Source organism: Panthera leo, chromosome C2, assembly GCF_018350215.1.
Source record: "Panthera leo isolate Ple1 chromosome C2, P.leo_Ple1_pat1.1, whole genome shotgun sequence".
Classification (NCBI taxonomy): domain Eukaryota; kingdom Metazoa; phylum Chordata; class Mammalia; order Carnivora; family Felidae; genus Panthera; species Panthera leo.
The window spans coordinates 81,248,893-81,393,071 of NC_056687.1; the positions used below are offsets into that span (position 1 = coordinate 81,248,893).

General features: G+C 42.8%; 2 protein-coding genes and 1 non-coding gene across 6 annotated transcripts in view; all 3 read left to right on the plus strand.

Moving 5' to 3' along the window:
* The first annotated feature begins 9,935 nt into the window (after nt 1–9,935).
* ETV5 (ETS variant transcription factor 5) lies at nt 9,936–70,747 on the plus strand. 2 transcript variants are annotated; one of them, XM_042956046.1, is made up of 13 exons: nt 9,936–10,220; nt 13,575–13,693; nt 13,831–13,918; nt 14,076–14,123; nt 14,218–14,268; nt 38,323–38,452; nt 39,369–39,656; nt 51,229–51,488; nt 53,503–53,562; nt 58,100–58,168; nt 58,328–58,497; nt 62,875–62,976; nt 68,206–70,747. In XM_042956046.1, the coding sequence occupies exons 1-13, from the start codon at nt 10,001–10,003 to the stop codon at nt 68,425–68,427; spliced, it is 1,827 nt and encodes a 608-aa protein (XP_042811980.1). In that variant the 5' UTR covers nt 9,936–10,000; the 3' UTR covers nt 68,428–70,747. The 2 variants fall into 2 exon arrangements, with proteins under 2 accessions (XP_042811980.1, XP_042811981.1); XM_042956047.1 differs by lacking the exon at nt 9,936–10,220 and adding an exon at nt 10,539–10,670.
* On the plus strand, nt 31,857–31,959 carry LOC122198963. The gene has a single exon (XR_006193249.1). It is a non-coding gene; the product is annotated as a U6 spliceosomal RNA (small nuclear RNA).
* A 70,231-nt stretch (nt 70,748–140,978) lies between the features above and the next one.
* TRA2B (transformer 2 beta homolog) overlaps nt 140,979–144,179 on the plus strand; it is an 18,865-nt gene continuing 15,664 nt past the window's right edge. For 2 of the 3 annotated variants that reach the window (XM_042955200.1, XM_042955201.1), the window contains exon 1: nt 140,979–141,192. In XM_042955200.1, the coding sequence (XP_042811134.1) occupies nt 141,157–141,192 (36 nt within the window). In that variant the 5' untranslated portion in view covers nt 140,979–141,156. The remainder of the gene's footprint in view (nt 141,193–144,179) is intronic. The other variant, XM_042955202.1, reaches the window with a different exon arrangement.

Genomic DNA, 144,179 nt, shown 5'->3' on the forward strand with positions numbered 1-144,179 from the left:
AGTTATTATTCCCATTTTTCAGATAGGAAACTAGTGTGCAGAGAAGTGAAGTGGCCTGCACCAAGAGTCATATATTTAATAGTGATGGGGCTGAGGTATGAAGTAGGACTTTGGCTCTGTATTCACTCTCTATTACCACACAAGGGAGTGCAAGTATAATTCAGTAACTGCAAGAGAAGGCAGTGAATCTGGGATGCAGGGAGACGTAGTCTAACCCACTGAAGATTTTTTAACAAACAAAGAGTTTCTTCCAGACATGAGACTATAGAGCTATTGCCATATTACCATATGGATTACCTCGCTACCATTTACATTTGCAAGGTATACGTGTAGTTGTAAATGAATGCTACCCTCACTCTTTCAGGAGTGTGTGGGTTGGAAAGGGTAAAATGCGGATCCCGTAATGCAAAATTACATCTCATTATTGAAGGCAGTTTAACACATAGGGAGGAAGAGGAAGACCATATTTAGCATTTATATTCTACTGTGGTTGAGACAACTCTGTCAGAACAGGCCCTGAGGTCAGTTTCCAGGTTCAAAATGAACATTCCTAAGTGGGAAGGTCCAGATGAAATCCAGATAAATATACAAAGCAATTAGGCATGCAGAAAAGAGCAACAGGAGTGAGGAAAGATTTCGAAGGCAGTTCAAGTCAAAGGGCATGTGAAATTCTCCCAACCTGGATGCTACCTGGTAAAAAAAAAAAAAAAAGTCCTTGAAGGTCACGCAGAAATGCAGCTCTTTCTGGGCTGCCTAAAGGGGGCCCTCCAGGTGCAGAGGGGGGCCTCGTGCAGGGAGCTGGCGCATTTAGAAAGGCCAGGCAGACTAAGGAGAAAGGGAAAGTGGTTTCTCACACGTGTTTAATGTTGCCAGCCCAGTGGATAAGGCCCCGCCTGCAGGGGAGGATGTAGGCTGAATGAGTCAATGAGGAAGCTGATCCCCTTTTTCTGAACAAGGCCTGGATTTCCAAAATGGAAATGGAAGGTGCGGACATTTTAGCGCACTATGAGTTCCCGTGGGTCCCCAAGGGCTGAGATGAGGCTGTAGGGTTTCACCAAGGTCCACGCCATCCCCAATCTGGCTGAAATGAAGCTCCATGTAGGGCACAGGTAGTGTTGCTAAGGAAATGAAGCACTTCCCTCAGCACACACCCTGAGCGAGTGCAGAAGCCAGGTTAGCGGCTCCTCATTCCTCTCCCACCACGTGGGCAAGGAGAAGCTGGGCGTGCCTAGAAGCATATCCACAAAGAGAAGCTAGCCCAGCCACCCCCTTTCTCAAGCAAGAGTTTTGCCACGCAGTCGAAATCACTTGCTGCTCATTCGTTCATCCTTTGGTGACCATTTGCTGAGTGCAGGTGCTGTGTTTGGGGCTGGGTAATTCAGACAAGCATATGAGAGGGTCCCTATTAGAGGAGCTTGTCCCATGGACAATACAGACGCATGAGCAATGTGATATATACTTCAATTGAGAGCATCGCGAGGGATACGATGTTGGAGGCAATCTTTTTGTGTCTTTTGGCTGATTGTTTTTAAGCACCTAAGAGATGTATCCCATGATTCCAAAATGTGAATGATCACCCATGTAATGGTGGTATAAGACCCGTGATGTCCTGTCCCCAAAACACCTATTTTACCTGGTCTCAGTCACGTATCCTGGCCCTAACATCCTGCAGTCTAGCCACGCATGAGCAGTGGCCAGTCCCTGAACCTGCCAGTTTCTGCCCAGCCTCCCTATGTTTGGGAGAGTTGTTCCTTTTGCCTGGAAGGCCTTTCCCTCCTTGCTCTGCCCAACAGAGTTCTAGTAATTAAGCATTCCAGCGCTGGCCCAAATGTCAGCTCTCTCGGGTGCCTTCCTTGACCCTAACAGGAAGTACTCACCGCTCCTTCATTTGTACTCCCAGAACCCATTCACGGGTCTTTGTTACGACACCTGTAAACGTCATATGATAGCTATTTGTTGTTGCGCCTTGCACCCACTTCCCACCAGACTGGGAGCTCTTCTCAGACAAACCTCACACTGAGGATCTCAGCCACTCAACAAATGTTTATAGAAGTAGAAATTAAAGTTACTGCTGCATAAACTCCCCTGTGTCTTACCTTAATAACAGCCCATTAAAAGTGATAGCCCAGCTTCATCCAACAGGAGGGACAGGCCATTCACCTTCCAAGGCCAGACACTCATCCACTTATTGCTGGGACACTACAGTGCTAAAGGGGGGAGGGGCAGGGGGCAGAAACGTAGTGCAGTAAAATCCAATGTATGGGTTTTTTTAAGGCTATACTGCATATACTGTACTTAGATACTATTGTCTAAGCAATAGAGCATATCTAGAATAATACACAAGAAACCGTTAACAGTGCATGATTCTGTATAATGGGTACAGGCTGGGAGGTGATGTAGGGGCTTCTGTTTTCCATTCTACACCTTTCTGTGATGTTGAGATCTTTGTCATGAGTCTGTCACTCATGTGACACTAAAATAAGACACTAAACTGAATCTTATGACTACATTTTAAATGAACCAATTCAATGGTTCATTTAGGTCCATGTTACCCCAAAACACACTCTAGAGTCTTACTAGAATGTTCATAGCAGTGTCATTAGTAATAGCAAAAACTAGAAATTGCCTAAAAGTCCATTAACAGTAAATTGGATGAGTCACCTTTAATATATTCATATAATGGGATACTATACAGCAGAGAATGAATGACACACAATTCCACACGACAGCACGAATGTCTCTGCCAAATACAATGTTGAAGAAAAGAAGCCAGACATGGAAGAGTATGTACTATAGGATTCCATCTATATAAAGTACAAAAACAGGCAAGATTGATCTATGATAGTAGAAGCCAGAATGGTGGCTACCTTTGTGGGGAGGGGAGGAGAGGGACTTAGTGAGGAGAATGGGGCACGAGGGGGTCTTTTGGGAGCAGGAAGCTGATAATGTTCTGTCTTATAATCCAGGTCTGCATGCACAGAGGCTCTTGCTTTGTAAAAATATGATTTGTGTACCTGCCTATCTAGATGTTACACTTCAGTAAAAAGTAAACAAACACACAAAATAGGTCACAATTGAGATGTCTGAGCATTCCCTTACCACGCCAAGCTGACAATCTCTCTTAAGGGGCGGATGCCGACCTTCCGGCCTCCTAGATATTCAGCAACAGGACAGGGGAGACGGAGCCAAGCTGTGCTCCCTACAGCGCTTGCGTCCTGCCCCAAGTCAGAGCCCAAGGGGCAGGTGAGAGACGACTAGCAAGAATCACGGTGGAGGAGGGCCAGAAGAGGACACGGCTTGTTTTCAAACACTCTGATTGTTTGGCTTCGTGTGGCAATCAGGGGGAGGGCTGCCCCAGGGTGAAAGGGCAGGCTGATGCCCGATTGAAGCCAGGTGACCAAATCCACTGATGGGGCATCTCACCTGGGGGCTCCCTTACCAGCTGGCCATACTTGATCTTTCCTTTTGTCCAACTCAAAATAAATACAGCCCCCTCCACAGGCCTGACAGAGCTGAAGCAGAGGTGGGTGCTTAACAAACCAAGCCAAGAACTGAAAGAACCGCCCTCCTTACCACCCGCTCTCCAGCTGCCACATTGAAGCAGGCCCATGAGAGAATCCACATTCCAGCCCCGCCAGCCTGCTCTTCCCCTGGGGCCAACGGGCGATGCCAAAGTGAGGCCTCGCAGAGCTTGAGGCGGGCAAGTTCTGAGTTAGCCTGCTACTCACACTTTGGGGGGGCTAAACTGAGAATGTCACCGTGTTAACCCCTGGCCATACACAACTCCCCACTAACGCATACAAGGAAGCAAAAAGAGGCCTCTGACTGGTCAAAATAGACTTTGCCAAGTCTACACATTCAACTTCATCCACTTCCCCATTGGAGGGGCCCTTTAGCTCTCACTCAGAACCCACGGACTCTTTCTCTACGCCCAGTTCTACCTCACATGGTTTGCTGCTTTCCGAGCCCTTGGCGATCAGAAGCAGAAAATTACGGTAGATGTGAAGGGCTGCTGGAGAAGCGCGTTCTTGACATATTGAGAAGTTCTTATTGACAACCTAAGGTGGAAAAGGAGTAAGGGAACTTTAAAGATAAGACACAGGATTCCCCCCAAGCTGCAGCAGCCTGAGTCTCCTTCGTGTGAGGACACGCAATCCTTCTTGGGCCTCAGAGGTAAAATTGGATGCCATCATGTGACTGGTTCAATGAACAAGCATCTCTGTCCTGTATGGTCACACGGAAGGGCCCAGGAGGCTCGGGAAAGACAGTGTGCCATGCATCGTGGGGATGCCACTGCAGAGCTCGACTCCTTTCTGAAGGCTGTGGGAAACCATAGGAAGTTTCCAAAGACTTCCACCCTACTGTTTGTGTGTGTGTGTGTGTGTGTGTGTGTGTGTGTTAAGTTTTGGGCTTACGGGAGAAATCCCTCAGCCACCAGGAATCTAATTATGACATATGCGGGGTACCTGGGTGGCTCAGTCAGTTAAGTGTCGGACTATTGATTTCGGCTCAGGTCATGATCTCACGGTTCGGGAGTTTGAGCCCTGCATCAGACTCTGTGCTGACAGAGCCTGACTAGGACTGTCTCTCTCTCTCTCTCTCTCTCTCTCTCTCTGACCCTCTCCTGCCCTCTCTCTCTCTCTCAAAATAAATAAATAAAACTTTTAAAAAAATCATTAAATATGACATGTGCCCCTTGAGGGTAGATGCTTTATAAAATCTAAGAATTCAAGTTAGGAGGAGGAAGCAGGAGAGAGGATGTTCTCAAGCTTAGGAAATGAGCCAGGAGAAGACTAACGTTCCAGGAGGCCAGTTGGTCAGAGGCCTGGCTTGCTCCTTCATAACTATGAAAGCTCAGATATATTTTTTAACCTCTCACCTTGACCCTCAGTTTTCACAGCTGCAAATTGGGTATTGGTACTGCCTCTGAGGACGGTCGGGAATATTAAATAAGATGACGTCTGTGAAGCATTTAGCGTAGAGCCTGGCATACAGGGGATGCACCATGAAGGTAACTTCCATTCTCTTTCTAAAGTGTCCTTAATGGAGACCAAGTCTTGCTGACCCAGGATAATAATTCCCAGGTCACGTGGGGGTTACTGGAGCAAGTTCCTGAGGAAGCACAGGGACTTCCATGGGAGTGGCAAGGTGAAGGCAGGGTGAAGGAAATCAACAGAGGGAGATTGCAGGAACTTAGACCTCATGTTGACATATTTTGGAGCAAGGACTCTGTGTAAGTAAGATCCTCATCAGCTCCTGACTCCAACTCCAACTCTTACATCTTAGGCAAATTACCTAACCTCTCCGTGCCTCAGTTTCCCCATCTGTAAAATAGGGATAATAATGGTGTCTCCATCACAGGTTGGTAGAAGAATCAAGTGGGTCACTATAAGCCAGTCCCCTAACGGGCCCGGCATAGTGAAGTGCTCCTTCAGTGCTGGCTGTGGTCATTCCCCTTCCTTCCCCGGGGCTGAGGCAGCCCAGCGGAGTGGGTAATGGGGGGCTCCGGAAGGGCCCCCTTAGGTACCCTCTCCCTCTCGTTGTGTGCTGGCTCTGTGACCTGGAGTGATTTATGTAACCTTCCTGTACCGAAAATTCCTCATCTGTGAAAAGTGGAGGTGATAATAATAGGACCTCCCTCAGAGGACTGTTGTTGGGACTAAATGTGCTAACACATGTGAAGGGTTTGGAAAAGTGTCTGGCTCATATTAAGCACTCAGTAAATGTCAGCTGTTATTATTCCCTGGCTATAAGGAACACTGTATGCAATATGGCCCCTATTTGCTTAAAGAGACATTGAATCTAAAACATTTTCTTTCCTCTCCTCTGTTTTGAGGGTATTTACTCCTGAATTTTAGAAAGGAAGATGTGCTAGCCAAAGGGAGTTCTTTGTCTCTCCCTTGAAGACGAAACAAACATTTCCTTACCTTTTTGACATTGTCCGCAAGTCCCTTCCTCCTACTAATACCACAATGGAAAAGGGCCCCAGGGACCATGTAGCCCACAAGGAGTCCTCTTCACGTGGCTACACTCACCACAACAGTTCTAACAGAGGAAGGCGAAGCAGTTTCCCAGTGTGAGGGACAAAGAGCCGGACACAGACACATTTCCCACTGCCATTTTGGCAATCAGCTGGAGGCAGGATTGCCTGCCTTAAACTTTAACTTACTTTTGGAATTGTAGGAAAAACTTTAAAAGCTGTCCTCTAAGCGAAACAGAAATTTTCAGGCTTGGGGCAAGGGACTTCTTTTTCCATCCTTCCATGCTGTTTCCCTGAAGACAGACTGCAAATTGAAGAACAAGGCGAGAGTTGTCCTATTGTAATTAAGTGAGTTTTGCTACCACTGGAGGACAATAGCTATGTTGACACGAGATGAGATGAGCATTCCAGAGGCTGATTGCTCTTTTTGTTATCTTTTGCAGTCCCGTTACTCTCCTGGAGCAGAAGGAATGGTACATTAGAACACATGCTGAACCAAACTTCCAATAAATAATGTTTTGAGGAGGAAAGACTCAATGTACTAGACAAAGAACTTCTAAATACTGACCCTTAATTCTTATAAAGCAAAGATAACCAGAGAAGATGGAGAGTGGGATGGGGATGGGAGCAGAGGACATAAATCATCAAGAAGGAGAAGCAGAAGAAAAGAAGGAAGAGACATGAAGGAAAAACATCAGAAACACTAAACAAAAAGGAACCAACTCTGAGCCCAGGACTCAGCCTGATGAGATGGGTCATCATGAGTTATACCCTCACAGCTCACACGAGAGCCACGGTGCCCGGGCCCAGGGACCTCCCTGTCTAACACAAGCTCCAAATTCCAGAATCATAGACTCTTAGAGCTAGAACACTCCTCTGAGTTCACCTCTCACCCCCAGGGCAGTGGTTCCTCTGCACTACCCCTAAATCTTTCCGTGTAACTTTGTCCCGTGGCAGGACACTCATTCATTACCAGTGGGAGTGTTCCTTCACTGGGCCACTCTAAACATCCCAAATCCTTCCTAATGATCTAGCTTTATCATTTAGAAGACTAAAATCTGCTTCCCTGTGATAGCAACCAGTTCTGTCCTCCACCATTTGGAGTTCAAATGATATTTCCTGGTGGTTTGCCGAGGTACATGCTATTTTTCCCACATACAGACTCTGGAGCCTGCCTGCCTTAGTTCTCACCCAGGTTCAGCATCCTACAAGCTCTGTGGCCATTGGCAAGTGACTTAATCTCTCTGTGCCTCAGTTTCTCATCACAAGATGCAGATAGTAGTTGTAGCGACCACTCCAGCACTACTATTATGAGCATTAAGGGAGATAATCCGTGGAGAATTGTATGTGGCATGAACAAGTGATATATTAAGCGCTCAGTAAATTCCTGCTGCTGAACTGTGCAATAGATTGGAGGATCTTCTAAGACAAAGACTAGATTTTATTCATCTCCGTAACGTTTTTGCCTAGCACGGGGTCTGGCTGAGTATTTGGTACAAAATCAATGTTTACCAGTTGAATAACCAAATGTTTAATTGGCAGTAACTCTATTCTGGTGTAAATCCCTATACGTGCTCTCGTGTCTGCGACAACCTTCTTATAAAAACCCATCCCCCAACTTTTCCGCTGTCCCTAATTTAGCCACTCTTTATTACTACTTAATCCTGAAATACCAACTTCTCTTCCCAAGGTGGGCTGGAGGGCTTTGCCTTGAGGCAAAGGTCATGAGTCACATTCCAGGTACCGAGACCAACCCTGTGGAGGAAGTTGCTGGGAAATGTCCTTCACTGTTTCCCCATAACCAGAGTCACACTGTGATTGAGGTACTAAGGCTAATATGGTAAGGATTTGTGGAGCGGGCTGCAGGCCTTCGGGAGCGCTGGGGCGTGAGAAACAGACTGAAGTGAAGAGGAATAGGAAAGTTCTTCTGGACAAACTAGATCAGAAAGCAGAAGAAGATGGTGTGGGATGGAGGTGGGGTGGAGGCAGCCCAGGCTGGGCAGGAAGAAGATGGGTGGCTAACTTGGGTTGGGAGTTTAGCTGGATAGAAAAAGCCCTCAGGGCTGGTAGCAACCAGTTGGAAGCACAGCAGAACTAGGGTAAAATTTCCAGCCACCAAACAGAAGTAGCACTACCTGGGGAATGAAGAGAGGCGCTAAGGGAAAAACTGTACTAGAGCTGGGATCAGAAGCAAAATGCTCTACTAGGAAATTAAGTATCATGGACCTGCTTGTTAAAAGTTCAGAGCACGTTCCCACGCGGCAGCTCATGCCCACTCCAGTCTCTCGCAAAGCCAGTAGCTCACACCCTGCCAGTGCTGGGCCCAGGACTCAATCAAGGTACTCCAGGTCGCTTTGCTGAAGCCCAACATTTCTTGGACTATAAATGACCAACGAAGTGGCTTCTCTCTTTAAGATACACAAATGGAAGCAGAAAAGAAGGTGGGCAAATTGTGACTTAAAATGTTTTTTGGTGGGGATATGCCTGGGTGGCTCATTTGGTTAAGCATCTGACCCTTGATTTCAGCTCAGGTCATGATCTCATGGTTCCTGAGATGAAGTCCCTGCATTGGTTTCTGTGCTGACAGTGCTGGAGCCTGCTTGGGATTCTCTCTCTGCCTCTTCCCAGAGTGTGCTCTCTCAAAATAAATAAATAAACATGAAAATAAATTAAAAAAATTTTTTTCTAAAAAACCACACTGCATTCCTCATGAATGTTGCGGGGGGGGGGGGGGCGGAAGCCCCACAGTTGGCTACCCTGGGACCTCCTTCACTAGGGCTTTCTCCTAACTTGATGTCTTTCCTCCCTATTCACTGGGTGAATGGTGGTAGGGCACCCCAGCATCCTGGAGGAGCGCAGAGCTGCCCCCAGCCTTCACAGAAGTGGGTAGCAAGGGCAGAGAGGGGAGAGGATTGCTTATTTATGTGTTTCCTGGAACACCCTGTTAAGAATCTCAGCAATTGCAGTTAGTGCCCGATCGTTTGGCAAGCGGAGTAGCTTCTCGTCGTTCCCAGCTGCACGGGATCTAATTCGCAAATGCACCATCTTGCATTCAACACTTAAATGGAAAACAAGCAGCCCCGGAAGGGAGGCAGGCGGTCGAACTCTGCAGGCCCGTTTCGGAGGGATTTATGTTTCTAGGTCGGGTGCTGCCGTCCCCGGAGAGGATTTCTTTGAGCGCCGACCCTCTCTCATCTCGTCTGGGCTCCAGAACTCACTCTGGCGGAGGTTGTAAACTGCAATTAAACATGGGGAGAAAACGGAATTTAGTTGGGCCTTAGGCTTTGCCAGTATAAAATAGTACCTAAAATCTATTTGAGAGCTCAGATTTTAAAGGGAGATACTGCTTATTCTTCCTCACTGGAAACCTGGTTAAAGGAAATTAAGGCCTCTCTTAAAGGTAGCTAAGATTAGAGGGCTCGGTTTCCGTTTTCTGTGTTTCTGTGGGCCGAACGCCCAGGTCGGTCAGCGAGTTTCTCTCTGGGTGGAATGACGAATTCCTCTCGCCTGAATTCTAAAATGATAACTTTGCTTGGTGCTGCAGCTGCGAACGTCTGGCGCCCAGCGACCCATCCAGGCGGTGGCGTTGCGGGGGGTGGGGGTTGGGGGGGTGGAGAAGTAGGGGTAAATGGGGACGGGGAAGAGCCATCCCTCGGTGAAAAGTTGGGAGAGCTGATAGGAGGAAAGTAAACGTGACTCTTATTGGCTTCGGCCCCTTTAAGTGCTTCACTGACTCAGCTAAGCTTCCCCCTCAGGTCGCGTTTTTTATGAATGAAAAACGTCCTTACATTCATTATATAAACAAGCCTGTGCTGATTGGCCAATGGCCCCCGGTGCATAAATTATGTAAAACAGACCCCTGAGGGGGTGGGAAGGGAGGCAATATTAACCAATGGGAACTGGAGTTGATGGGGCGGCTTGGCTGGATTTGCCCGCAGACAGGGTAAACAAGACGTGATGGACAGGCGCTGGGGCGGCCTCGGACCAATGAGAACCAGGCTGAGCTAGGAGTGCGGGCCAATGGTGACGGGCGGAGCAGCAGGCCCCAGGGGGCCGGGCCAGCGCTCCAGCCTGGTTGGCAGCTGCGGCGCAGAGTCCAGCCGCTGGTGCGCGGAGCGGTTCAGCGTCCCCGGAGCGGTTCGGCCCAGCCATTCGCCCAGGCGCCCAGGCCCGGTGCGCGCGTGCGTGAGCGCGCCTGCGCCCCGGGGCCGCTGCAACGGGAGGAAAGCGGCTGCCTCAGGTGAGGGGGCGTCGAGGAGGCAGGGGGGCATCGGGGTGTCCTGGAACGGGTCCGAAGGGCCCAGCCGGCGAGAGTTCACTGGCTGATTCAGAATCCTCAAAGTCGGGGTGCACTTTCTATCTCAACTGAGCCACCCCCCGAGCCGGGCGCCCCCTCCTCTCGTGGCCCGGTCCGGTTCGGTTTCTGGGAGGAGGTGAGGGGGCTAACGGTTCCGGAGCGCGCAGAGAGCGGGTTTCCGCACGTCGCCCCGAGGCGCGTCCGGGTGCAAGATGCGGGGGCTCCTGGGTGCGGATTGGGGGGGGGGGGCGGTGCAGAGTTGCGGGGCTTTACCATCTCTGGAGGTCTGAGAACCCGGGGGAGACTTGGAGGCTCGCGAGAAGAGACGCCCGGCGGAGCTTTGCAGTGGAGAGGAGGGGGCGGGAAGCAGCTTGAAGGTGGAATATTTGAGAGGTGATGTCCCCCAAAGCACCGGGAGGGGTTAAGTGACACAGGCATGTGCAGCCTGAGGGGTTGGGGGTTGGCCAGGAACTTAGGCAGGCCTTGCAAGTTTCAAATTGTGGAAAGTGGACACTCAATCCCCCAACTCCCACCCCCAGCAGCTTGAGGGCGTCAGGCTGCACCGCGGTTCTCGAGAAATCGGGGAGCATCGGAGCAGCGGCCTGGGAATAGTGGGGAAAACGGGTGCGGAGGGGGGGGGATGGAGAGATGCTGGAGCCTCGCACTGGATTAGGGATCTGTCCGCATTTTCAGAGAGGAGACCTCTGGGGGGAACCGAACTCCTATTGAGGAGCAGTGCCAAGGAGAGATGTTTGGAGGTTTGGAGGGCTGGGGGCATTGGAAGAGGTTGGTAGCGCCCCGCGCCGCAGGTCGGTTTTATGAATGTGGATGACTTTATGAATGAAGCGGGTTTCTTTCGTTGGCTCGTTGCTCCCTGCGGCTTTTTTTTTTTTTTTTTCTATCCCTTTTTGTGAATGAAGCATTGAGCTTTCTTCCTAAATCGCTGGGGTGAGGGGCCTGCGTCGGAGGCTGGGCGTGCGTTGGGAGTGGGGGCGGGGGTGCATCTGAAGGAGTTTTCATGAATGGGGAAGGCTGGGAATTGGGTGGAAGTGTGTCTTGTTTTGTGAATGGGGCCCAGCGCGAAGGATCCAGTTACAGCCTTTACCTGATGTGGCGGCCGCGGCTCGCTCTCCCATTCATAAAACCAGGCCCGCTGCGCGCCGCGGGGGAGGGGCCTCGATCGCGCCGCTGCGCCGCGTTAAAGTTTTCCTGGGGGCACTGGGAAGGGGGGACCACAAAGGAAGTGGCTTAAACTCTCTTCAGGTTTTTTAAAAAATTATACTTTGAACACGATTTTCCTAGCCCTTGAACTCTGAGAGCTGCTTTAAACATCCTCGATGCCTCTTTTGGATTCGCTTATGGTAGCTTCTGTCTTTTACTTGATTTTTGAAAAGGTATTTTTGCTCTTCCTGGTGAAGTATTTTGCAATTGATTTCATCGTGAGGCTCTGAAAACATGCCCCCCTTCCGATCTTTTCCCCGTTGTCCCCTTTCCCCATAGACATTTAAGAATTTCTAAGGTCACGATTTAATCTGACAGATTTTGAAAGCTACAGAGGACTCATTTTCATGGCCCTGAACTCACTGCCGATGTTTCTCAGATTTTCTCTACGGGTTGGTGACATTTGAGAAAGAGGCTTTATTCTGAACGTTTAGCGCTGTTTGGAAGGCACGCAGGCAGGCTAACGAGTGTTTTTCTAGGAAATTATGGACTGTGTGCAGTTTTGCTCCTCTCCTTCTTTCTCTTTGACTTTGAAAATACCTGATTACTTGGGCCCCAGTGCTGAGAGAACGTTGGCCATGAAGGGTTTTCTTGTACCCTGCTCACTTAAAAAAATTGATGTTGTCCACAAAGTGAAAAACACACTGGACGGAATTGCCCACGGAGAGAAAGTTCCCTTTTAAAAATTTGTATACAAGGCAAACAAAAGAATTATCCTTAAGCATTTTGCATTATTTAGAGATGGGGTAAATGAAATTCCTGTTTTCTCCATTTTTTTGATTTAACTGCATCTCTGTTTGGAGAATGAAACAAAGTGTTTGGGAAGATGGTACCTTCCTAAAATTGTTACTTGATTCCTTCCAAATTAGAAAATAGTTCCCTCCTTTCCATTTTGACCTTCAACCTGTTTTCCTAGCTGCAAGACTGGACAGTGCTGAAACAAGTTTAAAAATTTTTTTTTTTTTTGGCAAGTTTGAGGAAAATTGACTTCACGATAAGAAACAAACTGAATTTTCTTTACATGGATCTTTTGCTTTTAATGTTTGTTTTTAAAGACCTGTGGTAAAGATGCATTTAAAATATGTGTGGTGGAATTTAGTTTCCTTTATCCCTTAGTTTTCGTAGCTATCTTATTTATTTTAGAAATTGGTGGTATCGGGGCGCCTGGGTGGCGCAGTCGGTTAAGCGTCCGACTTCAGCCAGGTCACGATCTCGCGGTCCGTGAGTTCGAGCCCCGCGTCAGGCTCTGGGCTGATGGCTCGGAGCCTGGAGCCTGTTTCCGATTCTGTGTCTCCCTCTCTCTCTGCCCCTCCCCCGTTCATGCTCTGTCTCTCTCTGTCCCAAAAATAAATAAAAAATAAATAAAAAAAAAAAAAACGTTGAAAAAAGAAATTGGTGGTATCATAGATATTTCTGTAAGTTGCCATAGGAGTATTTGTGACATGACAGACACTATATCTGTTTGCATAGAAGATTTAGGTTTTAAAAGAGTGTTGTGTGAAGATTAAGTATACTTCTGATCGATATATCCCTGGAACTATATGCGGTGTTTTACCACTGACCTACAAACTACTTTTAGAAACACTATGTATGTCAGATTCTTAATTGCCAATAATTTGGAATGCTTAAACCCATTTTCTCTACTTCCTGTCACTGTACTGTCAAGAATGAACTTATTTAAAAAAAAAAAAAAAAAAAAAAAGACCTAACATTACCAATGCCCAGGAGAATCTTCTATTGGAGAGAATCTTGAAATCACCCTTTTATAATGAAAATAAGGGGTTTGGGGCTTTGTTTATATAGGGAGCAGTTAGTAGCAGGTAACTTACCATGTTAATGATAACAGAGAGAGGGAACAATAGCTAGGTAAATCGATGTGACTCGAAGTACGTGAAGAACCTTTGATGCCCTTAACCAAGAGAACTTTTAGTCTGTAAAGCTCACACCTTGAGCAGGCTTTAAGTACCTCAGAGAAAGGTAGTGATTTTGCACAATCCCTAAAGAAAGCAATAGTAATTACTTCATTTCTCTTCCCATCCCCCCTCTCAGTTAAAATCTCCCAAATTCATATTACAGGAGGACCCCTTTCCTCCCAGAAATTACTCAATGCTGAAACCTTTCAAAGTGATATTAGAGGCGTTGGAAGCACCATGGATGGGTTTTATGATCAGCAAGTCCCTTTTATGGTCCCAGGGGTAAGTTTATGTGGCTTTGGTTTGTTTTGTTCCCCCTCTTGGAATATGAATCTTCTCCTTATTGGTTTAGTGGCACAACCCCCTTTTTTGACCCCTTTCTTACCCTTGAGCCTTCACTGTCTTTTGGCCTCTTTCAGAAATCTCGGTCAGAGGAATGTAGAGGGCGGCCTGTGATTGACAGAAAGAGGAAGTTTTTGGACACAGATCTGGCCCATGATTCTGAAGGTAGTGAAGCTTTCCCTTGGGGCTGTGGCTTCCTCCAAAGGCCCTCTATGAACAGCTCTCTGTGAATGGAGCGCAGACTCGCCCTCAGTCTTCTGCCCCCACCCCCACCCCCACCCCCAGGAGTTCTCATGCTGGTGTCTTCTGTTTTCAATTCCAGAGTTGTTTCAGGATCTCAGTCAACTTCAAGAGGCTTGGTTAGCTGAAGGCAAGTTTCTTGGCTGTCTGAGTTTCCATAGAAAACATTTTCCTGTGCTTTTTAATAAAACTTCAAGGTCTAAAATAAAAAATCTCTTTTCCAGCACAAGTTCCTGATGATGAACAGTTTGTCCCAGATTTCCAGTCTGATAACTGTAAGTACCTTTCTGGTGGCGGCACATTTGTTCTGAAAATGTTTGGTCTTGGAACATCCATGCGTGGAAAACTCTTTTCGGCCGTCGCCAGCATATTCGGACAGTGGAATGCATTTAGTTTCTTTTAGTAATTCAAAGTTAACCCCCAAAACTTCTGTTTCATTCTTTGTTGGAGTTATTTCTAAACTGCTTTTATTCTATTGCAGGTGAGATTTACTGAACACAGTTTCATCCTAAATTTCTTTTTGCCTAAGAATATTGCAAGGCTTCAAACTCAAAATTATAAATCGATTGACATTATATATATAAGATGTTGGCCTTAGCATCCATTAACCAGACATTATCATATGGTGTTTTTTGTTTGTTTTATAAATTAAGTCCTTGATGCAGATCATGAACCTGACATTCTTTCTCTTTTAAAAGGTGCAGAAAATAGTTAATGGAAGATTCCAGTTAATTGTAGCTTCCCCACATGTTGTCAATTTTGTTTCTACTTCTGGGTTGACAGAGGGTGGTCACGGCGTGACCTGATTTACCCTTATTTTTCATACAGTTGTTAGGACTTTATCTTTCAGAGGGGAGTGAAAACTTTTTCTTCAAATGGTCATTAAGTGCTCCTATCATTGAGATACCAAATGCAGCAGGAAGCTCAAAAGATGACTCTGGGCGCTGGTAAGGACATGGTTAGCTTTGCACTGATCTTTCAGGGCTGTCCTCAACAGGTTTGGGAGCTTTTATGGTCTAGGCAGAGCTATCAAGGACAAAGCCGGCTGATGAAATGTGAGTGGCACAGGGCAGCTCTAGAGAACATTAGTCACTGGCGAGTGAGCAGGTTTAAGAGAGGCCTGGAGAAAACGTTGCCTCTCTTGAGAGTTGCATCATAGAGAAATTCATGTCTCTTAGTCATAGTTTATAATAGCAAACACCTGAGCCAGGCAAGGATTCGATTTCTCATTTTGCACCAACAAATTTCTTCCTGGCTTTGTTTTTTTGTTTTATCGTGTGTGTGTGCGCGCGTGTGTGCGTGTGTGTGCATAAATGCCACTGGAAAGAGGGGGTATCTTTGTATCGAAGTAAAAGCTGGGTGTTCTGAGTCATTAGATGAAAGACCAGATGGACCATCTAAACATTCTTTAATGATAGACCTCCTTTTCAAGGCACAGTGCCATGAAACTTTTAAAGGGGATAAACTATAACCCACAGATGCATAGTTACCTTAGCGTTGTCACAGCTTGCTATAGTTGTTTTCTATAGGAAAGTAAGTGCATGTTAATTATTGCCCTTTGATTGCTTTCAAGTGATTGGGAAGCTTGCCACTAAAAGGCTAAAGATAACCCAGATGTGTGTGTGTGTGTGTGTGTGTGTGTGTGTGTGTGTGTTGCAAGATAAAAGACAGGATTTGTAATCCCACTTTGTTCTGTGTTGACAATTTGGCCCAGCCTTTCCCGTTTCTGCTCAGAGCAGCAGAAACTGCAGCCTGGGAGCTTTCTTGGCAGAAGTTCTTTGAAATGCTTTTATGACACTTCTGTTTGTTTCTCCGTAACCCAAAGAGTTAAAAGGGAGATGAGGTGACTGCATTCAAATTTATTTTATGTAACTGAAGCAAAGGTAGACTCTTGAGAGAAAGATGTCCATAAACAAGATTTATATTTGGAGAGATGTTAGGCTAAAGAGAAGGAATCAATAAATGTGTTTTGTTTGGCTCCTTAGAAGTAATTCCTGCTCAACGAATAGAATGTGCTAAACTCTAATTAAATTGCCATACCTACCTAAAATGGACATGCTTTGGGAGATATTTCTGCTTACCAAGTGTGATGTGTTTTTTACTTTGTTTGCATTTTGCTTTAACTTCTTCAGGTTGAGCTTTTCTGGACTTTAAGGATAAAACAGATGGTTGAGAAGCCTCAAAAAGTCTGTTAATAATTCTTTCCCCCTCTCTGACTCTTATTTTGGGAGATAGAGCCTTAAGAAGGATAGCTTCAAATAGATCACCTGGCCTTAGAGGTTAGGTAAAAATACAAGTGTGGGGTGGGATGTCTTTGAGCTGTTCCTCCTTACTGTTAAGTGTGACTGGTTTGCCTTCAGTTGTGGGATGGCCAGTGTAGATGCATGGGAGCTGGCAGAGCCTTGGGCTGGGCTTACTCCCGGTAGCACATGTCACAGCCTTGGATTGTGGATTAACTTTCACTGTAGTCACCTTCTGGAAGAGCCCATGACTATGCCAGGGGAGGGGGGAGAAACTCACTCAAATTTAATAAAATCTTATGAGTTGATTTGAATCAGCCAATCAATGAACTATAAACCAAACTTGCACTTGCCCAGTAAAACAAACGTTTTCCCTGTAGTTGCAAAAGCATTTGTAACAAGTATGTTTCTGTGGCCTGCCACTGATTATAGTCTACCTTTCCTTTTAACGATCATTTGATTACTGTGTGTGTGTGTGTGTGTGTGTGTGTGTGTGTGTGTGTAAGAGAGAGAGAGAGGCAGTGAGAGTCTGTGTGTATGTATGTATGAGAGAAAAAGAAATACTAAGTAATCTGGGTAATTGTTTTTATTTCAGAATGTCAATTTTGAAGATTATAGCTTACTTTTTTCAGTAAGTGCTATGAGCTCAGCTTCTAAAGAGATTATATTTTGTAAGTTTTCCAGATTTGGGTTCCTACCCATAGGCATCCATCCATAAGTGTTATTTGAATAAATGAAACCATTGTTGTCTTCTAGAAATGTTCAGCTTACTTCTAGCTGTATAGATTTCACTTTACATCACAAATACAGACATTAGTAAAGCATCCCCCACTGGAAACTCTTAAAGGTCAAATTCAAGGGAACAGAAAGGACAGCCTGTAGACCATAGGAGTTCTACCAGTGTCCCCCATTGTTCCTTGGTCCTGAGAAGTAACCTTGAAGATTATGGATTGTTTGTGCTGCAAGTCCCTTGTAGAGATAGTCTTGCCCAACTCCTTCATTTTACAGAGGGGCTAATATAAGGTCCAGGTAACTGGAGAGACTGACTGGTGGTTTGAGGCAAATGGAGAGGTTAGGTGAAATGAAGAGGAAAAAGTTACACAATAAGATCCTTAAAGAAACTGTCACAAAGCTGCAGACCCAGGGGGTACTGGCATGTACAGGTGAGTTCTGGGCTCTCCCTCATTATTTCAAAGACCTAGAGCCAGCACTCAGGAAAGACTTAGGGAGACTGCCGGCTACCCAGTCTGACACCTCAGATTTCTTCATTCCATGATGCTGAGAGACAGATTAAATATCTTGGTGCTTTGAGTATTTCTATCTAGGATTTGGAAGAAAGAGACCTATAAAACAGAAAAATTACAAAACTGACATCTTTTCTACAAGACACCTTAATGTGCATACAGATAAAGCTGTGTGTATATATCTTATATAATATAAATAAGTGTGTGAATGCATGTATATCTATATAAATGTGTGTGTAGCTAGATACGTATATTAACACACAGAGTTACAAACCAGGAAATCTGGGTCAGCAGTTAGATGTGTGTACATTTTTACCACACACTTTCATAGAATTAACTATAAATCAAAGCCATGGATAAGATTGGAACTCAAAGAGCTTAGATTTGTGGGGGGCTTACATTAATTTTTCTGGGCTAAATGCTTGGGCATTTAAGGATATTACTAGATTTTAGCATATATTCATAGTAGTATTTTTTAAATGCAGATTTCAGTTCTAATTTTATTTTTAATCTCATGCATTTGTTTCAATTGTGATATTGTGAATATTTAACTGTCAGCATCTTGAACAACAAAAATATTTTACACTGGGGAAAAAGCATGATAAAAATCTTATTTTAAAACCATGGCCTCTGGGGGCACCTGGGTGGCTCAGTCAGTTGAGAAACCGACTTCGGCTCAGGTCATGATCTCACAGCTCGTGAGTTCAAGCCCCACGTCGGTCTCTGTGCTGACAGCTCAGAGCCTGGAGCCTGCTTCAGATTCTGTGTCTCCCTCTCTCTCCGCCCCTAACCCACTCACATTCTGTCTCTGCCTCTCTCAAAAATAAATAAACATTAAAAAAAAGTTTTTTAAATAAATAAAATAAAACCATGGCTTCCATAGCAAATATAATTAGAGAATTGTTGGAAAATCTAAATGACCTTATTTTCCCCTTGAAGTGTTCTTTTTTAGATCTGTGTTTCAAAAAGAATTTGGACCGACTGAAGGAAGTACTAGTAATTTCCTAAGGACTGGCTAATTAACTGATAAAATCGACTTTTCATAAATACATTGTAATAGGTGGCTGGGAAAATAGAATGAACTGTTATGGCAGCCCTTGATCCTAAAACACATTGATCTTAATCTTGTTTCAATATGAGATTATTCAACTGGATTTTTTTTTTTTTTTTTTTACTACATATGAAATTGACATAGTAGAGGCGGTGCCTTCCTTTTGTAAAGGGCACATCATTTTGGACCCAGTTTGTAACAAAACTCTGGGTTTACTTTCTGTGTGGCCTTGGGCCATTTTTATTTGAAAAGATCATCCCAAATTCTTTTTGTTATGGAAAGTAAGAAAACAACAGTAGGCATTTTGAAAATAAGAGATTTGAAGGAGTCAAGGCTATCAGTTTGTCTTTTTCAAGAGCTCTGGAGAGTTCTGAAGGTAGAAGACAGAAGAGGGCTACATCCAGGAAGCCAGAGGGATATGTGGGGGGGAGAGGTTATTTGACTCCAGGCTACAGTGTAACTTTCAAAGTCTTTGTTAGCTAGCCCACTACCTTACCACTGAGAGGGTGCTAAGTGACTTGAAATCCTTCCTGTTTTGATAGCCAGCCTCCAAGATCCTTAGACCAGGACTCTTAAGGATCCAAGACCTAGAGTTCCCAGTTACCTAAGAGAGCCATATGTTCACACAGAATCCATTTTATCTCATTTAATTTAGTCAGGCGTACTGAAACCAGTGAATTTTTCTCTTCCTCTTCGATGTCTTACAGCTCTTAGGCCTCTAATAAGACCCAGTAACCTTCCCAGACCTTTGTGCTTGGCAAGAAAGACTTGGGATGGGGAATTACATGTGTGTCTGCCCCAGGCAGATCGCTTATGTAGATTCCAGAGGTAACAAAATCCTGGTAGCAATTGAGAAATTACCATCTATCCCCAGTTTTCAGCATTCTTTACTTTTATAAGATTAAGACGTAGATAGCATGATACAGCTGAGAATTTGTATTATCTGCCATTTCTCCCATCTTAGAGTATCATTGTTTTAATTTCAGTCCCAGGAAAAAACGGTGGTGGTGGTGGGGTTGGGTGGGGTGTGTGATTCTCTACCCAGAGACTGTACCCTCCACATGTTTCTCCAGTTTCAGTGGTGGTAAAGTACCTCCAGGCTCAGAGGCTGACAGCCCCCTCTCAGGCACATGGCTGCCCTTGAGGCAGCTTGGGCCCCATCTGTGCCCTGGCACACAGTGCTTCTCCTCTTGGAATCCAAGGAGCTCAGAGTCTTGTCATGTTGCAGCTCCCAGCTCTTGGACAAGTGCCAGGCATGCTGATGCCAGTACCGGATTAGGTTGCTTTTTTAAAAATTCATTTTGTGAACTCATCAAGCTCATTTAACAGAGGCTTTGGTCGACGGTTTCTGTCATTGTCCCAGCCTTCTGAGAGGCTCAGCTTAAAGGAGGGGCCGTAGTGTAGATGCTGGCCCCTAGTGTAGATACTGGTGGGCGCGTGTGAATGTGTGTGTGCGTGTGCGTGTGCGTGTGTGTGTGTGTGTGTGTGTGTAACCACAATATAAGAACACTTTAGGCTTGGCAGGTAGATGACAATGGAGTAGCAGCTCCTCTCAAGGAGAAGAGCCCCTCTATAGCAAATAAAGGGGGCTCCCCTGCCCAGGAAGAGGAAGCGTCTGGGGGAAAGCGGCAGTGTAGGGTGCAAAGACTCCAGGGAGAAAGAAAAGATCTAGCTATCAGGAGGCCAGGAGTTTGCCACTGGTCTGCAGAGCAGCCAAGGAACCAAATGGGGATTCTGTGGTCAGAAAAACTATAGAGGAATGCTTCCCATGTCCCCATCTGGGTTCACTAGTGTTGGTAATGGGGGCAGGCAATGAGAAGAGGTAAACAGAAGGTATTTGAAAATAGCCAAATGTGTTATGGAAAAAAGGAAACAACCCATGAGCTAATTTATGGATTTGATTTTCATAAAGTAGTATGCTTTTCTTGCAATAAACTCTGGCTGTCAGACTGGCTTTATCAGATCTCCTTCAGGGTAATTATTGAAAAGTTGGGAAAAAATCTCGAAGAAACCTAACCAGTTTTTAGCCTTGTACTTTGTGTTGTCCTTGGAGTAGTTTCCACCCGCCAACCCCAGATACTCATGCTCTTCCCTTTTGATGTCTCTTGGGCATGGTGTGTGTGTGTGTGTGTGTGTGTGTGTGTGTGTGAGTGAGCACGCACAGATTATAAACCTTCCAAGCCCGATGTGAAACCAGTAAAAGAACTGTGAAGCTGTTCTTAATAGGTGGCTTGCATCCTCCCCTCTCTGCAGCCAGAGAATCTAGTAATGTCTCCAGAGACCCTCTCCCTTGGGGAGGATGCCAGGTGGCTCCTGATGTAGCTATTGGCAGTGAATGGAAAAGCAGGGAGTCTGGAAAGGCTGAGTTCCATAGAGAGCTGTCCTCTAATACAAACCAGCTTGCCCCCGGGAGGCAGGAGAAATACCTGTGAAGTCTGTTTCTCTCAGCTGGTAGCTATAGTCAGATTCTGAACAGGGCAGCACTGGATAGTTTTCTTTTGCCAGAGGGCACTTGCTGACCTTACAGCTGACTTGCACATCCTTGCAGATTTCAGATTTCAGCCAGGGTCTTGGCCATCTGAATCTTAGGGAGGGTGCAGAGCAGGCAGGCGCCTGCAGTGTCTGAATTTCTTACATAAACACAGCGCACTGGGTGAGCAAGCGTCCCTGTGGCGACAGCTGGGCTCTGTTCCGTCTGCCCCAGCGAGCTGAGCTGCTGAGTCCCCCTCTTGCCTGAATGGAGCATTCCAAATTGGTTGTGAATGGAGGGCGGGGCTCCCTTGCAGACTTTTTCAATGAATAACCAGACCCTATTGTGCAGCCTGTGGAAAAACAACCAACTCAAACAACACTGGGACTGTTAGAAATATGCTTGTGATTGGCAGCTTGGAGAACCTCCAAAATTAGTTTCCTTTGGCTTCCCCGCTGCTCCCTGTTCTCCGAGCCTGGGCTTAATGAGCCCGGGCTTAATGGGGTTCCAGTTTTCTTTTAAGTGCTGGCTTTAACCCCGCCACTGCCAGGCTGCCGGCCTGGGCTTCTGGGGTAGGGCTGCTACTGCCCAATGAGGCCGCCCGCCTCTCTTTGTCTCTGTTTGTCTCTGTAGCTGTCTAAAGGGGGTGCTAATAGGAGAGGGTGGTTTAGCTTCCCTGGAGAGAGAGGTGTTGAGACTTGATCCAAGGATATTACCCTTTTATCTCCCGCTTGCCGTAGGGCTGTGGCTTTAGCTCCCAGTGAAGATTGCTGCCTGCTCTTCCCCTCCAAGCTCCAGCCTCGCCTTCGGGCCTCCGGGACTGAAGCTCGGGTGTTTGCCTGCCACAGCGCAGCAGAGGTCTCCTGCTCAGGCTTACATTTGGACTTGGGAATGACAAAGCTGTAATTTCCCTACTCCTTGGCCTTCTCTGTCCTGTTTCATTTGCCACTGTGGTCGGATACATGTCATTTTAAAATGATACTTCCCAGACTGTTACTCAGCTACGGGGGAGCTTCACTCCGGCTGTGACCCTTCCGCTGGGCACTCATCAAATGCCTTGTCTCCTCAAATGAACATCACAGGAAGTACCAGAAAGAACCCAGCCTCTGTGCAACCTCAAAACCCGAGAGGCCTCCTCCCCTGAAGTGAGGCCAGGTTCTAGGGGTCTGCTTGCCTCAGCTGCACCCACCTGAGGCATCCTCCACCATCTTGGCCAACAGCTCACAGACACGTGCGGTCAGGACAAGGGCCGTGCGGGCTAAACCAGGGCCACCGGATAAGCATGAAAAGGACAATCCGTGAAAAAGCAACCCAAAACTTAGTAGTAACGATTCAGTGCAGCTGCTTCAGAGTTTTAAAGAGCTCTTCTGAGTTCCTATCCCTCATCCTCACCACTGAGATGAGACTGTTGCATTTGTGTTTTGCTATAACGTGGTGTTTTTTTTTTCCCTGAAATATTTCCCTCACTATAAATTGGGCCTGCAGGAATGTCTTCCTTTCCCCATTAAAAAAAGAACAGGCCTGGGCAGATTGTTCTTTTGTGAGAGACTTTGAAACCTCTCAGGAGGTAACCCTAGATATCAGCTGTGTAAGAGGATGCTGATATCTGTGCTTCTCCGGAGGGGCTGAGGAGGACTTCAGCTTACATAAACACTTTTCAGCTGAGTGCCTGGAAATGCTTTGTGACTGCCTGAAAGGGCACTTAATGAGGGTCCTTTATACTTTTCCCATAGAAAAGGTAGAATAGATGAGGAGGCTGTGTCTTCTACGTGGCTGCAGGCCCACAGTAAAGACCAGATCCTGGAGTGCCTACCCCAAGTGTTGAAATCTGAATCTTAATAGAGAATAATTTAGTGGTGATGACATCACAGTGACGAGGGCTACTCAAGTCAGAAGATTTCTGCCCCTCAATTCCTTTCCCTCTCCAAGGAATCTTTCTTGAGGAATAAGGAAAAAGCAGCATAGGGTTTTAATGTCTTCTGTATTTTGATGAATATTAAACTTAGTCCCTGCTTCCCGACTCACATTCTTGTTGAAACAGGAAACAATTTCTCTTAGGCTCTAAGTGTCTCCAAAAGCAGAGAATCCCTGTGTTACGTTTCTTTATAACTGCTGGAGCCATAGCACTGAGCACTGCACACAGCCACTACTTGGTGAATGCATTTTGCACACCAGCCCGCTCTCTGTTATGAACCCTTCCCACTCCCCTCTTTCAACAGCCCCCAACACCAGCCTCTAACCGCTTAGAGCAGTAGAGGATCTCAAAACCCCAGTTCTGAGAGTCCTTGGGATGACCTCAGAGATAAATAGGAAAAAAACTAGTTAGGACTAGTTCTCATTTTCTGATTCCTCCTTCAAACACATCCTCAAGCCAACTCTTCCCAGGCTGCATTTAGACTTTGTGCAGCTAATGCTATGTTTCCCAGTAAAACTGCATGTGCTAGAGAACAAGTCACAGTGTAGGCACCCTTGACGCACTTGCCCAGTTTCTGCTTTTAGGAGGAGGGCCATAGATAGAACAGTTCTCGGAGAAGCTGATTTCCTAATTTCTCTAGAGTTGGGATTTTCTCCTGTCAGATTTTAAGTTTGAAGTCAAAGATGAAATTGTCCACAGTGCCTAGGTCCCACTTAAAAGACTTTTTAATGATAATAAAAGTATTATCAGCACTTTTCTTTAATGCCGGCTTAGAGAAGAATCGTGTAAACTGGGAATAAATTATAAGAGGGATGTTGAAGAAGGTTTAGTTTTGCATTTTTTTCACCATTCAGGAAAAATGCCCTGTTTCCCCTTTTCTTGCTGGTGTGTTGCCCGATGAGCAGCTCTCCGTGGTAAAATCTGCTGTGGTTGACGTAAGGCCCACAGTAGAGGAAGCCATCCTGTCATCTCTGCTGCAAAGGCTCTCAGTATTTATTTACTTAAAAAAATTTTTTAAGTATTTTCATTTATTTATTTAAGTAGGTTCCACACCCAGTGTGGAGCCCAATATGGGGCTTGAACTCACGACCTGGAGATTGGGACCTGATCTCATATCAAGAGTAGGATGCGTAACCAACTGAGCCACCCGGGCATCCCACCAAGGCTCTCTTTAGACCTATTTCTCACAAATGAAAAGTAAATAAATAAGTTGTCTGTCATATTGGCAAAAGTCGAATATTAAAATTCTTTGAACAGCTGCCCCAGGAAAGGAATTAATAAGAACAATGTTCAAATTTTCCTTTTGGGGCAAGGAGGCCAGTCAGCTACCTTTTTATCCTACTACTCTCTGTCTGTGTTTTGTTTTTTGTTTTTTAATTTGAGAAAGAGAGAGCTTGAGTGGAAGAGAGGGACTGAGGGAGGGAGGAAGAGAATCTTAAGCAGGCTCTACACTCAGCACGGAGCCCTAATGCAGGGCTCGCTCCCACGACTCTGGGATCATGACCCGAGCTGAAATCAAGAGTTAGATGCCCAACCGACTGAGCCACCCAGGTGCTCCTTCCTGCTGGTCTCTTAAGCTTGAAAGTAACCAAATGCCCCAGGTGGAAGCCAGTTCTCCAGGCTGTGGGTCTAAAAAAGCCCCACCCCGTGGTAGTTGTAACGGGGTGGTGCATTTAAAGCCAGAAGAACCGCTTATTTTTATCCTGACTCTCCTCTGAGTCAGCTCTGTACACTCGCATAAGCCTTTTACTTGACTGTCAGATGCTTTGGTTTCTCCACGGCCCACAAATTTGGGGATGTGACACATTTATGCAATTAGATATATTCGTTCTGTGAAAGAGCCTCATATCTGTTAATACACAAGCCCTCCTTCAAAGTTGGGCCAGTTCTTTTCGAATCTCCTTGTCGTCTAATTTCTAACTCTTCTATTCAAGGCCTCTGGGTTTCCATTTTCAAATTCTAAAGTAACAATTCTAAATTGTTAGGATAAATGTGTCCTTTGAAGAGAAGGAACTACCCAGATCCAGGCTGTTACAAAAATAATACTGTGGTATGGAGAATGTGACCCTGAAGTAAACCTGCAACTAATTCATCTGTGTCAAAACAACAACAACAACTCTGCTACCGTTGGCATTAAATTATCTTCCTTCTTTGATAGCAGGTTTTCTGTTTGGAAATGACTATTCGGAAGATTTGCAGTTTTGTGCTGAGGACAAGAGGGAGCTGTTCCGTGATAGACACTTGTTCTTACCCACAGTTTCCCATCTGTGAATCAGGACGTTCCTGATTCAGTACCTACCTCCAAAGTGGGTTCCTCCTCCTAACACCACTACTTCTTTTAAGGAGGATTCATATACGGAATCGATTTCCTTGTGTTTCAGCCAGATTTAGAATAGAAACCTTTAAAAATCACCTGTGTCGTTATGGTTATACTGACAGAGGTAAAGAAAGGACAAGATCAGTATCCCAAATTCCGTTTAGCAACTGGTCCTCCTAGATGACCAAAGAAAGACATGACAAGCCAACTTTTTACCCTGGCAAACTCTCCTCAGGACCACAGGTCAGCCGTGAGGACTCTTGCTCCTAAGGCCTATAACAGGCCATTATCGACCTGAGCTCTTCCCGGGGCCCACTCAGCCTTTGCCGGTGGAGAGTAGCTTCCAGCCCCTTGCAAGAGAAGACAGAAATAGCTCTGAGGATCACTTCTGCTCTTCTGAGCGAAAGCTGTCCCCCTCGCTGTCTCTCCTATAGAACTTGGGTGTCATCCTTGACTTGGATCACATTTTCTCCTCTCTGGAGGGGGAGTAAAGAGGCAGGGGAAGCCTTGAGCCCCGCCTGGAGGCTAGGGTGCCTCCCGCCCCCATATTCTGAGTGGTCGGCCTGAGAGGTAATACAGTTGTACATTACACAGTGACCTCCCAAACTGACTTTCATGGGCGAAATTTAGTTTTTCATCTTATGGCAAGTAGTATTTCGGTTGGTGATTTGATTCTGAGATACCATGTGCTAGTTCTGCCAGCCAGCTGCTGCCATTGCTGGAAGAGACCGTGGAAGAAGGGGGAGGGGAGGGAGGCCATTTATTTGCGGGATGTTGTAATTGTTGAGCTGAGCCTAGCAGAGGCAAACCTCCAAACCACCCCCTTCCCCTCCCTATTATATGAAGTCACTAGATGATATAAACATTATAGTTCAAATAATATGATCCCAACAGTAGAAAACACCCCAGTAAAGCCCTTTCCTGTGAAGCATAATCCCTGTCAAGTCAATCCCCCTTCCTACAGAGAAACTTAAAACCTCTTGTAAGTGTAAAACCACCGTGGTTTTTTTTCTCTTCTTCTTTTTTTTCTTTTGTCTTTTCCTGCTTTTACCCTAGCCAGAAGGGCTTTGTGTGAGGGTCTAACAGAAGCTACAGGCTGGGGGGCCCCTTGAGCTGGAACTGCAGATGTGGTTCAGCATCCTTGGAACTAGATTTCTCTGTAGTTGAATCTGTCTCGTATCATACGTTCCACATTCCAGGGAGTAGTGAGGGCATAAAATGCCATAACGCCGGCCCTATACAAAACAAAATTTAGAAACCCTTCGCTTTCCAGAGCCAGTGTGAGCACTGCAGCATCCTGTCACTGATCCGATGCCAATCCTGTGTACAGCCAGCCTTTCCCCAGAGAAAGCAATGTTCTGCAAGCTCCACGTGTATCCATGGCACGGCCTAGACCCATGTTGCCGTCAGCTCCAGTCCCTAGAGATTTAGGGATATCCAAGGTAAACAGAAAATGGAAGAGGAGCTTACACAGCCTGGCTTCGTGGTTTTAACTGCCTCGTGGTATCAATTCTGTTGTCTGATTTGAAACCCAGGTGGAAGAAGTTCTATCAATAACTCTAATTCCTGTACCCTGGGAGGAATTCTACTGCCTTTGCAGGTGGCCACTTAGAGATATTTCAGATACCACTCTCCACTAAAGCTATTTATACATTTTCAAAGTTGGGCCAGTTCTTTTCTAAGCTCCTTTCCTCCCTTTAATTTCTAACTCTTGTATGCAAGGCCTCTGGGTTTCCATTTTCAGAATTCTGAAGTAATCTTTTGATGTCCCCGCTAACCCTGTTTTTCTGCCACCCCATTTGTGAATTGGGAGTGAGTTCTCCAGAGACCAAATCTCCACCCTGTCTTTCAAGTAAGTACCTATCATCTTTAATAAGAGCTCACCAATGGGATTCCTAAGCTTGCATCCCCAAAAAGTTTCCAGGTCTTGAATTTCCAAATATTTGATATAACTTCATCCACTCTTATGGGCAAAGAAAGGTATCTTCTTCCCTCACCCTTTTCCTTGAGCAAGACCTGGCTCCAGGGTTTTTTTTTGTTTGTTTGTTTGGGGTTTTGTTTTGTTTTGTCGTCATTTTTGGGTTTTGTTGTTGTTGTTGTTGTTGTTGTTGTTATTTCACTCTAGTGTTCCCCAGCCATGTTCATGCAGGGTCATAAGACTTGAATCTCACTCTTAGGTTAGCCCTTTTCAAATAGCAGTGTAACCCTAACCCTACTTTTTGGATCTGCCTTTTCCATAATTCATGTCATGATAGTAAGGTCAAAGTCTTTTTTTTTTTCCTTCGGCTTATTGTGTTACCCCAAGTTTTTAGCTCTAAATCATGAAAAAATAGAGTGGGTTTTTTGTTTGTTTGTTGTCCACACACCCAATTCCTGAAGCCTCTCTTTTGCTGACTGTACGTTTTCCCCACTGCGTAGAAGAAATCTGATTCCTGAAGCCAGATGTTCCAGGAACTAGCTTTATCAGATCCTAATTTGGCTCTTGCGTTATTTATCGTACAGAAGATAATATTGGTCATATAAGAAGGGCTTCTATAATTGCTAATTGATGAATTCTGCTACCTCATGGTTGGTTCTATACCTTGGGGCCCAGAAATAGACCACCAGGGTGATGATACTCAGTCCTTTGGTCCCCAACAAGCAACTTGACAAGTAGGAAAATATAACCTGGAGTAATCAACAGCGTAACCACCACCATGATTAATCACCAATCTAAAACCCTGAATACTGCCACTGTGCTAATCCTGAAGAGAACTTTCCCTGTACCTACTGATACCACATTCAATCCCAGAGAGGCAGCCTTGCTTTCTCGATGTGGGATTTTGCTGAGGACAAATGCAGCCATTCTTACAGTTTGGGACTGCAGAATGAGTCTGTCCTGAAATCTTAGTCCGTGCATGTGTATGCTGACCTAGATGCTGGCTGTACCAGATGTTTGTCATATTTCCCATGAGTTATATAGAGAGCTTTGATTCCACAGCAGAGTCCTACTGCCATCCTTGATTCCCAAAACGTAAATGCACAGGGGATTCTCTAAGCCAACATACTTTTAAAATACAACTTGGGTCTTTAGTCCACATACCTTTCTGATCTAGCCTGGTAGGCTAAGTTAGACCAGTTGGAGCCTCCAGAAACTCTTGTGCCTTTTTTCTCTAAGGCTCAGAGCACCAAAGGCCAAGGCTGCCCATTTCAAGCCTCTTCTCCTGGCCCTGCCCACCCTTTATGGACAGAAGGAGCCAAATTAGCTGCTTAGAAGGGAAGAGAATGAAGGAACCTCAAGGAAGAGAACTTTAATTCTTTTTCATTCTCCCAATCTTCACAGATTTGTGATGACTACATTGTGTCCTCTTGAGGACTCTAGGGATAAAATCTAAGGAGTTGTCCACCTGTTCTGGTAATGTTCTAAACCTGTTGTGCATATGTATTTACATGTGTTTACAAGGAGTAAGAATGCTTTGTGGTCTTGAGTTGGGCATATGTTTTAGTTCCCATTATGTATGTATTAATGTGTATGTGGAATTACTGATAGATTTCATTTTTGTTAATATTTTGTACTTGTATAATTACTGTCTTTTTACGCAGGCAATGGTAGAGGTGGCCATGGACCATAGTCATGATGATAGCAGTGGCACTTTTCATTTTACCCTCTCTTGGGTGTTCTCTCTCCTGAGTAGACCAAGGCCAAAAAAAGTATTTGAGAACTACTGGCTTAGATGTTAGAATGTAACCAACATTTGTCTTTGTGTAATTTTAGATTCCCTGGGCTGCATCACCCAAACATGGTCAGGGATAAACAGGATAGTATCCTTCCAATTTGGTAATGGGCCCAGGGTAGCTTTCTTCGTGTGTGAATGCATGGTTTTGAAGTTCTTAGCACATCTACTTTTGACCTGTTAGTCAACCATAAGAAAGGCGTTTTTTTCCTCTGAGTATCTCAGAGGAGATGGGGTATAATATCTGTCTTATTGATTGATTTTTAAAACATATTCCTGTATTTGCTTCATTTCTCTGTGTATAGATTTTTTTTTTTCTTTCTGAACCATTCAAAAGCAAGTTGTAGACATAATATTTCACCCCCAAATACTTTAGTGTACATCTTCAAAGATTAAGGATATTCTACATAACCTAAGAAAATTAACTTTTATTCAATAATATTCAGAATTCCCCAGTTGTCCCTTAAATGTCTTTTCTAGCTGATACTATCATTGACTTTGTTCTCGGATTCAAGTAAGAATCATCTATTGTATTTACTGTTATGTCTTTTTTATCTTCTTTACAACAATCTATCCCTTTTTCCCCCATAACATTGACCTTTTTTTGAAGGGCCCTAGACAGTTGTTTTTTAGCTGTTGACTTTTGGGGGTGCATTTAAAGGGTATGTAGAAATGCAAACATATAGAAATGCTGGCCTGAGGCACAGAAATGTCCTATAGGGTGCTGATTCTCTCACTCTTACATCCATGTTATTGTGTTGACTTTAAAATACTGGTAAAAGAACAGAGCAAGTCAGCTGGAGATATTTGGGTCAGAGATAGTTTGTGCGTGTTTGAGGAGAGGGCTTTTGAGGGAATCATTGAAATTTTTTAGCACAGCTTACTAAATAGTTGACTTTACTATTTATGGATGATTTTTCACTATATTCAGTTTTTAAATTTATGCTTACCAAGGTTAGCTGTGTTAAATATTAAAGAAAACAGCACATTCTCCCATACCTCCTCCAATTCTGCTTTTGGATCTTGTGCCCCCTAACTGCATTTGATAACATTTCAAATTTTTATTTTTGGAAACTGTTGCTGGGCAAAATTAACGTTAACTATTACAATGGGTTTGAGTATGTTTCTTATTTGGTTTGGAAATCCAAAAGGCATCTCCTTTTCCAGATGCTCTTTTGAAGTGCCAGAACTTATCCACTTACTTTATCTGCCTTAAACCTTCTCGGTTCCCAGAACAGGGTATTATCTCCTGTCCTTGTCATTCACCAGGACTGCGATAGCAATTACAAAGAATATTGAGACATTAGGAATATATTTTATTCTTGAAATGAATTTTTAATCTACTCAGCCCTAAAATAAAGACCTCTTTCTGACCTCTTCTGGTAATATGGTAGGATATAAAAACTAAGCCTAATTGTATCTAATCTTTTTTTCTTAGAACTAGCTATTTGCGCTTTGTCTCAAAATTTGTCCAGAAAAGGCGAGAGCTAAGGAAAGGCAGCGGTATATTGGAAAGTAGGCCTGTTGGCTTTGTTGTGCTGTTCAAACCACAGGTCCCAAGGGACACTACATCTGGTGACTTAAAGCCCTCCAGTCTTTGCCAGTAGGGTACTCTGACAAGTAGAGGGTAAATGAGAAGAGAAGAGATCACACTTGCTCTTTCTGGGTGGCTTCTTTGGTTCTATTTGACCAGTGTCCTTTTCATACTCACACGTCCTTCTGCTTGATGGTCCTTCCCTCTGCCTTCTTTCCTCATGCTCCACTCACTGCCGTAACCGAAGAACAGTATGGGCAGACGTCTTGGGCTCTCTCCACCCCCCGCCCCCATTCTTGAACTAAACAGTACATATTTCCTTTCTGTGGAGGGAAGTGAAGTGGGATGGTAGTGGTCTAAGTGAGGAACAGTGACCTAAAGCCAGCGGCAAAGAGAGTAGTAAGCTTAAGAATAGACCTTCACTTTAGGATTACGACTCTGGAATCTCGAGAAGTCTCTGACCACGACTATATTCCACATCACGTTTGTTCAGAAGGGCTCTGAGAGGCTCGAGAGACATAGGCTAGCCGCCCCAGACACAGCCTCGTGGACATGCCATTTGGAGGCAGGTGTTGGTATTCCGGTCAACTTCCGTCATGAGACACAACTTTCCATGTGAAGTAAGAAGATCGTGGCTGTCGAGTGTGACCAAATAAGGTCCTCCCCCAAGGACAGGCCTGCACAGCTGATTTGGGAAAGATTAGTCTGCCCCAGATGAAGGTATTGAAACTGAAGAAGGGAGGAGGAAAACCCCAAAGCAAAACCTGAATGACGATTACCAGGGGAAGGTGGGCAAAGCCTGTGTGTGAAGCAGGAGAAACAACTAGTCTTCGCCGCACCCCACCCAGACTGCAGTGTAACTGATTGGCAATTTCTTTAACACTCAGCAACTACCTAAATGTTACATGTATTCACAACAAAGTCAGTGGCAAATTGAAACTTGGATGATTATGAAACACTAGAGGAAAGGCTTATTAGACGAGGTGGGTTTTGTCTTTCTTAAAAAAAGAAATTCATTTTGAATCAAACTGTCGTTCATCATAACATTCAACAAAAGTGTTTTCCTTTGTTTTGATCGTATGTGCTGTAATAGTGAAGTTCACTGCCAGCACTGGCATGGGGTAGCTCCCTTGGACAGAGTCCACAAGCCTGTACTTGTGGGCAGGAAACAGATTTTGTCAGCAGAGGGAATTATTATTTCTCTTGAATGGGCCAGTTTGTCTATTTTTTTCTATTTTAAAACAATTGGGCTATTTCTTTGGAAGACTGCTTCTCTACCCTCACAGAATAAAGATTTTTTAAAATTTGAGAAATCTTCATAAGTATTAACTCAATGATGCTGTTTAACAGGGCTGCTCTCTTTAAAAACAAGGAATTTGGTCTCACTTCAACACACATACTAAACTTGGAACGATACAGAGAAGATCAGCACAGCCCCTGTGCAAGGATGACACACAAACTCATGAAGCGTTCCATATTTTTCCTGAAATAACACTGTATGTGAACAATCCTGGTATTAAAATTCTAATACTTAATTAAAAAAAAGAAACTGACTTGAAATAATGTAGAGCAATCATAAAAGTACAGTTTGACAAGCTGTACAAGCATTTGGATCAGGACCCAGAAAGCTTCTCAGAATATAAGACCCCTTGTGGCCCCTGAACAGGCACTACCCTCAGAGTAACCTCGATCCTGATTTTAAACACCGTATATTGGTTCCATCTCCTTTTGAATGGTGCCTAGATCTTTTGTGTCTGGCTCTCACTCAACATATTTGTGAGATTCCATGTTGTCCATGTAGTTGTAATTTCTTTATTCTCATTTCTGGGTGGTGCTGAGGTTTAGTTTGGGGTTACATTGAGCCTATAGATAAATTTGGGAAGAATTGATATCTCTATAATATTATGCTTTCCAACCCATGAACATGATATAGTCCTCCATTTATTGAGAATTCTGTGATTTTCTTGGGTTTTGTAGTTTTCAGCTGAGGCATCCTACATGTCTTTTATTAGATGTGTTCCCAGGTATTTGATGTTATTTGTTGCTATTATAAATTTACTTTTTAGATTTCATAGGTCTACAGAAATAGTTCTTTTTCATATTAGCCTTGTTGCCAATCATCTTCATAAATTAGCCTATTGATTCTTCTATTTTGTGGATACTTTTATATTTTCTACATACCCAATTAGGCCATCTGTGAATAATGACAGTTATATTTTTCCTTTCTAATCCTTTTGCCTTTTATTTTTCTTGACTTATTGCATTGGCTAGGATCAGGCCAGATTTTTTTTTTTTTAATTTTTAATGTTTGTTTATGTTTGACAGAGAGAGAAAGAATGGGGGAGGGGAAGAGAAAGAGGGAGACACAGAAACCAAAGCAAGCTCCATCCAGGCTCTGAGCTCTCAGCACAGAGCCCGATGTGGGGCAGGAACTCATGAACTCCAAGATCATGACCTGAGCTGAAGTCAGATGCTTAATCGACTGAGCCACTCAGGTGCCCCAGGATCAGGCCTGATTTTTGATCACTGTGTCAGATAGAAAAATCTCCCAAGGAGTTTTCTAATAAGTTAAGTTGATTGATCTGTGAACTATAATATCTAAATTTAAAATGGTGTTATGCTGGTCTACAAAGCAATACATTGTACTTTATGGTGCATATCCACAGATGTGGGCTTAAATCTAATCAGATAGCTGTCCTTGTCTTTCCTACCCCTGACAAGCAGAGGTATAAATTGCATATTTATATGGGATATATAAATATTCCATATATATTTGTGCATGGATCCTTAACAGAGTTCTTGTACTCCAGTAGGAGTACAGATAGTTCAAAGTGTTCTTGCCTCACACGTGGCATTGAGAGGGCATTGTCTAGAGTCAGTTTCAGGAGGGACAAGACATTTGGGGAGAGAAATGGTATCCATGGTAGCAATGTGTTATCTGGCCAGTCAGTGACTGACTGTGGAAGATACCAGGTCTCCAAAGTTCCTGCAGTTGTCTAAATAAGCAGAAGATATTGGCCAACTGGAATATAGAAGGGAGAATGAGATCTTTTAGGTAGAGTGGGAGGCAAGGACTGATAATAAGTAAAGGCTACTGGAGTCAGGAAATGTTGGTTGCCAGTAGGAGTGGGGGAGGGATTCTGGGCATTTTAGTGGCCTAGGGAGAGGGAAGGTGTGAGTCGAGTGGATGCAGGTGTATCAGCTGTATTCTCCAGCTGAAGAATGCAGAGTAAACATGAGGATACAGACCCTGAGAGTTGGCAGAAAGTATTCTTCCACTCTCTTCTCTGGTGTTGTTTTTCTTCTCCATCTCTTTCCCTATTCCTTTTAAGTCCTTTTTGATTTAGTCTTTTTCTCTCAGATTCCCTCTAGGAGGCAATGTGATAGAACACTAAGCAGTGTTTAGGTAGGAATCCTGACCACTTACAGCTACGAGACTGTGACAGATTACTTACCCTTTTGAGTCTGGGTTTTCTCATCTATAAAGAGGGGACACTGGAAGTAACTTTCTCAATGGGTTGGGAAGATCGAATAAAATAATGTATGTAGGAGCAGTTTGGTGCAAAGTAAATCCTAAGGAGTCTATGTGGCTGCCTCTGTCTTGATCTGTCTACCTTGTTCTTTTCCAGAGGTTCGTTCTTATTCATTTTTTCCTTTGTTCTAGAATACTTTCTCTCAACCAGGTGTAATGTGATATTTTTGTTTTTGTTGAAAAAAGGTTTATGTACTCTATTTTTAATGTACAAAGTGGAGGAGTGAAATGTCTCCCATTTCTGTCAGTGCAGTAGATTACTGAAATGACAGAAGCTCTTGCTTCCTCTCTTCTCTAATAGCAGAAGCTCCAAGACCTTGAACAATTACTGTAATTCCTTTGGGTCTCAGTGTCCTTATAAATGTAGGGGCCTGAATGAAGTGAACTGTGAGGCCCTGTGAGGTCTAACTATACACGCATCTATGAGATGATGCTAAAAGTCAGATTCCTCACAAAATTGTACATGCCATGAAGAAAGGGCCATGTTTGCTGGGCATACCATCCTGTCCTCAGCATCTCCAGGATGCTTGACCCATAGAATATGCTCAGTGAATGGATGAATGGATGAATGAATGAATGAATGAATGAATGAATAATGAAATATTTACAACAATGAATGGTTCCATACTCACCAGGAATATTTGTCAGGGCACCATTGGCTTTATGGGCCCATCTTCTATAACTCTGAGCTTAAACTCGGGGTTTTTAATTGTAGAAAATGTTTATCAATTTACATACTCAACTTTTTTGGCGTTTCTTTTCCAATTTCCTCAGGAGTTCATGATCTTTTTAAATTCCAGTTCATTACCATGCTTTGTAGTCCTGGGTCTCTGTCATCGTTTAGTAAGTTGCCTGTGCGAAGTTAAATACTCTATTTTTGAAAGCACAGTGTATTAATACACAACATCATTGCACCATCTGTAAGGTGCTGTGCCATTTTATTTCTCAAGGCAGCATCACATATCTCATTTTACAAAGGAGGGAACAGACTGAAAGCAAGGAGCATTGCTTGGGCTTCTAAGTTCCTGCTTTAAATACACCACTATCTCTGACTAATGCATGCCATAATTAGGTTCCTTCACACATCCCCTGGTCCCTGTAGAGAGCTGAGCCTTCTTCCTTACCACTCCAACGGCCCCTAATGATTTTCTTGTCAGGGATCTGAGAAACTTTAAATCTCACTCTGGCCGTGTTCCACATTCTTTTCTCTCTTTCAAATGGTTCATTCCTGGGGAAAAAATATTTATGACTAACACTGCTTTGCCTTGTAGGGGAAATGGAGTCCCAGCCTTCAAGGTTAAGAATTCATTGGAAACATAATCCATTCAGTCACTCAATGTCTTAGTCCATTCAGGCCGCTGTAATGAAACACCACGGACAGGGTAACATCAACAACATAAATTTATTTCTCAAGTTCTGGAGGCAGGAAGTTTGAGATCAGTGTGCCGGCATGGTGGTGTGAAGGCTCTCTTCTCGTTTTGTCCTCACATGGCTCTACCCTCATGACCAAATCATCTCCCCAAAGCTCTCTTCCTAATACCACCACATTGGGGATTAGGATTTCAACATAGGAACTTGGGGCGGGGGGGGGGGGGGGGGGGGGGGGGGGAACACAAACATTCAGACCAGAGCACTCATCAAATATTTCTTGAACTCCGCCTTTGTGTAGAGAACATAAGATTTCAGGTAGAAGACAATTTGAGGGTAGTAAAAAGTATCATATATTTTGCAGGCAAAATGATATGATACACACTGGATTTGAAGAAATCAAGACATTAGACCTAGCTGGCAGTTTAGATTCTCTTTTAAAATGGGTATATATGGTTTCTGAAGCCATTATAAAATTTTTCTTTCTGGACAACTCTGGTTTATCCTCTGGTGTTAGTCTTGTCAGCAGAACTGGTAACTTTTTAAATAACATTGTGAAAATGTCAAGACATTTCCAAAAGCTTAAATAGGAAAATTGAGTGATACCATAATTGCTTACTTTCTAAACGTAGGTAAAATAGTGATTATAAATGATTTTCTTTAGATAAAGAAAAGTAGACTTTTCAAGGACATGTAACTTTTGTTTACACTGGGGTATCAACACCTTTCTTTATTACTTTTCCAAAACGTTATGAGAGGAAAGGTGACGAATGACAAAGGGACAGTGCTGAGAACCACTGGAATACGCACTGCATTAGAGAAGTGCTTTGTTGTTTTTTTTAACATAGTCTTTTCTCTTTTTTTTAATGTTTATTTATTTTGAGAGAGAGAGTGTGCAGGTGGGAGGGCCAATGAGAAAGCGAGAGAGAGAATCCCAAGCAGGCTCCGTGCTGTCAGTGTGGAGCTTAACACAGGGCTCAAACTCATGAACCAGATCATAACCTAAGCTGAAATCAAGAGACACTTAACCGACTGAGCCACCCAGGCGCCCGGAAGAAGTGCTTTCTATGTCAAGTTGTCTGACTCTCCCTTTTCATTTACTAACAACATTCTGCCAACAATAAGCTTAGTCATTTTCTGTCTAAAATGTCCAAAAACATTTGATAACAATTGAGGGATAGCTGCCATGATGTCACCATCAAAAAGTCATGAGACTCTTACGACTTCTAAATATAATCTTACGGTTCCGAGCTTATTTCATGTATTTAGGAAAAGCAGTTGGCATTATGTAGGAAAGGAAAGATAAAAACCTATCCTTTCCAGTCAGTCATTGGCAGGACTTTGCTTTATAAATTTATCATCTGTGATAGTCATCTGTCTCATTTGCTTACTTCTGAGACCCAAATTTGGGGTTGGAGAAGGCACCTGAGAAATCAGCTGGCCAGAAGATTGTTCACTCTTAGCAGAAGAAAACAGATGATCACTACGCTCATTCTGCCTAATATAATCACTAAGAATTAACCAAACACCTGAAAGTATATTAGGAGTAAGCACTGAGTCATACAGAAATTTAAGTGGGTCACCAGGGCACTGACTGTGGTTAGCTATCTAATGAGACCTTTTTTTTTTTTTTTTTCAACGTTTTTTTATTTATTTTTGGGACAGAGAGAGACAGAGCATGAACGGGGGAGGGGCAGAGAGAGAGGGAGACACAGAATCGGAAGCAGGCTCCAGGCTCCGAGCCATCAGCCCAGAGCCTGACGCGGGGCTCGAACTCACGGACCGCGAGATCGTGACCTGGCTGAAGTCGGACGCTTAACCGACTGCGCCACCCAGGCGCCCCATCTAATGAGACCTTTGATACACTGGAGAGTAGCCGGCACAAAACTTAACTCCTCCCCCACCCTTCAAGATAGCTGGACAGAGAACAGCAATTCTAACTCCTCGGTAGAAGAAGGCATCCCCCATGGTGTAGCGTCTTTTAGAGTTTGTCCTTCTACCTTGGGTAAAATGCCCTCTGTAAAATGACTTCGCTCCTAGATAAGACAGAAAGGGAAAACCTGGTTTTATTTTGTTTCATTTTGCTACCATGTAAGTCATCTTGATTTTAAAAAATTTGTCCTCTCAGAATCACATATGGAACATGCCCTTGACTTCCAAACATTACGCAAGAGCTCTGTGTATTATTTCATCAGTTTTGGAAAAGTAATTGGCACTTATCTCAAAGGATTGGTTATGAAACCTGCCCTTCCTGGTTGGTCGGTAGGAAAGGCACAGAGCAGACATGAGCACAAAGCATGAAGGTTTCCAGGACTTGTCCTTATGCAGTTAGCCTTTCCTAGATCATGGTTTAGTCCATTGTTGTCTTCCTTTGCTTTTAAATTTTTTGAAATGCCCTTAAAGTTGAGTATTTCTTACTCAGAGCTGATATTTAAAGCTGCTCTAGGAAGGACTTTTAAAAAGTCATATATTTAATTTATATGCCTCTGAGTAAGAAATGTGTTTGCCAGGGCAGTCTCAAGCCTCTGATAAGCTAATGTGGAATGTCCACCGATGTATTTTTGGCTCTTTTGCCCTTTTTGGAAACAAAATTCTTCCTGTCTGCAACTCTTGGTATTCTCTCACACCTGCATTTTTCTTGACGAACCATCACCTGCAGGAATTTTTAAGGATTTCAAAGCCTCTGGGAAGCAGACCTAACACCAAAGAAATTGGGGGGAAAGACATGGCTATTCAAAATGATGTTGAATTGTGACTTTACAGAACTTCTCATTGGTTTTAGATGGAAGGCTCTGTGTTTAAGTGTTTGGCTTTCTCTGGCATGAGACTTGACCTGACTCCCAAGAACAATCAGCTAGTTCCAGGGTTTGCAGAAGGAAGCATTGTGCTCCCTGTTAATCGGCTGTCCTCTCTTCGTTCCCCCCTCGTCCCTCTTCTGATTGCAGTGGTGCTTCATGCCCCACCTCCAACCAAGATCAAACGGGAGCTGCACAGCCCCTCCTGTGAGCTGTCGTCCTGTAGCCATGAGCAGGCTCTCGGTGCTAACTATGGAGAAAAGTGCCTCTACAGCTATTGGTAAGTGGAGCCAGAGCGAGGCTGGCCAGAAAGGAGCCGTCGGGCCGACTGTTTCAAGTACTATTCAGCAGACACTCAGCGTAGCGTTCCTGGTCTTTCATGGCAACGTAATCCCCTAGTGTAGGCCAGTCCAAATGGGGCCTTTGTGCTGCACATAAAAAGCAAAACTGCTAAACTGGCTCCATGGGGGAACTGAGTTCATGGGGTACTGAGCCCTCCTAAGGGAAAGAACCTTGAATACTGGGATATTTGATCTGTGGCTTCTAGGGAGGGAATATATACTTCTTCATGTCTATCATATGTTAATGTGAACTTTAAGCACCAAAGAAGTAATCTTCAAATCAGAATATATGAAAAAGTCCCAAGGCTTGTGCCCTTTACTTAGGAATATCCAGGCCCCAGGAATGAGGCTTTAATTTTAAATCATTCTTTGCTCTAGAAGATAAACATAGATCTGCCTGAAAGGGGGAGAAGAGTCGTTAATTCAAGTGATGTTACAGCAGAAATTTATCTGCAACAGAGATTCTGACTAGTTCCTGGGAACCCTGGAATACTTGGGAGAGTGGGCCAGAAACCTCCCAGAGCATAAACTCTCCCCTCTCCCACCCATCCATCCCTACACACGCATACATGGAGAATTCTGTTAGAAGGGGGAAAAAGGAAACCGGAAACAGAGGCTAAAATTATCTTTGAGAAGAATCACTAGAAGTGTTAAACAAGTCCCTGTGACGCAGTGTGTTTGTCACTTTTCAGAGGTACAAATATTCCCTCGGGGCTGCCAGCAATTTAACTATGTTAATGCTGTCATTTCCTGGCAACATGGACTGCAACCTAGCCTAGCTGTTCTGCTGGATCTGGTGACCATGCTAATGGCTTCATTGCAGCTTAACGGTTCCTTCTCTTTTTCTGTTTACAGTGCCTATGATAGGAAGCCTCCCTCTGGGTTCAAGCCATTAACCCCTCCCACCACACCCCTGTCACCCACCCATCAGAACTCCCTATTTCCCCCACCTCAGGCAACTCTGCCCACCTCTGCACATGCCCCTGCAGCTGGCCCGGTACAAGGTGTGGGCCCCGCCCCCGCCCCTCATTCGCTTCCTGAACCTGGACCACAGCAGCAAACCTTTGCGGTCCCCCGGCCACCCCATCAGCCCCTGCAGATGCCAAAGATGATGCCTGAAAACCAGTATCCGTCGGAACAGAGGTGGGTACTGATCTGAGCTTCTTTCACCGCCTCCATCGCCTCCCCTTTGCCCTGTGGGGAGAGAGGAAGCAGATAGTCCTATTTACCAGGTCCCTATAAAGATCTCAGTGCATCGAAGCCCCTTGTGAGGTAAGATGAATGATGATATGAATATGACCTGTTCTTGAGGCACTCCGAATGATTTATGAAGTAGATAAGGGAGAGATCATTAGTACTATCCCCCTATTATGCAGGTAGAAACAGAGTGGCTTGACCAGGATACACAACCTGCTGACCCTCCCTGAGGGCAAGTCTCCTGGCTCCTCATTGGATCCTGCCTACTAGAATTGAGCCTTGGTTTATGCTACCCATAAATACTTTATTAACATTTTACTTGTGTATTACAGAAGGTTGCTGAATTATAAAAGGTATTATCACTCATCTGATTTTAACACATTTTAACAGGGAATTAGCTAAAGACCTTATCTGTAATTACCTACTTTTGAGATAGAAATCTCCTGGTTTCATTCCAGGTAGGTAGTTCTACATTCCTAATAAGAAAATTGAGGCATCAGAGTCATTCATTTGTCGAACAAACTCCAGTAGGAAGGTAACCTACCTACAAACATCAAACTTAATGTTTTAGGTCCCAGCCTTGTAAGTCCTTTATTGGGGTATTTTAGAATTTTGTGGATGCGTGCGGCCCTCCTTTACATAGGGTGTTCCGGGACCTGTCTTTTTCTTTCAAGTCTCTCTGGGATGTATATAGGTGAAGAGTCGTCAGTGAGGATGTTACCAGGGGTTGCAAGGTGGTGACCATTGCCTTTCCTTTCTGTCTTTCTTGTTCTGCCTCGTGTGGGTGTGGAGGTGAGGGGCAGGAGAGGGAGGAGGGAAGAGTATACCTTCCCCAGGCCTGGTCCAACCCAAATGCCTCCCAAAATTTGTTTGAGGGTCACTTTATTTCTAGATGAAATACAGAAAAAAAGCAAGCGTTCTTGTTTGGTTCTGATCCCCTTCCCCGCCCCTGCTGTGAAAGTCACCCTAAAGAACTACATAATTTGCCTGGTTAGTCTTTAGTCCCCTCGTGAGGCCAAGAGCCGTGAACGCTGATGATACATAGGGCCCCAGGGGGCGAGCGCTGACTGGGGGACTGGCTCAGCAGAGGGCCCTGGTTTCAGTAGAGAGCCCATCTGAAGGAGACAGCCACCACGAAGTGTTGCCAGTTTATTACCTTGTTAACAGCCTTGCACTTCTTCAGGAGAATTTGGAAATGTGGATTTTTGTGTAAAAACCCCAGGTTGTGTGGTTTTTCTTTTTAGGTTGGCAACTAACTCAAATTAAAAACAACAGCAACTCTCTGCAGACTAAACAAAACCTCCCTGTGGGCAGAATCACTCTGCAGGCCTGCCAGTTGGTAAACTCAGGCCTGGACACCATTTTTATTTCAATAGTTTTTTTTTGGTGTTGTGTTTTTAAACAGTATCTTCCTGGTGTGTCTGCAGGGATTATTAAGTAAGGAGGAGGGATGAGGTGGAGCATTAGATTTGGTATTTGAAATACTTAAACAAACGTTCTACCACGAGTAAGGGGAAATTATTTCATGTTAAATCTCTTTGATTCATAGTCCCCCCTCAATCCCTGTTTCTTATCCAGGGGGCTTGTGTAAAGACAATGTTTGTCCTCCCACAGCCCCGGCAGACAGGTTTGTCACCAGGCTACCCGGCCCCCTCCCAAAAGGGGGAGGTTTGATCCCTGAGATGTAGGAGTGTCTTCCCTCAAGGGTCCAAAGAGACAGAGGCAGGGACCAGAAACCAGGTGTTTCTTTTTAGGGGGGATTCCTCCCTGAACTTTGCCTGTCCGTCTTGGATTTACCTCCCCTACACGCTGCCATTGGGAATATGGGTCTAGAATAAAAGACCTTGCACACACTGGGCGGGTACAGAGATCCTTGAGAGAACTGGGGTGAAGGGCAAAGTCCTAAATCGATGAAGTAAAAGCACCACTGAGGCAGTTAGTCTTCTACCCCAGGGCACTGTAGTTGCAAAGTTGCAAGCGTACAGGAGTTCCCGTGGAATTACTCAAGATGTAAATTCCTTACTCCACCCTTGATTTTGAGTTTGGTGTGTCTGGGGCATAGCCTGGATACTTCACTGTCCCACTTGGAGAAATCACTATCCGGCTGTCTCTTCTGCCCCCATCCTTACTCCACCCCACCTTTTCCTTAAGCATCAAGTACCCAGTACTCTGAATTTTGTTCTCTTGCCCTTGTCTGTTATTAACGGGGGTGTCCACGTGATATTTGTGTGATGCAAAATACATCAGAAACGTGGCAAATGATTTTGCTTGTAGGTAGTGGAGAGCACACAGAAAATGAGGCAAACTAAAATCTCTGGTCTGATTTTGTAAAAGTAACAATAATTGCGTGTGTGTGAGAACAAGCTTAATAATCCCACCTCTAATAATTGTTACGCCTGCCTGAAATGGGGTAGATTACGTTTTTTGTAGTTTGCTCTTTGCTAGCTTTTTATTTAAGCAATATTACTTCAAAAGTAACCCCCTAACAAAAATATATGGCATTTTGCAGGATAGAAGGAACTACAGTCTTATTTGAGCTTTTTATTAACAGTCCTGTAACAGAGCAGAGTGAAATACACTATTTCATAGATAAGAATATTAGGCCTCAGAGCAGCTAAGGGACTTCCTAATGGTCACATAGCCAAATACAAGGGCCTACATTTAGAAACCAAAACATTAATTCATAATTGCACCATTTGTTTTGGTTATGATGGCTGGGCGGGGGGGGGGGGGGGGGGGGGGGGAGCGTTGCTAACTGCCAGAACTTTATCCATGTCTTAAATTACAAAATCCTACTAAATTCCTACTTCACTTATCTAAACTCATGTTGTGACAGGTATCTTTTTTGTTTTGCTCACAGTATGCCTTATCTCTGCAGTTGAATAAACTTTTTGAGGTTTAAAAACCATGCTTTAGACCCTTCTTGGCCTGGTATCTTACTTGTCCTCAGTGTATGTTTATTGATAGTGATAGCAGTTTGCTAGGATTATACTTTAAACAACATAATCTAGGCAAAGGTATATTCTTAATTTTCTGAATGATCTTAGTATATAATTCTTCACAACTCATAAGTTATTTTTAGAAGATAAATACTGTGTTTGGAAGCCATGATTTATATTTGTGATTTCCTCCCCCACAAGGAGGGGAAAAAAAAAACAAACCATGTAATTTGGCATGTTGAAACATGTTCCATTTATCCTTAAAGACCAGCCGCTCCTTAAAGAGTGGGTGTGTTTTTCGTTCAGCCATCCTGATCTCAAAAGTTTTTTCATCATACTGTTTATGATGTTTACATGGGCTAGGTGGAAGAATTTAGAAAACGTTCCTACCTTATATACCCATTGTACTGGTCAGGTATGATTTTGTCCTTCGTTATATACCATTTCTCATTACAACTCAAGGTGAAGGAGTCCCCACAATTCCATTGAAAGGGCTCCACTAGGAAATTTATCATCGAAGAATTTTGGGATACCCTGCTCTCTCACCCAGCATCAAGAAGCACAACATTTAAGAGAGTACTGCTAGTGGAAGAATCTCCTACTTCTTGATGTTCCCCAGAGGCATCAGCGTTGTAATAGGCTATCCTGCTGAAATTGATAGAGTGCTCCCAAGTCCTCAAGAAAGGGTCAGTTAGGCACAGCATCTTCTAGAAGAGCAAATCGCCTAACCCGTTTGAGAAAGTTCTCTCCCTCAGTGGTTCTGATCAAGGTTTCAAAGCTTAAAGGAATGAGCTTAAGTTTTCTGGAATTGTGATTCGATAGATAGCTACTCATTCCCTGAAGATGCTATGTTTAATATACTCAAGTCTTTCTGCTGTTTGTGCTTCCTCTCTTAAAGTCCATCCCCAATAAATTGCCATTCATTTTTGTCCTTTAGATTTTGTAGTTTTTAGAGAGGGAGGAACTTGACTGTGAGTCATATTTGTAGCCTGGCCTGGAATGAAGTGAATGTGTCTGACGCATCTCCTCTCCACGCACGGCTGTTAATAGCATGTTATGTATGGCAGCACACATTCACTTTGGGATCCGAAACTGAGTCTCTGAGATGCTTAATGGAACCTTCTTTGACAGGCTGAATAATGTACTTCTGATGGTTACTGTGTGGGGTGTTTGTAGTTCTGAATCTTAAGAGGGCTTGTTTGTGGCATTTCACTGTGTTTACTAGAGGTTTTGTTGTTGTTGTTGTTACCTTTTGTCAAGCTAAAGGAAATTTCCTTGTATTCTTTGTTTACTCAGAGTTTTTAATATGAATGGATATTGAATTTGATCATTTTTTCTGCCTCTGTTGACCTGATCAAATGAATTTTCTCCTTCCATTTCTTAATGTGGTGAGTTACATTGGTTTATATGCAACCAGCATTGTATTCGTGTGATAAACCCAACTTACTGGTTATGGGTTACCTTTTTTAACATCACTGGACTTTGTATTCCAGTATGGTATTTAGGATTTCTTAAAAATTTTTTAATGTTTTATCTATTTTTGATAGAGACAGAGTGTAAGTCGGAGAGGGACAGAGAGTAAGGGAGACACAGAATCCAAGGCAGGTTCCAGGCTCCTGCCAGCACAGAGCCTGACACGAGGCTTAACCTCGCGAACCACGAGATCATGACCTGAGCTGAAGTCAGACGCTCAACCGACTGAGCTAGGTGCCCCTGTATTTAGGACTTGTGCATCGCTATCTATGATTGAGGATAATGTATAATTTTCTTTTCTTGTATTATCCTTGTTGGGTTTTAACATTAAAGTAATTTTCATCAGATAAATAGAGGGTGTCCTCCTTTTAATGTATACTAGAATAGCGCATGTGAAATTGGAATTTCTTATTCCTTGAATTTTTGGAAGAATTTACCAGTAAACCATTTGGGCCTGGTATTTTCTTTGTGGGAAGATTTTTAATTACTGGTTAAGCGTCTTCACTTTTCTAGTCCTGCTCTGAATTTCTATTTAGTTGAGTGAATTTAATAAATTACTTTTTCTGGGAAATTTTCCATTTGGTGTGAGTTTTAAAATTAATTGCCGTGAAATCTCTAGTTAGTCCTTGGCAGACAATATCATTTGTCTTTTCAACAAATCAGCTTCAGTTTTGCTCATCCTCTCTATTAGATGTTTTCTATTTCATTGATTTCTCTTGGCTCTTATGAAAATAATTTTATTATTTCTACTTTCTTTCAGTTTACTGTTTTTCTTTTCCTAACTGCTTTGGTTGGATGATTCACTCGTTAATTTTTTAGCTTTTTGTCTTTATAGTATAAACACATAACCAAATAAAACTTCTCCTAAGGCTGGGGTGACCATACATTCAGTTTTTCCCAGGTCAATATGGTTTATGCCTTATCTGGAAGTCACTACTCATACCTTTCCTTTTTACTCCCTGAAATGTCCTGATTTGGATAACCAGTTATTTGATTTCCCTACCCAAGTCCTGCTTCAGCTGCATACCACAAGTCCTGACTTAAATTAATTCTGATTTGATTTAAAAGCTCAATTCTAAGTGTTTTCTATTTCAATAGAAATATTCTCTCTCAATCCTATTGTTCTCTCAATCCTGTAGTTCTTTAAAAATATATTTCTTAATTTCCAAACATGGGAGTTTTCTAGCTGTCTGGACTATATGATTTTTGTTTAAATACCATCAAGGGAGTATTTAAAAGCAGTTATAGAAACAGTATGGGCTCTGGAGTTAGGCCTGGGATTGAGTCCCAGGAGCTCTGCTGTCTCCTATCCGTATGACCTCAGGCAGGCACTTAAATTGTCTAAGCTTGGGTTTCTTCATGTGAAAATGGAAGAAGAGTAGATAACTTCCCACACAGAAACATTGGGTGGGTTAAATGAAATCATACTGGCACAGAGAAGGTACTCAATAAATGCTAGCTTCTATGACACTTTTACTTTTTAAAGATTGCTTTTATAATCCATAAAGAAAGCTATTAAAGGAATCTTCCTAAAATGATACAGATACCACAACTTAGGAACTTCTGATGCTTCATCAGTCGATGCTAGGTTTTTAACGGGTGAAACTCCCTTTATCTATAATCTTTTCATCGTCAGACTTATTAGTGTTGTACATATAAAACTAATACTTTCGGCAGCTGATACTCTGGGGACATCTTGTATTTCCATCACCTTCCTTCTTGCATGTTTGATGTTGGGAAACCAGACAAACATCCAGGCCTTTAAAGGACATATTTTGTTCCTCCTCTATCAATGTTTTATCACAGTTTAGATGGTCCAGTTTGCATGTACACAGTGCTGACAGACCTCACAGAGCCCTGAGAGCTTTTGCAGAGTTCTGTGCTGTGCTTTTAGGGAGTGTTTGAGTTTTGTTTTGCAACAGTGTCTGGCTCTTGGTTTATGGCAGGAAAATAAACATTAGTATGAAATAAATGTGAATGAAAATCAGCACTTTCATTGTGAGAAAGGAGAATGGATTTTGGGTAGGCAGCTAGTGGACTCTGTTATGTGCATGTGATAGTTTTCTCCCAGTTCCTTAAGATCTCCCCTTACATTTGTATAGCTTCTGAATTTAGTTTATTGGGGGTTGGGGGATGAGATGGGGCAGTTGATGGTGGTGTTTGAAGGTAGTGTATATTGAGAACTTAACAGTGTGCCAGGGGTGGTTTCATGCATTGGTTTATGTAATCTTTACAACAGACCTTTGGAGAGGTATCCGGGTTGTCCTTTATTGACAAGGAAAATGAGGCTCAGAGCGGTTATATAACTCACCCAAGGTCACACAGCCAATAAGTGGTAAAGATTGGATTTCAGCCCAGGATCTTCTGCCTTCACAGCCACAGCCTCTTACCCAGCTATGCTGCTTTCCTGTTGTATCTTCTCTTAGCCTAAATGGAAACGTTAAGTACATGGTATTGGTTTCTTGGCCGATTTTATGTATCCTCTCCCAGCTGGCCTCTGAACCATGGCTACTTTACCTGGCACCCATAGCCACTGTGTAGCCTTCATCAGATCCACACTTTTCTCCTTTCTTCCTCTAAGCATTGTGTTTACTCTGTGTGTTGGCAGCAGAAACCGAAAAGGAAATGCAGAAAAAGCATCTAACGGTTTTCATAACGTAAACCAAATGTTGGTAGCGTGGGTGAGCTCTTGGGAGGAAAGGCGCTATATAAATCTGACAAATAAATAAATAACTGTTTCTTTAAATAAACTGGCACTGAAAAAGCCTTAATCCGTAACCTATTGAATTTAAGCTCACCCAATAGTCAGAAATCTCCTTTTGCTCACCAACTGTGAGTTCACCACAGCCTGGGGAGTTCTCTTGGGATGACGGGTTGGGGGAGGAAGGGGGGAGAGGGGGGTGAGCAGGAGAAGGGGTTTGTTAGGAACCAAGCTGCCTCTCCATTGAAAATGATTGCCTGCCTCAGTAAACAAGAGGCATCTTTGTCATTGCTGTATTATATATACAACACATTCTTAGATACTTCAAAAGGATTGCGGAAAGGGGAAGGGGTTCAAATGAAGGGCAGTGAGTAAAGTTCACGGAATGTATTTTAAGGACAAGAACGGAATTACTTTACTCATCTCTGCAAATAAAAGCCATTATCAACAGCAAGCTCTGAGAGAATCTTTCTCCAAGTATGTTGGTTCTGTGACCTACCCTTAAGATCCCCTTTGCCACTGCCACTCCCTCAAAACAAACCCGGCCTGAACCATCCCAATTATAGACTCTGTTCTGCAGATCCCGGGCCCTTAAGCACCGTGCACCATTCAAGTGCAGCTTGGGGGAGGGACAGGGGCTGCTGGCTGGTGCCCATATGGAAGTACCTTTTCCTGAAGGGACCACACCAGGCCAACTCTAAAGTTTCATTCTGGAAGCTGAGAAGATAGGCGCTGAGAGGAAGGGAAGGGCTTGGGCCTGCCAGCAGAGGCTCTGGTTACAGAACTGAGCGGTTCTGTGCCCTCTCGGCGCCATCAAAGGAAGTGACTTGTGGAGGTCACCTTTGAAGGTGCGAAGATGGTGGCAGAGAGGAGAGAATGTGGAAGACGTGCCCCTGTTACTGTTCCTTCCTGCTAGCAGTAGGTTTGGTACCTGATAAAAATAAGGCCTTGAGAGTATCTTCATCTTTCTCTTCTGCCCACTTCTTCAGAATTTGCTTCAGAAATTTCAGGTTTGCAGTGTGCTGCTGGGGCCTGTGTTCTAAATGTCAAGCCTAAACCCGGGTTTCAAATTTGCACTTCTTCAAAGACCATGGAAGGTTTCCTTAAATAACAGCAACCTTGAAAATCCGCATTCCTGATGAAGTTGCACCGCAATGCAGTCGGCATCCCGGTGAAAGGCTCTCAGCCCGCCGAAGCTTCCGTAGTTTGTAAAGCTTGCTTCATATATTGGCCAGACAAATCCTGATGCCTTTGGTGTCTGGGGTGAAAGGATAGGTATTTGTAAAATTGTTTGGTGGTCTTCATGTTGTGACATGATCTTCCGGTGCTGCTTTTGGTAAGGTAGTAAGGAGTCACACAGAGTGAGTGCCATGCTAAACCCCGATCTAAACGATGTTTTATATGCATCCTGATCTCTTCAGTTAAGGATTTCAAATCTTGATGTTCTACAAATCTGTTGGCCACCTGTTGCCACAGATTGATTCAAATCAAGTTTAAATTATCTCAGGAAAACTATTAATAGGGTTCAAGCTAAATTTGGAGGGAGGCCTTAATATGACAGGATTCTATTGTTGATTTTTAAAATACCAGTGAAATTAGTGCTCAGTTTTTTATTTTTCCCTGAACCTTGGCTCCTGCTTTCTACCTGAGGGCATATATTCAGAAATGCTTTTCCTTAAACACATGGATGAGTGCCTTATACATATTTCATGGACTGACATCTCTCTTCGAGGGTTACACTCTCTGACTTCTACACCGGCACCGTTGAAGTCTACACCAGTGTGTCAGTGCGTATGGCTGTGGCAGAAACCAGGCTCTGTAGACATGATTTTATTTCATCGTTCCAGCAGCATTTTGGTGGCTGATACACCCCCATGTTACAGAGGAGGAAACTGAAGCCAAGAAAATCTGCCCTCTGTCACTTTCCTTTTTACTGCACTGCCTTTCCAACAAAGAAAGGCCAGTTGGCACAGTTTCAGACTTTTCTGACAGCTAAAGGGTATTTTCTTAATAATTTTTCTAATTTTTGAATGTTTGTTTATTTTTGAGAGAGAGAGCACAAGCGGGGCAGGGGCAGAGAGAGAGGGAGACACAGAATCTGAAGCAGGCTCTGCACTGTGAGCACAGAGCCAGACGCAGGGCTCCGACCCACAAACGGTGAGGTCATGACCTGGACCAAAGTCAGACGCTTAACCGACCTGAGCCACCCAGGCGTCCCTCCGACAGCTAAAGGATGTTATGATATTCAGTTAAGAATAAAAGCGTTTTATGGTTCTGTCTTATTATAAAATAATATTTATTAAATTGTAGATGAACAAAAAAAAAATCACCTAAAATAATAATCAACCAAAGATAAGCAGTATTCACACATTTAGGTGCAGCTCTTCCCAGGATTTTGTATGACACCACAAATGCTTTTTTTTTCATAAGTACTTTTTATATTTGCAAAAACTTGATGTTCTTCGTACTTTTTCACAATATATCAAAAATACCTTTCCAGGTTCTTACATATTTGTATATTACATCATATTTGTTGCTTTCAACTGAGTAGCCATATCATAATGTACTGAGCCACATTGGTGCTCATCCTTGTAGCTACAGCGCTTTTTATGTGCCAGGCACAGATTTATTAGCTGCCTGTTCATCCTCCAAGTAACCAGGACAAACCTGTTCTCTCTTAGTACTTTTTCAATTACTAATGAACTTGAACCTTTTGTTTGTTTATGATCATTAGTGTCTCTTCTTTACTGATTTTCCTATTTGTATTCTTAACCCATTTTTTTCTACCAGGATATTCATAATTTTTTTTTAATGTTCATTTATATTTGAGATAGAAAGAGACAGAGCGTGAGCAGGGAAGGGGCAGAAACAGAGAGGGAGACACAGAATCTGAAGCAGGCTCCAGACTCTGAGCTGTCAGCACAGAGCCCGACACAGGGCTCGGGCTCAAACTCATCAACCACGAGATCATGACCTGGGCTGAAGCCAGACACTCAGCCGACTGAGCCACCCAGGCGCCATAGGATATTCATTCTTTACTGATTTTTAAAGGCTGCTTCTGTCAACAAATTTAACAGTGCTGTATCTGTTAGAGACTTTTCCCCAGCTTGTTTTAGTTTTGGTTTTGTTTATTTTTTCTGATATTTTCTGACTGTTACAGATGTTTTCTTCAGTTTGTTTTCTTTTTATTTTGTTTCTGGTGTTTTTTGAACTATAGAGATTTATACAATGAGGAATATCCATATTTATCTTGATGATTTCTGCTGTTGGTATGATGTGTAGAAAGGTTTTCCCTCACTCCAAGATCATATATTTTCATATATATATTTACTCTACCACTAAGGTTTCACATTGAAATCTTGAATCCATATGAAATTGGTTTTGACATATGGTATAAAACAGGATCTAACTTTTCCACCATTAATTTGAAATGCTAAAACTTTAGCAAGTACTAGATTTTAGAATACACTCGACATTTTATAACTTCACATTCAGTTCCTTTGATATGCCTATCTTTCATTCCTTGTATTACTGTTTTAATTATTGCAATTTTACAAAAGTTGTGAATATCTAATAGAAATAGAAAATCATTATTTCTTTTCAACAATTATTGAATATTTTAAATAAAGTTTAGAATCGTTTTGTCAGGTTGATTGTGGGAAGGCATTGCTTTAACAGAATAATTTTCAGGGAACCAATAGCTTCAAAATCCTAAATATTTCCTCTTCAATTAAATTTTCTTTCTTTTCCTCCAAAAATAGTTTTAAGGGTTTTTTTAAAGGTTTTTATTATTTATTTTTGAGAGAGAGAGAGAGAGAGAACATGCAAGCAGGGGAGGGGCAGAGAATCAGAAGCAGGGTTCAAAATCATGAACTGTGAGATCCTGACCTGAGCCAAAGGTAGATGTTTAACTGATTGAGCCACCCAGGTACCCCCAGGTTTAAGGTTTTTATTCTTATATGGCTTACACATTTCCTGATTATCCCTGAGGTTTTATGTTTTTGATTGCTATTATGAATGGGATTTTTAAATTACATTTTCTAAGTGGTGAATTTGTACTCTTTGGTCTTTAAAATTGAGTTCTGTCTACAGGGGAAAGAATGAATGAACTAGTAAACATATGTATATGTTAGTACTATTTGCAGATAAGTGGTCTGATATATTTAGGTACATAATCTGGCCCAACTGTACAGATAGACTGTGCATGAAATAAACATGCATGGGAGATAAGAGGCTACCATGTCATTGCTTTGATTGCTTTTTTGCCACTCCCTTACTCAAGAAGTCTGAAATATGCCGTATAATTTTGGGAAGAGGGTGTCTGAACTTCTAATTCCCAGTGCTAAATCATAGTAGGTATTTATCGTGTTCTTAGTTAAAAACTGTAACTACTTTCTTCTTACAGATTTCAGAGACAACTGTCTGAACCCTGCCACCCCTTCCCTCCTCAGTCAGGAGTTCCTGGAGATAATCGCCCCAATTACCACCGGCAAATGTCCGAACCTATTGTCCCTGCAGCTCCCCCACCCCCTCAGGGATTCAAACAAGAATACCATGATCCACTCTATGAACATGGGGTCCCAGGCATGCCAGGCCCCCCAACACATGGGTTCCAGTCACCAATGGGCATCAAGCAGGAGCCCCGGGATTACTGCGTTGATTCAGGTTAGCATAAAATCATGCCACTCCTTTCTTCATTCTCTCATTTATCTGTCTGGTCGGTATTGTCTTCTGTGTGCAGGGCCGTAGGGAATCATTTTATAAAAATCACCTTTAAGAACTTAGGAGCTAGTGAAGCAGACTTGTTGATGCATAACCAAATACAGAACAAAACAGAAAAGCCATCGGTTGGTAGGAAGTGCAGGAGGCATTCAAAAGTGGTAGGGAGTACTCGTCCGAGTCCAAGACTGAAGCTCCAGTCTTGGCAATGCCCTTTTTAAGACCCCTTATCTTAGGGTCACTGGACAAAGGAAATACCATTTCTGCATTTTAGTCCTGCCCCTAGTTTCATGGATTTCTTTTTGAATACAGTAGACTCATAAACTCCCAGTGTGAGCATAAGGAAAAGGGTCCACATGGAGGGTGGGATTCTTTCTGTTCTTGGAATGAATGGTACTCTGAGAACACACCTGGGGTGACATAGCAGTACAGAGTGCTGGGCGCACCATGGAAAAGGTGGTCTTGATTGCTTCGCGGGATTCACTGCCCTGTTGCAATGCTTTCATTGGGGGAAGTTCCTGGTAACCTTCAGAGGCTGCTGGTGTACATAGGGAGAGGTAACATGTTAGGGCACTTAGGGCACCTGTTGTCTGGTTATGGGACCTCTCGTCTAGAAATGGAAGCATATCAGGAAGTTTAAGCTGTACTTGGGAGCTTTCCCCCTGCCACCCCCCACACTACTCACTAACTACATACCTTATAGGCCAGACACATTAAATGAGGTCATTAGGGGAGAGGAGGGTGGGAATTCTACAGTTTGCACATTTAGAAACTGTTTCCTCCTCTTCTTTTCCTCTTCTTTCAGAAATTGCTTAAACTTTTTCACTCTTTTCTTGCAGTTGGTGCTAAGGGAATTTGAGGGTGGTGTGTGGGTTTTCAGCCTTTTCCATGGGTGTTTTTCTTGAAGGCTCTGGGGAGGGGTGGGGCAGTATGTATTTGAATGGTTTTTGCAAATGGAATGGGATATAGAATTTGCTCTTGGCCTTCTGGGAGATAATATGTAGATTGATTAATTCAGGCAGAAATGGGTTATGAGAAAGCCTGGGGAGGTAGACAGAAGGCAGACATCTGTTGCTTTATGATAAAAAAAAATCAAGTGTATAGGTATTGATAGCTTATAAAATTCCCACTGGGCTTTCCTTCTGAAGGCTTTGATGTATTTTTCTCAGGAGCAGGCATGACCAGCAACATTTTTCCTTTGGGATTGACATTTTAATCTGTCCTGGCAAGTTTTTCACCCCAGACTATCCCTGAATTCAAGACATTCAGCAGATGTTACCATATCTGTAATTTGTGTGTCCCAACTGGGCACAACTCAGCTCACCAGCTTTCCTCTCCATAGACACCTTGATAATGTAATGCTTGAAGAAGAGTTCACTTGAGCATGGGTTTGATTCTACCAGCTCCAACATGGGGAAATGTACTTGCAAACAACAATCCCCTCCCTCCTGCCAGCTCTTGTCCTAGCTTCCTAACCTCAAATCCCCTCATGTCTTGGGCCTAAAAAGCACCTTCACCCGTTAGAGTAGAATTGAATGTGACCATCCACTGTAAAGGGGGGCAAATTGGGGAAGATCTAAAGCACCCCTCCTCCCTCTCCAAACCCCAAAGCTCCCAAGTCAGTTAGAAACAGAAGGCCAAGCTTGGCCTTTTGAAAGCCAGTTTCTTTTTCTACCATTAACTGTGTTAGCAAATTTCCAAAATGTTATGAGAATGAAGCATCGTTTTTCCCTCCTAGTTCTCTTGATTAGGAGTCAAGAGTCCTACTTTCAAATGGTGGGTGACAGTGTTCCCCATGTTACTTATTAGGGTGGTACCTCTTTCCTAGGACAGGACCAGAAAGACATGACCTTGGGGTAGGGGAAGCTTTAGGGGGCCTTACTGGAGAGCTGCAGTTCAACCCATATGCTGATTCACCTGCAGAAACTATTGACAAAGTGTGTGTCTGTTTCTCTTTCAGAAGTGCCTAACTGCCAGTCGTCCTATATCAGAGGGGGGTATTTCTCCAGCAACCATGAAGGCAAGTAATGCTTTTTAAAATAATATTCAAGGAAGCTTAACATGCTCAGCTTCCAGGCTCAGATGTGAGATCCGAGGTTAAGCCTTTCTTAAGTCATGAAAATGAGAGCTAATTGATGGTAATCTTCAGTTATCTTGGGGCACACTCCTGAACACAGTGAGCGCCACCATCAGTTTCAATAGTAATGACTCTAACTTGTAAGAGTTTATGGAATAACATGAAGAAAAAGTAAACCAAGCTGGTTTCCACATTTCCATTCAAGGAGGTTTTATATGGCTGTATATAACATTATTGGCCTAAACTGGAACTGGGGAACTATGTCACAACTTGAGATGATGGGTTTAGGACTTCTTCTCTGGGCACTTAAACAGGAAATGGGTATTTTTCTTAGAACATTTTCCACAGAAGTTTGTCTTGTTTTTTGTCATATATATCTGTCTTCAAATACCTAGAGCAGTGTGATTCCCCAAACCCATAGCATGAGCTTCACCTGGGATTTGTTAGAAATGCAGGTTCTCAGGACCTGCTCCCCACCCCCGCCCCCGCCCCCGCCCCGCCCCACCCCATGGAATCAGAGGCTTCAGGGCTGGAGTCCAGGAGTCTGTGTTGTGACAGGCCCTCCTGGTGATCCTGATGGGCTCTCAAGTTTTAGAACTACTATAGTGTCATGAGTTGCAGCTTTGGCTGCATGTTAGAATCAGCTAGGGAGCTTTTAAATTTTTTTTAATGTTTATTTACTTTTGAGAAAGAGAGAGAGCACACACACACACACACACACACGCGCGCGCGCGCCTGGACGAGGGGCAGAGATCCAGGGAGACACAGAATCCAAATCGGGCTCTGAGCTGTCAGCACAGAGCCCAACACGGGGCTCGAACCCACGAACTGAAAGATCATGACCTGAGCCAAAAATCAGACGTTTAACCAACTGAGCCACCCAGGTGCCCCCCAGCTAGGGAGCTTTTAAAACTTTTGGTGTTCAGGCTTCACCCAGAACAAGTAACTCAGAAATTCCGGGGTGGAGCTTAGGCATTAGTTTTTAAAGTTCTCCAGGTGACTCCAATGTGTATCCAAGGCTGACAACCACTGTTCTCTAGAGGTTTTGAGGAGGTTGAAAAAGCTAATAAAACAGCACTAGGAAGCATCTGCTCATTTTTGTAAGCTACCGGTTTACAAGCATGATTTCTATGGGTAGCTGCTTCCCACTGTCCTGGTGAGAGAGAAGACCCAGTGGGGTTGCATTGGGTGCCTGAGAATATTCTGAGTGCGTGTCCAGCCCTGGGAAGGAAGGGCTGTCTACCGGACCTCTGACTGCGACCGGCACAGCTGTGCGGGGCTCTCTTCCAGGTTCCCGAATGTTTCTGCGGCAGCAATTGATGTCTGCAGCAGGCAGACTGGGAGGGAGTGGGGGAAGAGAGGGAGGAAAACATTTTGCATAATTACAACATTTAGGAAGGAGCATGCTCTTAAAGGAAATATTTTTAGTAAAGCTTTGGGCTGCTTACTACACACAGAATATCTGGCGAGTTTATGTGTTTTCCCCCTCCTCTTTCCCATTCCTTTCCCTGACCCCACACACATCGGGGAAGCTACTTGCAAAGAGACCTGCATTCTTAATTGCCCTAAATTACCGTGGCGTGGGTTTTTTTCTCCTTCTTATTTATATGTGCTTGACCACAGGCGCCAGTTAGTGGAACAAGTGTTTCTGATTGGCATCTGTGATTACTAAGATAGCCCGCCCGCCTTAGCGTTCACCTGGAATCTCTGCAGAGCGCGTGAATCTTTCGTTTCCACTTGGCTCTTCACACAGGTCCTTCCTTCCTGCCACCTTCAGTGGAGTGGTTGGTGGTTGTGGCCACAACTGATGTAACTGCTGGTGCAAATTTAACTGACTTAAATTTCACTTAAATCAAGAGCATCTTGCAGATGTTTTAGAGAACCTCGTGTGGCAGGGACTAGTGACCACAGAGACACCAAAACGACTCTCACCGGCAGACCTTCATCTGATTGGTTTGAAAGCCAAACCTAGGATTTCATCTAGGTGTACATTTTTTTTTTCCTGTTTGCTGTGAATGTAGTATCCTTACCTAGAGGAAGAACGGTGCCAAAAATAGCATGGCAAGTTTGACAGATGTGTAAACATTGAAGGAGTTTATTCATGATGACTTGACAAGGCCATTAAGACATCACTGGAGTGTTAAAATCCATGTGGAAAGTCAGGAAATATATAGCTTCCTAGCAGCCAAGGCCAAAAAAAAAAAAAAAAAAAAGAAGAAAGAAACATGAGGGGTTATGTAATTCTTGTTGCTAATATAAAGTATAACCGTTTGTCATAAAGTCAGTTTCCTAGTACCAGATTGGAAAATAAATATATCATAGGAGTCACTGAATCCCTGACTTAAAAGTTAACATTGTAGGGGCGCCTGGGTGGCTCAGGTTGTTGAGCGTCCGACTGTTGATTTGAGCTCAGGTCATGATCCCGGGGTTGTTGGATCGAGCCCTGCATGGAGGGCTGAGCATCGAGCCTGCTTAATATGCTGCCCCTCTCCCTCTGCCCCTTTCCCACTGTCACGAGCATGTGTGCGCTCTTTCTCACTCTCAGAAAAGTTAGTATTGTATTTTTAAATCTTTTTGTAATGGATTCTTTCATACTTATTCAAAGATTTGTTGAGCACTTATGTACAAGGTGATATGAGGATACTAAGATATTCAGGACATGGTCCTTATCCTCAAGGAATTTAGAATCCATGACAGAGAATTCTAAAAGAAAGCTCTCACATTATCCAATTAATTTCTTAATAGTACTTATCACAACGTACAACTACTCTCTTCATTTTTTTAAACTATCACTTATTGTACATTTATGTGCCAGGAACTACTCTTGGCACCCTGGCATAAAGATAAAACAGATCAATGTAACAGAATATATATTGACTCATTGTATTCTCACACAACACTGTAGGAATGGCTATCTTCCCCTGTCAGCAGATAAGGAAACAAGCACAGAGAGGTCACGCAGCTAATCTAGGTGCATCAGTCTGGCTCCAGGGCCCACACTCCTTAATGCTCCACACTACCCTGTGTCTCACTTTTCCCCCCGCCTTTTTGGTGTGTGTCCCCCAGTCGAGATACAAGCTCCATGAGAGCAAGCACCAAGTCTGTATTCTTCTTATCTACCCCCTTCTAGCACAGTGCCTGGCATAAATATTTATTGGATTAAATAATAAATAAATGCTAATAAAATATGCTTCCTTTGATGTTGTTAAATAAACAGAAATAGCGCTTGGGGCTGAGAATAATACAAACCTCAAAATAATCTGTTTCCTCCAAGCTGGGCAGTGCTTTCCCGTCCCAGGCCTCTTAAAAATGGTGCTGGTCCTGCCGAGAACTTGATCTTAAAGAACAGCAGATTATTTCTTGGCATCTTTCCCCGCGGGTTTTTCAAGTCCTAGCAAATCCCTCTCAGCATCTAATGCCAGTCCTTCACTGCAGAGCAGCTCCCCTGGCCTCTCCCCATGACATACCCTACACACATAGCCTGTACCCTGCAGCCAGATGAATGGAACGGGCGCATGGCTTAGCACACAGGAGCTGCTAGGGCTCTCTCCTGAGGGCGCGCTGGCATGCTCACACGTCAGACCCAGGCTAGGCCACAGAGAAGGATGTGGTCCTCATCAAGCCTGTCTATTAACTGGCTTTGAACTGAACACTGATCTTGTCAGGGTGCCTGGTGACGTGACGTGGTGGTCAGCATCGAATGCCTATTAAGGGTTTGTGGACTGAGAATGCTGGCCATCCTTCCTTCTCCTTGACCCCTTTCATTTTTTGCCCTACCTTCCTTTCATTTCCATTTCCATGTGTTGAGCCCATCAGCTCCCCTTTTTTGACCTCTGTTTTATTGTCTAGACAATGAATAAGTTTTCTTGCTAGAAGAAATCTCTTCAGATTTCCTCCATTATGTCTGGTGATAATACCGCCAACTTGCTTTTAAACTTATTGCTGGTCACAGTCCTCCCCAGGCCCATGTCTTTACTCATTTTGGCAACATCGTCTACCCTGTAAGCTCCTTCATAATTGAATGGCGTACAGTGGAAGTCTTGACGATTCGTAGGAAAGGTTGAAATTAATATTTGCTAGAAGGAAAATGGCAAGACTACGTGCAGATCAACCAAATCCTCCCAGCTAGGCCAATGGAAATAGATGAGATGCCTTTTCAGATATAAAAGCTTAGCCACAGCAACAATGACCCACACAGACCTCATAACAAGATGTGAAGGAACTCACCCGTGACTCAGCGCTTCCCTGCAGTCTTAGCTCAAATAGCAGGAATCGATGCCTCTCTGACTAAGACATCAGAACACAAATGCCTAAGTCCTTTTGAAGCCCCCCAAATTCAGACTGGCACGCATACCGCAATTAATACAGCTTCGGACCTGAAATAGTAGAATTCCATTTTAGTCCTTAAATCCAGAGTGTTAGTAGAATACAGATAGAGTTTGTCAAGCAACATGGTTTTTCTTTTTAACTTTTCCTTCAGGCTTTTCATATGAAAAAGATCCCCGGTTGTACTTTGACGACACTTGTGTTGTTCCTGAGAGACTGGAAGGTAAGTAGCCTCTCCAGTTTGTTGCTAAGCCAGAGTGTTGGAGATGTCAGAGCGCCTCAGTGTTGTTAACACCGAGTCGGCGAGAATAACTCCTTCATGCCTGAGACACCTGAGAAACTTAAGACTAAAGTATTGCATGTATATCCTTGTCCCAAATAGGCAAAGTCAAACAAGAGCCCACCATGTATCGGGAGGGGCCCCCTTATCAGAGACGAGGTTCCCTTCAGCTGTGGCAGTTCCTGGTTACCCTGCTTGATGACCCAGCAAATGCCCACTTCATTGCCTGGACGGGTCGTGGCATGGAGTTTAAGCTGATCGAACCTGAGGAGGTAAGCACTGGCTAGACTTGGATGATACTTGACCCACTGATGATGATGATGAAGATGATGATGATGGTGATGGTGACGGGTGCTCGTTTAGTTCTCCCTTGAGGCTTTTCACTATGTGAAATACACTCTTCCTTCTCATTCACGCTCTGACCTGGCCAATGGGCTTGGCAGTTCTTTTCCTATCGATAGGACAATTTACAGTTCAGGGACACGCAGGGGTCTCCACTGGAGAAAACACAAAAAGTATTAGTTAAACATCTGTATAATCTATAGAGTGAGGCCACAAAGACTTGCATTTAGATAACGTCTGTTTTCCATCTTGGAAAGTCTTTCTCAAGCGTTGTTTCGTGATACCAGCTTGTTTTGGTGTTGGTCCTTGCATGAGTCAGGCTACGTTTGAGGCTACACGGACACACTGTATGACATTTTGGTAACATAAGATGCAACTTCCCCACAGCATATTTCAAATGGCTCTAACCTAGACAAATAAAGTGATCAGAAATGGGTCAGTCTTATGAGCTTAGTTTTTTTTTTTTAAGCTTATCACATGGCATCACAATAGTTGAGAGGTGACCCCAACCCTTCATTATTTTAATAGACAAAGAAACATTATTACTGTCCTTTGCCCAGAACTGTTGACAGATAGGCCTACAGATAATACCAATACCATTTCTTCAATGGAGAAAATACACAAAATGCCTTTCCTGAATATCACATAACAAAGTGAACTAAATCATGGTTTCAGTTTGGCATATTCCAAAAGTGCTGATTTTAAATTTCTATTTGATTTAAAATCTAAAGAGATCATAAATGGGGGGGGGGGGGGAAACCCTGCCCTGAAGATCTTGACATATGCTTCTTTTGGTAGCATATACCTAGGCATTATATATTAAACCAGCAGAGCAGAAGTTGTCTTTGGGTTGGATTTAATCGAAATGGGAACAGTCCTATTGGAAGGCATTTGAGCAAGAACTACAGTTTTAGATGTTGTTTGATTAACACCAAGGCTCACTCAGCACACCAAGGGGATAGTTGGTCTGGGAGTTAACAGCAGGAAGTAACCACTTGGCACTTGGTTTAGAAAAAGAAGATGATCTGAAAGTTAAGATGAGAAAAGGAGACTATGTGGATTGGGAATTTATAAAGAATCCTGACTGATAGGACTGATAAGAAAGGCTTCATTGAAGGCAGTTATAAAAAGAAGCTGTATGGCGTTCCCTGTCTTGTATCATTTATGAAAATGGAAATGTGTCAACATCTATCGTAAACAGTTTCTGTTAAGACTCAGTCTCCCTTCAAAGCCAGAGTTTAGTACTACTGTGTTTTTCTAAGGTTTCTTCTGGGCTAAGTCATGTACAAATGGAGCCCTACTGGAGAGCCCCCCCACCCCACATCCTTTTCCTGATATCACAGCCAGGTTTATATGACGCTTGAGGAAAGCATGTTGCCTAGACTCACTGAGGCTTTTCGAAAGCAAATCTGTCATGTGGGCAGCCCTTATTGATTTATCTCATTTCACAAGCAGGAGCTTTTATTACTTTATTGCCACTGCCTCAGGCCTAAGCACAGGCTGTGCAGCTGCAGGTAAACCTGGTTATGACCCTTTATAAAGCTGTTATTGAATCTTCTGCTCTCCTACCAGTGGTAAAGACAACGATGAACAGATGGTAAAGGGCCCCTGCTTTCGTACTTAATAGGGAAACTAATATTAATCCAAAATGCTCATAAATGTCAAGTAGCCAGGTCGCACCAGAGGCCTGTGGTGGCCTTGCGCCTCCCTCGGCTGACTGGACAGCTTTGTTTCTTCAGGAAGTACTTCCTTCCACTCCACCTTGAAATCCCCCAGCATTCCCTGAACTCTGAATGTTCTATTCTCTGATGTTCTAGGACCGATTCTGTTCTGTGTGTGCACTGGGCCTCAGGACACACAGCCTGCAGCCTTGGTTTTCTTAACCTACTGGTTGTATAACTTTGGCCATCCCTACTCTTTGTTAAAGTCAGGAAGATACCAACTCCTCGAAAAGGCTGTAAGACGTTGTCATGGGGGGAGCTTGAAGGGTGAAGCGGAGGAGGAAGCTGTTTGGGACGTAATTGTAGGCAGCTGTGTGGCTGAGTAGTGCACTCTGGGTAATTATCCATAATATCCATTACACTGTGCATGGAAATTGTGGTTTTAGAACTGCGTTTTGGCAGGCCCCCTAATCAAATGTCTTTTGATAGTCATCCAGCTTAGCACCCTCTCAATTATGACTGACTCGGCTTTAATCTGGAGCCATTTTAACTGTGAATCTGCATTAATGAATATTTTGGGGGGTAGGGTTGTTTGTTGAACATGTGGCAGATAACTGATGCCATGGGGAGGTTTAAAAGGATGGGCTGCTAGAAAGAGCCGCTCCTTGTGCTGTGGCTTGCTCTCTCTTGAAAAGGGAGGAAAAGAAATGTGAGTCTTTTAACTCTTTCAGCCTCCGTCCTCAAGAGGCACGTTATCGAAGTAATGAATGGAAAAAATGAAAGAAAGAGCTGCTGACAAGCTATTACCTGCTCCCATTCCCCCAGAAATGGGGCAGCCCTCATTTCCAGCAGCCTTCAGTGTGCCGTATCATGCCTTACTGTGGAAGGAGCAGCCCTGGGGAGGGCTATTGAATCACAGGGCCCTGGCCCAAGAGGATGAGTCAGTAACTATGGCTACCAGAGCTGCTTCAAAGTCAGTGCATATGCACAACCTCTCTCCAGTAAGCTATTGCATATGCAAGTGACAGCAAGGAGAGGCCAAGGCTGAAGTTGGAGAATGTTCAAGAGTTGGTTTCCACCACTGAATACAGTAAGACGTTGAGGCTGGGCTTCTTTTGTAAGGCCCCCTGTGTCACTTGACGGCTCATAGTACTTCAAGGACAGCTTTATGGTGTCATTGCTTTTGAACAGGGTAGAAAGACCTGAATTGGTTTAGCAGGTTTCCCTTTTACCACTATTTCTTCCGGCTTAAAATGTTGTATCTTCTCTAACCAAGGGATGGATTTTTGCTTAATTGTGCCTTTTTGGCTATTTCAAAGATGGAGTTGAATGGGTGCAGTATGGGGAAAGGAGAGCCAGGGACATCGTGTTTGCCATAGGGGCGTGAGGCAAACAAATGGAAAGTTAACTTTCACATGGTCTGTTGCAAGGCAGAGAGGAATCATGGCTATTGAATTATTCTAATGTAATTAGGACAGACGCATTCTTCCTTGCTTATCAGATCATTTCTGATATTTTTTTAAAGGTCAGCTTAGAATCCTGACTTCAGAAGATGTTGCTTTCATTCTGCCCAAATACTTAAAGGAAATAACTTTAAGTGAAATGCGTTTTTTATGACCCACTTTCCCGTTTGCAGTCTTCCTACTTCCCATTTTGTGTGTAACATCTGGTTTTTTAAAGATCAAAGGAATACAGTTATTCTGTTTGTTTGTTTTTTTAAGTTTCCAAAAGCGATCTCAGATTTTCAAAACATGAACCCCTGGTTTACATACACTTAAAGACCTCTGAGGAGACTCATGTTTCTGGAGTTATTCTTCTCCTTGACCAGTCATCCTTACAGGTAGGGTTTGGATGTTGAGATACTTGAGAACAGAAGTTGCTTGGCTGTCCTGATGATTGGGAAAGTCTACTAGGAAGTTTTCTTGCTGTAAGGCTTCTTCGCCCCAAGCTCCGGTTACATCCCCATCACTGCACCTCAGGTGGCCTGGGTTGGGTATAATGCACTTCATAACTGTTTGGGAAGCCCTGTTAATTTTTCATTAAGTGGATAATGGTGCCGCATGTCTTAATGTCCATTCTGTAAGTCTGCTGGGAGCAGGGGATTGGATGGCAGTGGGCTGGAATGATCCGGTTCCCCCTTACTCCATGAGCTGCAGTAAGTAAACAGCTCCCAGCCCCTCGCCAATCTTATTAGAATTGAACTTTTGCTCTGCTGGCCCATTAGCAACTCACTAGTGTGTTTCTAATGTTTCAAGAATGACCACTCTAATTATTCCTTATTGACTGCTACAGAAGCCATAGCACTTAATGGCAACATGTTAATGGTCTATGGGTATTGGTCAATAATTCATATGTGGAGAAACACTAGAGAGCCTGCTTCCTCTGGGACCTTAGCCAAGCCCTCTGCAATCTTAAAGTGCTAGGATTCTTCCACCTCTAGATCTCACCTCTTAGCAGTTGTGACTAAATCATCACCTTTGTTGAACATCTGGTCTTGAGGGAATTAAGTGATTTTGCTTCCAGGTCAGGGAAATGGATCATTGACCAAAGCAGTCAAATTACAGAACTGGCTCTCCTGGGATTGGGAGAAAACCACCAGGCCCAGGGAATGAGTTTCCATTGCTCTCTGTCTTCCTGTCTCTTTAGGTTGCTCGGCGTTGGGGCATCCAGAAGAACCGGCCAGCCATGAACTATGACAAGCTCAGCCGTTCTCTACGCTATTACTACGAAAAGGGCATCATGCAGAAGGTGAGCAATGATGAGAGACACCTAGACCGCTCTGACCACTTTCAAAGAAAATGCCAAGGGCTTCCATAATAAGACTGTTTATAATGGCTGGGAGAAAATGTCAGCCTCATAAATGATTCTGCTGTAGGAAAAACAAACTTAAGATAAGAGTCAAATGAGATATAAAGAGCACTCTTAATGCTCTTGGGTACACAGAAACCAGAGGTTGCATGTGGAGCACACTATGGGAAAATTAGGCTCCTCTGCTTTATTTAAACTGCCTCTAATTACAAAAATGTCCAGAAACTTAGGCCAACTATTACATCCATAGTACATGAGTACATCAGGGAATCAACTTGAAGGTCTTTACTCCCATAAGTGCTGAGTTGAAATCTTTAGTTGTCAAAACACCTAGACCTCTAAATATCTTGATTTAATTCTTTTTTTAATATAATTTATTGTCAAATTGGCTTACATACAACACCCAGTGCTCATCCCAACAAGTGCCCTCCTCAATGCCCATCACTCATTTTCCTCTCTCCCCCACTCCCCCATTGACCTTCAGTTTGTTCTCTGTATTTAAGAGTCTCTTGTGATTTGCCTCCCTCCCTCCCTCTCTGTTTGTAACTATCTTTTTCCCCTTCCCCTTCCCCTCCCCCATGGTCTTCTGTTAAGTTTCTCAAGATCCACATATGAATGAAAACATATGGTATCTGTCTTTCTCTGACTGACTTATTTCACTCAGCATACTACCTTCCAGTTCCATCCACATTGCTGCCAATGGCATGATTTCATTTTTTCTCATTGCCAAGTAGTATTCTGTTGTAATATAAACCACATCTTCTTTATCCATTCATCAATTGATGGACATTTAGGCTCTTTCCACAATTTGGATATTGTTGAAAGCGCTGCTGTAAACATTGGGGTACATGTGCCCCTATGCATCAGCACTCCTGTATCCCTTGGGTAAATTCCTAGCATTGCTATTGCTGGATCATAGGGTAGTTCTATTTTTAATTTTTTGAGGAACCTCCACACTGTTTTCCAGAGCAGCTGCAGGTTTAATATTCTCAATAGTGTTAGAGGAATAAGGAAATCCTTTTTCTCTCTCCGAACCTATAGAAACTGGAACTCGAGTTAAAGACCCAAGGTTTATAAAATGGCAACAGAATCACCTGGTAGCAGGTTGTTTGCAGAATAAAGGATGAAGTGTATTTTGAGGAAGCCAGCACAAAATACTTATTGGGGTGGCCGGTGAGAGGACCACATTCTGAAAATCCTATGGATAGGCAGAAGATGGCAATGGCAGATCACTGGTTCATCATTCGTAGCCACCATATTTTATGCTGTGCTATAACCCAGACTCTAACATTTACACATCGCGGCAGTCTGGTGGTAGCCGATAAGATGCACTTGGCAGAAGCATATGGCCATTGCTGTTGAGAACCTGGCTATGCTGAAGCCAGGTTTATCTTTCTCGTGGGCAGGTGGTAATGTGACCCCATATTCCTCTCACCAGCTTAACAAATATTAAACAGCTTTTCATTGTCTTCTGGATAAAGACGTAAGGTAAAGATAAAAATAAAGTCTTACGGTATTTTAGTGCTTCATATAGACTATAAGGCTATTCCCAGTCTGGGCACCATCACCTAACATCTGTTTCCTTACCTGCATTTGACCTCTGTCACTTGCACAGCCATCTTCTTTTAATTAATGTAGTATTTGTTTACCAAAGAATACAGATCACATGCATGTAAGTCATCAAACATATTAAAAAATGAAAAAAAAAACACATTAAACTATCATCCTATTTAAGAATTAGAACATTCCTAGTCCCTTCATTGCCTGGCCAGCCAATAATCACCTTAATACTCCAAGAATCTGAAGTCCTTGGGTTGGGTCCCTTTCCTGCTTCCAGTGGCACCTACATGTATCTCTATCATGGCCCTTGTCTCTTTTTTCTAAGTTACTCACTACTTGTCAGTATCCCTCACAGGAGTGCAAGCTCCTTTGGGACAGGGCTGAGGGTTTCACTTCAGTGCTTGGCACAGCGTTGATAGAGACTCTAGGATGGGCAATCACTCTATTCTACTTCCCCTTTTTGTAAAGTGTGCAATTCAGTGGTTTTTTAATATATTCACAGTTGTGCAACCATCACCACAATCAATTTTAGAACATTTTATCACCCCAGAAAGAAACCCTAAACCCATTAGCAATCACTTTCCGCTTTCCCCCAAACTTTACACATACACATACTCCTCTCCCCCGCCACCATTTTAATGTTAATACTATCAGGTGGAATCCTAAATTCAGGAAGAAGAGCTGTTATTCCTTCGCTGTTTCCAACTCCAGATCCAATCTGGAACTTGAACTAGTTGTCCCTATGACTAGGTCCTTGTTTTTTAAGGAAGTAGAAGAGAACTTCATTTCTGAGAATAAAACAGGCAAAGAGTAAAGGAAGGCACAGGAATGAACTTGGATGGGTTCAGATCCTAACACTCCCATTTATTAGTTGTATGCTTTGTATTAACCTCCCAAAGACTCTATTCCCAATAAAAATGGAGATGAAAAATGTTGCAGCAATTTCACAGGGTAATTTATGGGAAAATGTTCCAGAGATGGTAATGCACTATCCAGTCAGTGTAAGGGATTTTTGTTGTATTGGTCACATGACCCATGAGTAAATGAGAACTAATTAAAGATGAATGATAGCATGCCCATGTGGGGAGAAATTTTAAAAAGCTATAGTCCCATACCCTCAATTTTTGAAAGGGAAAATTGAGGTTCACAGAGGTTAAGACTCATTAGTAACTGAACCAGGATAGGAAGCTATCAAGTCCTGGCCCCTGATCTTATGTTTCCACTATGCCCTCCTGCCTCACTCTTCTATATACATGTACTGGCTTTTGAGGGAGGGAATCCAAGATTTAGTGTAAATCTATAGCTTAAAAAATCTAAATAGGGATGATTAATTGTGTACATCTGCCACCCTTAAGTCTTGCTTTGGTGAAGATCCTAACTGCCCAGTTTCATACATAGCCCCTAACTCCTAGTGTTTAAGTTCCAAAGAGCGTTGGTGCAGACAGCCATGTTCTGGTGACTAGACAGAAGTATCACCATAAAATAAGTTTTTAGGCCTTATTAGGATAATTCTTTTTTTTTTAGTTTTATTTATTTATTTTCAGTAAGAAAGAGAGACAGCGTGAGTGTGGGAGAGGCAGAAAGGGAAAGAGAGAATCTTAGGCAGGTTCCATGCCCAGCGTTGAGCCCAACGTGTGGCTCAGTGCAGGGCTCGATCTCACGAGCTCATGACCTAAGCCAGAATCAAGAGTCGGACACTTTACTGCCTGAGCCACCCAGGCACCTGAGACCTATTAGGATAATTCTGTTACCTCTACAACCTGCCTCTGTAGCCACAGATTTGTTAAGCCCAAGATTTGGAAGCAAAGGCATATCTCTGCAATTAAAAAGAGATTTTATGTGGCGCCTGGTGGCTTAGTTGGTTAAGCGTCCGACTTCGGCTCAGGTCACGATCTCACAGTTCATGGGTTCCAGCCCCACACTGGGCTCTGTGCTGACAGGTTAAAGCCTAATGCCTGCTTTAGATTCTGTGTCTCCCATCTCTCTGCCCTTCCTCCACTCTCTCTCTCAAAAATAAATAAAGATTTTTAAAAATTCAAAAAAAGATTTTACAATCACAACAGAATGACTGAAGGGCAGGGTTAAACTCAATCTTCTGAATTTTTGAGCCTAAAATGTTTATTTTATCAGTAATTTTAGCTGCCTTCCCTTGCCCCTTTGCATTACCCAAGTGAAGCGCATTATCAGGTTTGATTTTGAGTGGTGTGTGTCTTCTTGTGCTGATGCTAAACAACCAGCAGAGAACAGGTGATCCCATTGACCTAGATGGCTCCTCGAACTGCATTGTGAGGCCTTTGAATCAAGACCTTTTGGTTCTAATAATCTTATCATGCATAAAATTCATTAAAAGGTAGTTAGCAGTTCTTCAGTGTAGCAGAACCATGGAATGCATAATGTAAAACCACAGGTAAGCCAAAAAGCAACTCTACTTGGCTTTAGGACAAATTTAAGTTCCCACGTAGGGTCTCTGATCAAATTCCTAGCCCTTCAGAATAACAAAGCTGTACTGTGAAGACTGTGAGCCTTGGAGGTAACGGAAAACGTGATCCCTGTGCTGCATTTAACCTTTCAATCCCCCTTGTAACACTAAGCACCAGCCTCATCGTAAGCTTTCTTCCTAGGTAAATGAGTATAACACAGTGAGAATTCTCTAAAAGAACTTATCTAGGGGAGCCTAGGTGGCTGCGTCAGTTAAGCGTCCGACTCTTGATTTTGGCTCAGGTCTCCATCTCATGGTTCCTGATTTAGAGCCTCATGTCCGGCTCTGCACAACAGCGTGGAGCCCACTTGGGATTCTCTCTCTGTCCCTTCCCAACTCACGCACACTCAGTCTCTCCCTCTCTCTCAAAATAAATAAATAAACTTAAAAAATTGTTTTTTTTTTTAATTTTTTAACGTTTATTTATTTTTGAGACAGAGAGAGACAGAGCATGAATGGGGGAGGGGCAGAGAGAGAGGGAGACACAGAATCGGAAGCAGGCTCCAGGCTCTGAGCCATCAGCCCAGAGCCCTATGCGGGGCTCGAACCCACGGACCGCGAGATTGTGACCTGAGCCGAAGTCAGACGCTCAACCGACTGAGCCACCCAGGCGCCCCTTAAAAAATTGTTTAAATAAAAGCCTTGGGGTTCCTGGGTGGCTCAGTCAGTTAAGCATCCGACTCTGGATTTTGGCTCAGGTCATGATCTCACAGGTTCATGGGATCCAGCCTCACGCCAGGCTCTGCAGCGCAGAGCCTGCTTGGGATTCTCTCTCTCCCTCTCCCTCTCTCAAAAACAAATTAAAAAGCATTTAAAAAATTAAAATAAAAGAGCCTATCAAATAAATAAAATAGCCTATCTAGTGTGATCTTGAAATTCGGGTATCTTCTTTTTCAAGTGCCGAGCTGTGGTGTCAACACAACGCTTGGCAGCTAACAGGTCCCCAAGATTGATCAAAGTAAATCTGAATGATTTGGACAATCAACTACTAATGAGCCTCCTTTGGTCCCTGGCTCCTTGAGAACTTGATGACGTTCAGTTATCTCATTATCTTACCCTTGGTTCCCATCCTCCCCGCCCCCCCATGCCCTGTTCCGGCTGGGCCTTATAAAGCATGTTTTCTCTCTCAGGTGGCTGGGGAGCGATACGTCTATAAATTTGTCTGTGACCCGGATGCCCTTTTCTCCATGGCCTTCCCTGACAACCAGCGTCCATTCCTGAAGGCAGAGTCTGAGTGTCACCTCAACGAGGAGGATACCCTGCCACTGACCCACTTTGAAGACAACCCGGCTTACCTCCTGGACGTGGATCGCTGCAGCAGCCTCCCCTATGCCGAGGGCTTTGCTTACTAAGTTTCTGAGCGGCTAAGCGGCCAAACCCTAGAGCTAGCAGTTCCCATTCAGGCAAATGAGGGCAGTGGTTTTGTTTGTGTTTTTGGCTGTTCCTAAAGCTTGCCCTTTGAGTATTATCTGGAGAACTCAAGCTGTCTCTGGATTGGCACCCTTAAAGACCGATACCTTGGCTGGGGAGTGGGGACAGGGAGGGGCAGAGAAACCACCAAAAGGCTGGTGCCTCAGCTCTGACCCTGACAAGGTTTCTGGGAAGAGATTGAAACGGAGCCTCCTTCCCATGGACAATATATGCAAAGCAATACCTTGTTCAGGTTAGTGCCCACAAACCAGGATGGATTGTGTGACAATCTGCATTGATCACGGACTACTAATTGCCTTTACGTAGAAGGGCTCTGATTTGCACAATTTATTGAACAAGAAATGACAAACCTGTAGAAGAGTAGGTAGGCTACGAAGTCGGGGAGGCTCAAACCATGAAGGGTTAAAAATAGATCTTAAAATCTGGAGAGTTCTTCTAGCTCAATCTGAAATGTTTCCCCCTTGGTCTAGAAAGAAGGATGGGGGCGGGGGGGAAGTCAGAACAGCTGTTACCCACTCCATGGTTCTCAAATAATAAACCATTGCTACTCTTGGGAACCTTCTAGCCATGTGGTCACCAAGTAGAACAAGCCCCCTTTCTCTTCCCAGTCACACGGCCGTGTGTGGATGGCTTTCATTTCAGAAGGGTGATTTACACTTTTGACAGTATTTTGTTTTGCTTTGATTCGGGGGATTGTTTTGTTTTGGTGGTTGTTTTGGAAAAACAGTTTATAAACTGATTTTTGTAGTTTTGGTATTTAAAGCAAAAAAAAAAACAAACCTTTTGGTAACTGCGCACTGCGTCCTTTAGCAGGGCGGTGCCGACCGATGAAGACGCTGCAGCTTGAAAGGGGCTTTGCTGGGGGCTTGCCCTTAGCAGTGTCCAAGCCCACTTTATTGCCTGCTTTGTGCTTTCTGCACCAGACAGCCTGACAGAACATTTGCACCTGAGTTGTACATTTTTGAGGTGTGCAGGGCAGCCTGGACACCCCGCTGAGATTCTATGTGTATAGTTCCCCGCGTTCTCTAACACGCCCTCTCTGGAAAGCATATGTACATAATACATATCATGTCCATTTGAAACCTGGCCACCTGGTGGGAACCCTGGGGGTTTCTCCCTGGGCGTGACTGATGACAATTTCCATTTCATTCGTCTGTTTTGTTTCTTTTTTTTTTTTTTCCTTTAATCCTTGGACTTTAAACCCTGCATATGATTCGATAGGGTTTCAGATGTACGTGTGACACTGACAGGTAAAAACAGTGCTAGCGTTTTAGTTTCTTGCCACCTTCAAAAAAAAAAAGCTATTCGGATTGCTGTATTATATTGGAAAAGTTTTAAACAACCCAGCTAAAGCTATGTGAAAGTTGGCCTCGAAGTAGAGGAAAAGTTCTTAGGAGGTGGTGGTACCTTGCTACCTGCCCTGCTGGTAGGATTCCGTGCTCCCCGCGGCACTCAGCACGTCAGGAACGACTGCTGTTCTTCACACGGGGAAGACCGTGCCGACACGGTGAGCGGAAGAAACAGGCTTTGATTTGTTTTCCTACGAATGGGGTGCGCTACCGTCTCAAACAGTCCCCCTTAAGACCAGCAGCATGTCTGTGAAGAGGGTCCTAGGGATAAGGGGGTGCGTTTTACAGCTCTGAAAACAGGAGGTTTTCCTCTATTGGAAGCTAATTAGCCCACAAAGGTATTGAACCTCTAGCTTGGGCCTTAATTAGCATTGTACTCTAATCAAAGGACTCTTTCCAAACCATATTTATAGCTCTCTAACCTCCACATAGTCTATATATAGATGCATATTTTACCCCCAGCTGGCTAGAGATTTATTTGTTGTAAATGCTGTATAGGATTTGTTTTTTCTTTCTTTACTTATCCTGGTTTGGGTTTTCTTTTTTTGATGAATTTACGCTGTCTTAGCAAGTATGAAAATAACCCTCTGTAGCCCGAGCTCCCCTCTCCCCGGCTGTAACTGCGTGGCCTGTGCTATCACGGGACCTAGGATGGCGGCATCACCGTTGCATTCCCATCGGACTCATGCACCTCCCGGATGGTTTTGGTTTTTTTATTTGTTTTCTTGTTTTATTTTTGCTTCTTTTCCAGAGTGTGGAAAGTCTACAGTGCAGAAAGGCTTTAACCTGCCAGTTGATTTGAAATACTTTCCCCTGCGCAGGGCCGTATGCATCCTGCCAAGCTGCGTTATATTCTGTACTGTGTACAATAAAGAAGTTTGCTTTCAGTTTACCGAGTGCCTGAAACCTGCCTCTTTCTTGCCCTCGGTGGTCTAATTTTTTTTTTTTTAATTCATTTATCTATTTTGAGAGAGTTCAGTGAAGGGGTAGAGAGAAAGGGAGAGAGAGAATCCCAAGCAGGCTCCACACCAGCAGCACTGAGCCGGACACAGGACTCAAACACGAGAACTGGGAGATCGTGACCTGAGCCAAAACCAAGAGTTGGATTCTTAACCGACTGGGCCACCCAGGTGCCCCTCAGTGTTCTAACCACCTGGCTTCCTCTCTCTCTTTTTCTCTCTCCCCCCTCCCCCCTCTCTCTCTCTTCCATCCATTACCCCCCCTCTCTCAGACATTTAGAGAGGAATTAAAGGAACTGTCACCTGGAACTAGTGCACAGTGCTCTTTGGCCTCACCTCCCCTCTTAAACTGTGGCTAAAAATTCGAGCTGAAGGAGTAGGAGGTAGAGAAGTCCTCTTCCCAGCCAGTGGTGAGCTGAGACCACCCCACCCCCTCAAGCCCACCTACCTGCCAACTCTTAGTAACAATTTTTTTTAATGTTTATTTACTTTTGAGAGAGAGACAGAGTGTGACCGGGAGAGGGGCAGAGAGAGAGGGAGACACAGAATCCGAAGCAGGCTCCAGGCTCCGAGCTGTCAGCGCAGAGCCTGGACGAGGCTTGAACCCACAAACCATGAGATCATGACCTGAGCCCAAGTCAGACGCTTAACTGACTGAGCCACCCAGGCACCCCTCTTAGTAACAATTTTTTAAAGTGTAGCTCATGTTTGGACCCTGGGTTGTGTGAAAGGTTACTAACTAGGCTAGGACTAGGGGTTCCAGAGTGATTCTAGCTCAGCCCCTTGGATACATACTTGAGAAAACAGTAAGAACCTAAGAAGTTCTTACATACTAATTTTCCCCCAACAAGCTTTGATCTTAAGAAGTGAAATTGTTCCTAATTTTAAAATCAGGCTGTTCCCCTGAAAATTACAACAAAAGCTTAGGAAGTTTTTTTCTAGCCTGTTTTTTTTTTTTTTTTTTTTCTGTTATTGTTTGTTTTTAGCCGTGCAGCAGTAAGAATTTTTCTTACAAGTTTGTCTCCTTCTTGTGGGCATATATCGCTTGGGGAAAGTGTGGAAGAAAAATACAGTCTGCAGACTGCGTGCAGTGCTAGGCCCCGTGGTGTTCTTGTTTCACTCTCTTTTCTGTACCTTCATGTGGGCTTTTCAAGACTCCTGTTACTGTAGAGGAATAAGTAGAGCCTTTTTCCAGGCCTATAACAGAAGCCTTTCTGTAAGTTTATCTACTATCTTTCTTCCACTGTTTTACAAGCCGTTAAGTGGAGAAACATCTGAGACTGAATCGGTGCACAGCCGCTTGAATCGGAGCTTGTGAGGAATGAATGCCTGCCACATAAACCCATTAGCTTCGACAGATTAAGAAAAGATGCTTGGGGAGAAGGCAGGGGAGCCCAGGACAAAGGGAGCTCTGCCTCTCCGCTTCACCAAGATAAGGCTCTGACAATCAGCTCCCCGTTATTCACGGGCTCATTATCCAGCCTGGGCCCAGACCCAGATCGTTAACCTAATGCGGGAGGTCACCAAACACTGGGCCGCCCTTCCAGTGTCAGGCGCGAGGATAAGGAAGCCCAGAAAATGTGAAGTTTACTCTTCGTCGAGGTCCCCTTTCATGAGCCAAGCCAGGCAAACAATGCTCACTCAGTCGTTAGATGACAAAGAGGTAGTGTGAGGGCAAAAGAATGTGGTTATGGGAGCCAGAGTATGTGCAGAATCTAAATTCTAATGCAGCTGGGACAAATGTAAACTAATGTGGAGGAAAAACACTCATGTACCCAGACGGTTGGAAACCTTAGACAATCCGTTGCCCAGTGGTGCAGGTGGCTGGAGCTCAGTGTGCAGCCTCTGAAACACAAGCAAAAGGGAAAAAAAAGCCATAAAAATCATCAGTTTTAATAATACATATATATGGAAGCATTGGTTTTATTTAGCCTAAGCGCACTGGTACTTAAAATAGGCGGTGGGGGTGGGCGTGGCATACAGACAAGCCACTGTGTCCCCGTCCCAGCAGATACACTCCTGTCCCATACACTGGTCAGTGAGCGACCGACCAGCCTTTCTTTAGCTCCTCCAGTTTAAAACCTGGCTCTACACCCAGGCCTTGGTTTATTGACCTTGGCAGTGAACCTCAGATAGCTAACCTTTGAATGGCACTTTACAGTTTACAGAGCACTCTTTCATCCCCATTATCTTTTTGGCAGGCTTTCTTAAATGGTAACACTTTGTTGAAATTGAATCTGAAAATACGGCTGTTAGCCTCCCCAAGTACTTTCTTGGATTGTCCACAGTGGCCACTGTGGGAAGAGGGCTAGACACAGGGGTTCTGGCCCCAGCTCTGGGATTGACTGGATTAACCAGATAATCTCAGGGGCATCCTGGCCTAACCTCCCAGGTCAGGGAGGGCACTGATGAGCTGCTACTTCCAGAGCTCTTAGGAGATAAGGGAGAAGGAGTTCCTTTGGGAATTCAAAGCCAAAGGATGCCTGGGAAACACAGGTGCACAGGTTTAACAGTTAAAGACATTCTCCAGTCATTAAGGAAGCTCTGAAGACTGCTGAGTCCCACCATTAAAGGTATATGTTTGTTCATTTCCCAGGCATCCACTGAATACCTACTAGATGCCAGGCACTGCTGGATACTGAAAATAAATGACTGAAGGTGGCATTTTTATATAAAGCCCGGTTCTTGACACAATGATACATGCAATGACTCCTTAAATGCCCTACTCACCAGCTCACAGCTGCTCATACTTAAACACAACTGACACCATCTTATTCTGACCACATTGACCAGAGGCTGAGGTTGGGCATTTATCTACTGCCACTGCTGGTGGAGGGTTGTTCCCAGGGATGTTAAGTCCTTGGTGTACTTCCTACCAGGAAGAGAAGAGGGTAAGCCCAGATGTCCCTGAGCTGGGAGCTGTTTGCAGATGCAGTAATGCAGGTGGGCTGCGGGGACCTGAAGCAGGTGTCGTGATGGTTGCTATACCTATCTTCCACATCAGCAGGGCTCTCCTGGATGACCTTGTTTCTTTGTCTCCATACTGAAGGTGAGTGATTCTTTGCTTCCATCATTCCGTTAACAAGCATATATCAAGCATCTTTTTTGTATACTGCAATAGACGCTTTGAGGTGGGGGGGGGGTCCCACAGTGAAACCCACCCTCCCCTTAAACGGCTCACAGGCAAATGGGGAAAACATTTTTCTACATGAAACTAGAATACAAGTTATAAGTTACTATTACTCATCCAATAAATAGTGCCTATTCTGTGCCAGGCATCACTCTAGGACTAGTGGAAGGAAAAAAAATAGGGACAAGTCTCTGCTCTCAGGGATCTTACATGTGGGGAAGAGGGTAAAAACAAATGAAGCAAGTAAGTGATGACATGCATTAGACAGTGGTAAGTACTATGGAAAAAAATAAAGCATGAGAGGGAAATAGTGAATGGTAAGGTGCATGGGTTGCGCTTATAGAGATATCAGGGAAGACCTCACAGTTGAACAAAGACTTGAGAAAATTAAAGTAGCCAGATGCACATCTGAAGCAAAAGCTTGTAGACAGAGGGAAGAGCAAGTGAAAGGGCTTGAAACTTGAATATACGTGGAATATTTATGGAAAATAGCAAGGCCTGTGACTCCAGATCAGAGTCATAGTGATGGGGTGTGTAGTAAGAAACAAAGGCAGCAAGGGGCGCCTGGGTGGCTCAGTTGGTTAAGCGGCCAACTTGGACTCAGGTCATGATCTCGCGGTCCGTGAGTTCAAGCCCCGCGTCGGGCTCTGTGCTGACAGCTCAGAGCCTGGAGCCTGTTTCAGATTCTGTGTCTGCCTCTCTCTGACCCTCCCCCGTTCATGCTCTGTCTCTCTCTGTCTCAAAAATAAATAAACGTTAAAAAAAAAAGAAACAAAGGCAGCAAGAATAAATTGTGGTTATATTATCAAGGGCCATGTAGGCTTTTTAAGGACTCTGACATTTGCTCTATTCGTGTTTAGCTGTTAGAGGTTTTGAGCAGAGCCTTGACATAATCGGACTTCTGTTTTAAAGGCTCGCTCTGGCTGCTGAGTTGAAAATAGATGGTAGGAGAACAGGGGAGGAAGAACAGCCAGGTAGTAGGCTAGACAGTAATCCAGATGAGGTGACATGGTGATTTGGTCCAGGGCACAAAGAGGCCATAGTCTAGATATATTTTTCACATAGAGCCAATAGGTTTTAGATGTATAGAGTGGGAGAAAAAGAGGAGTTGGTTATGGCTTCAAAGTTTCTTGGTCCGAGCATTAAGGAAGTGTGAGGTTGCCATTTACAGCTATTTATTGAGATAGAGGAGGAGAAATCTGGGGTGGGAGTGGGGGGAAGAACAGGTATCCTGTTTGGAACATATTAACTTTGAGGTGCCTATTAGAAATCCAGATGGGAGCATTGGTTTGGATATACGAGTCTAAAGTTTAGAAGAGAGATCCAAACTAGAGAAAGAAGTCATCAGTGTGTAAGAGAGTATATAAAGCTGAGCTGATGAGATCACTAAGGGAATATACCTAGATTAAAAAAAAAAAAAGAAAAATTCACAAGAAAAGTTCAGGATGAAGAGGCTGAGGCGATGAAAAAGAACCATCAGAGGAGAAGGGAAAAAAGTGACTAGTCAAATAGTGATGATCAGAACGGTATTTCCAGGAGAAAAAAGAAATTAACATAGCTGATGCTTCTGATGTGTCAGTAGGGTGAGGACGGGGACTGAATTGGCAACCTGGAGGTCATAGGTTACTTGTGCCTTTCCGCAGAGTGAAAGAAAGAGACAGAACTGAATAATACAATAATACAAAGGGGGTTAAGTTTATTCTCAGTTGGAGGCAGAGATCAGAGAAGTCTCCATGGATTCAGAATCCTGGGCTTGAGTTCAGCTCAGCCTCTCTCCCTAGCCTTTCTTTCCATTCCTTGACTCTCAAAGTCTGAAAGAGCCCTGGGTGGGCATCCCTCTCAGGTGTCTTGACCAGAAGGTACTGGGTAAGCCATTCAAGGATAAAGGTGGAAAGATTACTATGCTGTTACCACCATTTTTGCCATCCCTATGGGACCCTATTCTTGTTTTGTGCTCTTAAATTTCTTTTTTTGAAATGTTAACTGTTTTTAAATCACCTTTTTTTCATATTACACAATTAGCATATGTTCTTTGTAGAAAAACAGAAAAAAAAAGACCTTAGCCCAAATTTAAAACTATTCTGAGAACTCCACCTAGAAATCACAGTTAAAACTTTATTGTACATCTTTCCACATGGCTTTTCTCAGTACTGTTATTTAATTATAAAAATAAGGTCATGCTATACAGTGAACACAGTTTTGTTACTTATTTTTCCACACTGTAGTTTGAACATCTTTCCAAACCTGGAAGTATTTAATCATTTTTAATGCCTGCATGGTGTTCCATAGTACATAAGTACTACAGCATTTTTGAGCAGTCCCCTTTGCTGGGAATTAAGGTACCATAAACATACATCCAAAACCAATCCAAGTGTTCTCCATCCTCAAAAATCAAACAAACAAACAAAAAATAAGAATTGGGGCTTTTTCTTGTGTTCCCAATTAATAACTAAGTACTAATTTTACCTTCTAGATATCTCTCAAATCCAGCTCTGTCACCTGTCATAACTCATCCGCAATCACCACTCACAGACTATTACCATCACCAACTAACATATCTCACCACATCCATGCTTACCTCCTCTGACCCTTCTCCTTACTCTAGTCAGAGTGATGATTTTTAAGCCCAAGCCATTCCTTCACTTAAGCCTTTCAATGACACCTACTAGAACACCTAAAATGTAAAAAGACTACCACCACCAAATGTTGGCAAGAACACACTGCGGAGCGTGTGTAAAATGGTATGACTCCTTCGGAAAACTGGTGGTTTCTTATAAAGGTAAACATACATCCACTTTGTGATCTAGCAATTTTAGTCTTAAGTATTTACTCAAGAGAGATATAGACATGTATTCATAAAAAGACCTCTGTGAGAACATTTAGAGAAGCTTTATTCGCAACAGCCACCAAAAGCAACACAAATGTCCATGAAGAGAAGATGGGAAAAACAGGTTGTGTGGACTTTTCCAAAGAAGACATCCAGATGGCCAACAGACGCATGAAGAGAAGCTCAACATGACTCGTTATCAGGGAAATACAAATCAAAACCACAATGAGATACCACCTCACACTGATTAGAATGGCTAAAATTAATAACTCATTTAATACTTTCTATTATATTATGAAAGGTTGAAAAGGATATAATCTCTAATTTATTGTAAATTCTTACATTTTATAATATTCTTATTCCAATTTAACAATGGATTCTATATATGCTAGCAATTTAATTACCACCATCACTAAATTTTCATCATTATCACCAAATTACACAATCTCTTCTTTCACAGACTTTTATGTCATTCTTTTATTTGTTTCTTTATTTATTTACTCATATAAATTTTTTAATGTTTACTTATTTTTGAGAGAGATAGAAAGACAGAGCGTGAGCAGGGGAGGGGCAGAGAGAGGGAGACACAGAATCCAAAGTAGGCTCCAGGCTCTGAGCTGTCAGCACAGAGCCCTATGTGGGCTCGAACCACAAAATCATGACCTGAGCTGAAGTCAGAGGCTTAACCAACTAAGCCACCCAGGCATCCCATGTCATTCTTTTTTATCCTTAAATCCATATTTCCATGTACACCCCCCAAAAGAATTTTATCCTGATACAATATATTTTTATGTTTGGAAGTTGTTGTTGTTTTTTTTTAATGTTTATTTATTTTTTGAGAGAGAGACAGAGTGTGAGTGGGGGAGGGGCAGAGAGAGGGAGAGGAAGACACAGAATCTGAAGCAGGCTCCAGGCTCTGAGCTGTCAGCACAGGGCCCGACGTGGGGCTCGAACCCACAAGCTGTGAGATCATGACCTGAACCGAAGTCAGACACTTAACTGACTGAGTCACCCAGGCGCCCCTATGCTTGGAAGTTTTTATCCGCCTTTTAATCTTACTCTATCCTACCTATTACAACAAATTGTTTTAAATAATTTCCTTTGGCAATAAGGCTTTAGATGTTAAAAATTATTCTGTATTGAGTGATTACTAAATTAATAGTTCACAATTTATCAAAACAACATAAATATATGTCCAAATCTGACAAATAGATTTAAAGATGATTCAAACATAATCAAAGTTTCTTTTTTTTTAGATTTTATTTATTTATTAATTTATTAAAAAATTTTTAAAGCATTTATTTATTTTTGAGAGAGAGAGAGAGAGAGAGAGAGAGAGAGAGACGAAGCACAAGCAGGGGAGGGACAGAGAAAGAGAGGGAGGCACAGAATCCGAAGCAGGCTCCAGGCTCTGAGCTGTCAGCACAGAGCCCAATGTGGGGCTCAGACCCACAAACCATGAGATCGTGACCTAAGCCAAAGTCAGACGCCTAACTGACTGAGCCACTTAGGTGTCCCAAAGCTTAGGGGACTTTTAAAACTTGTCTAAACTCACACTGGTTATGTTTGAACCATGTTTAAATCTATTTGTAACAGCAGCTTAACTTACCCTAACTAATATGCCTTGTTCATTTAAACAAGTACTTAGGAATGGAATAAGCTGAGAATGCTTTTGTTTCTTTGTTTTTAATGTTTATTTATTTATATTGAAGGGCACCTGGGTGGCTCAGTCACTTAAGCATCTGACTTTGGCTTAAGTCATGATCTCACGGGTTCGTGGGTTCAAGCCCCACATCCAGGCGCATGCTGACAGCTCAGAGCCTGGAGCCTGCTTTGGATTCTGTGTCTCCCTCTCTCTCTGCCCCTCCCCCTCGCATGCTCTGTCTGTCTGTCTCTCTCTTTCTCTCTCAAAAATAAAATATTTAAAAATTTTTATTTATTGTGAGAGTGAGAGAGATCGTGCACATGCAAGCATGAGTGGGGGACGGGTGGGGCGCAGAGAGATCAGGAGAGAGAGAATCCCAAGCAGGTTCCACACTGTCAGCGCAGAGCCTGATGTGGGTCTCAATCCCATGAACTATGAGACCACGACCTGAGCCAAACTGAAGAGTCAGATGCTTAAGTGACTGAGCCACCTAGAAGTCCAAGCTGTGTGTGTTTTTAGTAGAAATATCACTCCATTATTAGAAGTCCTCCCACGTTACATGCCAAAATTTCACATACTGTTATTCGTCAGAAATTATTTTAAATGACCTACCAATTGACAATTCTATTAGGTCCTCCTTCAACTTCATTGAAAACAAAAGATTAGAATCAATTTAACTTATAAAACCAGAAGTTACCAGTCATTAGAATCTAATCATTTCCTCAATTTCTGATAAGTATACCAAAAAAATTCTTAACAAGACTTAGCTACCAAATGCTTCTACATCAATTGTTCTCCAAGTGTGGATTCCAGACAAGTGCATCAGTATCATCTGGCAACTGGTTAGAAATGCATGTTTTTAGGCCCCACCCAGACCTACTGAATCAGAAATTCTGGGGATGAAACCAGTAGTCTGTGTTTTACCAAACAAGCTCTCTCAGCAATTCTGTTACGGAAGTTTAAGAATCCCTACCATATGCTACACCTGTAATTCTTTCTCCTGGACTTGTATGTAATCTGATAGTTTCCCAAAGCATTCAAATATTGAAATATTCATTTTAACATATCTTTGCCACTTGTATTAGTTATCTGTTAGTGCATAACGATGTTACCACAAACTTGGTGGCTTCAAACAACACCTATTTATTGTCTCCCAATTTCTGTAGTTCAGGAGTCCAGGCATGACTTAACTGGGTCCCCTCCTTCAGCGTCTCCTATGGCTGCAAAGTGCCAGCTGGGACAGCAGTCTCATCAGAGGCACAGCTGGGATAGGATCTGCTTCTAAATTCACATCATCGTTGGAGCAGTTCTCTTCTGTCTACCAGCTAGAGACCACCCTCAGCTCCTTGCCACTTTGAGGTCTTCCTAATATGGCCATTTGCCTTACAAAGCCAGCAAGGCAGTCTCTCCTAACAAAATTGGAGTCACACTTTCATGTAACAAAATCATATAAACATCCCATCACCTTTGCCCTATTCTCTTACTTAAAAGCAAATTCTAGATTGCACCCACGCTGAAGGGGAGGATATTACATGGAGGCAAGAATACCAGGAAGTAGGGATCGCCTGTCTGCTACATCACTCAGTACTTTTTGTTTAAGTGCCTTTGTTTCATCACATGCTTTAACTCTATTTTACCAAACTTCTGAGGTACCATTTAGGTCATTCAATAATAAACATTCTGAAAAATATTGACTAGAATAATCTTTGCAAAGCTGGGCCTCATGGTCAATCCAATCAGCCAACCCTGACTATGACTTACTTTCTGTCAGAAAAGGTCAGGTGTCATTTTTCAGTTCAAATAAGTGTGTTAATCTGAAATTTAGGAAATAACATAACAACTTGGAATAATACATTCTATAGCACATATGGTAAGATAGATTACTAAAAGCAGTCACGTCAAAATTAAATAGATGCATATCTAATATAATTGATCACATCTAAGTTACCAGAACAAGATGATAAGGGTAGTACTCATTACTTTATAATTATTCAGTATGATATGTGACTAAAGCTACCAATTATTATTAATGTGATGAGTATTACTGAAGGCAAGGTACTCCTTCAGTAAGTGTATATCCATGTGGGTACTGAACCCTGGTGGACAGCTTCTGGGGATAATGCAATAAAATGATGCATTATAAAGGCCAAAATAGCTCCATTAATTTCATTAGACATTATGATTAAATTTCACATGTATTTAATGAAAAAGAAAGGTATATATTGCTAAAACTAATTGGTCCAGCAGCTAGCATATAATCTTATTTTTTGTTAATAAGAGCTGGAAAATCTCATTATAAGCTGAAATAAGATGAGTATTGGCTATAATTGCAATGCACATTTCATAATATGATTTGACAAAATAGGTTTGAACTATTTTATTGAACGAGGCATGGCAAATTCGAAACACATAAGATTTTTATATAGCACCTATTTTGTGTGCTTGCATGAAGGATACTTTGTTTGCAAATTTCTTTTTTGTATCTCAAACCTATGCAAAGTGGGAAGAATAATACAATAAACACTGGTAAACATTTCAATTAAATTCATCTAACCTTCTACCTTTTCATAAAGGTATATAAAATGAAAGCTCCTGAGCTGCAAGGACTATACCAAGCCTATTGTCTAGGAAAATGTGTCACAAGCTGGATTCGTCTGACATTTTCTCATAATTAGATTCAGGTTAGACATTCTTGGCAGGAATACTACTTAAGTGTTAGTGTACTGCCTATCACATCACCTCGAGAGGCACATGATGTCAGTTTGCCCTGATAATACTGACGCTGAATCTGATCGCTTGATTAAGGTGATGATGCCAGTTCTTTCTATTATAAAATTACTCTTTCCCCTATGTGATTAACAAGTAGCCCATTCCCCAATTAAATTTTGCCTGATGATTTTATCATCCTCTGATGATCTTGCCTGAGTAAATAAATATACACATTGGATGTTGTCCAATGTCAATTTCCTGGTATATCTTGAAAGGTGAGTAGACCTCTTGGCTCATATCACAGAAAAATCCAGGGGTAACACATAGTTGAATCCAGAAGCTCAGATAATTTCTCCAGTACCTAGTCTCTTTCTACCACACAAGGCTCTGCTTTTCATTTTGTTGGTTTCATTCATGGGTTACACATGATGGTGGTCCCTGAAAGCCCAGGCTTACACTTTACAGCTTCAAGTCCAATAGAAAAAGACTACCTCTTCTGAAATAATACCAATAAAAGTCTTAGAGCGAAGTCTTCTTGACTCTGATTGTCGTAGCTTGGGTCATGCCCCATCTCTGAGCCAATGCCTGTGGCCAGGGTGATGACACCATTTGATTTACATACCCAGTCCTGGAGCAGGAGCTAGTGTCTCAGTTCCAAACAGACCATATGGACTGAGAGGTGGTTCCCCAAGGAAAACAGAGGGGCTGTTATTAAAGGGAGAGGCAAAGGGTGCTGGGCAGGAGGCAGAAACAACAGATGTCTCCTATAACTGATTATTCAATAAAGATGTTTAGACATCTGATAAGCCATCTGAAAAGACCAACATTGGGGAATAGGGAGTAAAGCAAGGCACCTATTCACTCTTCACATCAAAACAAATTCCAGATGATTTTAAAATTCTTTATGTAAAAAACAAAACCACAAAAGGACTGGAAGAAAGCATGACTGAATAATTTTAAATGTTGGGAATAGAGATAGACTGTTTAGGCATGACACAAAACACAGAAATCAACTTTTATTGATAAAAGTTGAGTACATAAAGCGTTAAAAGCTTTTGTACATCAGAAATACCACACTGAGTGAGGTAAGGAAGATCTGCAATGAAGATATAATAGTTTGAAAATCTATATACCAAGAAATGTAATAATGACCATCATGTAGCATAAGTTAGAAAAGATACAAGAAGAAATAAACACAAATACATTAGAAGGAGACTGTAATTCACCTCTTTTAGTCCATGACAGGTCAAGTGGATAAATGATGATAGATGAGCAATGATAGATAAGACCTTACATATATAATTATTAGTAAAGAAGTTATGATAGATAAAATTTCAACTCTGTACCCTGAAAATAAAAAATACATTCCCCTTCCCCCAAGGGTCCATGAAACATTCATGAAACTTGATCAGGTATTGGACCATCAGAAAGCATTCTCAGACCGATGTAAAAAAATACCAGTAATAATATAGTCATAAGATAAAAAGACTCTTCCACCTTCAGAATTTTTTTTTAAATGTTAAAATTCTGTCTTAACCATTTCTTGGGCTTAAGGGAAAATGACAACTGAAGTTCTAGTCTATCTAGAAGCAGCAATAATGAAAACAACATACCAGAACATATGGGCTAGATTTAAAGCAGTGTTCAGTGAAAATTCCATAACTTTGTTTATACTGATAAAGAAGACAGAAAAAAACAATTGAGGATCTGATTTCAAAATTAGAAAAAGAACAACAGAAACTATAGGAAACTAGAAAGAAAAAGAAATCAATGTTGGAAAAGAGAGAAAATAATAGAAATAAGAATGAATTAAGACATAATGAATAAATTAAGGGGAAAATAATAAAATAGATTAAATTTGCCGATCTATTAAGTAAAAAAGCAGGTATGGTAGGCAGAATAATTGCCCAACCAAAGATGTCTACACTCTAATCTCCAGGACCTATGAATATTTTACTTTACATGGCAAAAGGGACTTTGCAGATGTGATTAAGGTGAAAGACCTTGAGATGGAAAGAGTATCCTGGATTATCCAAGTGGGTTCAACCTAATCCTATGAGCCCTTAAAATCAGAGAACCTTTCCCTGTTGAGATCAGAGAGAGATGTAACAATGGGTGAAGGGTCAGAGAGATGTATGAGAGAATTTGGTATGCTATTGCTGGCTTGAAGATGGAAATAGGAGACCATAAGCAAAGGAATGCAGGTGGCCTATGGAAACTGGAAAAGGCAGAGAAAGGGCTTCTCTCCTAGAGCCTCCAGAAAGGAACAAAGCCCTGTCAACAACCTCATTTTAACCTGGTGATACCCAAGTCAGACTTCCTACTTACTGAAATGTGAGATAATAGGCCACTATGCTTGTGGTAATTTGTTACAGCAACAAAGAAAACTAAAAAACAATGAGGAAGTTCAACTTCACAAACAAAAACTGACAGGGCAGAACTATACCTTAGAATTAGAGGAAATTTAAAAATCAGGAGGCTAATTTGCTAAATCAATGCAAATAACTTTGAAAAACTGGATGAAATTGATAAACTTGTAGGAAAATATAATTCCTTAAAATCAACCCCAGAACAGGTAGAAAGGAAAAGTAGGCCAATTTCCATAAAAGGAGGTGAGAAATGTATCAGAGAGCTACTCCCTCCAAAAGCAGCAAACTCAGAGAATTTCACAGGGAGTCCCCCCCACCGCCCACACACACACCCCCACAGGGAATTTTTTTACCAGACTTCTTGAGAGTTGACAATGCCAATGTTATCTAAACTGTTCCACAGCTTCAGAAAAATTAAAACCTTATAAATGTTTTTATAGTGAGAATTAACACCAATACAGATAAATAACAAAGATTACATACACAAAAGCTACAGGTCAATCAAATTTATAAATATAGATACAAAAATCCTAAGTGAAATATTAACAGACCACAACAGAATTTAAAAAAAAAGACTACATGAGAATAGACTATGAATGCATGGATGGTTCAATACTAGCAAATCAACCAGTATAATTCATATTACCAGATCTAGGAAGAAAAAGAATATGACCATTCCCACAGACACTGAAAAGGCATTTGACAAAATTTAAAGAGCATGCATTTAAATCACTAATAAGTATACAAGGAGTCAAGGAATTAGAAACTCATAATTCAGCAACCATTACAATAATATAATTGATGCAAGCTAAGAACCATCGGTGGATGCTAAAATTAGTAGGTGAAAAGTTTGAGGACTAACAGGATATTTGCATAGTCTCAGAGTATCTCCCCAAAGATATTTATTAATTGCAATGGAAAACATAGTAACCTTACAGAGGAAAACCATCTGTTAACAGATGGTTAACACTGTCAAGCGGTGAAAGTTAATGTCACTAATAACAAGACAAATCAGCACCCCGTGATATGACACAATGAAAAAACACAGCATCCCTTCAGTAGTATTCCTTCACAGCAGTAGAACCTTATCCTAATCATGAGGAAACATCAGACAAACTTAAACTAAGGGACTTTCTACTAAAAAACCAGTCTCTATTCTTTAAAAACGTCAGTATCGTGAAACAGAAAGAAAAAGCTGAGGAAGTATGTTCAGATAAACAACAACAACAACCTAAAAAAACATGACAAATGAATCCAAAACGATCCAAAATTTTCCTTTGCTATAAAGGACATTATTGGGACAATGGATAGATCTGAATAAGGTCTATAGATCAGATAACATATTAATGTTAACTTCCTGATTTTTATCATTGACTTACGTTTATACAAAATATATACTGAAGTATATAGGGGTAAAGTAGCATCCTGTGTGCAGCGGTTCAGGAAAAAATGTATAAGAATAAATCAATGTGTTAGAAAACAGAAAAATAGTAGAATTAAGAATAAATCAAATAGGGGTGCCTGGGTGGCTCAGTCAGTTAAACATCTGACTCTTGGTTTCAGCTCAGGTCATGATCTCAAGGTTTGTGAGTTCAAGCCCCGCATTGGACTCTGTGCTGACAGCACGGGGCCTGCTTAGGATCGTCTCTCTCTGCCCCTCCACTACTCTCTCTGTCTCTCATTCTTAAAACAAATAAACTTTAAAAAAAAAAGAATAAATCAAAGCATAATGAATAAATTAAGGGAAAATAATAAAATATATAAATATAAACATATATTTATTTGTTTAAATGAAATTAGATTGAGAGGGAGAAAGCAAAGGTGGTAAGCTGGAAACATTTGGGAAATCTTGGCAAAACCTATGTGGGAATTCTTTGTATTGCTTCTTAAACAGCCTTGATTATGATAAGGAAGGAGAGAGAAGTTGGTCAAACGTTTGGAGGGTTTGGGGTATTCTTGTAAGACTTTTTAAAATTTTAAGTAAGCGCTACACCGAACATGAGCCTTGAACTCACAACCCCGAGATCAAGAGTCATCATGCTCCACAGATTGAGCCAGCCAGGTGCCCCTGGGGTATTTTTAATGAGAGAAACTTAATCATACTTAAATAAAGATAGCAGTAGTGGGAAGCACATGGTAAATGGGGAGAGAGTGTTCATGAGAGAGAGGAAGAGCAAACGAGTGAGAGAACAGATGATGAGGAAATGCTTGAGACTATAAAAAAGAATAAATATTCAAAGCTGAAAATGTGGTAAACATGGAAAGGTATGTATAAAAGAATACAAATCACCCATCATAACAAGACCTAACACGAAGCCTCACTGATGGACTTGTTTTGGCACAGGCAGGCCAGAAGGAAGCACAGGGCTCTCATTTCATAGATGCAGGAACTAAGGCTCAGAGACACAAATTATCTCCTTTAGATTACGGAACTGGTTGAGGGCAAACATCACTTTCTAATTCCCCACCCAGTGCTCTTTCCACTTTAGAGGAAAGCCCCCAGGAGTTGTCAGCCAGGGGAGGCTCTGCCCCCAGAAGCGTTGGCAGATGTGGGAGATCCTTTTTTGATCATTGTAAGACGAGGGAATACTACTGCCATTTAGTGGATGGGGACCTGAGATGTTAAACTTGTTACAGTGATCCAAGAAGTCCTACACAATGAAGATGGTACTATCCAAAATACCACTGCACCTTTGGCAGAAAAACTGTGCCTAAAAATCAGTTTTCTGGGGTCTACAGTCAACCAGCCCACCATTACTAAGCCATGTGACTGGGCAAGGCACCAATTCTTCTCATTCATCTTGAAAATGAGCATTTTGTTCCAAATGGGAACTCACATCCTTCAGCCTCTGACATGCCCAGATTCTGTCATCACATTGGGTGGGCCCCTCAGAGGAGACCAACAGCCCCTCAGAGGAGACCAGGCTGATTCCGCCAATGATACACAGGTGTCGGCCGAGTAAATCCCCAAAGCCTCCACTTTGTAACCTCCTTGGGCTGGGCTGGTTCACAGACTTCCTAAGCTACACATCTGGAATTTAGATGATAACTGTGCTTTCTGTAAAACTCTACAGTTACAAAGTATTTGCACCTGGATTATTTCATTCAGTCGTTCCATTAGCCCAGGGAAGAAGTTATTACAGCTCCAATTTTATAAAGGAGAGAAATTAGATTCAGAGTAAAAATGACTTCCTTAGATAACGGGTCAGTAAGTGAAAGATGGAGCAGGGATGAAATCCTGTCTTCTGAGGCCAAGTTCGGACCCCCTCCTTCCCACCCCTACTCCCACCATTGCCCTCGGGACAAATGCCAGTCTTCTGGTCTCTTTGGTCGAGGCTGGGCAATAATCTCCTCTCTCCCCCACCCTCCTGTTTTAGGCCATTCTTTTTGCTAGGATCAGAAATCAACCAAAGAGCAGGAAAGATAACCCCAGACTTGCTCTCAGCTTCCTGAGGAAACAACTTCCTAACACCAACAATAGACAGTCAACTGGTCTGAAAGGTAGTGAGCTCTCTGTCACTAGGGGTGTTTAAGAAGACACTGAATGACTACCTGGCAAAGATGTAGTAGAGGAGATTCCTAATGTGCAAGTTAAAAAGATCTCTGAGGTCCCTTCCAAATTTGAGAGCAGAGGACTCCGTGCTTAGGAAGACAGCATGGTTTGGAAGCCGGCTGGGCAGAGGCCCAGGCTGTGGAATAGAGACAAGTCTGAAGAAGGAAAGAAAGAAAGAGAAAAAAAATCTGAAAGCAATTGTGAAAACGAAAGCGGACTCTTCTCTTCCAAGAAAGAAACTGGAGCCCCAACAGGGATGGGGAGACAAACTGGGTTGATGCCTAAAGAGAAAGTCAGAGGAAATGTCAGTATTTCTCAAATAGCCTTGCCCAGAAAATGTGTCAACAAACACGCAGCCAAACTTCACCGACTACCACTCAGGCAACACAGACAAGAAAAAGAGGAGCAGTCTCTTGAGAGAGAAGCACTTGAATTGAGTTAAAAATATATTGAATTCACAATCAATCAAAAATGCGAAAGGCCCAGAGAATGCCTCTGGACTAGACTTCTTCCATTTCCCTGAAAGTAAGTGGTGTGAGATTCTTTTTAAAGTATTATCTGAATCAACGTTTGAGGGCGGAGAGTGGGAAGGACTGGCCTGTAGTGGCAAATCTGCATTTCATCTTTTAGCCAGAGCGGGATTTTAAATGCAATTGCAGAGAGAATTCTGGGGACTACTGCTCTTCTTACAATGGAAACCAGGTCCAGAATGTTCCCTGGCAACCTGGCAGCCTGAAGTACTAAAAGCTTCAGGTGAAAGAAGGATCCATGTTTACAGTATCTGACAGAACCACTTTTCCCCAAAATCTGTTAGAAATCTCGTTCAACATCTCTTTCAACCAAGGGTACAAAGACTTTAATAAGTTTAGAAAAAGGGTTTTAAAATAACTCCTTTTCTTACACGTGTAAAACATTGAGACAATGCAGATGCACTAAAAGAAGGAAATAAACACGGCATGTTTCTCCACCACCCAAAATCAGCATTTTGGTATGTCTACTCAATTTTTTTTAACGTGATTTTTAGTTTTTTTGAATGGTTCAAAACAAAGTGGTATTGAAAAGATATTCCTTGAGAGTGTTGTCCCCACCCCACCTCCATCTATCTGTTTCCCACCCACTCCCATCCTGTTAGGTGAAATCTTTTGGGTTGTTTGTGTATCCTTGTAGCACTCCTTAATGCAAATTACAAGTACAAACAAAACTTCGTGTTTGACGCCTTCCTTACCCAACGTGGGGCTCAAACTACAAGAGGCAGCCTACCACATATAGTGCATCTAACATTTTGCTCTTGATAATATAGCATAGTTCAGATTTTTTCCTGTGTTTATGCAAACATTTACTAAAATGGGATCACACTTTTGTAAGTGGCTTCATCACTCAAGAATATTTTACGGACCTGTTTGTATATGATCAAAGAGTCTATGGTATGGTTTTTAATTTTTTTTGTTTATTTTTGAGAGTGAGAGAGACAGAACGTGAGGGGGGGGAGGGGCAGAGAGAGAGATCAGGAGACACGGAAGCAGGCTCCAGGTTTTGAGCTGTCAGCACAGAGCCCAAGGGGGGCCTGAACCCACAAATGCGAGATCATGATGTGAGGCTATGTCAGACACTTAACTGACTGAGCCACCAAGGTGCCCGTCTATGGTATGATATGTTTATTCATTTTTGAGAGACAGAGAGAGACAGAGCCTGAGCAGGGAATGAGCAGAGAGAGAGGGAGACACAGAATCCAAAACAGGTTCCAGGCTCTGAGCTGTCAGCACACAGCTGGACGTGGGGCTCAAACTCATGAACCAGGAGATCATGACCTGAGCTGAGGTCGGACGCTCAACCGACCAAGCTACCCAGGCGCCCCTCTGGTATGATTTTTAAAGGCTATTGATGTCAGGAAAAAGCTCTGGGGTACTAATATGCCTAGGTTTTGTCCCTCTCCCAATCAGATAATGTCTGGACAAGGAAAGAAGAATGCTTTGGCCCCTGGCGTCAAAAGGCCTATGAGTGAGTTTCAACTCAGCCAGTTTGTTACCAGCTGTGTGCCCGCAGGCAGGACTTAGGCTGTGAGAGTCAGTTTGAAATATTTACATCTTCTCACCCACAGTAATGCCAACCTGGCCTCTCTAACCCAGGACTGCAGTAAAGATCAAATGAGACAGTGGTTAGGAAAAGACCATTCGTTGTGGGGCAACAAGGTGTTAAAATATTGATACAGCTACAACCATGTGTACAAGCATCCATCCATCCATGCACACACAAGTATTTGCATTTTTTTAATGTTTATTTATTTTTGAGAGAGAGCAAGCGAGCAGGGGAGGGACAGAGACAGAGGGAGACAGAGAACCCAAAGCAGGGTCTGCCCTGAGAGCGGAGAGCCCAGTGCAAGGATCGAACCACGAAACAGGAGGTCGTGACCTGAGCTGAAGTCCCACGCTTAACTGACTAAGCCACGCAGGTGCTTCTCAAGTATTTGCAATTTGACAAGAATTCTTTTTGGTTACTGCTTTAGGGTTTCTCAATAAACACTATTTTCTCAAAATCTGAGTCTTCTGAAAACATTTTTCTTGTTAAATATTTAACATATATGCATTATAGAGAAATTAGGAAGAGTGAATAAACAAAAAGAGGGAAATGGAAATAATCTATAATTTGCAAAACTCCTTGCCCAACTTTCATATTATATACATATATGTGTGTCGATGCACGTGCACACACATATACGCACACATATAATTTACAAAACTGGGTTCATATTGTTTATTTTGTTTTTGTAATCTCCTATTCCCACTCAACAATATAGTATAAATCCTGTTCCATATTCACAAATATTATCTTTATTGTTATTAATGGTTATATAGAATTTTATTGCATTAGTGAATATACCATACTTGGTCTAGCCAATCCACTTTTGTTGGAAATCTGAGTTCTTTTGAGATTTTTAATATTATATATAATGCTATACTGGACATCTTTATAGCCAAATACTCACATACATTAGAGAAGTCAATTTTAAACGAATGCTGTATGTTTTCTTTTATGCATTCAACAACTGCTCTTGAGCACCTACACTTCACCATGAACCATCTAGGTGTTAGAGTTATAAAGATGCATCTAGGGGCACCTGGGTAGCTCAGTCAGTTAAGCGTCTGACTCTTGGATTCAGCTCAGGTCATGATCTCACGGTCCGTGGGTTTGAGCCCTGTGTTGCAGAGCCTGCTTAGGATACTCTCTGTCTCGCTGCCCTCTGTCTCTCAAAAATAAATAAGCATTTTAATTAATTACTTAATTAAATCTTTAAAAAATTATCTAAAAAACCCAACAACAACAAAGATGAATCTGGCACAGGAACTGTCAATCTAGGAAAGGATACTAAAAGAATCATTCATTACCCCTTGGGCGCACTAGACTCCCTAAGGTTCCTAGTGTGCCTGGCAGGCCCTTCCACAGCCCTAAGTCTTATTCGTGCAGCTACCCTACTCCCTAACCTGAAATGACCCTTTCTTTGCCTGGCAAACTTCCATCTATTAGTCAAGACCCAATCCAAATATCCCTTGCTCTATGGAGCCTTCCCTAACCCCTCAAGATAGAGTAAGTCTCTCCTGGAGAATTTCATGGCACCTGTCACACTGCATTTGTAATTTTTCATATTCCTTCCATCTTTTCTCTTTCTCTGCACTGTACATTGGAGTTGGAGACTTTGTCTTATCATTATCTCCAACTAAGTCCAGAAAGATGCCTAACACATAGACGTTCTCACTGAGCACTTACTGAATGAGTCACCGGTACCATGTGCTTAGTAAAATAACAACTGAAGTTACATTACTGGCAAAGAAGTGCTCTTAGCAAAGGCCCATGGTCAACAACCAGTTTAAAGGTGCCTCAGCTGGCCTGGCCCATGGGCTGGGCCAGCTTTCCCATGTTCATATTCTGTCATTCTCTCTCTTGACCCTGACTATTAAAGAATTAGACTTCATTCCTAAATGTCTTGGCTCACTTGAACAAGCAAGGGGCATAAAGGGCTCACTAGGGCCTAAAACTTTTATAATTGGAGGGACTTTTTAAAGAAAAATCTGGAGCACTGGGGTGGCTCAGTTGGTGAAGCGTCCAACTTGGGCTCAGGTCATGATCTCACAGCTCATGAGTTCGAGTGAGCCCCATGTCAGGCTCTGTGCTGACAGCTTGGAGCCTGGAGCCTGCTTCAGATTCTGTCTCCATCTCTCTCTGCCCCTCCCCCGCTTGCACTATCTCTCTCTCTCTCTCTCTCTCTGTCTCTCAAATATAAATAAACATTAAAAAAAATTTTTTTTAAAGAAAAACAAAATCATGAATACTGAATTAGGTATAAAAATAATATTAATTTTGACCAAGAAAAGAAATCATAGCAAATTACAAAATTTAAAAGCTGACTAACGTTGTAAAATCCCTTACAGCCTGACATACTTGTCTAATACTTTTTAAATTTTTCAATTCTGATAAAAATATACATTAGTCTCGGGGCGCCTGGGTGGCTCAGTCGGTTGAGCGTCCAACTTCGGCTCAGGTCATGGTCTCGCAGTTGGTGAGTTCAAGTCCCACATCGGGCTCTGTGCTAACAAACAGCTCAGAGCCTGGAGCCCGCTTCGGATTCTGTGTCTCCCTCTCTCTCCCCCTCCTCTGCTCATGCTCTGTGTCTCTCTGTCTTTCAAAAATAAATAAATGCTAAAAAAAAATTTTTCTTTAAGTATACATTTGTCTGAAATTAACGAGTACATAGAACAATATTAATACATTTTTAAATGGCTATATTCTAGGGCAGGATATATGCATGATGAGCCTGTAGCATGTTGTAGAGCCAGAAAGTAAGGAAGTCTTGAAAAAAAAAAAACAACAACTGATGGTCATATGTCAGAGGGACACTACAGCCAACTGAAAGAGCTCCCAATGGCCAAAGCTGGAACATTTTGAGACACAAAATTTAAAAAGTATTTCATTATAATCCAGAGTATAAAGTAAATATCCAGAATCTACACTGACATAGATAAATGATTGAATAAATAAAAAGAAAGGAAGCATGAAAGAAAGAAAAAGAGAAATCTCCCAAGTAGAATTCCAAATAATTTATGTAGATACTGCCCCCTCAAGGAGGGTTATGTAACTCCCCACCCCTCAAGTGTGGGCTGCACAAAATGTTTTCCTTCCAAAGAAAACAGTGGAGAAAGGGCAGGGATAGGAAGAATAATTAAGTGGAGAAGCTGGACAAACACCATGTCAGCCAGGTGATGGAGGTCAACATCAACAGTGATAAGTCATGTTGAGAGTATGTACCCATGATATGATGAAATCAGAATGGCACTCTACCTCTGTGGCCTTCCTCCCCTAAACCTATAATCCCAATGTAACCATGAGGAAAACAGACAAATCCCAATAGAGGGCCACTCTAAAAAACCCGACCAGCATTGGTCCTCAAACTGGTCAGAATCTTCCAAAACTGGAAAATTTGAGAAATTGTCACAGCCGAGACAAAGTGTAAGGAGGCACAATAACTAAGTGCTGGGTGGTATCCTGGATGGGATCCTGAAACAGATAAAGGACGTTGGTAAATACCAAGGAAATCAGAATAAAGTATGAACCTTAGTTAATGATAATGTATCAATGTTTGTTCATTAATTGTAACAAATGTACATTACTAACATAAGATATTAGTAGTAAGGGAAAACCGGGTACAGGGTATATGGGAACTCTGTACTGTCTCCACAACTTTTCTGTAAATCTAAAACTGTTCTAAAACTTAAAGTCTGTTAGGAAAAATGGGTATAAGTTTGTATTGAACTCCACAAATGTGTTCTTAAAGTATTCCTAAATTACGAAACTTGTTAATGAACATGTATTGCAGTTTTATCATGAGAACACTTGTTCTTAGGCCATTTTGTTGCATCAGGAGAAATTTTCCCTGTTCTTTTATCTAGAACAATCAGACTTTATCAGTAAATGAAGGGTTTCCATGTCTTACCTGGAAGTATATACCAAAAAATTAACAGATAAATGTGAGGGGTCCAGTTGAAGTAAGGATGGAGGCCTGGAGCCTAACAGACTGGCCTTCCTCTCCCCAACACTCTGGGACATCCAAGAAACTGCCCACAGCTCTGAGGAATATGTTTCATTCATTCATTCATTCATTCATTCAACAAATATTTGTGCTGGTAGAATGCAAGAGAGACAAGATCTCTGCTTTCAGAAAGAGGTGGTTGGAAAACCCTGGACTGGCTCTCAATCCTGGCTGGACTTTGGAATCACCTGAGAAGCATTTTATTATTGTTTTTTTTAAGATTTTACTTTTAAGTAATCTTTACACCCAAAGTAGGGCTGGAACCCACAATCCCAAGATCAAGAGTCACACGCTCCACCAACAGAGCCAGCCAGGTGCCCAATCATCTGAGAAGCTTTGTAAAAAATACCAGGATCTGGGCTTCTCCTCAGAATCTCTGAGGGTGGGACCCAGGAATCTGTATGCTTTAAAATCTCCACCAAGAGATTCTAAGGAGAAGCCAGGATTGAGAAACAGAGACTACATGATCAAAGAGCAACTTGCTCTAAAATCCCTGTTCCGTGATCTTTGCCATCAAGGGGAAAGAGGAGAAAAGGGCTGAAGTCCAGACCCCGGAGAGTGCCCCCTCTCCCTGAGGGAGTCTGGGGAGAAAGGAGCGGGGGTGGCAGAGGTTCCTCCGCTGAGGGCAAGGCGGGCGTCGCAGAAGTGGGGGCGAGGGGCGGGTGCTGAGGAGCAGTGGTGCGTAGCAACCCACGCACTTGCTAGTTTTAGAACAAATCAGCTCTTCTCCGACATATGTACTGAAGAAGCCTCCTCCTGGAATTTTCCAGACAGAGCTGAGGACTACTCCCAGCATAAAAGCATCAAGCCTAGATTCTGCTTCTCTTGATACCAAGAATCCTAAGACTGGAAGGTCCACCCCCTTCCCCGCCCCCCAACATTTCAATCATGTTAGTGCCACACGCTGTATGTTTCAGAGCAAGTTTTCATGGTGCATCTGAACATTCCATGCAGATATTTGGGCTGCCTTTTGGCATTTTTTGCAAACACAACCAAGAACTCCGTTTAAGGAAAAGCCTAGAAAACATGGAAGAGGCCCAAAGAAAGGGAGAACGGATGACCCGGTGGCGTAGAGTTGAACAACCCCTCACCCCCTTTCAACCTGATAGAGAAGACAGAACCCTGCCAACTTTACAGAGCTTAGGGTCAAATATCTTCTCTAGGCTCATTTAGCTAGCACAGGGCAGAGTGAGAATTTACTTCACCTTCACAACTCGATGAGCTAGCTTTATCGTCCTCGTTCCCCAGTGAGGAAACTGAGGCAAGCGGGAAGATAGTGGGTGGCAGAGTGAGGCTTTCACGGTGGTCTCCTCCACCAAAGTCAGGGCTCTCTCCTAAGTATCACAGCTGCCTATTGTGTCACAGGCACTGTCTGCTGCCCCCACCCCCATCCACACCAGGAAAGTCTCTGGCAAACTCTCTGTACTGTCTTTGCAACTTTTCTGTATGTGTAAAATTATTCCAAGGTAAGTTTATTTAAACATGGCAAATATTCAGTACCATTGCTCTCTTAGACGAAACTCTTTGCAAACAATAAATAAGCTTAAATTATTTTTTAAATGTTAGCTTTTTCATCTTTATACATTTTTCAATATCTGTTTCTGTGTATGTTTTGGAATGTGCATAATATACCAATACAGGAGCCTATGAACAAATTATATTCATTTCTTAGGGCTATAGTGACAAAGTACCACTTACCACATGGCTTAAAAATCACAGAAATCGATTGTCTCACAGTTCTGAAGGTTGGAAGTCTGAGGGCAAGGTGTGGGCAAGATCTCTCTCTACAAAGGCTCTGGGGGAGAATCGGTTCCACCGCCGTTGTCTTGGCTTCTGGTATTAATGGCAGTCCTTGAAGTTACTTTCTCTGCCCCTTGTCATGTGGCCTTCTCCCTGTGTCTCTCTATATGCATATTCCCTTCTTCTCAGGACACCAAACAAAATTGGATTATGGGCCCAACCTGCTCCAACATAACTTGATCTTAACTTACATCTTAACGACATCTGCAATGACCCTATTTCCAAATAAGGTCAGATTCTGTGGTTCCAGGGAAGGACATGAATTCGGGGGGACACTAGCCAACCCAATGTAGTCTGCCCTCTGACCCCCCCAAAATTCACTTCTGTCCCATGCACAAAATATATTCACCTGAGCCCAACATCCCCAAAAGTTTTAAGTTATTCCAGCATCAGGTCTACATCCAAAATCTCATCAACTCCAGGGGCACCTGGTTGGCTCAGTTGGTTGAGTGTCCAACAATTGATTTCAGATCAGATCATGATCCCAAGGCTGTGGAATCAAGCCCCATCTCTGTGCTGTCATCACAGAGCCTACTTGGAATTCTCTCTCTCTCTCTCTCTCTCTCTCTCTCTTCCCTCCCCTTGTACACATGCTCTCTCTCTCTCTCTCTCAAATAAAAAATAAACCACATCTTCTTTATCCATTCACCAGAGAAACTTAACAGAAGACCATGAGGGAGGGGAAGGGGGAAAAAAAGTTACAGAGAGGGAGGGAGGCAAACCATAAGAGACTTGGATACTGAGAATAAACTGAGGGTTGATAGGGGGTGGGGGAGAGGGGAAAGTGGGTGATGGGCATTGAGGGGGCACTTGTTGGGATGAGCACTAGGTGTTGTATGGAAACCAATTTGATAATAATTTATATTTAAAAACTAAAAAAATAATAATGAAATTTAAAATAAATAAATATCATCAACTCCAAAAGCCCCAAATTTCATTATCTAAGTCATTTTATGGGGTGAGATTTGAGATATGGTACATCCTGACACAAAATTCTGCTCTATGTGAGGACCTGTGAAACTGGAAAACAATTTATCTGTTTCCAAAATACAATGGTAGGACATGCATGGGGTAGGTAGTCCCAGTCCAAAAGGGAAAAAGAAGAAGGCAAAAAGGGGCCATGGGTTCCAAGCAAGTCTGAAATCCAGTGCATAAATCTAGGTGATAGTCTAGCTTTATTCATCTAGTCTTGCTGTTTTTATATTTACTTAAGTTTTTCCAAAATTAAAGAAAAAGAAAAATAGCTCCCTTTTCCATAATACAAGAACTGCAGGCTTAATGCAGAAAAAATACAAACAAGCAATAACTATCACTCGTAATTCCATGACACAGAAGTAACCCACTGTTCACATTTGGTGCATATCCACATATGCCTCATTTTATTTTTTTATATTCTATCACTTTTTTACATTTATCTTATAAATATTAAAAAGGAAAATAATGTATATTGTATATAAATATAAATATATATTTATATATAATAATATACTTATATGATTCTAACTACTTTGTCTACTCAGTCTCCCATACCACATACCCATACCCATACCTCCCATACCACATACTAATTGTAAAATCAGCCATATTACAAATAGCTATGTTGGAAGAAGCCATTGCAATTTGAGGTGATAGCCAGCCACCAGCCACCAATTACCACAGAGATCCACTGGAATGGGGAAGTTTTCTTAGAATGAAAAGTTACCTTTTCAGATGAAAGTCCTGGGGTTTTTAGGCTTTCTGTACAGTGACTTGCATTCTTTCTTTTCTTCTTTAGTGGACTAAAGGAGGCTCTAAAGAAATCACACTCTGAAATATATTATCACAATAGATTGTAAAGAAAGATAATCACAAAAATAATTATTTGAGCTAAGATATCTGTAGCTGTCAGAATCTGTAGCATTATTTATTTTTTTAATGTTTATTTATTTTTGAGAGAGAGACAGAGACAGAGACAGAGACAGAGTGTGAGCAGGGGAGGGGCAAAAAGAGAAGGAGACACAGAATCCAAAGCAGGTTCCAGGCTCTGAGCTGTCAGCACAGAGCCCAAGGCGGGGCTTAAACTCACGAACCAAGAGATGGTGACCTGAGCCAAAGTTGGAAGTTTAATGGACTGAGCCACCCAGTGCCTCTGTTTATTTTAATTTTTAAATATAGACTAAAATTCCGGAGCTACACATCAATTCTGGAAGGGATATTATTCCAACAAATGAATTAAATGTAAATTTAAAAGAAATATCCCTTCTTATGACCAGAAACAAACTAGGATTGGATTAAAGTGGTTGATCATGCAATGTTGAAAATTATTCAAGATAACTCATAAAATCTCATCTACGTATTTATATCTCCAAACACTTGCTCAGTAAATTCACGTTTTTGAGTTAAGTTTTGGTAACAGTGTTTAAGTTCAACTATTTAATAAAGTGTTTATTTTTTATTTAAAAATAAATAAAATCCCTGTGAAATGCAACAATCCCCGCAACCTAGCATCAATCAGCTTCCCTTCCATCAGACCACGCATCCTTCGCCCACAAGTGTTTTTATTAACTGGGACACCGTCCATCTCTGTGCAACTTTATGAAATGTGTTTTGGCTTGGAGCACAGAAAATCCATTTAGACATTAATAGTCTAGTTGCGAGTTATGTTATTCATTCACAAAAGTAACAACAGTATGCTGTGATTTTTTTTTCCAGCATTTTCCCTTAATTTTACTGGCTAATAAAATCCAAACACTGGAACCTTTTGCCCAGAAAGTGGCACCAAAGGAAAGCAGCTGCCCACCCGGACCCCCCAGGGACTCTCCAAGCAAGACCTGAGTCTTGGGTGAGGCCCCAGGGGAGAGAGGAAGACCTGCTCTCCAACCACTAGCCCTCCCCACAGGGTCAGCCAGCGTTTTCCTTTCATCTTCCTGACCAAAGGAAGAAAACCCGGGTCTCCTTGTAGTTCTAGAAATTCAAAATGGTAGTATCACTGCAAAGCATTCCCCATTTACTTCTTTCAATCAAGTGTTCTTTTTCTTCCAAACCGAACAAGTAATTTTGAGCAACTATTTATTATGTGCCAGATTCTATGTACAGTGGGCATATAGAAAGGAACTTGTGGCTCACTAGGAGAGAGAGAGATGTAAACCAATAATTGTAGCGCAACCTGATAAGACAGAAACAAAGGACATGTAAGCCCTGGATGTATTTGGCACAAAATCAGTCAAACTAAGATTTAAAAAGTATAACTATTTGTAAAAATAATTATCAAAGAGCTATTATTTATCCATATAAAAGCGGGTAAAGGGGAGCCTGGGAAGCTCAGTTGGTTGAGCATCCGACTCTTGATCTCAGCTCAGGTCTTGATCTCAGGGTTGTGAGTTCAGGCCCCAAGCTGGGTTCCACACTGGGCATGAAGCCTACTTTAAAAAAGAGAGAGAGAGAGGGAGAGAGAGAGAAAGTGGGAAAAATATATACAAGAACGTCACCTCAATCCCATTAGACAAATGGTGAGGGACATGGAGTATGAGTACAAGAAGAAAGAATAACAAACAAGAGGTTTTCAAAGATCCTCTATTTTACTGGTCTTCAAAGACACAAAAATTAAAACAATGAAAACAAAAATTTATAAAATCAAATCCCCAGGAGTCTACAGAAAAAAAAAAAAACAACCCTCTTAATCCATTAGTAATGTAAATTTATACAAGCCTCTAGGAAGACAATTGGGCAATATGACACAATTCAAAGCAATAGTTATCTTTCTAAACCTAAGATCCCAATTCCACAGAATTTATCCTAAGGAAATAATTATAATGAAGAAAAAACCAAATGTATAAAGATATTTGTCGCTGTTATTTATATTATTATTATATATGACTGTCACTGTTATTTATATTAGTGATAAATTGATTGTGACATACATACCTAATACAAAAGGATGTTTCAGTAGATTACAAAAATAATTAGAAAGTCTGTGTAGCAATATGAGAAATGATTTACTTCTTAATATAAAATTTAATAAGAGGAAAACACAAAACTGTACATAATAATAAATATAACTCTAGTCCCTGGATCCAGGTGGGACTTCAGCATCAGAAACCTTCAGCTAGAGCAGGTTTCAGAGTAATTTGGCAAACGTTAGGCTAGATAATTCCATAGGCAGAGTTAATCAGCTCTTCTCCTTTATGCTTCCTTCTCCCTAGCCACCTCCCAACCTTGCCATCCTTTGCTTTATTTATTCTATCTTAAGATTTTTTTACCTCTTTATCTCCCTTCCTTTGAGGTAGAAATTATGTCCTACTCATTTTTGTAATCACCTACCCTCTTCACCAGCCACTCACAAACTCAATAAAGTCATGATTCTTTAATTTACTTGACAATGTACAAGTATGTGATGAGAGGGAATACAGGGAAATGACAATAATCGTAGTAGGCTGCTGAAACTGAGAGTACATTTTTTTTTAAATGTTTTTCTTTTATGTTTTGTTTTACAATTTTTTTTAAGGTTGAATCTTAAATGCCCAGACAGGATTTCACTGTGCTATCTGAAATCAGGCATTGGGTATTTATGTCCCATATGAGTAAGCAAGTTTATCTGGAAAAGTAATTTATAAAAATAAATTTATAGACAAGCCAAGACGTTTTTGGAAAAAAAGTAAGAAAGAGGGCCTTATTCTATAGATATTATAACTTCTTTTAAATCTATATGTGAGTGAGAGAGAAGCCAACAACCCACACCCTTAACTGAGTGTGACTGTGTTATTATTACTGGAATAGGTCTGGCTTTAAAACACACAGAGAGCAGGTACTTCCAAGTATTTAATAATGCTGGTCTCCCACACATTTTTCATTGTGAGCCATGATGCATCTGAAGGACCACACTTGGCAGAACAGCATAGGGCCTACCTTGGACATGACTCAAGTTAAGAGTGAGGGATCCTTTATTTCCTTCCTCCTCTTGTCAGTAATTCTCCAAAATGTTCGTTTTATGATATGACTCTTAAAGGAACTAAACTCGAATAGCACAAAATTGTATAATTATGTTATAATTCAGTTGCAATTATTAACAGATCCAAGTCTTCTTCATCATTGTTAGGCAAGAAAAGATGATGATGATAATGATAGCATCCGTTTACCATGTGCCAGTTACAGTGCTAAACAGATAGGAAGATGATCAGGCCCACTACCTACTAGACCGCTACTTCATGTGGGCTAGTTATTTAGCATCAAAAATTCTAAGAATTTCAGGTGGCCACAGTCTGAAGGCAAATGAGTCACATTTTGCTTCCAGGGTGCATATTGGATGCACAGGCCCTAGAGGAGTGTCCACATCACCACTTGGCAACTATGGGCAGGAACTGAATTTCTGAGGTTCTCTTTAGATAAGGCATGCACTTCCTGCTTCCCCGCAATCCTCTCTGCTCCCTATCGGACTTACATCCAGCCTTCTTCATAGCTTGCTTGTCTCCTATACACCTGAATTTTCAACCCCTCCACCTAGAACCATGACTGTAAGTCAGGCATCTGCCACTAAGTGGTACAATGCCAATAGGTAGACCTAAATCTAAAATTGGCAATCATGTAGACAGTTTTTCCCAACTTTTTATGGCAGTGGAGTATTTCTTCTAATGAAATCTTACACAAGCCTGATCTCTAAATACAAAGAGAAGCTGATCTGGCTGAGAGTGGGGAAAACCCCAAGAAGTACTCAATCTTCTACTCTCTATCCTCCTCCCTTACCCCCTCTGTGAGACCCCTCGACACTTCAGGGGTGCTGGCAACAGTCCAATCTTCTTATTCCACAGCAGAAAGCATCTGTCCTCAGTCACACAGCTCAGTGTGACTCTGGGTCACATGAACCACTGGGTTCCCCTCAGTGGTGGGGAACCCAGGTCTCTGATAAATGATAAATGTTTGGCAGCTTCTTCCATTAAAAAGTTGTTGAATTTGTAGAACGGAAAAGAAAAATTTTGAGTAAGAATAATGATTCTCTATCTGTGTCTTTTTTCAAGCTCTCGTTATTCCATGTTACATACCTTTATTAGGAAAGTTTTAAATTTTGTTGTACTAAATAGGCAGGCATAGAATTATCAAATCACATGGTCTTAGAGCAGAAAGGAATATCTGAAGTTTTTTCATCCCACCCCTTCATTTTAACAGGCCAGGAAAACTAGGAATTACTTAACCAATTTCTCTTCATAGGTGTTCCCAGTTACTGTCCCATTCAATACATCAAGTACTGTTACATCTTGATGTCAAAAACAAGAGCTTTCTATTTTAACCAGTTTCTCCATGAAAATCATGAGTTTGGGGTGCTTGGGTGGCTCAGTGGGTTAAGCATCCAATTCTTGATTTTGGCTCACGTTATGATCTCACAGTTCTTGAGTTCCAGCCCAGAGTCAGACTCCATGCTGGCAGCATGCTACCAGCAAGCGGGCTTGCTTGGTATTCTCTCCCTCCCTCTCTCTCTGCCCCTTTCCTGCTCAGGCACACACATGTGTTCTCTCTCTCTCTCTCTCTCTGTCTCAAAATAAATAAATAAAAATTTTAAAGAAAAGAAACTCATGAAGTTAAGATATAAATTAAAGTTGTGGTTTCTTTCTCTTTTGTGATTTTCTTCAATCTTTGAAATACACTTTCCCTGTGGGACATTCAAACATCTCTTTACTCCAGAAAGTGTATTTCCACACTTATGGGAAGATTGTTTCAGACTAAACTTTGCAGGAGAATTCAAGTCAAACCATCTGTGGTCAAGAGCTTTTATTTTAAAATTTCTAACAGGGCGCCTGGGTGGCTCAGTAGGTTAAGCGTCTGACTTCAGCTCAGGTCATGATCTCACAGTTTGTGAGTTTGAGCCCCGCATTGGGTTCTCTGCTGTCAGCACAGAGCCTGCTTGGGATCTTCTGTCCCCCCCTCTCTCGGCCCCTCCCCCACTCTCTCTCTCTCTCAAAAATAAACATTACAAAAAATTAAAATTTCGAACTAATCTTATGAGAGACCAATAATTTGTAAAATACAATAAAATCCAATTGAATTTTTAAAAGACTCACAAAATACAACTATTTTGTTATTATTAGATTCTAAACATAAAATTACTCTATCAAATTGCTATAACAGTTGTTAACTACCTATTTTCTGTTCCTGTCCTCACCCCATTGTGAGCCAGCAACACACTTCATGAACAAATCGTGGAGCTACTTTGAGAAGCTCCAGATAAAGCACAATCCAGGTGGTTGGTCTAGATACAGGGTATGAGAGTGAGTCTGCTCATATGAACCAGGTAATGCTTCCCACCTTTTGTTCCCAGGCCAGCCAGCCATTTTGAGAATGTGGCTGTGGTCCTTAAAGGTCTGGGGCATGGTCTCTGCACAGCTCAGCAGGAAAAAGATGTAGACCACCTTCTAACTGCACCACTTGGAAAAGAGTAGGGCAGGGTCCAGATCATGGAGGCCATGCAAATGAACTAAGAAATATTGGGAAGTAATGGGAAGTCGTTAATCCTGAAAGTAATGGGAAGTCGTTAAACTTGACTTGAGTTGTATTTGGATATGAGAACAATGTGTTTGCCTGCAATGTGGAGTATGGTTGAGAGGGGAAAAAGACTCATTGGGAGGCTTCTTCAATAATTTTGGAAAGAGATGATATGGTCTGAACTCACATAGTAGCAGTAGGGTTTCAGAGAAATTTAGAGCACTTGGTTATTGATCGAATGTATGTGATGAAGAGCAAGGAGAAGTCACCAATGACACCAGGCTTTGGCTAGAATGACTACATGGCTAGTGGTACCAGTTACTAAGATGGGGAGCTCAGAAGGAGGAGGGTGCTGAAAACAATGAGTCCAATTCCTGATAGGCTGTATGTGAACTTCCTGACTCTGCATTATGGCTCATGGTGGTCCCATCCAGCTAAACTGGAATGCCCACCACTCATCAAATCTAAACCATAAAAAAGACATTGCAACCATAAAAGTGCATATTAAGAACACTAAAACAACATGGAAAAATATTTATTAAGTAATGTTAGGTAAAGTAATAAAAATGCAAATTAAAACAAGGTAAAGCTCTTCCCCTGTTAAATTGGCAAAAAAAAATTTTTTAATTAAAATGCCCAAACTGCCAAGGATATGGGAAAACTGGCACTGTCACACGTTGCTGGTGGCAATGTAAATTGGTACAAACCTTTTTGGAAGAAGTTTGGCAAGACACATCAAGAACCATAAAAGAGTTTGTTCCTGTGACCCTGTAATTCCACTTCTGGAAATCTATTCTAAGGAAATAACTCAAAATGTGGAAGGAAGCATTTCATACACAAAGATGTTTATCACAGCAGAAGCTGGAAACAGCCAGAATGTTCAATAGTAGGAGATGGGTTGAATAAGTCATGAGACATTGATTTGCTGGCCTCTTGTGCAGAATGGAGCTGCTCAGTAATGAAGAACGCTTGTGCTGGAGTGTGAAGTGTCTGTGGAGAATACATCTCTGCTTTCATCCCGCTTGGGTAAGCAATGGCCACAGGAGAAAGACAAGAAGGAAATGGTCGTGATGATTGGGTTACAGTGATGAGTCCATAGATCATTTCTAAAGGTTTTTTTTTTTTTTAAGTTCATTTATTTATTTTGAGAGAGAGAAAGAGAGCCAGCTTGAACAGGGGAGGGGCAGAGAGGGAAAGAAAGAATCCCAAGTAGGCTCTGTGCTGTCAGTGCAGAGCTCCATGTGGGGCTCCATCTCATGAACCATGAGATCATGATCTGAGCAGAAATCAAGAGTCGGATGCTTAACCAACTGAGCCACCCAGGTGCCCCCTTCTTTTTTTTTTTATTATTGAAGTATAATTGGCATGAAATGCTATATTAGTTTCAGGCATACAGCATAGTAATTTGGCAATTCTGTACATTACACAGTGCTCACCACAATAAGTATAGGCACCATCTGTCACCATACAATGTTATTACAATATTATTGACCATATCCCCTACACTGTTAACTCTATATTGACTACATTTCCTATTCCTGATTTCATCTCTGTGACTTGTTTATTTTATAAATGGAAATTTGTACCTCTTAATCCCCTTCATCTAAATTGCCCATCCCCCCACCCACTTTCTCTCTGGCAACCACCAGTTTGTTCTCTGTATTTATGAGTCTGTTTCTGCTTTTTTTCTTTTTGCTTGTTTGCTTCTTTTGTTTCTTAGATTCCACATATAAGTGAAATCATATCATACTCTCTTTCTCTGTCTACTATATTTCACTTAGCATAATACCTTCTTGGTTCATCCATGTTGTCACAGATGGTCAGATTTTCTTATTTTCTACGGCTGAGTAATATTCCGTTGTAGATACAAACCACCTCTTCTTTATCCATTTATCTATTGATGGACACTTAGTTTGCTTCCATATCTTGGTCAATGTAACTAATGCTACAATAAACATAGGGGTACATTTATCTTTTTGAATTTGTGTTTTCATTTTCTTTTTTTTTAATGTTTATTTTTGAGAGAGAGAGAGAGAGAGAGAGAGGGGAAGGGGCAGAGAGGGAGGGAGACACAAAATCTGAGGCAGGCTCCAGGCTCTGAGCTGTCAGCACAGAGCCCAATGCGGGGCTAAAACCCACGAATTGTGAGATCATGACCTGAGCCAAAGTTGGTTGCTTAACCAACTGAGCCACCCAAATGCCCCAAGACACTGCATTCCCACCAATAGTGCACAAGCGTTTCCTTTTCTCCACATTTTCATCAACACTTGTTATTTCTTGAAAGACTTCTTCTCTTAGGGCTTTCCTCATCTTCTGATCAAACATTATTGCTTCTTCTTTGAGCCACCATGGCATTTCTTTTTCATTCTTGTATGAATGTGGCCCAGTAGTTCCCAAACTTCATTGTGCATCAGAACACCTGGTGGTCATTACTGGGTCTCACCCTCAGGGTTTCTGATTCAGGAGATCTGGGGTAGGGTCTAAAAATGTGCATTTCTGGCAATTTTCCTGGGATGCATATACTGCTAGTCTGGGGACCACACTTTGAAAACCATCATAGGAGTAGATGCAGACATAGTAGGATCCCACCCCCACCCCCACCCCCACCCCCAGAGAACGTCTGCCAGTTGGAACACCTCTTCAGAGACAGACACATTCTCAGGGAGCAGTTACCCGTGGTAAACGAGGAGGCATTTACCCAGTGTGCTGCACTTCTCTGGAGATTAGGGAAGGCGGAATCAGTGAGCCCGACCCAGCCAAAAACTCAGTCTACTGCTCTGGCTCCTCCCTAGCATCATGGGAGTTTGTCCCATCAGCTTTCAAAGGTTCAAATAAAGTAACATACTCTGGACAAGGCACCAGGTGGGAATGGGGAAGACAAAATAAAGCTTAGTCCTGTCCCCAACGTCACCAGTGGCACACACAAACAAATGCAGGACACGGTCCCATGGAGCAGAAATGAGGTGGCATCAGCTTTGCCTGGAGGAGGGGAGGAAGTCTTCTCAGAATGAACCATATTTGGACTGGGTCCTCGAGGATAAGGAGGAATCCCACCGGCAAAGTTGGGAACCAGGTGAGAGCAATCCAGGTAGAAGGACCAGCCTGGGCAAAGGCTCACAGACCAGGCATACCGTCCCACCTGTGTGATAGCACGTACCTACCTGGAGGTGTGCGAGGTTGATGGAGAGGAAGGGAGGGAGGAGGTGCAGACAGATGGTAGTTTAGGGTCACCTGAACACTGTACTAAAGGTGAGGCTTTTATCTGATAAGTACTGGGGAGCCTTGGGTGTTTTTAAACAGAGGAATAAAAACTGACAGCAGCTTTTAGGAAGAACAAGAGGGACAGGAAGGCATATCAGAAAGTATTGCTGTCATTGGTGAGGATGACGAGGACCAGGACAGGGGGTTGTACTAGGGAAGGACAGGAAGGGACGGCTTGAGAGATGTTGTGGGGGTGGAATCCCAAGAAGCCAAGCCTGTTCAGCGTTGTGAATCCTTCCAAATCCCTTTTACACACACCTACCCCCACAGCCCCCCAGCTCCCCGGCTCCCTAGCATATCCTTCTTCCCTCCTTGGCTGTTACATTCTAAGGCGAGGAGATTCCAAATGCTGACTACATCTTCCTTGGCCCATCTCAGCTTTTGGCAAATAAATTGGTGCCGTTCCCCAGAAAGCTTTTCTTGAACTTCATAAAGTTAGCAAAGAGAAGAAGTGTTAACAGTATGATCTGTTGAGTCTCAAATTCTAATCCCAGCCCTCACACTAACCCAGCTTTTTCACTCCCTGAAGTTCTGCCAAAATCAAAAGAGAAGGTCTGTGCCAGACGCAAGTAATTCCAGCTGAACAAGCACTCCGAGCGCCACAGAGTGCTGCTGTGCTCACAAAATGTCCTGCTGCCGTAGAACAGGCCATGGGCGGCTGGTGGTGGGGTCCATGGTGTCACATGGTCAAAAGGAGCATGAAAAGTACTTTTCTTTGGTAAGTAAATGTTCCACTGTTGATGCCGAGTTACAGCAGAGGCTCTAACAAGACAGGTGTGATTCATTTATTAAAAGAATGGAGGCAGAGAAGGCACGATTCTAGATGACCTTCTCAGGAGAAACAAAAAAGATTCATCCCCAGCCGCTTGAGAAAAAAGTCAAGGTTTGGGAGGCATCCAATGCACATTCTGTGTGTCTATTATGCACATAATCCTTTAGAAATACTATGACGTTTAATCCCCACAAATCGCTCTACATGGCAGATGGTTTTATGCCCATTTCACAGATGACAGAGCTGAGGTTTAGAAAGAGTTGTGTGCGCAAGGCAGTGTGTAAGCAAACTCCATCATGGTCAAGTATGGACTGTAAAGAAATGTTCTGACTTTGGGAAACAAAAGGGGAAAAATGATGTTGACTCCCTTACCTTTGGGTACCACTCCAGGGCTAGCAGAGTGTACTCACATACATTGTTCTCATGTCACGCTCGGCAAGACCCTGTGAGGAGGACAGTGATATTCCCATTGTAGAGATGGGGGAACTGAGGGTCAGGGAGAAGGTCAGTTGAACAGAGTTGAACACAGAACTGAGTCCAGACCCAGTTCCTCTTCCAAAGAGGGAGGCTCTGTAAAAGACCTAGGGTGTGATAAGAAGGAGAAGAGCATTCCCAAGAGAGAGAGGACGGGGGGGGTGGGGGTGGGGAAGGCCCTCGGGGAGCCTTTATGGTGTTTGATACGGAGTCTAAGGTCCACACAGCCAGGTTACACTGATGTTCACTGGTGTTGTGGTCCTATGTGTCAGGCCTGGAGCCACGCCACCAGGATTTGATCCTGCCATTTAGCCCCCCTGCCTCAGTTTCCTCATCTGTCCGTGCTGACAGTAACAGTCCATCCTTCATAGAGAATGTTGTGAAGAGTGAGCAGGAGAGAAGCACTGAGTAGAGGGCCTGGGGCATGTATAATCTTAATGCAGTTTTGCTATTATTGCCACTGTTATTGTTATTACCACTACTACTACCATGGGTGAGTCCTGGGGATGAGCCTGGCCTGAAGAGAGAAAGGCTGGAATCTCAGGTGGCAAAGTTTGAACCTCGTCTTAGCCTGTTCAGGCAGCTATAACAAGGCAGCACAGACTGAGTGGCTTATAAACAACAGAAATGTACTCCTCACGCTTCTGGAGTCTAGAAGTCTGGGATCAGGGTGCTGGCACGGTCGGGTTCTGGTGAGGATCATCTTCTGGGTTGCAGACTGCTGACTTCTCATTGTGTTCTCACATGGCAGAAAGAAGGTGAGAGAGCTGTCTGGGGTACCTTCTACAATGGCACTAATCCCATGCCTGAGGGCTCCACCCCCATGACCTCATCACCTCTCAAAAGCTCCCACCACCTAATAACATCACATTAGGGTTTAGGGTTTCAACATACGGCTTTTGGTGGAACACATTCAGCTCATTGCAAACCTGAAGAAGCAAAAGTAATAAATAGGAGGGCGATCTTAGTTAAAACTGGATAAAAGCATTGTTGGATGATGATGCGTCTGGCCCGTGTACGCAGGCGTCCCCTGTCACTTTTCCCCATCTGGACCAGGATCCCACCTGCAGGCTTCCTAAGCTGCCTGTGCTCCTTCCATCACCCCCAGTCACCCCAAGACACTGTAAGTGCCCGATAATTGCCTGCCTCCCCAACTGGACCATGCTGGTCTTCCTCACTGGTGCATCTGGTGCCTAGTACATCGTCTGGCACCTACCGGGTACTCAGTGAATACCCTTTTGATGAACAAATAATAAATGGATGGAGTGGAATGACAGTTTGGAGAGGAAAGAATCTATATGGAGACCAGCCAAGAAGCAGGTGCAAGAGGCAGATGCAAGACTGGGTTAGGATGGGAGAGGGAGTTAGAAAAAAATAAGAAATGCAAGAGGCATGCAAAAGAAAGCACAGATAGGTCTTTGTGAGCGATAGACTATGGGAATTCATGGGAAAAGGAAGATCAAAGGTGACTCCACCCCCAAGGTCCTGGACACTGGCAATGACCCTTCAAAAATGGGAAGGAAGAAGGAGGCGTTGGCTTGTGAGAGAAGATCTGGCCATAACTTTGCCTTTGTTGAGCTTCATAGAAGTTGCTGGTGATGCAAATGGAGTAATATAGGGCAGTGTGGGATAACAGGTACTGGCTGGGGATGGGGGTTGGGAAGAACCTGTTCAGTAATCTTCAATGAGTGACTCTTCTTCTAGGAAAGGGACGGCAGCAGGAGTGGGTAGGGACTGCCCACTCTAAAAAGGCTTAGAGCAGAGAGGAAACAGGCGGATGACAAGGAAAATTGGATGGAACGATAGGACCATCATTTGCAGCCTGTATTGCCTCATTTTTGCCTCAGACACCCCAATCCACCTGGTGGAGCTGGCTTTAAAGCCAACCCTTGGCCCTGCCCAGACATCCTATTTCACTCCACCTCCTCACCCTGGCCTTCTCCACTCTTCCCTTCCCTCCAGCAGTCACCCCATCTTTTCTCTGATTTGCTAAGAAAAAACATAAAATACAGGCAAGAGGAAGGCACATTCACCAAGTGTCCTAAATAAAGGCAGTGCTTAGCTCTTGCGGCCACTTACTCCCCTCTTTCTTTTCTCCTCCATCCACACTTGCCCAAGACCCTGCCGATGGAAGAACTGAATCAGAAAGGAAAGCCATCTATATCAGAAAACCAATTTAGCTTCAAGTACGTACAGAAAGAATTTCACTTTTGTTCTGTTTTCTTGAAACATTGTATTCTAACCGTGGCTGCTGTGAACCCACAACTTCTCATTTCTTCATTTCTGCAGGAAAACTGCAGCTGCTGTGGCTTCAGGAGAGAGAAAGCACAGAGCCATTTCTGCACGTTTCTGCCTCCCCGTGGTAGGTGGAAAATCCAAGTAAAGAAAGCTAATGCTTGTCCGCACTATGGGACAATCGGGGAAAAAACAGACTCTGGAATCAAATATTCTCGGGTATGCTCTGTCACTCGTGGGCTGACTCGTCTTTCAAACTGCCGGTTCCTCACTGATCAAGCACAGCACAGCAAGAATGACTCTGCCCTCTGGAGAGGATATGATCGTGGCACAACGTGGTCAGGTCTTTTCCCGGCACAGGGGCTCCCGGAACACTGGCCCCGCGGTCCCTGCTGCTTCTCACACGAACCTCCTAGGCTCTGCTATCTGCCAGCTGCCCGTGGAGCCACACAGGAGGCTTAGGGGCACACTCTTCTATCTGGTGGTTTCCAAGAATTGTCACTTTATAACACATTTTTTTCAGACTTCATCTTAATTTGACTAAAATATAAAGAGACCTCACAAATTTGGGGTAGCTAGAGCAGCACGCTTCCTAAGCTTCTCGCGCTCTGCGGGCCCAAGTTTGACACCACCTCCAAAGAAAACATCTATTTCTGGCCAAAAGAAGGCCCTAGAAAGCCTGAACTATCTACTTCATCGAGTGGTGCATTTGCTTGGAAGGGGTCCAAATGTGTTGGAGTCCTGGCCAGCCAAAAGCACCCAAGCCACTTTTGGACAGGGCAGGCGGAAGTGAGGGCTCTGATTTTCATGTTAAATCCCCATTTGGCCTTGGAAATGTTAAAAATAAACTTTCACCTGCATCTGATTTTCCTCTTTGTGATTGCAACCATTGTCTGTTTGAACAAAGAGGTAGCAAGAGCCTCTTTGAGCAGTTCACAGAGTTCAAGCGAGAGCCCAAATTGGAGGGACACAGATGTTAATGAACAAGGGGACCAAGCAAGAGTGCCACTGGGAATCAAAAACCTTCCCCAGGATTATCAGGCCACACTCTGCACCATCAGCGGCCCCTCCCGGCTCTCAGGAGAAAGACGTGGGAGCTGCCTGTGCACTTCCCCCTCTGCAACTACATAATAGAGGGAGGTGGAGATTCAGCCGTCCCCCAGCCCCTGTTTTGCTTCCCACTTGCTTGCATTTTGGAGGCACCCATCAAATTTGGGGGTGGGTGGGTGGGTTAAAACAGAATGAGAAATCACAAATTAGGCACTACAGAATTTACCGGTTACCTTGGAAGCAGTATGATTGTTATAGAAAGAGCCTGGGCTTGGGAGCTGGATAAACCTGGGTTCAAATTCATTTAGTTTCAGTTGTGTGACCTTGGGAAAATTACTTGACCTCTCTGAGCCTCAGTTTGCCTCTCAATAACATGGGTCTAAAAATACCATACTGGTTAAAGCAATGCTAGCTGCTGTAATAAACACACACCAAAAAAAGTTAATTGGCTCTAACGTTGTGGAAGTTCATTTCTGATTTGCATAAAGTCCAGAACAGGTGTCTCTAATCTGCCGGCTGCCCTCCTCCAAGAGGGGAGTTACATGCTGGGTCCTTTCTCTGTCTGGCTTCGCCATTTTCTAAACATGGCTCCCAAGGTCATCAGGCTTATAGATGTCAATCCAACAGTAGGAGGAAGGTGATGGAGGACTGTGGCAAGTGGAAAAGTTTTCTACTAAGCCTAGAAATATCACACAGCACTTCCACTCACGGGCTAGGGTCTGTATCACAGGCGTGAGGCTGCAATTAATTGCAAAGAACACTTAGAACTAAGGTCCAGGTGTGTGCCCAGGAAGATGAGGAAACAGATGTTTGGTAAACATCTACCTAGTCTTTGCCACATACACCAACTTTTCAGGGCAATAACAGGGTTAAGTGAAATAATGACTATGAAACAGTGCAGCTTTCAAGACATGTTGTTTCCTTCCCTCTTTCTCTTTCCCCACGGCCAAACTTTTGCTAGAAGCAATGAGAGAATGCTTCATTTGTAATGACGCACAAATAGGAGCAGCTGCTGTCAACAGGCTCAGGACCCCCACCGCCCCCGTCCGATATTCCCCATTGCCAAAGCAGGGGACCGTGAAATCTTGTTCTTGCTCCTTCCCCTCATTTTCAAGCCCAGTCCTTACAGCTTCAGCAGGTCCCTACCCTTCCACAAAATGTGAAATTTCGGCAGTTAAACTCAGGGTCAGAAAGCCATCTCTTAAGGAACAGTTGAGGTAAGTTACGTTTAGTGTTACTGGGTTTCTGTTAAATTTTATTAATGCCTGTGGGTAGGTTACACAGTCTCTCCTTGCCGTGGTCCCCACTATTTCCTGTGGATCACAACTGGCCGGCTTCATGCATTTACCTGTGTGGTTCTTGGAAACGTTTGGATTTGATACCCTCCCCCCAAAACCTCCTGGGGGCTCCCTAGGTCTCCTTGCGGGGCTTCCACTCTCAACCCCAGCACCCTTTTCTTGGAAGCATTGCCAGTCAGCCATTCAGACCTCATGGGTTTTGCCTGTACCCTGAGTCACTCCTTGGCTCTGCTTTCTCTTTCTGTACCCATAGGTGGCTTCGGGGATGCCCTCCTTTTGACCTCCCCAAGTACTGCCTTGTCCTCCTTAGCATTGGTTTCATTATTTTCCTGGGTGTGCATCTGGGCGAAAGCGTTAGGAGATAGTCTTGTTTAGAGTGTTGGTACAAACATTTAATGAAAATATGTATACATAGCTCAGAGCATAGTGACAATACCAAGTAAACACTCATAAATAGCAATTTATTACAGTTTGCCATAACGTAAGGAAGAATTAGGTTGATCAATGCTGTTCATTACATTTAATCGTTTACTCATTTTTTATTAAAGTATAATTGACATACAATGTTCTTTTAGTTTTAGGTGTGCAACATAGTGATTTGACATTTCTATGTATTACAAAATGATCCCCCATGATAAGTGTAATTACCATCTGTCACCGTACGTAGTCATTATGACGCCATTGACTGTGATCCCTGTGCACTTTGCATCCCTGTGACTTATTTAGTTTATAACTAGAAGTTTGAACGTCTTGATCCCTTTCACCTATTTCACCAATTCCCACCCCCACCCCCACCCCACCCCAGCAACCACCAATTCTGTGTATTTATGAGTCTGTTTCTGTTTTGTTTTGCTTGCGCGTTTGTTTTGTTTTTTAGATTGTTAAAATTTTATTTTTTTTAATTTTTCTTAACATTTATTTATTTTTGAGACAGAGAGACACAGAGCATGAACGGGGGGAGGGGCAGAGAGAGAGGGAGACACAGAATCGGAAGCAGGCTCCAGGCTCTGAGCCATCAGCCCAGAGCCCGACGTGGGGCTCGAACTCGCGGACCGTAAGATCGTGACCCGGGCTGAAGTCGGACGCTTAACCGACTGAGCCACCCAGGAGCCCCTAGATTGTTAAAATTTTAAAGTAAACTTTTTTTTTACATAAAATCTCAACATATAATTAACATATTTTTACCATGGAAAACTAGGGGAAAGGAGAAACTTAAAGAGGAGAAAATAGAAATCAACCAAAATTGCACTATTCAGTGAAAACCACTATTATACCATCTTGGTGATTTTTCCTCTCAGTATTTTACTATGTCCATGTATACTTTATACCGTTGGAATTCAGCTAACTATAATGTGATTTCACATCCAACATTTTCCAGTTAACACATAATAAGCTTTTTGTCAGTAAAAGTTCTTCACGAATGCCAGTTTTAAAGAATTTTAAATTCAAGGACATTTTTTCACGATTCAATAATTTATTTATCCATTCCTTCCGTGCTGAACATTCAGATGATTTCCACTTTTTTTTTTACTGTCATGAACAACACCTCCCTATAAAATCCTGCAAACTTTATTTTTGTCTATATTGGTGTTTATTTACTTAAAACAGCTTCCTAGCAATAATACTGCCAAGTCAAAGGATTGCACATTTCTAATCCTCTTGCAAGAGCCAGCTGAGCATTTCCTTCAGAAATTCTATTACAACTTATTCTCTGGAGTGTTTTAAAATTCATGCTGTTGCTGTTCTATTCACTTCTGCACCGAGCCCAGGAGTTGACTCTATTGCCAGGGGACAGTTACTTTGGAGAGTACATGGTGTTTGTTTGGGGTCTGCCTGGCAAGCACTTCCTTTTCCTAACAATGCCCTGAATTCCACTGGGGGAAGTGTCTCTGCCCCTTGTACGGTTTTGGTAGGACTTCAGAGCTGGAAGTGTCCTGTGGGCAGGAGACAGAATAACACTGAGGCCAGCTCCAGGAGCACCCATATCCAGGCTCTGCCCCCTCACTACTGGGCTGGAGAGCAGTGCTCCATGCTCCTGGGGCAGGGGCCTCAGGGCCCTCTATCCATGGTAGGTTCCTCCTCCACCCAAGAGCCTCTCTCCGTGGCGGGTCGGGCCAGTGCGGGAGCCTTCAGATAATACCCTGGCTCTTCCTTTCCTTAATCCTAAACTAGGCACAGAGAAGGCACTTAATCCCACAGTGCCAGGTGCAGAGACAGTATCCAGCACATGTTTGTTGAAATGACCTTGGAGGGGGACTGAGAGAGCCTAACAGAGAGTCCGAAGGGCTGTCATACACACCATATTAACTGTCCGCTGGAGCCTTGTCCTCAAAGAAAGCCCCTGAAGGAATTCATGTGGGGCAAGGCTGGTGTCACCCTTTCTAAACAGAGGACTCATCCTGCCATCTAGTGGTGGGCAAAGGGAGCTGGGCAGGGACAAGACCCCCGTAGACAGACGGCAATTGGGTACAATGAACCTGCAATCTGGGAGCAGCCCACCAGTGGGTGGGGAGACCCAGAGCACCCCGTGGGCACCAACAGAACTCAGGGTGCCATAGGAAGGAGGCAAGGGCAGGAATTATTCCCAAAAATATTTACAGCTACTGTTTATTGAGCACTTACTGTCTGCCAAAGACTGTCCAAGTGCTCTTCGTGCTTTCAATCTTTTGGTCTTCCCAGTGGGCCCTTGTGAGGATGGGAACTAAAGCCCAGAGAAGTCAAGTGACTTGCCCAACTTCCCACACTAGTCAGTGCCACAGGCAGGAATTAAATACACCATCATCTGACTTGATAGTTTGGGTTTCTAGGGACCTTTCTAAAATCACAGAGAGATCTCCTGCCCGCCTTCTGTTTCATAACCCCCAGCCCCACCCTCATCCAACCCACTCCCTGGACAACCGAGGATGGTTTTGTTCACTGTGGTACATAGCCCCGCTTCCACCTTCCATGCCTTTCTTGGTTCCCCATGTCTCTACTCTGAGCAGCTCCTCTCCCTAAGCCTGGAGATTGTTGAGGGGGAGGACAAGGTGGTAGTGGACTCCCGTGTCTACTGTCAACAAATATTAAAATATTGTAGACTTTCTGTCACAATCCTTTTCCCTTACTGGTTATGGGAGACGAAGACGCAAACTAGCCCTTAAAGGAACAGTCCCATTTCAGATGAGCCTCTGTAAAGTTTGCTTCAAAGCCCAAAAAGGGCTTCATGTGCCTTCTAAGAACAATGGTGGGGCTGGCCCAGGGCTACCTTTGTCCCACGGCCTGAAAGGACCCACCTGCCACCCCAGTGAATACATAAGGCGGCCAGGGAATACACCAGCCTGCAGACACTCCCCACGTAGGGGATGTTGAGGTTTATTTAGGAAAGAACAGCCATTTTTCCTGCCCGGCCCACCCAGATGAGTAATAAACTGCCTATTTTTAGTTTAAGGTTTTGTTTTTCTTTTCCCTTTTTAGAAATTTATCCAGACCCATTTCCCAGGGTTGAGAGTTTGAGCTGCATTGAGTTTATTGCTCAGGGGATAAGGAAAGTGCCCTTTGAAAAGGAGAGTGGTCCTCAGATGCACTGTGACTTCCTCCCAAGAGCCAAAAGTGTCTGCAGTAACTTCAGTATCATTCATTCATTGCAATAACTCCTGCATCATAATAAATACTTGCCACTTGATGCCTTAAGAGACAAAAACGGCTGCTGTTCAGCACTGCCCTGGCTCTTTCGCCTCTGGGTCAGATCCTAGGCCACTGCAGGCTCTCACACAGGCACATGCCATCCTGCCTCACCTCTCCCAGAAGTGGACAACTTCTCATCCACTAAACACCACTTGCTGGTTCTTACCACTCTCCAAACTATGCACATGTTTATTTCCCTTTTCTTATAATGATGTCATCAATTACCTTTATTCACTCATTTAGTCAATCACTACTTATTGATCACCTAATACGTGTCAGACGCCGGGATAAAGGTGAGTGCAAGTCTCTCACAGCCAAGAGGAAACTAGTAAGTAAGACAATTACAGCATGGCATAGGATATGCTAAGCCAGAAATATACAAAGATATTATGGAGTCCCTTCCCTCATCTTCTCTTTCCACTTTCCTACCTTTGCCCAGGCCCCACCTCAAGCTCCTTGCTTTCACCTACTACAGAGCTTCTGGAGCTCACTTTAGTTAAATGGTTAGATGGCACCCATTGCCCTGGCATGACACAAACCCAACCACAAAGAGGAAAGGAGCAATGGCAGCGTTTGGAGTGTGCACCACCCCAATAGGAAAACACATAGGAGATGAGAGAAGTCCACAAATGTTTCATCAGTGCTGGTGCTAAAAATAAAGCTTGTGGACGCATAAATAAAGGGTAGATGAGTGAAGAGATGAATAATTGAATGATGATTCAATAGATGATTTGATGAATGAATCAGAGAATGCACTTCCATCCTTGAAGCAAAACTGAACTTTAGAGTTTCCAACATTTGTATTTGCTCTTTGAACACCATGTTCCTGAGAAAATCCTGTACAAAGATTTTTAATTTAAGAAATTAAGATTACTGGGGTACCTGGGTGGCTCAGTCAGTTAAGCGTCCGACTTCAGCTCAGGTCATGATCTTGCAGTTCACAAGTTTGAGCCCCACATCAGGCTCTATGCTGACAGCTCAGAGCCTAGAACCTGCGTTGGATTCTGTGTCTCCCTCGCTCTCTCTCTCTCTACCCCTCCTCCGCTCAGGCTCTGTCTCTCTCTTCCAAAAATAAACAAACATTAAAAACATTTTTTAAAAGAAATTAAAATTACTTAAAAGTCCATTGGGAATGTGACAATGCACTTGGAAACACTGGAGCTGCATGGAGGAGTTTCAAAACCAGGGTTCAGGGTCACTTATGCAGGCAAACAAGAATGCTGAATGGCCCCCAACTCATGTTAGGGAAGAAGTTTCAAATTCCTCAGGCTAGAGCCTTTTGAGGCAAATTTGACTACGAGGGAGGGAGAGCTACAAAGGGTGTAGGTTTGGGGCTTCTTGCTTAACCAAACAGGGGTACCACCCTGAATGCTAGCTGGAAGGTTGTGTGTGAGTCAAATTACTATGTCAGAGAACCACTGCAGTGTTCTAGTGAGAAGAGAGCATCAGGGGAACCTTTGGCCTTCCAACAATTGGTTCTAACACATCTGTTCTGTAAATGTGGATGTTGTGTGGTAAAGAGAACCAGGATCCAGAAGAAAGGGGGTTGTGTGGTCTGGGGCCTGTCTGAACAGTTTAAATGCCTCTCAAGACTCCCTGGTTCTCCGAGATAAACTGGCTGAAACTTTGGACTTATTTAATCGGTCAGTCAGCTTGACATCACAATCTGGCTTCATTTGATAGAAACGACACATGTTGGCCATTTCCTCAGATTCAGGAAACCCCAGCTTCCCTCAAGCTTCTGGGGTGATCTTTTAAGAACAAGTTAAAAGACGGGGAATGCCATAGCCCACATTTAAAATAGTTTGAAAAGAAAGTATTCACCTTAGTGATGATGTAGGTCCACAACTCTTTAGCCTAACTTGAAAACTCAAGAAAGTCTGAACATTTTTTTATAAGCAACTTTGCAGCCCACTGACTTCTCTGAGCTAATTTGGTGGCAAAACCTGATCTGAACTTATGTGAAGCTATTTATGGTGTTCAGTTATCCCATTTAATAGAAATAGTCACCTATTTTTCTGCGGAGATGTTGACGTGTTGATTACAGGTTCCTGCCCCAGTCCCTGCTGATGATGTTACATAATACGTGTAGACCATAACCTATCTAAAAGCAGGAAGACTCTGAAAGCTAAATCTTTTCTGGCCCCAGAGAAGGGGGGGGGCCAAGGGGGACCAAGGTACTGGATAAGGTACTGTGGATCTGTACCCACCTGCCTTCACCTCCTCACCTTCCAGCTACATTTCCTCATGGCCTTCATCAGGCTGCCCTCTGCGGTATTCTACCAATTCATCTCTCCATGCAGCATCTAGGCTCTCTCACTCTGCCACTGGGCTCTCTATCCTTCCTTTCTGGCCGATGTTTCTTCCATTATCACTCCCCTTCTTGGTTATAAATGGGCATTTTGACCATCCCAGCCTCTGCCAAGACCAGGCCCAAACAAATTCTGCTGATCACACACTAACTGTCACCTTCCACAAAATCCATTCCCTGAGTCCCTTCTGACACTAACTAGACCAATAGTTGCCCCATCTAAGTCACCAAAGACCATTTCTAGCTATTGGATCCAGTGTAATCTGTCTTTAGTCCCCAAAGATAAACTCTAACCTTGCAATTCCACTTGGCTTTAAAAAATGTAACCAACACAAGCAACTTCTTTGAAACAGTGATTGTCAAGTGCCATTTATAATAATGAAAAATCAAACACAAATTACGTGTCCAAAAACAAAGGAATGGTAAAATAAATTTTGATACATTTACTCTAAGAATATTGTGCAACTATTACAATTAATGTTTTTGAAGAAATGTAACAAAACAGAAAAATGCATACTTTTAGTGAAAAAGCCAGATACAGAATGGTACATATAGTGTTATTTTAATTTCATTACATAAATACCCTAAAAACATTAGAAGAAAATGTGCCAAATCTTAACAGTTACTATCTCTGAAAAATTGCATTACGTGATCGTTATTTTCTTTCTTATAATTTTCTGAGTTGTCTGCAGTAAAGCATTTGTTATTTTTGAAATCAGAAAAAAATTAAATTTTTAGTGAGTTTGGAAATAGAACACTACAAGAGAGGCATGAAAGATGACTTCTGTCTTCTCGGGTCATCCTCCCATCCTGCAATTTTGATTAACATCCTTCAGTCACATAAAAGATTCTTTTCTGTAGATTTTTGAAGGAAAGAGATTTGTTCTATTGTGTCTCACTTTCTGAGAGAACAATGTTTCTTTTGGGATTAGACCGTTTCAGCCAGACTAGAGTTGCTGACGGGAGTTTACTTTGGAGCGTGCATTCACTGAAATTATGAAGCAAACAGCCTCCTTCCGACCCGACTGGGGGAAAGGCAGACTTCCAGGGCTGGAGCTCCACCTTGTGGCCACACGCGTCCTTTCCCAGAGTAGCGTGGTGCAGAAGGGCTTCCCCACTCTAGCCAGACAGTGGAGAGCATCTTCAAGTCCGACGAATAACTAAGAACGGCATTAACCACGCTGTAGAACTCCCAGCCTCTAATACCCTCAAACTTTTGGTACCAGGGAAGTTTCTGCTGCATTCTAAAACAACCTGATGTACTAAGAATAGTCAGGGACCAGGTATACAATGGAAAGATGCTTGGAAGGTCCTGAGCCATCCAAAATAATGTCTAGCCAGTCCTCTGAGAATGAACACACACACACACACACACACACACACACACACACATGCTCACACTCCTTCACTTTTCTCCCCTTCTCCCTTGAGGAATTCAAACCCCACAAGACAAAATGAGTATAATACCCAAATGCAAATACCCTGGGAATGGGGTCAGTCACTGAGAAGCAAATTTGTACCCAGGTACAAATAAGTGACTTGGCAGATCTTCTCAGAAGTCCTTTTTTTTTTTTTTTTTTTTTTTTTTTTTTTTTTTTTTTTTTTTTTTGCATGGGTCAGGGAGTAACATATTTTCTCCACGAAACTGTGTGTGGTTTTTAGTGAGATTCCCAGATGCGGTTTTGTAGCTGGATTGACAGCTGTAATAGCTCCCCACCTCAAAAAAAAAAAAAAAAGTCTTGGTCTCCTTATATTTCCAGTACCTGAGGCAGAATTGGGAATATTGATACCCCCTCAAGACTCACTTGGACCAAGAGTTACAGATAAAAACAAAACCAACCTTCTATCCCCAACTCTAGGCAACATTCTACCACAGGGATCAGCAAGCTTTTTCTTAAAGGGCTAGATATAAATATTTTGGTCTTTGTGGGCCATATGGTCTCTAAATATTCAGCTCTGGCATTGTATCATGAACACAGCCACAGGCAATACATAAACAATGGTGTGTCTGTGTTCCAATAAATCAGTATTTACAAAAGCAGCCCTGAACTCTGTAAGGAAGAAGGGACCCCCTACTCTGGAGAGACCTTGGTGCTGGATAGGACCTTAGAAATCATGAGAAAACACTCTCTTTTCACAGCTGGGAGAACTGCAGCCAAGAGAGGCAAAGAGCGCATTAGTTAACACCTGCCAGCTTGAGAGAAGTCATGGGCCCTCCTTTCAGCTCTGACAGACTCTGTGTGAGGCACACACAAACACACACTTCCTTCTGAGAAACTCTGTTCTCTTTCCCTTTCCTTGGAGAAATGGCTGGTGGTGCTTAATGTTATCAGCTCCTCTTGCTGGTCTGTAAAAGCTCTGTGCTAGCCACACCCTCGTCCAGGCCATTCCAGCCTGATCAGCTACTGAGGGCTCACTAAATGCCAGACCCAGTGCCAGGCACCTCCCATGCGTAACTCATTTCATCCGTGCAACAGTCTCAGGAGAGGGATGTGACAACCTTTTTAAACATATGAATAAACTGAGGCTGGAGAGGTTACATAACTTGCCAAAATTCCACGGATAGATGAGGGGAGAACCAGGATTTCCTTACTTCCCCCAAAGAGCCTCTGGTTCATTCATGCTGATTCTAGATTTTAGCCAGACCAGCATGTCACTCCCTCCACCCATACACAGTCTTGCCCACCCTCAAGGACCACCTCAAGGCCACTTCTCCATGAAGCCTTCTCCTACCCTTCTTTGGTCACCTGTAGCACAGATAGTGTGGCCAACACAACCGATGGCATCCTGTTTTGTATTGATCATGGTGACTTCATCTGCATTAGGATTTTTACCCCACCTCTGCTGTAAATTGCTCAAAGATACCCCCAGGACATAATAGGGACATGATATATATTTATTGCATGCCAGACACTTTTCACCTTCTTCATTGCTACCACCCTGCTCCAAGCCACCCTTCTCTCTGACTTGAATTATTACAAAGTTGGTCTCCTTGTTTTCACTCTTGCCTTCCATAGTCTCTTTCCCACACAAAAGTCAGAATGATTCTGTAAAAACCGAAGTCAGCTCATGTCATGTCTGTCCATACTGGCAATGGTTCCCTGTGTCTCTCAGAAGAAAAACCAGTGGCTTACAGGACCAGACCCTCTGTTAGCTCTGTCCTCACCTCCTACTTCCCCCCACACTTGCTCTGTTCCAACGACACTGACTGTTCTCCTTGCCCTGAATATTCACAGAGCTCATTATTTACCTCCATCGGAAGGTGTTTAGATGCCACCTTCTTTTTTTTTAATGTTTTTTAATGTTTATTTATTTTTGAGAGAGAGAGACAGAGACAGAGACAGAGTGTGAGTGGGGGAGGGGCAGAGAGAGAGAGGGAGACACAGAATCCGAAGCAGGCTCCAGGCTCTGAGCTGTCAGCACAGAGCCCATTGCAGGGCTCGAACCCGCAAACTGTGAGATCATGACCTGAGCTGAAGTCGGACGCTTAACCAACTGAGCCACCCAGGCACCCCTTAGATGTCACCTTCTTGAGGAGGCTTGCCAGTCATCTTTAAATCTCATATCCCATCCTTACTGCTCTCTCTCCACAGATACTTTCCCCACCCTGGTTTTTCTATAGCACTATCACCTTCTAATGTACAATATATTTTACTTACATGTTTTATGTTTATTATCTGTCTCCTGCACCAGAATATGAGCTTCATGAGGGCAGCGCTTTGTCTGTTTTAAACTCTTTATTGCTGATTCCCCAATGAGTGATTAGCAAATCAGCCCTCAGATATTTATTGAATGAATGAATGAACGAACGAACAGACAAACATATTGGCTGTTTTAATCCTCAAGACAACCTTGAAACACAGGAATATTAGGTACTTACCTGAGGTTACTCAGCCAGCAAGCAGCAGAAGGAGATTCACACCCTCATCTGTCACTCCAAAGCCTGTGCCTGCTTCTGGGGTGATATGGTTTTTTATAGATTCCCAGAATCCCAGGCCAGAACCCAGCGTAGACATGACCTAACGCCAGTGTGCTTATTTTTTTAAATGAAGAAACTAAATCTATTAACTTGCCCAATGCCTCACAGCCAGAAGGCAGCCAGCTCAGGCAAGAATCAAGGCCTCCGAATGTCATTCCAGCGTAAAAGTGACTTCAGGCTTAGCGGCCAGGGACTAAATACCATATTTTGTCTTTTGTAACAAAATTAGCTTCCTGACTGAATATCTTATAGGCAAAATGTCTGCTTATTCCTTAGATTAAATTAAATTTTCTATTTGTAAAGCCTCTATTTGAGGCACTCAGAGTCAAGTCTGTTCTGACTTTGAGGTTTGTTTTTACTTCAGAGTTGAAGTTCTTGGGCTGAGTTTAAAAGCAGCTGTGGGACAGTGGTAAAGAATATGGCTCTGGCCTGGATGGCTCAGTTCATTAAGCATCTGACTTTTGATTTCCACTTATGTCATGATCTCATGGTTCCTGAGTTCAAGCCCCAGGTGGGGCTCTGCAATGACAGCACAGAGCCTGCTTGGGATTCTCTCTCTCCCTCTTTCTCTGCCTCTCTCTCTCTGCCCTTCCCCCACTTTCTCTCTCTCACTTGCTCTCTCTCTCTCAAAAATAAATAAACTTTAATAAAAATAAAAGCAGCTATATTTACAGTGGTAAAGAATATGGCTCTGGAGCCAAAGTGCCTGGGTTCAAGTCCTGGTTCTGCCTTAGTCCTGGTTCTTAGGGAAGTTACTTAGTGTATCTGTCCCTCAGTTTCCTCATCTGTAAAATGGAGGCAATTAGCACAGCGTCAGGCACCTAGTAAGAGTCATTACATTTACATTAGTAAATGTCAGTTATTCCTATAGTGGAAGATGAGATTTGGGGATACCTGAGGCTGTGTTTTACAGACTTTGGGGCCCCTAATGGGACTGGGTACCATCAGAAGTTAAAGGCATCATCTTTTCACCGAGGGTCGATCTGGGAAGTGTTGCATAAGCTGGGTTCTGAAAGCTGGTAGAGGAGGCATGGGAAGAAACGGAGGTGAAGGGATGGGCCACATTTACACATTTATCTAGTCATTTGTTGAACTATCACCTGAGTTGTCTATGGTTCAGGGAGGTGCTCCTGGCTCTAGCTCCAGTCTACTTTGCCTGCTGCTAGTTATGCCTCTGAAGTGTCCCCAGTATGTGACAAGAAAGAAAGACTGCGTTGCTGCACTGATACTACAGTGTGGTATTCTCTCTGTGCCAGAGCCACTTAGGACGGTGGACAAAGAAAATGTCTCCCAAAGGGTAGGGGGATGCTGGTCAGTGACTGGCAGCACCGGAATTACCAGGAGTCCTCATTACACTACAGTCTTTGGGGCCCCAGCCCAGATGGATTGAATCAGGCTCTGGAGGCAGGACTGGGAACCTGTCCCTGAGGAGTCAGCATCCCTTGAGGGATTCTGACCATGGGACCCAGGTCAAGAGGAGAATGTGTTCCCTGCTGCCACAGAAGGTCAGGTGGATGAGCTAGGAGGAGAAGTCATCTTGTCCAACTTTCCCATTAGACATGAAAGATCTAAGGCTTGAGGTCACAAAGTTGACTACTTATATAAGAAGCATCAATAAGAAGTGTAACCCCTTGTGTTTCCAGTCCAAGATCCCGTTCTCTGTGAAGTCCAGGACAACCTGGTGTCCCTCTGAAATTCACGTAGAGCTAAGCACATGGAAGGCATTCAAATGACATGTGTCCACTGAAGAGAGGAAGCCGGGGAAAGAGGGAGGAGAGAAGGGGTAACTTACACTACAACCTTCCATTTGCCCAAGGTGTAGTAATCATGGGCTTCCACGTGGTGAGATAGTTTTCAAAGAGGCTGCATGCAGATGCTGGTCGTGGGGACCAGTGTCATGGGGACACCAATGGACCAGAAATACTCCTCTACCTTTCCCTTCCCATCAATGTGTGGTATCTCCAACCTGCCACATACTCAGGCAGTTGACAATCTCCAGGCCACCGTATCACATGCTTCAGACCCAGGCATTTGTCAGCCTCTGCCATCAGCTTTCCCTAAGGGACAAAGGTAAATTTTTTATATAGAGTTGCATAGAGACAAGAGGATGGGTGCTGGGTCCTCTCCACCCCCTCTTTTTCTTACTGTTCTCCTTGGACAGGGTGCTCTCCCAGCATCAAAATATATTTAAGGTGTCATATGAGAGGCCACCAATATTAGCAAGCAGAAGCTCCACCATGTCAAAATACCGAAGCCCTCAGCCTGCTCTTACTAGGGCCATAGACTTTGGGACACTGGGAAGTGGCGGGGAGTAGAAGAGGAAAGAAGGGAAGGGGCAGAGAAGAAAGCATTCCAGGGACCCATGAGAAGCTGAGAGGCAACCTGGTGGGAATAGTCAGGAAAAACTGGCCCCTCCCCCTGGGCTTTCAGTGTCTTTGTGGTACTGCCACATTTGCATATACACTGGGGTGCCTGGGTGGCTCAGCTGGTTGAGTGGTTGAGCGTCCAACTTCGGCTCAGGTCATGATCTCACAGTTCGTGGGTTTGAGCCCCACCTCAGGCTCTGTGCTGACAGCTCGGGGCCTGGAGCCTGCTTCGGAGCCCTCTCTCTCTCTGCCCCTTCCCCACTCATGCTCTGTCTCTCAGAAATAAATAAACATTTAAAAAGAGAGAGAGAAAAGGAATGCCTAGCATATGATTCAGTTTATATAAAATGCAAAATAAAAAACTAATCTATGGTGATAGGCATCAGAATAGTGGTTGCTTTTGGGGATAGTGATTGAAAGAAGGTTAAAAGGGGCTTCTGCAGGGCTGATAATGTTCATTGTGTGAAAATTTATCAAGCTGTACACTTAAGATTTGTGTACCATGTACCTTTCTGTATATATCTTATACTTCATTAGAAAGTTTACTTTAAAAATATGTTTTAAGGAAAAATAAGTTTAGAGTGACTGAACAGGAAAAGCTAAAATGGGCAGATACCAGCCTATAAACATTTATGCTGGCTGGAAACAAAAACCTGTGGCTTTGTAACTAAGCTAATCCCCGCCAGGGCAAGTAGTGACCCATTAAGAAGACTATGTGTGGGGTACCCGGGTGGCTCAGTTGGTTAAGCATTCGACTCTTGGTTTTGGCTCAGGTCATGACCTCACATCTTCCAAGGTTTGGGCCCTGCATTAGGCTCTGCGATGGCAGCTTGGAGCCTGCTTGGGATTTTCTCTCTCTCTCTCTCTCTCTCTCTCTCTCTGCCCCGCCCCTGCTCGCTCTCTCTCTCTCAAAATAAAACTTAAAAAAGAAAAGACTATGTTCTCATGGAGAGTAGTCAATGATGCCTTTTTCTTGTGGTTTGAAGGCATCCTGAGCTGATGTCAAAGCATTTATTTAGGGTTCCCTTGATGAAAGGAGCGTGGGTTTGGTTTTTTTTTTTTTTGGTCCACCCAGTGAAGAGAATGGGCAGAGTTCTCTGTTCCTAATGTTCAGCTCTACACTCTCTTGCCTATGTTTGTCTCTTACTTGCAAGTGTAATTAACTGAACCCAGTCAACTGTCAGCTAGAAGGTTCCATAACGTGATTAAAGCTGTGGACTATGACTAGGTTTAACACCCAATTCTTTTTTTTTCTGTTTTTTTTTTTTTAGGCTAGATGGAATATGTAATGAGTACTGGATGCTCATCCACATCCCCTCTTTATTTTATTTTTATTTTTTATTTTTTTTCAATATATGAAATTTATTGTCAAATTGGTTTCCATACAACACCCAGTGCTCATCCCAAAAGGTGCCCTCCTCAATACCCATCCCCCACCCTCCCCTCCCTCCCACCCCCCATCAACCTTCAGTTTGTTCCCAGTTTTTAAGAGTCTCTTATGCTTTGGCTCTCTCCCACTCTAACCTCTTTTTTTTTCCTCCCTTCCCCTCCCCCATGGGTTTCTGTTAAGTTTCTCAGGATCCACATAAGAGTGAAAACATATGGTATCTGTCTTTCTCTGTATGGTTTATTTCACTTAGCATCACACTCTCCAGTTCCATCCACTTTGCTACAAAGGGCCATATTTCATTCTTTCTCATTGCCACGTAGTACTCCATTGGTTTAACACCCAATTCTACCCCTTCCTAACTGTGTGAGCTTAGACAAGTTTCAAAATTCCTCTGTGCATTGGGGTACCTACATGGCTCAGTCAGTTAAGATCCAACTTTAACTCAGGTCATGATATCACAGGTTCGTGGGTTTGAGCCCCACATCAGGCTCTGTGCTGACAGCTCAGAGCCTGGAGCCTGCTTTGGATTCTTTTTTTTTTTTTTTTTTAAAGTATCTTGATCCTTTATTTGTAAACTGTATGACTTTAGGCAAGTTGTTTAATTTTTCTGAGCTTTGAAGTCCTCATTTGTAAAGTGGGATTCTGTGTCTCCTTCTCTCTCTGCTCCTCCCCTGCTTGCTCTCTCTCTGTCTCTCTCTTTCTCTCTAAAAATAAAAAAAAATGATAAATATCTTCATCCTGGAGTTTTGGCAATCCCTTAAATTTTGTACCGAGGTGAGTACCTCACTTGCCTCACCCTGGTCAAGACACCCTCTCCAGAACCCCAAGCTTCTGTTTCCTTGGATGGTGTTATTAAGACTTGAGGAAAAGGGTAGAGTCCAGTCTGCCACTCAGACTTCCAGAGAAACTGCGGTGGGGAGTGGGGAAATGGAGCCCCCAGACTGGGCTAACCGCTCAATCTTTTCCATTGGGATTGGGATGTGCTTTATACCTTTCCACCCCCAGGCAGATGTATTTCCATACTTTCCTTTTTGATAAGCCAACTGCTGTTCTTTGAGCGCATATCCGTTTAGTGCAGTGGGGAAGGTGAACTGCAGTAGGGAGCAGGTTGTGGGGAAGCAACTATCCTGATGGTGAGACACCAGTTGAGAGATAAACACAGTTAATTTCTTCTGACTGTACTGCATAGATTAAGCAGCTTGATTTCATTTAATCCTCACGACACCTAAATATGGCAGACACTATTATAACCCCCATTTGATAAAGGAGGACATTGAAGCTTAGGGGAATTTAAAAATTTTTTTTCTAATTAAAAAACTTTTTTTTTATGTTTAAAATGCACAAGTGGGGAAAGGGGCAGACAGAGAGGGAAAGAGAGCATCTTAGGCAGGCTCCATGCTCAGTGTGGAGCCCAACATGGGGCTCGATCCCATGAACCATGAGATTACAACCTGAGCTGAAATCAAGAGTTGGACACTCAACAGACTGAGCCATCTACATGCCCCAAAGATAGATACTTTTAAAAATAAAAAAAAATCCCCCAAATCCATGATGAAAATATATCAAAACATTCAATAAAGACAGGATCCAATAAGGCCAGGATTAGGGTGAGGCAAGTGAGGCCAAGTCTCCTTAGCAAGTATAGGACGCCAGAGCATCTTAAATTCTCACATTTTACACAAGGCAGCCACTCACTGCTCTCTAGTAAAAAACACATTTGTGTCATTTTCTTTTAAATTAGTTGACTCCCTTTGTGTAGGAGCCTGGCCTAGGATCCTTCATTCTGCAGGTTCCCTTTGGAGCAGACTAGCCTCGGTGTCCTGCATTTCCCAGACCGGCCTCGAGTGTGTGTGTGTGCGTGTGTGTGTGTGTGTGTGTGTGTCCTCACCCCTGACAATGGGGACAAATTCTCAGGGGAGTCAATCTGATTGGCCTAACTTGGGTAAGTATCTACTTACAGTCTACACAGCTGAGACATCTTTATTCAGTGCTGTCACAGATTGTATACCTACTCCATCTCAGTCACTATGTTAGGTATTAACAAAATATCTGCCCCTTACATTAGCCCTGTCATTTAGGTATTACTGCCTTCACTTTTCAGATGAGGAAAGTGCGTTTACAAAGACATTCCAGGGATTCGTCTAAATCCACAGAACTAGTAATTGGCAGAGCCAAGATTAAAATTCAGTTCTTCTTTCTAGCTGCAAAGCCCGCGCTCTTTTCAATAAATACACTGCCTCCCTTTCTATATATGAAGGACATGATAGGGGCACCTGGGTGGCTCAGTTGGTTAAACATCCAACTTCGGCTCAGGTCATAATCTCGCGGTCCGTGAGTTTGAGCCCCGCGTCGGGCTCTGTGCTGATGGCTCAGAGCCTGGAGCCTGCTTCAGATTCTGTATCTCCCTCTCTCTCTGCCCCTCCCCTGCTCTTTCTCTCTCTCTCTCTCAAAAGTAAATAAAATATATGTTTTTTAAAAGCAGGACATGATAACTGTTCAAGAATTTCTCAATATTACAGTAAATTTAAGCTAAATTGCTGGACTTTTCAAAAGGGAAAAAATTACTTATCACTTGGAGAGAAGCTGGTTAAGGGGAAAAAACAAGGGAAATACTTATGAAAGGCATGGTATGCTAGTTTAGATAGGAATTAGGACTGCAGAACTGGCTACGAAAGATACTCCTGCTAAAAGAAAAAGCTTCACAAGCCCATGACTACTTTAAGCATGAAAAAGTTTAGATGAAGCTCTTTGCTTTTGTTTTTGTTTCTCAGATTTTAATGTTTTTTTTTTCCTGTTTATCAAATAATGCATTCCCCTGAAGAGGATTTGGATAATTCTAGTAAGTATAAATTAGGAACACTTTCCCCCAACTATCACTACCTTCCTTGAGGGAGCCACATTTGACATATTTGGCCCCATATCTTTTATTCATTTTCTTCTCTATATAGTTGAGATAATTCTTTTTTTTTTTTAACGTTTATTTATTTTTGGGACAGAGAGAGACAGAGCATGAACGGGGGAGGGTCAGAGAGAGGGAGACACAGAATCTGAAACAGGCTCCAGGCTCCGAGCTGTCAGCACAGAGCCCGACGCGGGGCTCGAACTCACGGACCGCGAGATCGTGACCTAAGCCGAAGTCGGCCACTTAACCGACTGAGCCACCCAGGCACCCCGAGATAATTCTTTACATACAGTTTGACAGCTATTAAGGAGTAAAATAAAGATGAACAAAAATAAAGATGAATAAAATCTAATAAAAACATGTTAGTATATTCAGGATTTTATTTGTCAGGACTCTCATTTGCAAACCATAGACACTGATTATGGAAATTATTCAAAAGATATCAGTCATGGGCATTGAGGAGGGCACCTGTTGGGATGAGCACTGGGTGTTGTATGGAAACAAATTTGACAATAAATTATATTTTAATAAAAAATAAAAATAAAAGATATCAGTGAATTTTAGACTCTTCAGAAACTCTGAGAACAAACTCAGAAGCTGAATGGTCAGAACATGCCTCAAAATGATGCTATAGAACTGGTGTGGCAAAGATACAAGGGCTACTGTCCCTGAGCACAGCCACCATAGCTTAGAGCCACCCATACTGCTGACCCTGGATGGGGGACAATGGCAGCTCCAAGATAAAACTGTATACAAATGGGAACTTAATTTACAATGGAAGCAGTACCACATAGGAAAGAACACATTATTTAATGTGCTTCCCCCAGTATTGGGGAAGCAGGAGGTACCTATATGGGCAAAAGTAAAATGATCTATGTCTCACACCATACACAAAAGTAGACTCTACATGGAATTTAACCTAAATGTGATAAATGAAAACAGTAAACAGAACAAAGTATAGAATATCTTTATAATTTATGATCAAGGAAAGGCTTCATAAATAAAATTTCTCAGTACACTGGTAGCCAGTTTAAGACCATAACAGGGATCATATCAAATGAAAGAGCTATAGCACCAGAATCTCCATCAGATGCTGAGGGACAAGCCATGCAGCCTAAATCAGAGCCCTGAATACCCTTGGTCCTGGATAGGAGTGGTAGAGAAATGCCACAAGGAGGAAGCAAGTGACAGACACCCTCTTAGGGCCTTCTTGGACTAAATCAGGAGTGACTGGGGATGGAAGGGAAGTTTCCAGAGATTTAGCTGGAGATTTTTACTGTGTTGTAACTGATCATTCGACCTCTCACCATGCCATGCTGATGTGGTCTGGGAAGATTTGTGTTAAATTTTTTAAAAAACTCTATCTGCTCAATTTTAATGGTATTGGCCCTATGATATTCTGATGAGGGTGTTATTAACATTAAGACACTCATCTTCTCCATAGCAAATCAGCAAAAGAGAATCTCTCATATCAGATTTGTCTAATAGACAAACATCAGAAGACAAAGAGAGTTTTAACCCTCTCTCTCACTTCAGTCCTGTTCAGAAAATTTTTCCTGCGTGCCACGCCCTGTTTTCTATATTTCATCATGTGTTTTCATTTTTTTAAGGTTTATTTATTTATTTTTAGAGAGGCGGGAAGGGGCAGAGAAAGAGAATGCCAAGCAGGCTCTGTTCTGTCAGCACAAAGGATAAGATTATGACCTGAGCCAAAATCAAGATCAAACGCTTAATGGACTGAGCCATCCAGGTGCCCCTCCTCCTGTGTTTTCATAAGAAAACTACAACTGCTGTCAAATGTTTAACAGAAACCATGAGAAGAAAAACCTAGAGGGACATGTAAGGGTACATTCATCTTAGGGTGAGAAAGAATTTTCTCAGCTTAAATATAATTTAAAAAAATTCCTAACAAAGAAAATGTGTAGCTCTGATTACATGAAAATTTAGAATTTCTTGTGGTCCACGCACATGGAGATAGCTGCCGAGCTAACAGTGATTTCCTATTGACCATGTTTGTTCCATTATTTCTTTTTCCAGTAAAAGAGCTGCACCCCGGGAAAGGGACAGGCACATGACCCAAGCTAGCCAATCATAGCACCTCTCTCCTCTCACTTCCTATTCATTTTTTTCTCCATTCATTACATAACTATTTATTGAGTGGGGATTCAGTAATGAGCAAAATATTCCTGTCTTCTTGAAGCTTAGCATTTTAGTCAACGCATTGATAAACTGCCTCCACTAATATATAATTACAAACAGAAATAAGTTCTCTGAAGGAGAAGAACTTGATTCTGAGAACATATTTCAAAGAAAATAGACATATATTAGCAGCAAGAAGGAGGAGGAGGTCAGTCACTGGGAGGCGTGGTAGGGTGGAGGGAAGAACTGGGTAGGAATTAGCCAGGTGAAAGGGGCGGTGGGGGCAGAGAAAGCACTGTAGGCCAGGAGAACCACAGCCATCAGTCAGTGGTAAAAGCAACAGATTAGGGGCACCTGGGTGGCCCAGTGGGTTGAGCGTCCTACTTTGGTAATGATCTCGCAGTTCATTAATTCAAGCCCCACACGGGGCTCTCTGCTGTCAGTGCAGAGCCTGCTTTAGATCCTCTGTCCCCCCACTCTCTGCCCCTCCCCCACTTGCACTTGCTCAAAAATAAAACGTGGAAAAAAAAAAAGCAACAGATTAGCAGAGATAATCTCTATCACTGGTTGTTAAAGAAATGCAAATTAAATTAAATGGCTTCCAGACGTCCTGTTTCACTTATTAGATTAACAGAGTTCTTCATTGGGGTTGCAATGGTATGAACATTTGTAGATTGGAACTAGGAATGTAAAGTAATTCAACTCTGGAAAGCAAGTTGACATTATGTTTCAAAAGTCCTGGAAAAGGGATCTAATGTAGAGTAAATGAATACAGACAATGACACTGTACTATTAAAAAAAAAAAAGTCCTAAAAAAGATCGTACTTGTTGACAAAGTATTTCTCCTCCTAGGACTCTATCTTAAGCAAGCAAAAGAAAAAAAATTTAAATTCAGATGTAGATTTATTAACAAAACTATTCACTGAAGAATTATTTGAAATGTTGAAAAATTAGGGAAAAAAACATAGAAAGTTGTTCAAAAAATTATATACAGTACAGCCATATGGTAGAATATTATACAGCCAGTAGGTATACATGCAAGCTGTAACATCACTTTTATAATCAGAGAAAAGAATCCAATTAAAATGTTCCAACTGTCAACAAGATATTTTAGTATTCAGTGCATAATTTGTTGTTTACTTACAACTTGCTGAATAAAAATTCCTGATTGAAAACAAATATGATTTATAAATACCAGATGTATTGTAAGATTTTAATGTGTGTCCAATTTGTACTATATGCAACTGCCTACTTGACAGCTTCCACTCTGTTTCATAGCATCTCTAACATACTCAGTTCAAAATTCAACCCTTATCCCTTCTCTTCACCCCCTTTAAATTCCTTGTCTCCCAGGTTTCCTCCTATGTCTGGAGGACCACCACCCTTCTTGAGTCCTTCTTGACATCCCTATCCCCATACCCTCCAAGGCAACTCAATTCTGTCTCCAAAATAGATCTAAAATCTGTCCATTTCTCCCATCTCCTTTGTTACCACCCTATTACAATGGTCTCTCTCCTGGACCAGCGTGACAGCTCCCTAACTGGTCTAGTTTTCCCCCCCTTCTATCCCATTCTCCACCCAACGGGGAATGGGATCTTATAAAAATAAAAATTGAGTCAAGCCATTCCCCTGCAGGGTTCCACACTGCATATAAATAACATCTGACATCCTTTCTATGACCTACATAATACTTGCTAACTTATGGACTAGACAGTTGTTCTAAATGTTTTATATTTACTAACTCATGGAATCCTAACAACAAATCTGTGAGGTAGGTATCCTTATAACTCCTAATTTATAGATGAAGCAAATGAAGTACAGAGGTTAAACTTGTCCAGGGTCTCTCAGTCAGTCGTGAAGGAGACAGGATTCTACTTCATGTGGTAGATCTGTTCTGGGCACCAAGCCCTCTTCGTACTCTGACGTACTCACTGATATCCCATGGTCTGGTCTCTAGGCTCCTAGAACCTGCCAAACATTCTCACCTCAATGCCTCTGTGCCCTGGCTGATTCCTTCCTAGGAACACTGCTTTCTTGCCCCCCCCCCCACCTTTTTCTTAACATTTATTTATTTATTTTGAGAGAAAGGCAGAGACAGAGGGAGAGCGAGAATCCCAAGTATGATCTGTGCTGCCAGCGCAGAGCCTGATGTGGATGTGGGGCTCAGTCTCACTGATGTGAGATCACAACCTGAGCTGAAATAAAAAATTGGATGCATAACCAAGTTTCTTGCTCTTTAAAACAGCTGGCTTCTTGGGATCCCATGGTGGCTCAGTTGGTTAAGCATCCATCCAGCCCTTGATTTCTCCCCAGGTCATGATCTCGTGGCTATGGAACTGAGCCCTGCATCTGGCTCCATGCTGAGTGTGAAGTCTACTTAAGATTCTCTCTCTCTCCCTCTGTCTCTCTTCCCTATGTGCTCTCTTTCTCTCTCTCTAAAATAAAAAAAATAAAAACTAAAAATAAATAAACAGCTGGCTTCTCATCTTTATAAAAAGAGCATGGTATAAAGATCATGGCATATATTTACAATGGAATACCATGCAACTGTTTTTAAAATATGAGCTAAATCTATATTTACCAATATGGAAAAATATTCAGTGTATTTTAGATTGCTAAGTGAAAAAAAAGCAAGTTGCAGAATATCATGTTAAAAGAATATGGATAGCATGATTCCATGCATTTTGTAAAAAAAAAAATCTATCAAAGGTCTAAATGTTTATATGCTAAATTTTTAAGTGGGAGAGAGTGAGGGGTGAAACTGGGAAAGAAAGGGGTAGGGGAAACCGGAATTTTCACTTTTTACATTGCACACTTATGATTTGAGGGTTGTTTTTTTTTTAATCTTCAGCCTGTATTGTTTATATAATAAGAATTCTAAGACAGAGGCGCCTGCATGGTTCAGTCAGTTAAGCATCCAACTTCCACTCAGGTCATGATCTCATGGTTCATGAGTTCGAGCTTGGGATTCTCTCTCTCCCTCTCCTTCTGTCCCTCCACTACTCACACACGTGTGCTCTCTTACTCTCTCTCAAAAATAAAAAATACACATAAAAAAAAGAATTCTAATACAAACATTTTCTTTGTATGTTAAATGTCTGAGTTCTAAATTTTGTTATTTTGGTATTCTAATTTTTGCTACCTTTATTTCTTTCCCAGATTTCTCTAGATAGCTGGAGAAGGTCTCTAATTATTTTATTTTTTAAGCTGACTTTTTGTTTAGTGCTCAGGACACTCCAAAGTGATTGGTTACTTCACCACAGTTATTTATATTATACAGCCATAGTCATCACAGTAAGTGTTTCGTAATTTCCTCTCAGTTCTAAACTGGTTCATGAAAATCTGCCTTAACTAAGTCTCCAAGTTTTGACTTGCACATTCATGTTTCTAAGCAACAGACAGGCGTTGAGTCATTTAATCTACTATTAGTTCTCTGAGGACATCCCCACATCACTCCTTTAAGGATCTTGCTTATTCAATGTAAGGTTTCTGTGACCATCGCTATACTGGTAATTCCAGGTCTGTATATTCTACCCAGATCTCCTCTGAGTCCCAGGTTGCTATAACCAGTACTCACTGGGCATCTTTGTTTGGATGTCCCAGCAATACCTCATTTTCTACATGTCTCAAACTGAACTCATCATTCTGCCCACTTGACCTTATTTTCCTTCCTAATGACACCATTGTCCTTCCACCTTGTCACCCACGCTAAACCTAAAAGTTGGTGTAGCTTTTCTCTTGCCTTCACTTCCACGCCCCAGCAGAATTTTAGGGGACCACTCCTGGGAGCACTTCTGAATCAGTCAGGGTCTAATTAGGAGATATAAACCACATGGTAACATGAACAGGGAATTTTTTGTTTGTGTGTGGTTCTCAAACAACTTTTAATGACCAGAGTCACTCTCTAGTAGGTGTTCATTTCCTAGAAGGACAGTCTTTGTCCAGCAATATGGCCATGATATCCATCTGGCTACATCTGACCTTCTTCCTGATACAAGAATAAGGCAATTTCAAACATTTCCCATGGAATTGTATGCTGTGTTTTTCTTCTTTATAGGGAATTTATCTTTTCTGATTATAAAAGCTTTTGGGTTTTGTAAACTTCCCAGTTTCAGATACATGCAAGTGAGACCAGTAAGAATTCCTGAGTCACACTCCAGGGCAGACTTTCCACAGTTTGTGCCCCTGAGTCACGCCGAGCCCTGAAACCATGGGGTTTGAGGTAGGAAAGCAGCAAGCCTTACTTGCTGACTTCCTATCTGTTCGAGAAGATTCTTTTCCAGTTCTAGAGGCCACTCATGTTCCTTGGCTTATGGCCCCTTCCTCCATCTACAAAGCCAGCAGGATGACATCTTCTGACACCATTTCACTCTGATCTCAAACTTTTAATATAAATAATTATTAACTATAACTGGGGATAGAGGCAATGAGAAAATAACTAGTAAGAAGTGAAGGGATCTCTGAAGAACATAGGAACAGCAGATATAAGGAGAAGCCTTACCCCTAGGTCTGTCAGAGTCCCCTCAAAAGACCCTCTTCTCCTCAAGAGCTGAAGTCCAGACTGTTTCACAGAGAGCACAGCTGTGGCTCACTGGATGTCAGAGAAGTTGCTGAGGTGCCATCCTGGCAGAACTTAACAGAAATTTGCCCTCTAGAATTTTTCAGAAATTGGCTCTCTAATGCCAGGGAAAGCTGTTCAGGGGACAGTGTCTCACCCACAAAACCACCTGATGGCGGTGCCAGGGCAAGCCACCAGCTTCTGGAAGCCTCTGGGTGCTGCTGTGTGCTATGTACTATGGAGGCAGGGCACTGGAGAAGCTGCAAATGCTGCAGGAGCCAGAGGCCTCTGCTACAAGACCTGCTTAGGGGTGGGAGTGGGTGCTTGAAAGGAAGCTGCTGGCTGCTACGAGCTGCTTAAAGCCATGCACTGCAGGAGCTGGGATCTGGAGACGCTGCCAACACACTGCAGAAATTCAGGGCTGAAGAGAGCTGAATGTCTGTAGGAGCTGGTCACCAGGGAAGCTTCATGTGCTGCAGGAGCCTGCGGAACACTCTAGAACATAGTAAACCCTTTCCTCCTATAACACCTGCATAATGCCTTATACTGACAAAGCTTCAGTGCCAGCTGGCAAAAAGAATATATATATTTAAAGGGCCCATATCTATTTTCACGGGAGCAGGCAAGAAGGATGAATTTGGGGCAACTAGTACAGGAAGGCATGTCCATTCTTTCTTCTCTAACACCATTGCCACCGCTTTGGTTCAGGTTTACTCACTTGCTCACTCTTTTTATTCCTCGTCTGGAACATTGGAAGAGTCTAGAAACTGGTCTCCTGGCTTGGCTGCCCCTGGCCAAAATGATGATGTTGTGTGAATTTGCAAAAGTAGGGCCTTCCTTTGGGTGTACAAAGCACACTGCCTGGGTCTCAGCTTTCACAGACCCTTGCTAGGTATGCCCTGCACAGCTGACAGCAGAGATCTTGTTCCTCATCTGTCCCTAGACTCCAGTCTTTCTTGGCCACATCACTCCTCAAATCCATGCTCCAAACTGCCAACATTTTTCTAGAACCTAAACATGACAATATAACTCACCTCTTAACACTTCAATACTTCCCTATTCCCTACTAAATAAAATCTAAACTCCTTAAAAAGGCATACAAGGTCCTGTGTGATCTGCCCCTTGCTTTCTTCTCTAGTTTACTGAATGACTAAACGAATAAAAACAAAACAATAAATCAAAGAAAGAATGAATGCATGAATTCCAGGACAGAAGTTGAATATCAACAACAACAAAAAAATATGTTGAGGAAGAGGGTCTAGTCTCTAAGGAGAAACAATAATCAAATTTGGGGGCAGCTTCTTGCTTTTCTCTATGCTATGAGATTAAGCCTCAGTTAAGAGGGCACCCCCAAGCAGGCACATTATTTCCTCTTGCATGTACTTCCCCTACCGAGACAAAGTTTTTATGGTCATTTTCCCCATCTCTTTGTCTTTTCTCCACATATTCCCATCATCAAGACCAGTCAGGTCTACCGTCTCAGTCTACTCACTTACTGTTTCCTCTCTGTTCTTTCTGTCACTGGAGTCCAGTCCTTTCCACCCTGTATTTGCAGTACAGGAACCACATCCCACAGGGCCCCTCATTCAACAGCCTGGCCCTTTACTAGATGCTGGAGATATAGACATGAATGGCACATAAGCCCTCCATTGACTGACCTCAATGTCTTTGCCAGGACAATATTCCCCCCTTTCAGTAAGTCAGTCCCATGCTCAGGGACCTAAAAAGATACTCGTTGCCTTCCCAATCATTTCTAAATTCACACTTTGCTGTCTTTCATTCACTCAACAAGGGTTACTAAAGGCTTACTACATGCCAAGTGCTGGTACTAGGTATAAAGCAGGGGATAATATAGGCATAGGCCTTGTCCTCAAGGAATCTAGTCTAATGAAGAAGAGATATAAAAGCCAAAATCACAAAAGTAATTATATAATTATTGTTTAATTGCAACTGCTATGAATGATATGAGGGGTGCTTATAAGCGTATGTAAACAAGAGATCTAATCTAATCTAAACCAGGAAGCAAGGCAAGGTCTGAGATCTGAGTAGGAGCCCAGCTTTAGGGGAGTGTTGGGAGAAAGAGCTGTTGTTGAATGTCCCAGGAAGGACATTCAAAGGTCTAAGATTGAGAATACAAAGAGTGTGAGAAACTGTGTCTACAGCATAGCAAACAAGGGGGAGAGTGGCAGATAAGGAACAGATCTTGAGAGAATTGCAACTTGTATTAAGGTTTTTGGAAGTTAAGAGAATCCATTGATAGTTCCAGAACATGTGGTTACCATGACCTGACTTACTTTTTTTCCCTCAACATTTTATTATGAAAATGTTCAAACATAGTGAAGAGAATTGTACAATGAACACTTATAACATTTTGCTCCTGACCTAATTTTTAAGTTACATCACAGTGACAAGTATCTAGGTGTTAAAAAAGGGAGAAAGAAATTTAACCTCTTCCTCCCAGGGAGAATACAGGAAGTTTAGAAATGGTATAGGCTAGCCAATAAAATGACTAGAAATTAATAACTGCACAAAAACACAAGGGCTATCTGCAAAATTTGAAATAATTATTGGGGGGAAATGTACTAGAATTTTTTTCTCAGGTACACCCTATATCATTTCAAATTGGTGAACTATGACTCCAGCTCCAAGGTAATGGTTGGAATCTTTTTGTAACTCTTTTCTCTTATTAGAATTAGAAATAAAGTGTTTAAAGCTGTGAAAACGCCCAAACACCAACTCACTTTTAAGATAATTAGAAATTCTCTGGGCACTTGAGTGGCTCAGTTGGTTGGGCGTCCGACTTCGGCTAAAGTCATGATCTCACGGTCTGTGAGTTTGAGCCCCGCGTTGGGCTCTGTGCTGACAGCTCAGAGCCTGGAGCCTGTTTCAGATTCTGTGTCTCCCTCTCTCTCTGCCCCTCCCCTACTCACGCTCTGTCTCTGTCTCTCTTAAAAATAAATAAACATTTAAAAAAATTAAAAAAAAAACAAACTCTCTAGCTAACTGAGTTGATGAGGCCCTGATAAATGGTGGCAAGGGACCTGGAGAAGAAAAGAAAATTTTTTAAATTATACAGGAAGTAGAATTGACAAACTATGTTAACTAAATAAGGAGGGGAAGAGAGAAGAAAGTTTTAGCAGGGACATTTAGATGGCAGAGGAGGAACAGATTATTAAAATGATTAGTTTTGGGCATGGTAATTTTTATAAGCTTCTGAAATATCCAGGTAAAAATTCAAGCAGGCAACAAGAATTTAAGCACAAGACTGAGGAGGGCGTTCAAAGGTGTAAATTTAAAATCGGAAACCATCAGCATGTAGGTCGCCAATCGAAACTATGAAAGCAGATGAGGGTGACCCTGGAGACTATGTAAAAAGAGGACAATTGTCACCTTGAGTCATCACCAAACCCCTGGGTCTCAGGTGCCTTAAATACTGATGCTGTACCAAGCAAGAATCAAATTGCCAATTCTTACAACTCAATAACAAAAATATTAATAATCCAACTAAAAAAACGGGCAAGGTATATGAATAGACACTTCTCCAGAGACAATCTACACATGATTGATAAACACATGAAAAGATGCTTAACGTCATAATTAGGGAAATGCGAATCAAAACCATAAAGAGATACCATTTCACACTCATTAGAGTGGCTAGAATTAAATGGCATCTTCCTCTCCACCCTCCTCCTGCATCCCTCCCAGCTCTAAGGAATCTGAAATCTACTTTGTCTCTATACTTTTGCTTATTCTGGACACTTCATATAAATAGAACCATATAATATGAAGTCTTTTGTGACTGGCTTCCTTAACTTAGTGTAATGTTTTCAAGGTTCATCCATGTTGTAGCTCAAAAAGTTAAACACAGAGTTACCATACAACCTAGCAATTCCACCCCTAGGTGTATTCCCCAAATAATTGAAAATTATGTTCGGACAAAACTTGTACATGAATATTCATAGCAGCAGCTATTACTATTCACAATGGCTAAAAAGTGGAAAAGTGCACTTTTGGGTGCAAAAGTCTATCAAATGATGAATGGATAAAAAAACATGATTATGGGGCGCCTGGGTGGCGCAGTCGGTTAAGCGTCCGACTTCAGCCAGGTCACGATCTCGCGGTCCGTGAGTTCGAGCCCCGCGTCAGGCTCTGGGCTGATGGCTCGGAGCCTGGAGCCTGTTTCCGATTCTGTGTCTCCCTCTCTCTCTGCCCCTCCCCCGTTCATGCTCTGTCTCTCTCTGTCCCAAAAATAAATAAAAAAAAAAAAAAAAAAAAAAAAAAAACGTTGAAAAAAAAAATTAAAAAAAAAAAAAAATGATTATGTCTATACAATAAAATATTATTCACTAATAAAAAGGAATGAAATACTGATATGCTACAACATGGATGAACCTTGAAAACATTACACTAAGTTAAGGAAGCCAGTCACAAAGGACTTCATATTATATGGTTCTATTTATATGAAATGTCCAGAATAAACAAATGTATAGAGGCAAAATAGATTTCAGATTCCTTAGAGCTGGGAGGGATGCAGGAGGATGGAGAGGAAGATGTGCAATGACTATTAGTGAGTACAGGTTTTTTTTCCAGGGGTGATGAAACTGTTCTAAAATTGTGGTGATGATTGCACAGTTCTGTAAATACAATAAAAAACATTTGAATTGTGCACAGGTCTTACAGGTATCAAAATGCATCACCAGCCAGGTACCATACTTCTTTTTTAATGGGTGGGGAAATGACAGGTGCAGTGAGTAAGGTCTGAACAGTACAGTACTGTTTATATTTATATTTATACTTACTTATATTTATATGCACTTGGGTGGCTCAGTTAGTTAAGCGTTGGACCATAGCTCAGGTGATGATCTCATGGTTCATGGGTTCCAGCCCTGCTTAGGGCTCTGTGCTGACAGCTCAGAGCCTGGAGCCTGCTCTGGATTCTGTCTCTCTCTCTCTCTCTCTCTCTGCCCCTCCCCTGTTCATGCTCTGTCTCTCTCTCTCTCTCTCTCTCTCTCAAAAAAGAATGTTTAAAAAAATTAAAAAACAAAATCCCAGTTAGGAGTGCACCCGAGCAGTTCAAACCCATGTTGTTCAAGAATTAACTGTAGGAATTAGCTGAGCACCGGGTGGCTCAGTCAGTTAATTGTCAGTCCCTTGGTCTCAGCTCAGGTCATGGTCTCATGGTTTGAGAATTCAAGGCCCACATCTGACTCTTCACTAGCATCACAGAGCCTGCTTGGGATTCTCTGTCTCTCTCTCTGCCCCTCCTCTGCTCCCTCTCTCTCAAAACAAATAAACGTAGGGTTTTTTGTTTTTTTTTAAGTTTATTCATTTTGAGACAGAGAGAGCAAGTGGGGGAGGGGCAGAGAGAGAATCCCAAGCAGGCTCCGCACTGTCAGCATGGAGCTCAATGCCTGCTGGAACTCATGAAACATGAGCTCATGACCTGAGCTGAAACCAAGAGTCACTTAAACCATTGAGCCACCCAGGCACCCTAAGACGAATAAACTTAAAAAAAAAAAAAAAAAAAGAATCAACTGTAGATCATGCTGTTGGGGGGTAGCAGAATTAATCTTCCCTCCTGTTACATCATTATAGCAGTACATGCTTCTAGCACTTAAAATCATAGTTTACAAACGTGTTTAACGGTTCTCCCTCACTAGACCACTAACTTCTGCAGAATAGAGAGATTGTGCCTGATTTCATCACATCAAGATGTGATAAAGTCCTTTGGCATTTAATAGGTGCTCAAATGAAAGTTTACTCAGGAAGAAAACACCTACAATTGAAGCTAAATAAATGCAAAGTAAAGCAAGGAACCTAGCATACGGATATCCACCCTCTCCAACCAAAGGAAGGCAGAATAAAAGACAAAAACTCATAAAACAGAAGAAAGGACTCAAGGATGGGCGAAAAGGAGGGCATCTCCTCCCTCCCACCGCCACGACAGTTTCCCTGGTAGGTTCCAGAACATTCAGGCGTGGCTGGTGTCACTGCGCCCCTTGGCGACCACCTCTTGGTCAGACCATCCAGCGCGCTCACTTTCCCGCCTCATTGAGACCCAAAGATAGGGGTAGGGCCGCGCGAGGTGCGGGACTTACGTCACGTCCGGTTCCGGACGCGGCACGCTAGAAAGAGGAGGCAGAGCGCGGAGGGGCGGGGCCAAGAAAGCGCGCGTTCTGAAAGGGGGAGGGGCCGGGTTAAGGAGCGCCGCGTCACGTCCGGCAGACTTAGAGCCCGTGCGGAGGCGGTGCGGAGCGCTTCGATACTCAGCGGCTCGGGAACTTGTGCGTTCTACGAGGCTGCGGCGGAGCCTCTATATAGAAGGCGCAAGAGGTTGGCAGCTTCGATTGAAGCACGTCGAGCGGCGATAGCAGCTAGGAGTCATGAGCGACAGCGGCGAGCAGAATTACGGCGAGCGGGTACGTAGAGATGGTGCAGGGGGCGGCTGTGTGGTCCCAGCTTGCTTCTCTTCCAGGCCCGTCGGCCTCAGACCTGGAGACAGAGGCGATTTAGGCTCCGAAGTCTGAGGCTGGGGAGGAAGGGAGTTGGGTCTAAAAAACCCTTGCGGGGAGTGTCTTTAGTCGTGAAGGAGGCCGCCGTGGGGGGTTATGTAGCTCCTTACCCAAGACGGCGGTTTTTTTCCGTTACGAGAGGGGGAAAGCTTAAAAATGGCCGCTGCGTCCCCTCGGTGTTGGGGGAGGGGAGCGGTATCTCATTTCGCCGTTGCTCTCCTGCGAAGCCTCGCTGCCGCCATCTTGGGCTGGCGGGCCGGGCGGGCTGCCAGAGGCACAAAATGGCGGAGAAGCCGCGCGTCCAAGGCGGGCCCGCGCCTCAGTGGGCCGTGTGGGGCGGGGAGAAAGAGGGGCAACCTACTCAGAGGGTTTTCGCCCGGCGTTTAGGTTAAGAAAGGATCGTCTGTGGACCCCGAAGTGATGGAATCTAGGAAGTTCTTGGGACCTCTCTTACGGTGGGGGAAACTAATCCGAGGTAGTCAAGTTCTGGGCCCGATAGAGGTGGTTTCGCGCGCGCTTTGTGTTCGGCCTAAATGGAGTGTTTCTCTTTGATACCGAAAGTGCTTTCAAACGAAAAGTCATTATCGGAGTATCCGAATAGACTAGACCCCGAGGCCGCTGAGATTTTCTTCTTAAATGGAGTAGGTATTTTTCACGGGATTGTGTAGGAGAAACTGGCGGGCAACTTGCGGCGCCGTTATTTCCTTTTGTTTTGAGGCATTCTAAATCTGTGAACCACTACTCTGTTGGTACACTTTTTTTTTCTTTTTCTTTTTTTTTTTTTAAAGCCTCCACCTCTCATGTGGAGTTGGGTGAATGTTAACTGGAGGAGTAAGACCGTTTCCGGGCTTAAAAAACGTGATGTAAAGCTGGTTGCGAGGCTGTGGGTACTAACAATGATGCAAAAATAGAAAACTTGCCAGAATCTTAACATTCGAGGTTGTGGAGAACTTTATTGAAGAAGGAAGTTGATTTTTTACTTGGTAGGAATACGTGGGGGTGCTTTTACAGTTTGGTAGGTTTTCTTTTTCTTCTAGGGCCATCGTAAGACCTCCGTAACAGTCGTCAGGTAAATCTATTCAAGTATCTTAGCAAACTCTTGTAAAAAGATTTGGGGCCTTTCATTAGAAAGGCATTTCTAGAAACCTCTATCATAGCTCCTGGAACGTTGTCGAAATTACTGTTTAACTTGGGAGCTAAATCTGATTGATTTTGGTCTGAGATAATCAGGCTTGACCCCCTATTCAGAGGAATATTAGCTTTTTTCATTTTTCCCTAAGGCTTTTGATCCCAACATTACCAAAACGTGTACGATTATTTTTATACCTTTGCTTTCTTATGGTTAGAAAGTTTGGAGTGAGCGCACAAAGGGTTAAAGCTGTGATTTCTGATTTCTGCCGGTTGACTACACTGTTGAACTGTATTTGGACTGGAAAGCAAATGATGACTTTAAGTCTTTTGTTTTCTGAACAATTATTGGGTACTATTTGCACTATTGAGAGGATGCAAAATGGCCGGTTTCTGAGAAAAGCTCTCAGTTGAACATAGCTTAATGTTACTTGTAATCATGTGCTTGTGAAGACGAAACTTGCCCCCAAAATAATATTTGAGCATATTTTACATATGGGAGGAAACAATTGTTGGAAGTAGGTTCCTGGCTTGAGACCGTTCAAGAGAGGTTGTCATCCAAATAATTTGACATTTTTGAACATCTGTTTTCTTCCATAATCTTATTTATGTAGATTTATTCACCAAAATCTTATGGAAGGAAAGTTACAAAATAATTTCAAGCTGTATGTTAGAAATTGATGTATTTCTTACGTAAGAGTCTTGGATCCTGGAAAGGTTTCTAAACTTTCAAGTTGTGGCATACTTCTATGTTGTTTTGTTTGGCATTTGTTTTGTGTGTAGATTGCTTTGCAATTGGTGAATTGGAAACTGAAGAGGTTAGAATAGGCCTAAAAAAAAAGTTTGGATTCGTAGAGTGCCTGGCAAAAACCCTGAAGCTTAATGGAACAGATTAGATATAATGCTGTAAAAATGATGATGTATATAGTAGGTCTGACTGGCTATAAAAAAAAAACACAAAAAACCCTTCTTTTGACAGTGCCTGAAAGCAGTGAAAAAGTTGCATTCAGGGTAATAATCTTGGACATGTTTGGTATGAATAGCTTCTCTGAAGCCTGAAAAATTAATTCAGTTCTAGGCCCTCAAACATTTCAAACTGTTAATGTAAATCATTAAAACAAGCCTAATCTGTATTGTTAATGTAATCGCTTAAAATACAAATCTCTTTAGTTTGGCTGGAACCCCACCCATCCCCAGCCTGTCCCTTCATTTAGCTATCCAGAATCCAGACACTCCCATATCCCCAGCATAATTCTGGAAGTTTTTTTTCCCCCAGTCCTTTAGACTTCAGAAGTTTCTTTCCTAAACAGACTGTAGGCGTGTGATAAATTGTCCTCCATCTGGTCACCCATAGGGTTTTACTTCTTGGGTGAATGAATATACGAACAGAACTGTTGTTCAGTGTGTCCTTTTATCTTCTTTTAAATGCATAGTTAGGGTACGTTGCAGAATTTTTGTGGTTCATGTCACACTATTATAGCAGAGTGGCTTTTACCTTTATTGTGAGATTTTTTTCATGTGATCGATTTAACTCAAAGTCTGTTTCTATATAGAGTTAACTTATTTGATGTAGGCAAACCCGTGCAAAATACTTTTCATCTCCAAATTCACTTCTCCCAGTACTTTCCAAAAGTTGCAAATATTTTTGGGAAAAGGGTTGACCAGTCAGCCCCTTTGCAAAAAGTCCTAGCAGTTATGTCATAATATGGACAAATAACATAAAAAGAGTTGTTGGTGGCTAGTTTGTAGGTGCATAGCAATATTGA

Coding starts and splice junctions, on each gene's coding strand:
- ETV5 (XM_042956046.1), top strand. CDS start 10,001: ATGGTGACGGGCGGAGCAGCAGGCCCCAGGGGGCCGGGCCAGCGCTCC. Junction 14,124..14,217: donor AGAGGCTTGGTTAGCTGAAG/GCAAGTTTCTTG, acceptor TCTCTTTTCCAG/CACAAGTTCCTGATGATGAA. Junction 51,489..53,502: donor GGATTACTGCGTTGATTCAG/GTTAGCATAAAA, acceptor TTTCTCTTTCAG/AAGTGCCTAACTGCCAGTCG.